At 37.2% G+C, this 144179-nt stretch overlaps 1 protein-coding gene and 1 pseudogene across 1 annotated transcript; both read right to left on the bottom strand.

The window, feature by feature from the left end:
• Nucleotides 1-65793: 65793 nt before the first annotated feature.
• Nucleotides 65794-141528, bottom strand: DTHD1 (death domain containing 1). The gene is made up of 10 exons (XM_057726903.1): nt 141258-141528; nt 138702-139317; nt 134884-135214; nt 132077-132256; nt 130781-131025; nt 117670-117834; nt 115717-116006; nt 108543-108787; nt 77808-77865; nt 65794-66155 (listed from the first exon to the last, which is right to left on the bottom strand). The coding sequence occupies exons 1-10, from the start codon at nt 141526-141528 to the stop codon at nt 65794-65796; spliced, it is 2763 nt and encodes a 920-aa protein (XP_057582886.1).
• On the bottom strand, nt 84278-84689 carry LOC130847955 (MORF4 family-associated protein 1-like; annotated as a pseudogene).
• Nucleotides 141529-144179: the final 2651 nt, after the last annotated feature.

Raw genomic sequence — 144179 nt, 5'->3', positions numbered from 1 at the left:
GTTCCCTCAAGAAATTTTTTAAGATACATGCACCCTGATGTTCATTGCAGCACTATTTACAATAGCCAGGACATGGAAGCAACCTAAATGCCCATCAACAGATGAATGGATAAAGAAGATATGGCATATATATATATGATGGAATATAACTCAGCCATAAAAAAGGAATGAAATTGAGTTATTTGTAGTGAGGTGGATGGACCTAGAGTCTTTCATACAGAGTGAAGTAAGTCAGAAAGAGAAAAACAAATGCCATATGCTAACACGGATATATGGAATCTAAAAAAATGGTACTGATGAACTCAGTGGCAGAGGAAGAACAAAGAGGCAGATGTAGAGAACAGACTTAAGGACATGGGGAGGGGAAAGGAGAAGCTGGGACAAAGCGAAAGAATAGTATTGACATTTATACACTACCAAATGTAAAATAGATAGCTAGTGGGAAGCAACTGCATAACACCAGGGGATCAACTCAATGACTGGTGATGACCTAGAGGGGTGGGATAGGGAGGGTGGGAGGGAAGCTCAAGAGGGAGGGGATATGGGGATATATGTATAAATACAGCTGATTCACTTTGTTGTACAGCAGAAACTAGCACAACAGTGTAAAGCAATTATACTCCAATGAAGATCTGGAAAAAAAAAGAAATTTTTTTCAAAATTTAATAATTTAATTTTAAAATGTTGGATGCAAAGCAAGACAAACTAGAGAGAAACCTTAAACACCTTCAAGACCAAGTACAGACATTTTAAAGACATGCAAATTCTAGAAAAATTTACCTCCCATGTACATTTTCCTAGGATGTTGAGAAAGCCCTACCAAAATGAAAGAGGAAATCAAGTAAGTGGAAGACAGGAGATATGGAAATGAGGGGATACATCAGAGAAGCAAAAGGCATTTTCAGAATAGTGGTGCTGAATGGGAGATCCCATGTTGACAACTGTACTTCATGCATGGAGGGCTATCAGTCCAGATGAATGCAAGTCATTAGTCGCCACCTGTGTTTTCAAAATTACGTAAAATCTAAAAAGTATCTGATGCATCTGAATATCAAAAAAGTTTTGGCAAGCTCCAGGAAATTTCTAATAAATTAAGATGATGATCCCTGACTTCAGTGTCTTTACTGTCTTGTAGGGAAGTAGAGAAGCCAGATTAAAAAAAATTTAATTTATAGTATCATGATAAAACATGATAAATGTAATAAAAACAAATAATAAAATAAAAATAGCATGGGGATAGAGAAAAAACAGGACAACATATTAGATATGGAGGAACTCATATACCCTGTTTGCCATATTTGACTCAAAGAAAATGATGTCTTCCAAAAGCCCCGTTCATTCTCTGAGATTTTCTGTGGCTGAAGATTTCCAAAATAATTTCCTCTGGTCTTTGAAGATATTTCAAAAGAAGACTATTCAACTGAGGAAAAACGCATCTGGTTAGATTAGGACAAGTATGTTTGTTTAAGAAATTTTCTCACTAATTTATAAAAAATCATATAAAATCAATGAAACCACAGAATTTTAGAGCCAAGATGTAGTAAATTAATTTTCTCATTTTATAAACTTGTTACAATCACTTTTCTTGTACATTTCACTTAAAACTCTGAAGAAGGCACATGTTAGAGCCTCAACTGAAACAAAAATTTTCCCATTTTTTTCCTTTCTTCTGCCTTCATTCAGGAGAAGAGAGGGATGGGTGTGTAACTAAATCTCATAAAAGTTAAAATACACATTTTACATTTAAAAATTAATTACAGGGCAGAACAGATTACTAAATTATAGAAATCACAGTAGGTATTTCTCCAAATAATTATATATCAATTTCCAGTGAAAAAGAATTTCATATCACATTTACCAAATAAGAAAGACTGCAAAATAATTAAGACAGCCTTTCCCTCTAGAATAGATAAGCTGATGATGAAGGTTTTGTATCAATAAGGTAGGTGATAACTTTTTTCCTCCATGTTATGCCTAGAAACGAATACATGAACACATTTGAAAAGTTACTATTTAATGATACATTTCTTTTTAGAGAGATGGCCCACAATTTTGCCATTCTAAGGATGTGTTCCTTTTACCAAAGTCAGAATTTAAGGTTAAAGAATTTCTTGCATGTGTCAAGAAAGTACTCAAATTTTGCACATTTTCCTCAAAAGTTGTCTACTAACTACAAACATTTTTAGGTCGTGGAGGAAATTCAAGCTCTTATGTGAATGCCAGGTCTCAGTTACCCATCTATATGTTCTAAATAATTGAAGAGCAAATGGAAAAGAGAAAAACTGAACACATGCCAGTTTCTTCTTTGTGCAATACTTCTAGAATCATAGGAAGAAAAACGGGAGAAAGAGACTGTATTTTCAAAAGATAACGTTTCTGCCAGTTATTTTGAAGAAAAGATGCTTATTGTTTTGTCTTTCTCAAAAAGAAGACATTAAAAAATACTAAAAATTAAACATCCACAATCACTTTGTTCCCAAATGACAGCACTGAGGTTTGGGCACGTGCAGAGAACTAAACGTTTCTGAGTTTAAAAGTGCCCTCATGTGGAAATAAGCAATCATTACTACCTCTTTCAATTTCATTCCATTTGTTTATTTCATACCTGGTACTTTGAGATTTATGAAGATTTCTGCCCAGTTAATCATGTCAAAAAATAATTATGATTTATCAGTTTCTCAATTTATGTGATGACACCATTGATGAATGCCAGCTGAAAATACAGACAGTGTCATTTTGTCTATCCCTATATCCCCAATGCTTGGCTTAGTGCTTGGCACAAAATAGAAAGGAAATATATTTTTGAAATAACAAAACTATTATTATACACTCTCATAAGCTGAAAATCTAAAGGCAACATTCATTCATCTCTTCTTCACAGCCAACATCCAATCATCCAGTTCCATTGATTGTACTTCTGAAACTTGAATCCCGATCTATTCCATTTTGCTGCCTAGGTTTAGGGGCACATAATCTCTTCTCTGGTCATTGGCAATGGCCCCTAACTGGTCCAGTCTGATCCAGTATTCACTGTTAACAGACGTGTCCTAAAGCAAAACTGTCCTGTTGGCCTCTACAAAAAAAAAGTGTGGAGAGATGGGACTTCCAATATGACAGAGTGAGGAGGCTGGCAACTCCTTTCCCTAGAAAACAACTATAAAACTAGATAGAATATTTAAAAATAAACATGTCAGAAAAAAAATAAACATGTCAGAGATCTAGAAATCGATGAATGAGCCTAAATAATATCTTTTCAGTAGCCATCAGTACTTAATGTTCTAGGTATTCATTTTGGTGAGCATTATTTGAAATAATTAAAAGAATAATATATGATTGAATTAAAATTGTGGGTTCTTGTACATTTTTAAAAATCTTGCCAATCTCAATGTATTTGCTCGTCTTTGTTAGAAACTATTTTGATTTTTTAAAATTTTTAAAAAAATTCAAAACCCGTTAGTATGAGTGCATTAAAAATTAATTAAATTATTTATTGGTAGGCTAATGTGATTTCTAATAAAAATTATGAATATATTTTTTAGTAAATTAGTATTTTAATGTCCCTTTTCATAGTTCATTGTCATAGGAATAAATAGAAGTAACATAATTTTGAGCTAGAATTCTCAATGCTAATTAAATGTATTCAGATTTTATTCATGAAGAAAAGGAGGCCTAGTTATTTAATGGTGAGAATTCAGAGTACATATTCTGTGAGAGATTCTGCTTTAAAACGTCTCATTTTATCAAAATTATGAATAATTAGTGTTAAATATACATAGCAAGTAGTGAGAACCAAGTAGAGTTTTTTCCATTACAATGAAAAAAACCATTTCTTATCTTTTACTTATCCCTTTTCTGCTTCCTGTTCCCAGTTAACTTATAATTATTACATAAACGTTGAAACAAAATGATATTCAGCAAATTGGGGTCAAGCTCTGTGCTGTTATTGATGATATTAACAAAAATGAGTTTTAAGAGTGCTCATGTTAACTTGCCAACACTGCATTGCAGACAGGCATGCATTTCAGTGGCGACAAGCTACTGATAGTTTTTATTCCTTCCCCACCAATTTCAGTAGATATTCAAAAACTAGCTTGACTTTGAATGTGCCGACCTGTTGAATATAGGAATAATTGCCATCCAGTACACTGAGTTATTTTGTGTTCTTATGAAAAAAAAAAATCGAACTTTTTGCACTAAACAAAAGTTTAATAATGTTCTAAATGTACATTTCATAACATACCACCTGTAGCCATCAATACAGAAATCTAATTTCTTGTCCTGTGAATGTATCCCCCCAAATATTGATAGAAGCGAGAACCTTATATGTTGAAGTCTTAAGGAATTGTTGATTGTTGCAACTCTGATCAAAGATATAACTTTGTTGAAAAATGAGTCTTACAGTTTCATGACACACTTTGTTGTGCAGTGATCCCCTGTGTAGGCCCCAGTCCTTACTCTGATGCCCAAATCATCTTTTCTTGTTTCACTATCACGACCTTGGATAAGCACAAATATGATGATATCACTGCTCTCCTTAAACCTCATCAGGGGTTCTCTGTGGACTCTAGAGAATTGCCAGAGCTCTGTCTTCCTCCACAATCTCCCTCCTGTTTTTCTCTCTCACCAGATTATCTTGCTACTCCTTCTCAATTATTGTATCAGTGACAATCGACTCTTTCTAGTTACCCAGCCAAGCCATGATGCTTCATGCCTCTTTGCACTTACTCAGACACTTCTCTCTCCCAAGAATCCCCTCTCTGACTCTCCGTGGACCCTCTTCACCCTCCTTCTGCCATACCTAGCAGATTATTATTAATTTATTAATCCCCAGACTCCCCAAGAAACTTTTCATAACTTCCCACCCCAAGAGAAAGTTAATCCCACCAATACTCTGCAACTTCTGTTTCTTGTCCGTGATTCTGTTGTTGCTCTTACTCCACTAATGCAATTTGCTCATTTTTCTATCTCATCAGGCAGACCATGAACTCCTTGAGATCAGACAGTGAATCATCAACATTTTATCAACCTTCTGACACATGGTAGATTCTAAAGAAATGTTTGCTGAAAGTATAAAAGAAAAGAACTGTAACTACACAGGGGCTTGGGAATAGAACCTAAGCAGAAATTCAGGATTGTGGAAACTAAGCACATGAACAGAAAGCCTGTCAAAGAGGATGACTTCATTTTAAGGAAGGCAGATATCTCTGAGTACCAAAAACTTGGAAGCCACTGTGGTATTTATTTAATATAGATTACCTCATTTTTGTCTTTCCTAGGCTTCTATCATTGGCGTATTCTTTAATGCTTTTGCCATATTTGCCTAACTTTTATACACACTATTTGCTTGATATTTTTATTTAGATGAACTCATATTGTACTCACTAAATTTATTTTAATGGAAACTTTATAGGTATAAATAGAAAATTTAGCATTATGTTTCAAATAAGCAAATTACACTTAATAATAAACATAATGAGAATTGAGCTTAGCTAATGACATGGTAGATAATTAGGACAAACCCCCCTGCTAACACCAATGGGAAAAGCTAAGCAAGATATTTTGTAAAGTTTGTTCCAATGTGTTGAAAATCTACCAAGACTGGGAAGAATTTTAAAGGCAAGATCTGGGAGAATATGGGAAACCAGAGGGTTGATTCTCACACTTAGAGTCACTTTTTTCCAACAAGTATTTTTTCTGAGATGCTTCAGAGCCAAGCAGAGCTTTCAAAATAGCTGTGCTTCTAAAGTGGGGGAAAAAAAGAATTTTAGGACTTGACAAGGAGGGAGGCTAGTAAATAAGCAGGCTTTTGTTTGGGGCCCCAGAAGTGAACTAGAAATATGCTAGTCCTCACAAGGGTGAAAGTCCAGCCCCTCAGTCTCCATCTCTGATTGTTTAGGCTGGTGCCTCTAACCTGACCATCTGTCAGAAACAAAGGTAAATCTTTTCTGGAACAAGATAATGTCAAACATATCCCAGCAATTATGTCTACTTTGTTTTATATACAAGGGACAGGTCATGGATTGATAATCAAAAGAAAAAAATAGCAGAAGAGCCATAGTTACCAAGCGTAGACTGTAATTATACTTATTTTTTAAAATATTTAAAATTCTGCTTAAACAACTGTGACAAACAGTTGAGATTTTGACTGAGAACTAGAAAATAGATATAAGAAAATAACCATATTGAGGCAAGGTATCAAAAAGGATGGAAAATAGATATTTTAAATACAAACCTTATCAGATAAATGAAGTTCCCTTTGTCACTAATTTTCTAATTTTTTGTTATGGATAGATGTTGCCTTTAACCAAATTCCTATTCTTCATCTATTGAAGTTGTTCTATAATTTTCCCTTTTATGATATTGGAATTTTCGTATTTTCTATTTCTTATGTCAGTTTTGATAATTTTTTCCGAGGATTTTGTCCATTTTTATCTAAATTTTCGTATTTATTGGCATTTAAGGTGTAGAATATCCAGTTTATAAACTCTGATTTTGGTTATTTGTACCTTCTCTTGTTTTTTTCTTTTCTTATATCTATTATTTTTTTCTTTATGCTTTCCTTAAGTTAATCTGCTGTTCGTTTTAAAAATTTCTTATGTAAATTTGTTCTTTTATCACTTTCTGGATAATGCAAGGAAGTTTGACTATTTCAACTGCTTTTAAGCCTCTTCCAACTAATATTATATAGATGTTGGGTATTTTAATTTTCTATACATTTTAAGTGTCAAAGGTGTCTTTTCTATTGTTTTATGTGATAGAAATTTGGCGTTTATTTAGATTTCTATGCGTTTGCCCTTTTCATTGCTCATCCTTCCTTCCTGCATCTCTGACGTTCTGTCCAAGGTCATTTCCTTTCTGAGGGCCTCCTTTAGTCAGGTTCTCCTGGTGGTGAATACTCATAGTTTCTGTTTTTTTGAAAAGATCGTTATCTTGTGTCTTTTTTGAAATGAAATCATATGTTCTGAGTACATATGCCTATTTGTTTACTATTTTTATAATAAATAAATTATTATTTTTATAAGTCCTCTGAGAATTGGGGGAAAAAGGAGAAAAGAAAAAAAGCAAAGTCACGTGCCATGATCTGAGGCTCGTATGACTCGTATGTCCTCGTATGGAGGACAGCTGAGAATAGCAGGAAATGAGACCACAGAGAGATTTAAGACCAAATCTGTAAAATTTTAAGGATTTCTTTCTTTTAAGATTTCTACTCTAAATGAAGTAGAAAGTCACTAGTTTTGAGCAAAATATTCGCATGAATTTTTTTATGTTTTTAGGCAAAATTTTCTCTATCTTATCTTCTGTACTTAGAATAGATTGGGAAGTGGTTTGAAAACTGAGGTCCCATTTAGGAATCCATTGTAGTAACCTATATATAATACAGTGAAGACTTGGACTAAGGTGATAACAATGGCAGTGGAGAAAAATGGTTGATGAATATATTTTTAAAAGGTAAATCCAAGAGATTTCACTGATTGATTGAAATGTTTGGTATGAGGAAAAGAGAAAAAGCCAAAAATAACTCTAAGTTTTTGACCTAACCAATACAAGAGGGAGATTTTTCCATTAATGCTTGGATGGTAAAGGGACAAGTATTAGAGGTAAAAATCAGAAGTTCATTTTGATTATGATGAAGATGGAACAAGCCTCTGCTTTCAGGTGAACAGGTACTAAAATGTTGTTCAGTTCACCTTAGACCCAAATGATTGAATCTGGAAACACTAGTATTTGCCAAATTGATACTTGAAAAAAGGCTAACAGTATAATTTCTATTTTTGCATTTTTTAAATTCATCCAGTCATCCCAAAATTAAAAAGACTCCTCTGGGGAGGGGTGAATAAGTGGAACACAGGATTTTTAAGGCAGCAAAAATACTCTGTATTATACCATAAGGATGGATACATGTCATTATATATTTGTCCAAATCCATAGAATGTACAACACCAAGAGGGAACTCTAATATAAACTCTGGACTTTGGGTGATTATGATGTGTCAGTATAGGTCCATCAAATGTAATGAGTGCATCAGTCTAGTGGGAGATGTTGATAATGGGTGGGCTATGTGTATGTGAATCAGCTCCGCTCATTTAAAGCACAGAACTTGATCACGGTACTTTCTTCCCCTTGTCCATATGTGTTTGTGCACATCTAAATCTCAACCACCTCCTGAAAAGACTACTATTTGATATTGCTCTTACATTATAATCCCAATTCCTATGTCTAACTGGTTAAATGGCAGTGCTTCATTAAAGATTAATTTAGGAGTTTTGATTCTGACCAAGTTTTACAGCTCTGTGGAGTTCTAGGACAAAATGGGATACGATGTTATATCTTACAATGGTCAGCCTATCCATTTGGTTACAAAATCTGTCTTGTGTGCACTCTGGAACTATCTCTCCCAGATAAACCTAACATAAAAGAGATGAAAATTAATAAATCAGCTTCTCAGATCTTTTAAAATTTATAGGTGCACCTGTGCTGATTGGTTTATGAAGATTTAAAAGGGCTTGTATAAATTTAAGATATGAGAACTGAAAAATTTCCAGAGGACAAATAACTTTAACGCTTTAAATATGCTCATTATTTAAGAGGGAAAAATTATGCTATAATAATAATGGCTTTTTGAGTTATTGTGAAACCTCACAAAGCCATTAAACTATGGGCTGTGGGGTCATTCATTGTTTTTAAGTGATTTAAGTTTCAGTGATTGGTATATATCTCTAAAACGGGGCCCAGTCAATTAATATATTTAATCAAGATGAATTATTAAAAATTGTACTGGTTTGATACTATGCTTTCCCTCTGATTTTATCAGAAAATAAAAATAATAAAATGTAAAACAATACTAGAAAATATTAATATTCCAGTGTATGCAAGACGTTGCTTACTTTTTCAATAGAAAGCCTAAATAATTGGAACTTTCTAAGCTTCCTATACTGGCTTTACTGGTCAGATGCACTAACACTCATGTTATATATATTTCCAATTATGAAAATGAAAACATGTTTTTAACCAAACTTATTTATAGTAACTAAAATTTTTATAAAACATTGATTATTACAACTTCAGATAGCCCTATAACTTATGTGAATCTAGAGAGCTATCCTACACAAATCATTTAGATAAATTCTAAAAGTGCTTTATTTATTTATTTGGTCTTGGAGTATAATTGCTTTACACTGTTGTGCCAGTTTCTGCTGCACAACACGGTGAATCAGCTGCATTTATACATATATCCCCATTCCCTCTCCCTCCTGGGACTCCTTCCCACCCTCCCTATCCCACCCCTCTGAGTCATCACCCATCATTGCGTTGATCTCCCTGTGTTGTACAGCAGCTTCCCACTAGCTCTCTATTTTACATGTGGTAGTGTATATATGTCAGTGCTACTCTCTCACTTCATCCCAACTTCCCCTTCACCCTCCACCCCATGTCCTCAAATCCGTTCTCTACATCTGCATCTTTATTCTTGCCTTGTCACTGGGTTCATCAGTACCATTTTTTTAGGTTCCATATATATGAGTTAGCATACGGTATTTGTTTTTTTCTTTCTGGCTTAGTTCACTCTGTATGACAGACTCTAGGTCCATCCACCTCACTACAAATAACTCAGTTTCATTCTTTTTTATAGTTGTGTAATATTCCATTGTGTATATGTGCCACAACTTTTTTACCCATTCATCTGTTGATGGGCATTTAGGTTGCGTCCATGTCCTGGCCATTGTAAATAGTGCTGCAGTGAACATTGTGGTACATGTTTCTTCTTGGATTGTGGTTTTCTCTGGGTATATGGCCAGTAGTGAGATTGCTGGGTCATATAGTAGCTCTATTTTTTTAGTTTTTTAAGGAACCTCCAAACTGTTTTCCATAGTGGCTGTACCAATTTACATTCCCACCAACAGGGCAGAAGCGTTCCTTTTTCTCCATACCCTCTCCAACATTTATTGTTTCTAGATTTTTTGATGATGGCCATTCTGACTGGTATGAGGTGGTACCTCATTGTGACTTTGACTTGCATTTCTCTAATGATTAGTGATGTTGAGCATCTTTTCATGTTTGTTAGCCATCTGCATGTCTTCTGAAAAGTGCTTTATTTTTATAGAACTTTGTAATGTCAGTAGTGACCACATTATTTTTTACAGGATGAGTCTAATTTACTCTCTAAGGCCTGCAACTGAATTTGGGTACTTGAAAGTCATTAGTGAATAATTTTTTATTACAAAAAAACAATTCCTGCAGAAATCATTCTCCCTAAATCAGAGAAAACAAATATACAGTGTTGTCATATAGTATTTACTAACAATCTTGCAAAAATATTCTTGCATATACAGTTGACCCCTGGGCAACATGAGTTTGAACTGCACAGGTCCACTTAAATGTGAATTTTTTTCACTATGTACATACTATGGCACTACAACATCCAAGGTTGGTTGAATCTGTGGTTGCGGAACCTCAGATAGGGAGGGTCAACTGCAAAGTTATACATGGATTTTGAGAGTAGTGAGGTTGGCACCCCTAACCCCTGAGTTTTTGAAGGGTCCACTATATATGTACGTACATATATATACATATATATATGTACATGTATGTATATATATATTCACACACATATATATGCATTTGTATCTTATAAAGGTTAAATCACAATGCTAAAATCATATATACACTGTCATACATAAATGAGTTTAAAGGTATTTTAAGGCCAAAAAAAGAGAAAATTTAAATAATATTGTCATCTAACATTGTACAATGTGACTATGTTTTATGTTTAAATATATTATGTCATATCAAAAAGCAAAAGAAAAAAACCTTAATTATAATACAAAGGAGAGAACTGATAGGTAAATGAAAATTGTGGCCTTAGATTATACTGTTAACTTTTAATATGAAGGGAAAAAAATAAGTATTGTTTGGCATCTGTATAAATATGTTACTCAGTAAATCAAAGCTTTTTATTTTTTTTATGTAGACTTTCAAGTCTCATGAGTCTAAATTTATGCTTTCATGCTGTCTTTTACCACGCTGCCAGTTTGTTTTAAATAGAGCAATAAGAATTATTCACTCTAAGAAGAACTAGACTTTTCAATATGTATTATGTTAAACTGTGCATATCTATTTTAAACATTACATGTTATTCTGACTAACAAAGAGGGTAACACACCAAAAATTCTTTGTGTTTTAAGAAACTTGTTCTGACAATGATTTTTAGTAATGCCTTTCCTAATTCTGGCCCCAGATTTTTAAAAATGAAATTGTCATGATGTCTTTTCAACCTAAACTATTATTGGATTTTCTCAGGTGGCCACTGGGCAACCGTAAATACTGGTTCATAAAAGATGGGACAGAGGAATTCATAAGTGACATATTCTTCCAATTTTATTTATTATTGTTTTGTTAACTCAAAACAATTTGAAATCTCTTTTGGTTACTAAATATAGGATTAAAAAATACTTTCACAAATCGAAAGAGAGATCATTTCTCCTGAGTTAGATGTATAAGTAATGTGTTATTAAGACATTACAGACTGAAAAGAGGCATATTCATGCGTACATAAAAGACTGACAATGTGTCTACAATTTGATAACAAAAATTATTTTGTTCCTATATTTAATTGACTTATAATTCTAACTTAATTTATACTAAGAAAGAGGAGAGCACTAGCACTTAGAACACTAGGGAATGGTGCCAGATCAGGGCCTCAGTGTTGGTTTCTACAGGTCAGACTATTCTAATTACTGCTCTAGGTCCATTGTCCATCACAGAAAGCACACTAACTGTGTCTTTGGTGCCATCACTTGTCCCCTGCCACCCCAGGACCCCATTATCCGCATTGCACTTAGAGATCCCAGTTTGATGGTAGCAGTCCCCACTGGCATTTCCCTTTTTTGAAAAAATAAATAAATTTATTTATTTATTTATTGGCTCCGTTGGGTCTTCGTTGCTGTGCGCAGGCTTTCTCTGGTTGCAGTGAGCGGGGGCTACTCTTCGTTGCAGTGCGCAGGCTTCTCACTGCAGTGGCTTCTCTTGTTGCAGAGCATGGGCTCTACGCACTCAGGCTTCAGTAGTTGTGGCTCGTGGGCTCTAGAGTGCAAGCTTAGTAGTTGTGGCGTACGGGCTTTGTTGCTCCATGACATGTGGGATCCTCCTGGACCAGGGCTCCAACCTATGTCCCCTGCATTGGCAGGCAGATTCTCAACCACCACGCCACCCAGGAAGCCCCCCTACTGGCATTTTTGACCTGCAGAGAAAAGAGAGCACAGAGTTCTGCAAGGATACTGGGGCTTCCTCACAATTTCATTTTATTCAGTTGTGGAGGAAGGTGCATCTTCTGGCCTCCCCCCAGGGTGGATGAGCAGATCTTATGTGATAAAAACACTAACTTTCCAGTCTCCTTAAGCCTATGGACACCCTCCTCTAAAGTATACCAAGACAGTCGTGGCATTTCAATTTCCTTTAGCATAGGCCATGTTTGAGTCTATGCTCCAGTTAACCAAACAGCTAGAGCGTTTTCCAACCCCTCAAGCTAAAACTGAATCCAGAATCTCTTATAATTGGACTCACATCAATAAATTTAGCCTAATCCAATTGTATATGCTCCCATCATGATCCCAGACGTTTCAGATCCATGCTCACACACATTCCCAAGAGTTCTGTCTGTATGAATTGAAAATAAAAACAAAACAAATCGTAGTGAACCTCTTCTCGGGTTACAGCCTCTGCCACGGCCTTTGGAGCCTGCTGTGAGTTGAGTCTAATGATAGGTTTAGCATCAAAGAGGGGTAGTGAGGGGTTTGTCCTGAGAGGAGTCATTAGGTGCCTTGTCAGGCAACTGCTTCTGGAAGGCCATTATGGTTTCTTTAGGCAAAGATGGAGGGGCTGCTTTTCCTGGCAGAGAAGACTTGGCAGAATTTAGGGGTTCCATAGCCCCAGCTTTATTGGGAGCTACCTAAATGACCCTACTCCAATTTTTAGGATTGTATTACTTCCTAGTCAATGCCCTCACTTTCACAAAAGACACCCTGGGAGGTTGGGAATTCAATTTGTATTGTGATTCAGTCAGCCGCAGGATGAGACCCTGGGTTTGGTTTTCAGAAATCTCAGCCCTGAAACTACAGTAGCCAAAAGTTTCTTTTATGGAAGATAGAGAAGTTTGAAAGTTATTTACGCAAAGCTTGTGCTGGGAATTTGAAGCCCTGAGATCATCCTTTCCTTTCTCCACTTTCTACAGCTCAGTTATGGGCAGCTGATCGATCTCATCGTACTACTTAGTTTGACTGAAGTGCCCCAAAATAGCAAATATATGCTCATCCAGAACCTTTCCTTCTATAGATCTTTGATTAGGAGTATCCAATGCAATATTTTGCATATTTCTGTTGCTACATCAAGCCATGGACTATAGATGCTCTCTTTACCACTGGAAATAGAGTCATTAGTGCCTTAAATCTATCAACTAGAGAACCAGTTCCAGAAAACCCAGAACCAATTCAGAAAACTCATCTTTCAGATTCTGTTCCTCTAACCTCACCAAAATTTGTATTAGTCAGGGTTCAACCAAAGAAGCAGAACCAGTAGGAGGTATATCATCATAGATTTATTGTAAGAAATTGGTTTCTGTTATTGTCAGGATTGACAAGGCAAGTCCAAATTCTGTTAGACAGGATGTGAAGAAGGGCAGCCTGGACTCTTAGGCACGTGCTGAAGTTGCAGTCATCTTCAGGGAAACCTCAGCTCTGCTTTTAAGACCTTTCAGCAGATTGAATCAAACCTTCTCATTTATCTAGAATAATCTCCTTTACTTAAAGTTAACTGATTATAGACTTTGATCACATCCACAAAGTACCTTCAGAGCAACACCTAGATTAGTGTTTGAGAGATAACTGGGAACTGTAACCTAGCCAAGTGGACACATCAAAAGACCATTATAAAATGGAGCTATATGTAATGAGGTGGATAGACCTAGAGACTGTCATACAGAGTGAAGGAAGCCAGAAAGAGAAAAATACTGTATGCTAACTCATATATACAGAATCTAAAAAAAAATGGTACTGATGAACCCAGTGACAGGGCAAGAATAAGGACACAGATGCAGAGAATGGACTGGAGGACACGGGGTTGGGGGGGTGGGGGGCAAAGGGGAAGCTGGGACGAAGTGAGAGAGTAGCATAGACGTACATACACTACCAACTGTAAAATAGATAGCTAGCGGGAAGTTGCTATATAACAAAGGGAGATCAATTCGATGATGGGTGATGCCTTAGAGGGCCAGGACAGGGAGGGTAGGAGGGACTCCCAGGAGGGAGGGGATATGGGGATATGTGTATAAACACAGCTGATTCACTTTGGTGTACCTCAAAAACCGGCACAAGAGTGTAAAGCAATTATAGCTTAAAAAAAATACCAATATGACTTAAAAAAAAAAAAGACCATTATATGCTTCTTTGTTTTTTTAGTATAGAGCATGTACTACTTTTGTTTTGTAATTAGAAATAATAACTATATGACTGAAAGTTTCTCTATTTAAATGACAGCAGACATGTTTAGACTGAAGTTTGTTTTTTTCTTTATACTTAGGCAATAACATCATTGGATCCCTTTTTCTTCCCTCACTGACCTTCTCTCATATTTGGCCGAATTCCCCCGTGTTCGGACTATCAAGAATTGGTGATGTAGCACAAATAACAGTTCTTGGATGGTGGTTCCAAATTAATACAGCTTTCAAAGATAGTTTTCTTTTCCTAAAATGATAGGTTATACCCTGAGAGAATTTTACTTTTAAGTCCCAGAAGCTCCATCATCTTTTATTACATCAAAGCCACTAGGCATTCTTCATAATATTCTGAATAATATTCTGAAAATTAGGTGAATAAATAGTGCACAGTGACTATTAGTTAATGAAATAAAGGACACATTAGTTTAAAAAATAAAGGGGGAGACACTTTGCCCTAGTTTCTGTAACAACATGGGAATAACCCAGTTCTATATAGCTTAATATTCAGACTCTTCATTGGCATGTGCTTATTTTCATGGTAGATTCGATTATGTTAAAGACATAATGCGAAGTTTTTTTAACACATTTTATATCATTTCATTTTGCTCTGTAATTTTGTTTGGTCTCTGTCATGTTCTAAATAGTTCAGCAACAAGGTTTTAAACCATTATCCACATTCACATTGATTCATTTTCCAGGAAATCTCAATGCTGTCTCTTTTCATTAGAAAAGAAATGACTAACCAGTCAACCAGCAATTTTTGTGTCCTTGGCAGCAAAACAGGGTGACTTCTTTTCAATAAAGACCCTAGAGAAAGTCATCTGTTCTGAAAACATTTGTCTCAATATTTTTGAAGGAAAAAAATGCCATTCTAGTAATTGAATCACACTGGACAGAAACCTGTTAAAAGTATAATGAGAACCAAATCACATTTAAAAGAATGCATAATTTGAAAATAGGAGGAAGATGTTGCATAGGAATTAACACAGAGAACCCACTTATTTGTTTTTTGTGAATCACTAAATAGGTAATAGATTTTTATCCTCAAACTAACTTTTTAGTCTGTTCCTATACTTTTTCCTTTATCATCTTCATCAAAAACTAAGAATAAGTTCTGAGGATCAAATATACAGTATGGTGACATAGTTAATAATACAGTGTTGTATACTTGAAAGTTGCCGAAAGCAAATTTTAAGCATTATAAGAGTTAACTATGTGAGGTAATGGGTGTGTTAATTAATTTGATCTTGGGAATTATTCCATTTTACTCCATTTGTGTGTGTGTGTGTGTGTGTGTGTATGTATATATGTTCATCCCATTGTAGACTTTACACATATATAATTATATCAATATTTGTCAAATATTCATCAATAAAGTCAGAAAAAAATGAATGGGAAAGTTGTCCTATATAGAATTGTTTCCTAAGAATTATTGGTTTAGAATGGACTGGAGAACTCGAGGTATGGGAGGGGGTGGGGGGTGAAGGGGAAACTGAGACAAAGTGAGAGAGTAGCACAGACATATATATACTACCAACTGTAAAATAGTCAGTGGGAAGTTGTTGTATAACAAAGGGAGCCCAACTCGAGGATGGAAGATGCCTTAGAGGACTGGGGCAGGGAGGGTGGGGGGGACTCGAGGGGGGGGGCGTCAAGGAAGGGAGGGAATACGGGGATATGTGTATAAAAACAGATGATTGAACCTGGTGTACCCCCCCCCCAAAAAAAAGAGAAAAAAAAAAAAGAATTATTGGTTTAGAAGGGAAGTCTTTCATACAACTTGACCTCAAAGCAGTTGTGGAAGGAAATTGTTTATATTTAATTGAAGTATTTTGTCTTCTCTGTCTGAAAGACTCGGGTGGAACTTCCTGACCAAGAATGGTCTGATGAGATCTGAGCTAGTGTCTGTAAGGAGATGTTATTTTTGTCTCTGAGACAGAAGATTCCCAAGCTGGGTGAGGTGAACCAGGATATGTATGTAATTCTTTACAGTTTACAAAGCATTTCCTTAAATTATCTTATTTAATCATTTAATTCTCACAGTGATTCAAGAAATTAGACACTATTGCCTATGTTTTTAAAAAGAATTTGAACCTTTGAAAAATTGAGTCCCTTACCCAATTTCACATAGCATTTAGCACATTTCTGCCTCTGAATTGCGTAGATTTTCTGTTAGAATGACCTTACCTCTCAGATGAGATAGCTTATACAATGCTTCTGTGTTAGTCTGCTAGGGTTGTCATAACAAAATACCACAGACTGGTATTTAAACAATGAAAATTTACTTTCACACAGTTCTGGAGGCTGGAAGCCCAAGATCAAGGTGCCAGCAGGGTTAGTTTCTGATGAAGAGTCTCTCCCTGGTTTGTCGACAGCTGGCTTCTTGTCCTCACGTGGCCTTTCTTCTCTGTGCACTTGTGGAAAGAAAGCAAACTCTCTCACCTCTTCTCCTTGTAAGGACACCAGTCCTACAGGATGAAGGTCCTATTCATATTACCTCACTTAACCTTTATTACTTCCTCCTTCATTACCTTTATAAGCTCTGTTTTCCAATACAGTCATATTGGGGGTTAGGGTTTTAACACATGAATTTGGGGAAACACAATTCTGTCCCTAACAGCTTCTTTCCATAGAGATCTGTGTGCTTCATATAGACTCAAAGATTTTCACAGTCTGAAGGAAATTCATTCTAAAGTAAAATAGAGGCCCAGGAAAAAAAATAACATTAATATAAACCATCTAGTAATAGTAGAATGGGGACTTAGAACTCTGTCTTTAATTTTCATAGCCCTGCCCTTTCCATTAAATGATTCATGTCTTATGATGTTATTGTTCATATAAAGTTCCACACACAAAGCAGAAGGTGGATGCAAACTCCTCAATTTGGAAAGGACTTCCAAGGAAACGGGTGAAATTGATCTAAGCCAATGTGGGCCCTCATAATTCCTGGCTTTATTTTGGTATCATAACATCCAGTCTTTATTGTTAGGTGAGTGCTAAGAGCTCTCTTCTGGACACCTATGGCCAGGTATCAAAACAATCATTAGAATAAATTTTGTACACATGCAAATGTTTATTAGCAAACAGGAACTAAGACAGCCATGCTGTCCCCTTAAGCTCAATGAAATCCAGCTTTCTGTCCGTGGTTAAATGCTTTGACTATGCTTGGCATGAAAACTTCTCTGGAAGAAAATGTGACAATATGCTAGAGACAGGGGTCTGCTTACCTACTTGTAAGTAATGTACAATTAGATTCTTTCAAAGTAGTGACTGAATACCAGCCACCTTGGAAATAAAAATTCAAGAGCCATCAAAACCAGACAGATTTCTGGGCTCACTATTTGTGTAAGGGCCAGTGTCTCAATGGTGTTTCTAACCAATTCATGAGTCTTGACCATTGCTCACTTTATTAATGAAGTCTTTTCTGTAACATCTGTGATGCTAGGTAAATATCCCCTGGTGCTGATTAGAGATAAATAAAGCTCAAGTCTCCTGACACTATCTCAACAATCTCTTTCTTCACCACTCACTCTGTTCTTAGCCCCACCAACTTTCACTAAATTTCTTCTTTGAATATACAAATGGCATTCTAATATACATTTATATTTATAATTGGTTCTGTTTCTCTGGAGAACCCTGACTGATATATCTACGTGTGCCCCGAGACTTTAGTGATATACATATATAAGATATTATTCTTACACCACCAGGATAGAATTACTAGGGTTTCTTAAAAGTATCTCATTGAGACAACCCCTGGTTACATTATACTATGAAGTCTTAGACATAAAAGAGAGGTCTAAGGGCCAGTCACTTGGTTTAAGGAAAAGGCTACAGTGGTGACTTTTAATCACCAGAGGGCACCACTGGCTCAGCCACTGGTTCTATAATGCAAAGATATTTTATTGCGTGGTGCATATTTAAGATTCCTTCACTTATTCAAAAAAGCAATTACTGAGCACAAAATACGTTCTAGGTCCTGAGGTAGACAGCGACAAATAAGGTCTTTATCACTGATCTTGTTTAGATTTCAATCAAAAATTATGGTTTGAGCAGCCTAAACTGATTAGAATTAAGACACAAACAAATGGAAAGAAATCTCACAGTCATGGATTGGAAGACTTTATACTGTTAAAATGCCTATACTACCCAAAGCAATATACATATTTAATGCAATATCAATCAAAATCCCAATGACAGTTTTTACAGAAATAGAAGAAAATAATTTAAAAATTCATATGGAACCACAAAGGACAAGGTATAGCCAAATCAAACTTGAGAAAGAAGAAATCCACAATAGATCTTTTTTTTTTATTCACAATAGATCTTTGACAACAGTAACAGGAATACACAATGGGGAAATCATAGTCTCTTCAAAAAATGGTGCTGAGAAAATGAACTAATCTCCAAAATATGTAAGAAACTCTTACAACTCAATAGTAAAGAAGTACTGGTAACTCAATTTTAAAATGGGCTTAGAAGTTGAATAGGTATTTCTCCAAAGAAGACATACAGATGGCCAACAGGTATATGAAAAGGTGCTCAACATCACCCTATCATCAGGGAAATGCAAGTCAAAACCACAATGAGATATTACCTCACACCTCTCTGGAGGGCTGCTATCAAAAAAAAACAAAAGACAGTAAATGTTGGCAAGGATGCAGAGTAATTGGAACCCTTTCACTCTGTGGGAATGCAAAATGGTGCAGCTGTTATCAAAAACAGTATGGAACATCCTCAAAACAAAAATAGAACTATCGTGTGATTCAGCACTCTCACTTCTTGGTATTTATGTAAAATAATTGAAAGCAAAATCTCAAGAGTCAGTAGCACTTCTATGTTCATTGTGGCACTGTTCACAATAGCCAAGATGTGGGAGAAAACTAAATGTCCATCAACAGATGAGTGAGTAAAGAAAAGGTGGTATACATCTGCAATGGAATACTATGCAGCCTTGAAAAAGAAAATTCTGCAATATGTAGCAATGTGGATGAACCTTGAGGAAATTATGCAAAGTGACATAAGTCAGTCACAGAAAGACACATGCTGCATGATTCCACTTATATGAAATATCTAAAATAATCAAACTCACAGCATTAAAGAGTAGAATGTTGGTTGCCAGGGATTTAAAGGTAGGAGGGAGAAATAGGGAGTTGCTAATTAATGGGCATAAACTTTTAGTCAAAAGAGATGACTGTGCTCTGGAAATCTATTTTACAACATTATACTTATAGTCAACAATAATGTTTTGTACACTTGAAAGTGTTTTAAGAGTGTAAATCTCATCAAGTGTTCTTATAACAATAAGATAAAATAAAACAAAGATAATGAAATGCTGTATGCTATTGTGTTTGGACTGGATATTCAACAGTGAACAAGACAAGGTTGTCATAACTGTCACTGAATTTACAACATAGTAGGGAACACAAGATTAATTTTTAAATGGCCAATTATGACCAGCGATAAGATGGTAAATAAATTGCAAGGTGATGCCACAGTACATGAAAGGGTAACCCAATTATCTTCTTAGAGTTTAGCAAATGCTTTTCTAAAAAAGGTGAACATAAGGATGAGTAAAAACTGGGAAAATGTTTCCAGGAAGACATTCTAGAGGGAAGTAACTGAAAAGACCTCAGTTAAACACAGCATGTGAAAATGGAGGAAGAACTAAGCATGAAGAGGATTTGGTATAAAAAAGTGGCTGCTTAGGAAGCTCTTCTAATTTTCTTTTCTTCGTGGTATTCTGGGACATATCTGTTAATCTGGCATTTAATCCAGAGTAACCTCAGCCTTAAAAACAGCCCCAGGACCAATCCAGAGCCACCGACTTTAGGACAACGTCTGGGTGTTGCTTGTCAAAACAAAGTAAAACTCATTGAGTTTAATTAGAATGAGACTAGCTTTAGACCTACATAATAAGTTAAATAACAGTACACATGATTCATAAACAGCCAATAATAGAAAACACGCCAAGAGTCTAGGACAAAAATGCAACATAACACTATGCAATCAAAATTAGTTCCATTTTAAGTAAGAATGGCAATTATTACCTCAAAGGTACTGGAGATTGGGGGGAGGACCACTAAGAAATCCAGGTATCTCATGAATCTGAGGGTCTGAGGGATTAGAGATTTTAGGTATATTTAGTTAGCTTCACAAATGAAACAACTAAATTTGTTGTATTTCTGCTTTTAAAAAATAGACCCAAGGGATCACTCTTTTTTGAAAAGTGAACATGTCTTTTGTAAATAAACTATATTATTAAGCTTGTATAATTTTTTTCTTCTGGCTTACCTAGGAAAGTGATTTGAAAACTGGCTGAAGTGAAACATTAAAATAATTTTTTTTAAAAAAAGGGCTCGGGCTTCCTAGGTGGTGCAGTGGTTAAGAATCCGCCTGCCAATGCAGAGGTCACGGGTTCGATCCAGCTCCAGGAAGATCCCACATGCCATGGAGCAACTAAGCCCGTGTGCCAAAAAAATAAATAAATAAAAATAAAAAATAAAAACAAACAAACAAAACAAAAGGGCTCACAAGGGCTGAATAAGAAGACAAAAGAATGCCAAAATAGAGATAGGGAAAAAAGGATAGCAGTACATGTAATTATTTAGTATAATTAGTAATCACCTGTTGAAGAATCACTAAGTGCCAAAAACTGGATTAGACTCTGAACATGAAATACTGACAATATGTTTTAAAGTAATAATATTAGCATCTTATCCTTAGGATTTTCTGAGTTTGATCATGGCAAGAAATATAAAAATAATCACAATGCAACATGATAAATTTTGTAATCCAGGAGAATACAATCCAAGGTCAGGTGTAAGATAGTATATCAACTACCATTATTTTTGCCTTTTCAGTATTTCTTCCCCCTCCTTTCTCAGGTAATGGAACTCCTCTTTTCAGAGAAAAAACATTTCACGTGGTTCTGTAAAGCCATTGGAATGTTTCTTGTGACCCAGGTCTAGCCAAACAGGGCTCTGCAGAGCTCTGGTCAGAGCGATTAGTTCAGTAATGATCATGTACTACATGCCAGACACATATGTCTTTTTGTGGGCTTTTCTTTAGGGAGTATTGGGAACATTGTCCTTCCACTGAGGTTAGTAAGTTTGAAAGACAGAAGTGTATGGCTCCCGGCAGCCATTTTGGGGCCCACTGGAACAGCAGAGATAACAAGAGATACAGAATCTGAAGGGGCCCCAAGACCAATCCATGCCTAAAATCGACCATACCTCATCACATCCAAGAAATTACGGTGAGATTTTTTTTCCTCCCACTTGCAAGTAAAAATAATTCTGACTTATACAGTGGATATCACTATACTAAAGCCAACTAGTATATACGTTCTTTAAAAGAGAAAAAACGGGGGCTTCCTAGGTGGCGCAGTGGTTAAGAATCCGCCTGCCAATGCAGGGGACATGGGTTCGATCCCTGGTCTGGGAAGATCCCACATGCCGCAGAGCAACTAAGCCTGCGCACCACAACTATTGAGCCTGCACTTTAGAGCCTGTGAGCCACAACTATTGAGCCCATGTGCTGCAACTACTGAAGCCCATGCACCTAGAGCCTGTGCTCCACAACAAGGGAAGCCACGGCAAAGAGGAGCCCACGCACCACAATGAAGAGTAGTCCCCACTCACGGCAACTAGAGAAAGCCCGTGCACAGCAAAAAAAGACCCAACATGGCCAATAAAATAAATAAATAAATAGATTTATAAAAAAAAAAAAGAAAAACCGTCTTGAATTTTAATCTTGAATATTTCATTAAGGGATTATAAGGTCATAATTTTTCCATTCAAAGGCAGACATGTCTAATGAATTCTGATTTTTTTTGCATTGTTGGTTAGGTAGATCTAAAATTGTTCAGAAACATAAAACAGAAAAGCAAATTTAAAAGCAAGTTTATGAGGTATTAGACTACAGGATTTCTGAGATTATTCAAATAACACAATGACTTGTGTTGGATTCCAAGACTGTGAATCTGACATGAAGGTGAAAATAGACACAAGAGATGAGGTGGATTAGTGAGTGTGTGGAGAGAATCTAATTTAAAACTCCTTGTAAAATTTACCTATAGCCAATATAGGCCACTACACATTCACATATAAGTGTATCTTAATAGACTACAAAATGAAAGAGAATGTATGAAGTGTTTAGCTCCCAGCATAAAGCTGCTGGAGTTGACAAGTTCATTTTTAATATTTGATTTGAAAATCTTGGGCACAGCAGTAGCAAGTTAAGATACAAATTAAATTTTTTTCAGGAAACAGCCGAGATGCACATTTTAATTGAATTCCCCATGAATAAAAGGTTATAAAGTCCCCACTGGAGGGGAAGCATCATTGTTTCACAGCCTGAATTTCACTTTGGTTGGTTTGGGGGAAATCTTAATGTTCTCTTTTTTTCTTATTTTTTTTTTTCCTCCAGTTTGAATTAAGAATCTCAGAACATTATCAGAAGGACTAATAGAACATAAGCTTTATTTTAAAAGCAGTCAGTTAGTTACAAAGGCAACCAAGTGAATGAGTTCCATGTGATTTGGGATCAGAAGCAGATGCCTTGATAAAGGCAATTCATTCCATCAAGGACACCTGCCCAGGTAAAGCTGGGCTTGCATTAAATGCCATCTACAATTTTTTCTCTCTGAAAAATCTCAGTGAGCCGAAACTAAAAATTAAATCCCTTATTCTTTGACCACCTAAGAGTAGCCAGCCTTTTCTCCTCATGTACAGGTAGCTTTTTGCAGCCTTGTATTGAACTTTTAAGACAAATACAGAAAGTTTAAAAATGCTGTTATCAACCCTACTAATGTTGTAATGAATTACAGTCTTTCCCTGAAAGACCCAGACGCTCACACGTGATCGGCTCCCATTTCGTGTCTGATGCTTTCTCCATAACACAGTAAACATACAGCTGCATAAGAGTTTGCTAAGAAAAGAGCAGTAGAAGGAAAAATGGCATCAGGAAGTACATTTTGAAAAGGAAAGATTATCATGTTCCTTTACTGATGATGGTGATGAGATTTCAAAGTGAAGTTTCCAAAACAATATCAACAGAGAAACTACACCATGGGAGGTGAGATTGTGTCTTGGGTCCAGAGCCTGGGGCTGTCATGTTGCAGCTATGTGAAGTCATTCCATTTCCAGGCTGAAATGGTCACCACTGGCAGCTGGGACGAGAGAAATGAAACTGAGAGACACTGAAGCCACACAGAAGAGGCGTCTGCTACACGGGGACTGATGGAAAACTTAGATCCAGGTTTGTAGTCAATGAATACAGAGAACGTATGCGATGCATTTCATATATTAACTCCAGTTGTTTTAAATTTTTGGAGCTTTACTCAAGCTTATTCCATGTTTTTTTGTTTGTTTGTTTGTTTGTTTGCCTTGAAGCAAGCAGGACTTTGCATTTGTAACCAAAAAAAAAAAAAAAAAAGACCAAACAAAAACCTACTGTTAATAAATACCATACTATATACAGTTTATAAAGGGCAGGTAAAATTCAATATTGCATATGATGAACAAAGAGAAAATTTGACATTTCATTACATTTGAGATAGTTGGAATTCTACCTGTACAAACCTCTGATATCAGAAGCTTCTTTTCCGTCTTATAACAAAAGCCATTCAATATATTGAAAGTGCCTTTCAGCTTTTACATTTGTATCTTATTTCTCTTAGAAACTCCATAATAATTTCATTACTTCTGAAATGTCCATAATTAAGTTTTTATTATATGCATGTAAGGATATGTAGAGTATGTTGTATGTACGTATACATGACATAAATACAAATAACATATACAAGGTTGAATCAAAAATTATCTGCACTCTAGAATTTATTTTAATTAACTTTTAGAAAAGACAAATACATCGTTTTTCGACACAATCTCCTTGGTTTTCAATACACTTTGTCCATCTGTCAACAAGCTTTCATATTCCCTCATTAAAAAATGTTTTAGGCTGAGCTGTGAGCCACGAATGCACCGCTGTCTTCACTTCTTCATCAGAAGTGAATCTTCATCCTCATAGGGCTGTTTTCAGGGAAGCAAACAGGTGAAAGTCTGATGGAGCAAGACAAGGAGTATAGGGAAGATGCTTCAACATCTCAAAACAAAGTTTTTGCAGAGTGTCAACAGTGTGAGCGGAAGTGTGCAGATGTGCATTGTCATGCAAGATCACAACCCCCTTGGATAGCAGTCCTCTGCATTTAATCCGAAGTTTAGGCTTCAGCTCTTCGATAAGCATCTCACTGTAAAGAGCAATGTTGATTGTTGAAACTTTTTCCTGATAATGTTCCAATACTGGCTCTTGAGAATCCCAGAAAACTGTAAGCATCAATTTTCCAGCTGATGGTTGACTTTTGAACTTTTTCTTGGTTGGCAATAATACTCTACTCTCAGGCTCATGATGATGAATCCATGTCTCATCACCAATAATGATTCTCTTTAAGAAAATTTCACCTTCCTTAGAGTATCAGTCCAAATTTTGTTTGCAGATATCCAAACGCTTCTGTTTATGCTCTTTCTTGAGTTGTTTCGGTACCCATCTCGCACAAACTTTTAGAAACTTAAGTCCATCGTGCATTACTTCATTTTGAGGTGTTAAAGCATCCTCCCTAGAGTCCTGATCTTGCTCCATCAGACTTTCACCTGTTTGGTCCCCTGAAAGCAGCCCTACGAGGATGAAGGTTCACTTCTGATAAAGTGAAGACAACAGTACATTTGTGGCTCTCAGCTCAGCCTAAAACATTTTTTAATGAGGGAATACGAAAGCTTGTTGACAGATGGACAAATTGTATTGAAAAGCAAGGAGATTATGTTGAAAAATGATGTATTTGTCTTTTCTAAAAGTTAATTAAATTCTACAGCCAGAGTGTGGATAATTTTTGACTCACCTTCATATATATATATATATACCTGTATATGGAAAGAGACAGAGAGGAGGAGTTGAGGAGATTACATACACTTTATTACTTACTACTCTGATGAAAACATGAAGTTGATGTTTGTATCATTTATTCTAATTGGTCTAATGCACATTTTAACATCTTACATTAAACAGAAAGACAGTTGCACTTCAGTAATGGCACTGTCCTCATTAACAATGATCCAGAGAGGAAATTACATTTCAATTTAGTCTACAGCTATTCTGAGGAAATGTAAGCTATTACTGTGTGGAATTTTGCATGTTTAAATATTTATGATTGGTTTATAAATATTTATACTTTAATAATTCTGTAGATTAAAAGTAAATGAAAACCTGCTATAAATACATACCAGAACTGAACAATTAAGTGAATGGATGGTGGGTGGTAGGTGCCAAGTTTCTCAGTTATAGTGGGAGGTTACAGATAAGCAAAGCAAAGAGGCTATAATGATCTACATGGTAGTAGATTACAGTTGGAGACATTAGTATGAACTCATTTAGCTTAATATAGTTTCAAATGGTTATACATAGAAATACATATAGATATGTGTATATACATAGGCTAGTATATACACATACATCTCCTTACTTTGTTGGCTGAGAGGATGTAGAAACAACTTAGTAGCAAGAAGCACATCTAGTGCACTGATATTGGTTGCTGATACCATTCTCCAATAAAAGACACCAGGGCTCCCTGGATCCTTGAAGAAAGGGTTGATAGTAATATGGGCAGGAAATATACAAGATGAGACTGGAGTATTTTGTGGTGTCAGAAAGTAATGAAGTGGACTTCCTAGGTGGCGCAGTGGGTAAGAATCCGCCTGCCAATGCAGGGGACACGGGTTCAAGCCCTGCCCCAGGAAGATACCACATGCCACGGAGCAACTAAGCCTGTGCGCCACAACTATTGAGCCTGTGCTCTAGAGCCCGTGAGCCACAACTATTGAGCCCATGTGCCACAACTACTGAAGCCCATGCACCTAGAGCCCGTGCTCTGCAACAAGAAAGGCCACCGCAATGAGAAGCCTATGCACCACAATGAAGAGTAGCCCCCGCTCACCACAACTAGAGATAGCCCGTGTGCAGCAACGAGGACCCAACACAGTCAATTAAATAAATTAATTAATTTAAAAAAAAAAGAAAGTAAGGAAGTGATAACATTTTTTAAAATAAATTTAAAACTATGTTGATGGGAGTATGTTAAGGACACTATAGTTAAAGTTAAGCAACAAAATAAAGTACCACTGGATTAGAACCCAAAGTGTAAACCAAGTACCAATGAGTCCATCCTAATATAAATAAATGAGGTAGACTCTAACTCCCCACTCCTTAGGTGTGCATTGCGTATAGCAACTGTTATGGGTTGAATTGTGTCCCCCAAAACTTCATGTGTTGAAGTCCAAGCTCCTAGTACCTCAGAATTTGAATTTATTTGGGGATAGGGCCATTGCAGATGTAATTAGTCAAAATTAGGCCATCCTGGAGTAGGGTGGGCTCCTAATCTAACATGACTAGAGTCCTTTTAAAATGGGAAAATTTGGACAGAGTCACGAGCACAGGGACACCAAGTGAACATGAAGATAGAGATCCAGGTGATGAGTGTACAAATCAAAGATCTCCAAAGATGCCAGCAAACCACCAGAAACTGGGAGAAAGGCATGGAACAGATTCTCCCTTACTGCCCTCAGAAGGAGCCAACTGCTTGACCTCAGGCTTTCTTGCCTCCAAAGCTTTGACAACAAATGTCTGATACTTAAGTCAGCCAGATAGTGGTACTTTATTTTGGCAGCCCCTGCAAACTAAACTGAAGTGACTTCTTTTCAAAGAGTAGAATATGGAAAGAATAAAGAGCAACTTTACAGTGGGAAAACCTGACAACCATCTCAGCCAGTTGATAGAGGTTAACATCAAGAGTGATGAGGCACATCTGTAGTATTTATCCTTAATGTGATGTAATGAAAAGGGCACTGTCCCTCTGTGGTCTTCCTCACAAGAACCCATAACCCCAGTCTAGTCATAAAAACAATAGCAGACAAATCCCAGCTGGGGGACAGGCTATGACATACTTGGCTAGTACTCCCCCAAACTGTCAAGGTCATAAAAATCAGGGGAAGTCTGAGAGACTGTCACAGCCTAGAGGAGCCTAAGGAGACCTCATGAGTAAAGGGAATGTGCTTTCTGGATCCAAGAACAGAAAAAGGGCATCAGGGTAAAAGCAAGAAAATATGAATAAATTATGAACTATAGTTAATAATATGTCAGTATTGGTTAATTAATTATAATAAGTGTATCATACAATATAAGATGTTAGTAATATCTTATTACCTATTAAAGAATAAGAAACTGGGCCTGGGTTATATTATACAGGAATTCTCTGTATTCTCAACTTTCATCTTAATCCAAAACTTCAAAAATTATTTTAAAAAGTAAATGAAAAAAATTGGATTAGCTACACATCTGGCAATGTACTTAAAATGCATACAGCAAAGTACTGTGAAATACAGGTATATTTTATGTGAAGTTCAGTTTGCAGTAATTCCCAACATGCTCATAAAAGCTAATGTGCACATTAAATAAGAGATCGTGATCATAAATTATTAATACAAATTATGCAGTTCAGTAGGCAGAATGACATTTCAAACATGATCTCTGACAATTTTTTTAGCCTTTCAAAATTGAGACTAATAAATCATTTTTCCCTGTCAGTTTACGATCATAATATTCTTTGACATGTTATCCTCAGACAGTTACATAAACAACTTGTGGTTCATTTAATTTCAGTTGAATAATTTTTTATGCTCTACTGTAAAAACTTAAAATTAAAAAAGCAGAGTCAAAGATTTATCAGTATTTTTTAATCCTGTGTGTTACATGCAAAATCAAACCTGTTTGGGGATTTAGGACAGACTTATTCTGTCATTCCTTGCCTTGTCAATTTCAGGCTATTTCTTTTTTAAAATCAACAGAAGACAAGGTAGATTATTTAAAAAAGCCTCTGAACCACTAAACTACCAAGTCATGGATAATATATTAACTTTCCCAATAGGACAAACTTTTTTCCATAATTACCTTTGTGTGTGTGTGTGTGTTGAGGGGAGCGACACTTAAAATCTGCTCTCTTAGCATAGCTTTCAAGCATATAACACAGTAGTGTTAAACTATAGTCACTATGCTACATATTAGATCCCCAGAATTTGTCTTATAACTGGAAGTTTATATGCTTTGACCAGCATCTCTCCATTTCCCTTGGCTTCCAGCCCCTGGCAACCACCATTCAGCTCTGTTTTTATGAGTTTTGTACTCTCTGTTTCTATGAGTTCAGCGTTTTTGGATTCCAAATATAAGTGAGATCATATGGAATTTGCATTTCTCTGCCTGACTCATTTCACTTAGCATAATGCCCTCAAGGTCCACCCATGTTGTCACAAATGGCATGATTTCCTTTTTACTACTGAATAATATTCCGTGTGTGTGTGTTTATGTGTGTTTGTCTTCTTTATTCATTCATCTATTGATGGACAGAGGTTGTTCCCATGTCTTGGCTATTGTGAATGATGCTACAGTAAATATGGGGGTGTAGATATCTTTTCAAGATAGGAAGAACTTTTTTAAATTACATCTTTAAAATTGAGATATAGTTGATGTAAATATTATATAGCTTATAGGTGTAGAACATAGTGATTCACAATTTTTAAAGGTTATACTCCATTTATAGTTATTAAAAATGTTAGCTATATTCCCTGTGTCATACAGTATATCCTTGTAGCTTATTTATTGTATACATAATAGTTTGTACCTCTTAATTCAGTACCTCTATCTTGTCTCTCCTCCCTTCCCTCTCTCCACTGGTAACCACTAGTTTGTTCTCCATATCTGAGTCTGTCTCCTTTTTGTTATATTCACTAGCTTTTTGTATTTTTAAGATTCCACATAAAAGTAATATCATACAGTATTTGTCTTTCTTTGTCTGACTTATTTCACTTAGCATAATACCCTCTAAGTCCATTCATGTTGTTACAGATAGCAAAATTTCATTCTTTTTTTATGACTGTGTAGTATTTCAGTGTGTGTGTATGTCTGTGTGTGTGTGTGTGTTCACATCTTTTTTATTCATTCATCTGTTGATGGACACTTTGGTTGCTTCCATATCTTGGACATTGAGAATAATGCTGCTATGAACATTGGAGTAATGTGTCTTTTTGAATTAGTGGGTTTTTTGGTTTTTTTTTTTTTTGGATATAAACTCAGAAGTGGAATTGCTGAATCATATGATAGTTCTATTTTTAGTTTTATGAGACACTGTCATACTGTTTTCCACAATGGCTGTACCCATTTACATTCCCACCAACAGTGTACAAGGGTCCCCTTTTCTCCACATTCTTGGCAACAATAGTTTTTGGTGGTCTTTTTGATGATTGCCATTTTTATAGGTGTGAGGTGGTATCTCTTTGTGGTTTTGATTTGAATTTCTCTAGTGATTAATGATGTTGAGCATCTTTTCATGTGCCTGTTGGCCATCTGTATGTCTTCTTTGGAAAAATGTCTATTCTAGTCTTCTGCCCTTTTTTCAATTGGGTTGTTTGTTTTTTTGATGTTGAGTTGTATGAGCTATTTATATATTTTGGATATTAACCCCTTGTCATTCATATCATTTGCAAATATATATTTTCCCATTCAGTATGTTGTCTTTTTGTTTTGTCAATGGTTTCCTTTGCTGTGAAAAGGCTTTTAAGTCTAATTAGGTCCCATTTATTTATTTTTTACCTTTATTTTCTTTGTTTTAGGCTATAGATCCAAAAATTATTGCTGCAGTTTATTTCAAAGAGTGTTCTGCCTATGTTTTCTTCTGTGAGTTTTATGACATCTGTCTTACATTTAGGTCTTTGATTCATTTCGACTTTATTTTTGTATATGATGTTAGAGGGTGTTCTAAATTCATTCACCTATGTGTAGCTGTCCAGTTTTCCCAGCACCACTTATTGAAGATACTGTCTTTGTGTAGTCTTTCTCCTTTGTTGTAGACTTACTGACCATAAACATGTGGGTTTATTTCTGGGCTCTGTATTCTGTTCCATTGATCTATGTGTCTGTTTTTGTGCCAGTACCATACTGTTTTGATTACTGTAGCTTTGTAGTGTAGTCTGAAGTCAGGGAGCATGTTTCCTCTAGATCTGTTCTTCTTTTTCAAGATTGTTTTGGCTATTTGGGTTTTTTGTTTGTTTGTTTCCATACAAAATTTTAAATTTATTTCTTCTAGTTCTGTGAAAAATGCCCTTGGTGTTTTAATAGGGATTGCATTGAATCTGTAGATTGCCTTGGGTAGTATGGTCATATTAACAATATTAATTCTTCCAATCCATGAACACAGTGTCATCTTCAGTTTCTTTCATCAGTGTCTTATAGTTTTCTGAGTATGGGTCTTTTACCTCCTTAAGAAGGTTTATTCCTAAGTATTTTATTCTTTTTGATGCATTGGTAAATGAGATTGTTTCCTTAATTTCTATTTTGATAGTTTGTTGTTATTGTATAGAAATGCAAGAGATTTCTGTGTATTAATTTTGTATTCTGCAACTTACCAAATTCATTTATGAGCTTAAGCTTTCTGGTGGTGTCTTTAGAGACAACACTTCTTAAGAATAGATTAGAAATATTTTATTGAGAACTACATATCTGGAAATAAATAATTTCCATCTTGCTTCTCATTTTACTAATAATTAACATTCATCTTTTGTTGGTGAACCATCCCAGTTTCAGTGAGTGGAGAAGTGTCTGTCTGAGTGTTTTTGAGTTATTATAAGAAGTAGACCTTAGAGAGTTGTTGAAAATATAGGTCCAGAGGCAGTGTTTAATCAGAGATTGAGTCACCAACCAGTCAATTAGAGAAGTCATGCCCTACCAGCCATAGAGGTAGAACCATGAAAGGCAAGTTTGTGGAGAAGACTATGAGAAACCATTGCTTCTGAGTAGCTACTGAATCAGTGAGTCCACAGCCAAGTGTCTGGGGAGAACCTGAGGTCACTGTTGGTCAGCATGGCCAGGAGCCTGGAGGCATAACTGGACATAGAGCAAGCACCTCTGTAAATGTCTGTCACCATATATGTTTGGGAAAAGGCCTTCAGAGAATAACGGATGCTGCTTTATTTCTGCATTCCAAGTATGCACATGTCCTTTAGACCAACACTAAGGTGGAAGCACACAGGGAAGTGTAGCTCCCAGCCTAATCAAGTTCACCACAGTGAAATCATATGTATACTCTGTCTTTGTAAAAATCAAATAAAGGTTTGAAATGTGTCTGTGCTTGAAATCTTTGTCTACCTGTGTACAGGACTTTATTAGAATACATATTTGGCCATTTGAGTACCAGAGGATAACTTTTAATAGACAACCAAATGTACCTAGATAATGTTATTTTAGTGAGGATCCTACAAATTGAGATTTCACAGTGACACTGCTTTGGAAATGCTCTCCTGAGAAATGTAAGAAAGAAAGTAAGAAGCACTAGTGGTATTTGGTACTTGTTATGACTATGGTTATGTTTGAGTGGAATTGGCAAATATGTTATACCTGTAGACAAAAATCCATTATGGAATAGCAGTATCTATGGATAGTGCATAGGAGAAACAAAGCCAAATTGGTAGCCTGATGTTAGTGGTAGAGGGCCAAGAAATTCACAGAACACAAATGGGAGAGACATAGTAGGAGACAGAACAAATAGCATTTAAAAGCATCACACCCCTAGACTTCAGAGCCAGGCAGTCCTGGGTCTACAACTTGACTCCCTTGCTTACTGGTTACCAGACTCTGATCAGTCCTTCCAAGCCTCACTCTTTTCATTCTATAATTTCATTCATTCTATAATTTCATTCTCTCAAAAGAGAAACTACCTCAAAAGTTGTCATGAGGAATAATAATGAGTGTCTATAAAAAAGCACACAATGTCTGGCCATGTAAGTACTTCATAAACATAAGCTCCATGAAGGCAGGGATTTTTATCTGCTTTGTTCATTGCTGGAGCCTCAGCTCCTGGCCCGACTTAGTTACGTTTTATATAAATAATTGATTAATTAATAGCAGCTACTTATATTGCTGTTTTTGCTTTTGTTGTTAATGGCAGGTCATGCAGTTTATGATCATGAAAAGTGATATCATGTTTTTTTTCAATCCCCAATGCATCTAGGCAGGGACCATCCTTAAAGTGTTTAGGGAAGACAGGTGCGCTGTTGGATTTCCAATATATCAGGGGTCTGTACCTTCTCAGACCATGAAAATCAGTCTTTTCTAACATCCTTATTATTCAACAGCATTTACCCTCGCCTCCCCAAACTCTTCACATGAATGCCCTCTTAAAGGCTTATGGTAGTCACTTCTGAGTTTTACTTCTGGCCTGCGGCATTTATTTTTGCTGAACAATCTGCTGTTATTTCCCAGCTCTCAGAGGCTGCATATAATACTTTATAACACTTCAAGTCATGTGTCATGCTGTCTCCTCTCTTCCTGTTAGTTCCTGGGCGTAGCAAATGCCATTGTTGTTTCACGTAACCCTTGCAGTGTCTGGCATATAAAGTGGGGACAAAAGTGTGCCATTTTAAAGGCTACAGCTATTTCTAAAGCCTAGGATGAATGCCAACATCCTCCCTTGGCTATTATAAGGACCTCTTTAGTGACTCTTTTAGCCTCGCATATATAAGGCCATGAGAAAATGAAAATGCTCATGCTTCAGACCAAGCTGTTGCTAATATTTAATCACATGAAAGACTCCCCTTATTTTGAGTTGAGTTAGTCTTTGCAAAGATTATTATGTTGTTAAGATATATTGATTTTCTCTGGCTAAAAACAAGTAGGGAGGATGAATTAAGAGCTGAGGAAAGATGAATTTATCCCAAAGAAAGAGAGTCAAGCCCCAGTAATCTGGAAATAAGCCAGCAGCTGACAAAAATGTGTCTAGTGGGAACACTTAGATCAAGGAGAATGAGACAACACATTAGAGGAAGAAAGTTATCACATTGCCAGTTTTAACCTTTCTTTCCCTAAATTAAAATCCCTTTCCATTTAAGAGAATGGACTCTACAGGCAGACTGCCTGGGATTAAATCCTGGGTTAATCACGCACTAGTTAAGTGTCTTTGGGAAATGTATATTCCCTCCCAATGCTTCAGTGTCTTATCTAGGAAACAGGGATATTAATAATACACTTATCATCGGATTGGTGGTATAATTAAGTCACTATGTATATACACAGTGTGTAGTCCTAGCAAGTGCTGAATGTGTTATTGTTATTTTTGCAACTTTATGATTATCAAGAGTCAGTAAAATAGTAAAGACAAGAGTATCGCTCTAGATGTGTTTTGGGGCCTGTGTCCATGTTTTGGGATGATGTATGTTTAGTAATGAGAAGATGATGATGAGACAGCTAGAGGCAATCTGTAAAGGAGAAAAAGAAGTGATAAGCAAGACAAAACAAATTTCTAGGACACACAAGGAGTGATCTCAGAAATACTTAGGAAGAAAATTAGACTTCCTGCAGTTATGCAATATGGGAGTTCAGGTTATTGTTGTATGTATATTAAAAGTAATAAACATTCTAGAGGCCTGAAGAACTTCAGGATGGTGAGGTTTTGATTATTATTTTAATTAAGATTTATATATGTCACAGACATAATTTACTGATCACTTGTGTGAGCCCGACACTTTCTAGGTGTTAGAGATACAGCTGGAACTTACATTTTGGTTGGGGAGAAAAATAAGCTAGTAAACAAATACATACAACATAATTACAAATGGTGATAAATGCTCTTAAACAGGGCATAATGATAGTAATTTCTAAGCACATACTTTCCATAAGGTTATTAGGAGAGGATTCTCTAATAAAGTAGTGTTTAGGCTGAAACCTAAAAGATGTGAAAGAGGAGGCCCAAAAACCCAAGAGAATAGTTTACCAGGCAGGGGGAAAGCAAAGTGCTAGTATCCTGAACCATGAAAAAGCTTGATGTGTTCAAGACACAAAAAGGAGGCCAGACTGGCTGGAGTTTAGTGTGGCAGGGAGAGTGGTAAGAGATGGTGCAGGCAAGAGAACCCAGGTCATGTTCAACCTTGAAGGCAAGGGTGAGGATTGTGGATTTTCTTATGAAAGAAGGCAAAGTCATTCACAGGTTTTAAATGGGGGGATGAAATAATATATTTTATGACTTAAAATACTGTAGATGAATTTCCATGTTTCTAAAGCAAATCTCTCCACTGATGCCCAAGATCAAGGATATCAAATTGTCCTCTCTAGTGGATTTTTCCTAGTAACATGCAACTGTGCTGTTATTCTACCATCTTTTAAAAAAAACTTTCTCAATGCCTGTTCCCACTTTAGTTACCATCCTATTTCTCTCATTTCCTTTACATTAAAAAGAAAGAAGGAAGGAAGGGAGGAAGGGAAGGAGGGTGGGGAGAGAGAGAGAGAAACAGAGAGAGAGAGAAAGGAGGAAGGGAAGGAGGGGAAGGAAGGGACTTGAAAAATTCGTCTGTACTCTGACTGCAATGTATCTACTTCCATTCTCTTTTAATCTCATTCTGAATACGCTTGCACCCCCAGCACTCCGCAGAAGCTGCTCTTTATCATGGTTATTAATGACCATGCTGATAAAGCCACTTTGTCTGTTCTCAGTCTGTATCTCAGGTGACCTATCAGCAACACTTGCCACTGTTCATTCTACCTCCTCCTTTCATCATTGGCTTTCAGGATAACACAGTCTCCTAACATCCCTCTGACTTTTTTGGATCCTCAGTCACTTTTGATGGTTTCTTCTTGTCTCCTCAGTCTCTAAATGTTGGCATCTCCTGTACCTCTATTCTATCTATATTCCCTAGGTTACTTTATCCACTCCCGTACCTTTTAAATATCACTTATATTGTGAAGTCTCACATTTAGAGCTCCATCTTGAACCTCTACCTTGAACTTCAGATCCACATAAACAACTGTCTACTTAACACCTTGGATGTCTAATAGCCATCTGAAAATGAACATGTTAAAACCTAGCTCCTGCTGCCTATCTGCCACCCCCACAAAATGAAGTGGCTCCCTTTCTGTTAATGGTAGTTTTATTGTTCCAGTTGCACAGGCCAAAACCCTGAAGCCACTCTTAAGGCTTTTTCTCTTCTTTTATCCGTTTTATTGTCAAACCTGGGTAGTTCCACTATCAAAATATATTCATAATCTCTCTAGTTATTTTTACCTCCACTGTTGCTATTCTTGAAAAAACCACTATCATCTCTTGTGTAGATGCTTGCAGTTGGCTCCTAAATGTTATCTCTATTTTTATTTTTGTTTCCTAAAATGTATTCTTAATATAGCAGCCACAGTGATACTTTTCAAACAGATTTCTCACCATATCACTCCTGTCTTTAAAGAGGAGTGGTTTCAGTAGATTCAGTGGTGTCCCTTCCCACTCAAGATAAAAACCAAAGATTTTTTTTTTTTTTTTTTTGTAAGTTACGAGGGTGTACATGATCTGGCCCTTTTTGACATCTCTGAATACTTTCTTCTCGTTTACTTTGCTCCAACCACAGTGTCTTCCTTGATGTCTCTGAAACATTCCAGGTATGCTTCTGCTTTATGAGCTTTGAACTTGCTCCTTCCACGGCCTGGACAGTTCTTCACCTTGACATTCACATGGGTGGTTCACTAACTTGCAACAGATAATGCTCAGCCAGGAAACACAAACCAAATTAAGTCTTTCATCAGAGAAGGTCTGATATGGAATTGGTGAAGCAGGTGAAGGACAGGAACAGCCAAAAGCAACAGTAGGGTTAACACCAGGTAGTAAACGCAGGAAGCAGCTACCACTTCAGTAAGCAGGAGAAGCGAATGGAAGGGTTTGGGGCTATCAGAACCCAGCAGCTCAGAGGAGTGGCCATGGAGGTGTGGCTTAGACATCGGAGGATGGCACACTGATCGTCTGCTGTTGGGACCTCAGGAGCTCAGAGGAGGAGCCCATAAGATCTGGTCCCGTATCTCAGAAGAAAGACTATTGACCATCTGCACTGATGCCTCAGAGGAGGCAATGAGGGGACTGGAGAACTGAGACCTAGAATTGTGAGTTGGACTTTCTTAGGGGTCCAAAAAAATCCAAAAACCGGTGATGGTTTTTTTGTTTGTTTGTTTTTGTTGTTGTTTTTTGACATGCGACATGCAGGGATCTTAGTTCCCCGACCAGGAACACGTGCCCCTCCACCCCCCACAATGGAAACACAGAGTCCTAACCACTGTACCCCCAGGAAATTCCCCCTAAAATTGGTATTTTTAAGGTATCCATGTGATTCTGAAATTCATCTAGATTTGGAAACCACTGATCTGGAATAAACCCTTCATTCTGTGGTGAGGAAACTGAACAAAGAGGAGAAGTGTCTTATGGTCTACGATGGTGTATTTTATCTGTCAGTTAGCCTGGCCCATGGGGTACCCAGATATTTTAGTTAGATGTTATTCTAGGTGTTTCTATGTTTCGGGATGAGTTTAACATTGAAGTTGGTGGACTGAGTAGAGCCGTTTGCCCTCAACAATGAGAATGTGCCTCATCTAACTGTTAGATCTGGGAAGAGAGGAAGATAATAGCAAATATTTAAAATATGTGGGTGATGCAAAGATGATAAATGTTGCAGCTAACAGTAAAGGGAAAATGAAGTAAGCATACTTTGGGGAAGTTTGTGTATATGGAATGAGCAAAGTGGGATTCAATATGAAAGAAATCCCAATCAACGTAGTATGAAGTGAGAAAAATATTTCAGTAAAATATGAGCAGCCTGAGAATAGAGTGTGACTGTCCTTTTCTGTGTGACTGTGGGGAAGCATCTCTGTGCGGGGAGTAACAGCATGTTTTCAGTCTAGAGCACTGTGTCATAAATCTATATGATTTAGATTTAAAAATACCCCAGACCACTGATCAAAGGAACAGAATCAATGCTGCTGAAAGGCATTCTAAAATGCACCCTGTCCTCCATACATTTTGGAACAGCATAATTACTAAACTATGAGGGATAGAATGCCAGTGGAGAATAATTAGAATAATTGTACTTTTTTTTTTTAAAGCTCTTTATTGGAATATAATTGCTTTACACTCTTGTACAAGCTTTTGAGGTACACCAAAGTGAATCAGCTGTATTTATACATATATCCCCATATCCCCTCTCTCCCGCGACCCCCTCCCACCCTCCCTGTCCTGGCCCTCTAAGGCATCACCCATCATCAAGTTGATCTCCCTTTGTTATACAGCAACTTCCCACTAGCTATCTATTTTACAGTTGGTAGTGTATATATGTCTATGCTAGTCTCTCAATTCATCCCAGCCTCCCCATCGCCCCCGCCTCCCCCAACCCCATGTCCTCCAGTCCATTCTCTGCATCTGCATCCTTATTCTTGCCCTGTCACTTGGTTCATCAGTACCATTTTTTTTTTAGCTTCCATATATATAAGGAACCTCCAAACTATTTTCCATAGTGGCTGTACCAACTTACATTCCCACCAACAGTGCAGGAGAGTTCCCTTTTCTCCACAGCCTCTGCAACATTTATTGTTTCTAGATTTGTTGATGATGGCCACCCTGACTGGTGCGAGGTGATACCTCATTGTAGCTTTGACTTGCATTTCTCTAATGATTAGTGATGTTGAGCATCTTTTCATGTGTTTGTTAGCCATCTACATGTCTTCTTTGGAGAAATGTCTATTTAGGTCTTCCACCCATTTATGGATTGGGTTATTTGCTTTTTTGGTATTAAGCTGCATGAACTGCTTGTATATTTTGGAGATTAATCCTTTGTCCATTGCTTCATTGGCAAGTATTTTCTCCCATTCTGAGGGATGTCTTCTTGTCTTGTTTATGGCTTCTTTCGCTGTGCAAAAGCTTTTAAGTTTCATGAGGTCCCATTTGTTCATTCTTGTTTTTGTTTCCATTATTCTAGGAGACGAGTCAAAAAGGATCTTGCTTTGATGGATGTCATAGAGTGTTCTGCCTATGTTTTATAATGTCTGGCCTTACATTTAGGTCCTTAATCCATTTGGAGTTTATTTTTGTGTATGGTGTTAGGAAGTGTTCTAATTTCATTCTTTTACATGTTGCTGTCCAATTTTCCCAGCACCACTTATTGAAGAGGCTGTCTTTATTCCATTGTATATTCTTGCCCCCTTTGTTAAAGATAAGGTGCCCATATGTGCTTGAGTTTACCTCTTATTTCTCTATTCTGTTTCATTGATCTTCCTTTCTGTTTTTGTGCCAGTACGATACTGTCTTGATCACTGTGGCCTTGTAGTATAGTTTGAAGTCAGGAAACCTAATTCTACCAACTCCGTCTTTCCTTCTCAAGATTGCTTTGGCTATTTGGGGTCTTTTGCATTTCCATACAAATCGTAAGATTTCTTGTTGTAGTTCTGTGAAAAATGCCATTGGTAATTTGATAGGGATTGCATTGAATCTGTAAATTGCTTTGCGTAGTACAGTCATTTACACAATGTTGATTCTTCCAATCCAAGAACATAGTATGTCCCTCCATCTGTTTGTGTCGTCTTTGATTTCTTTCATCAGTGTCTTATAGTTTTCTGCATACAGGTCTTTTGCCTCCTTAGGCAGGTTTATTCCAAGGTATTTTACTCTTTTTGTTGCAATGGTAAATGGGGGAGTTTCCTTAATTTCTCTTTCTGCTCTTCCGTTGTTAGTGTATAGGAATGCAAGAGATTTCTGTGCATTAATTTTGTATCCTGCTACTTTACTAAATTCATTGATGAGTGCTAGCAGTTTTCTGGTAGAATCTTTAGAGTTTTCTGTATATAATATCATGTCATCTGCAAAGAGTGACAATTTTGCTTCCTCTTTTCCAATTTGGATTCCTTTTATTTCTTTTTCTTCTCTGATTGCTGTGGCTAAAACTTCCAAAACTATGTTCAATAATAGTGGTGAGAGTGGGCACCCTTGTCTTGTTCCTGTTCTTAGAGGGAATGCTTTCAGTTTTTCCCCATTGAGAACAATGTTGGCTTTTGGTTTCTCATATATGGCTTTTATTATGTTGAGGTAATTTCCTTCTATGCCCATTTTCTGGAGAGCTTTTATCATAAATGGATGTTGAATTTTGTCAAAAGCTTTTTCTGCATCTGTTGAGATGATCATATGGTTTTTATCCTTCAATTTGTTGATATGATGTATTACATTGATTGATTTGCATATATTGAAAAATCCTTGCATCCCAGGAATAAACTCCACTTGATCATGGTGTATGATCTTTTTAATGTGCTGTTGGAGTCTGTTAGCTAGTATTTTGTTAAGGATTTTTGCATCTACATTCATCAGTGATATTGGCCTGTAATTTTCTTTTTCTGTGACATCTTTGCCTGGTTTTGGTATCAGGGTGATGGTGGCCTCATAGAATGAGTTTGAGAGTGTTTCCCCTTCTGCAATATTTTGGAAGAGGTTGAGAAGGATAGGTGTTAGCTCTTCTCTAAAAGTTTGATAGAATTCACCTGTGAAGCCATCCAGCCCTGGGCTTTTGTTTGTTGGGAGATTTTTAATCACAGTCTCAATTTCCGTGCTTGTGATTGGTCTGTTCATATGATCTATTTCCTCCTGGTTCAGTCTTGGAAGATTGTATTTTTCTAAGAATGTATCCATTTCTTCCAGGTTATCCAATTTATTGGCGTATAGTTGCTTGCAGTAGTCTCTCATGATGTTTTGTATTTCTAAGGTGTCCGTTGTTACTTCTCCTTTTTCATTTCTAATTCTGTTGATTTGTATCTTCTCCCTTTTTTTCTTGATGAGTCTGGCTAATGGTTTATCAATTTTGTTAATCTTCTCAAAGAACCAGCTTTTAGTTTTATTTGTTTTTCTTATGGTTTCTTTCCTTTCTTTTTCATTTATTTCTGCTCTGATCTTTATGATTTCTTTCCTTCTGCTCACTTTGGGGTTTCTTTGTTCATCTTTTCTAATTATTTTATGTGTAAGTTTAGGTTGCTTATTCGATATTTTTCTTGTTTCTTCAGGTAGGACTATATTGCTATAAAATTCCCTCTTAGAACTGCTTTTGCTGCGTGCCATAGTTTTTGGGTTGTTGTGTTTTCATTGTCATTTGTTTCTAGGTAATTTTTTATTTCCTCTTTGATTTCTTCAGTGATTTCTTGGTTATTTAATAGCGTAGTGTTTAGCCTCCATGTGTTTGTCTTTTTTGCATTTTTTTTCCTGTAATTGATATCTAATCTCATGGCGTTGTGGTCTGAGAAGATGCTTGATATGATTTCAATTTTCTTGAATTTACCAAGACTTGATTTGTGACCCAAGATGTGGTCTATCCTGGAAAATGTTCTGTGTGCCCTTGAGATGAAAGAGTATTCTGTCATTTTTAGATGGAATGTCCTATAAATATCAATTAAGTTGAGATGGTCTAATGTGTCATTTAAAGCTTGAGTGTCCTTATTATTTTCTGTTTGGATGATCTGTCCATTGGTGTAAGTCTGGTGTTTAAGTCTCCTACTATTATTGTGTTACTGTCAATTTCCTCTTTTATGGCTGTTAGCATTTGCCTTATGTATTGAGGTGCTCCTATGTTGGGTGCATAGGTATTTACCATTGTGATATGTTCTTCTTGGATGGATCCCTTGATCATTATGTAGTGCCCTTCCTTGTCTCTTGTAATAGTCTTTACTTTAATGTCTAATTTGTCTGATATGAGTATTGCTACTCCAGCTTCCTTTTGTCTTCCATTTGCATAGAATATCTTTTTCCATCCCCTCACTTTCAGGCTATATGTGTCCCTTGGTCTGAAGTGGGTTTCTTGTAGGCAGCATATAGAAGGGTCTTGTATTTGTCTCCATTCAGCCAGTCTGTGTCTTTTGGTTAAAGCATTTTATCCATTTACATTTAAGGTGATTATTGACATGTGTGTTCCTATTACCATTTTCTTAATTGTTTTGGGTTTGTTTTTGTAGGTCTTTTCCTTCTCTTGTGTTTCCTACTTAGAAAAGTTCCTTAAGCACTTGTTGTAAGGCTGGTTTGGTGGTGCTGAATTCTCTTAACCTTTGCTTGTCTGTAAAGCTTTTGATTTCTCCATCAAATCTAAATGAGATTCTTGCTGGGTGGAGTATTCTTGGCTGTAGGTTTTTCTCTTTCAGGACTTTCAGTATATCCTGCCATTCCCTTCTGGCCTGCAGAGTTTCTGCAGAAAGATCAGCTGTTATGGGTTTTCCCTTATATATGTATTTTTTCTTATATGTTATTTGTTGCTTTTCTCTTGCTGCCTTTAATATTTTTTCTTTGTGTTTAATTTTCATTAATTTGATTAATATGTGCCTCAGTGTATTTCTCCTTGGGTTTATTCTGTATGGGACTCTCTGCGCTTCTTGGACTTGATTAAGTATTTCCTTTCGCATGTTGGGGAAGTTTTCCACTATAACCTCTTCAAGTACTTTCTCAGACCCTTTCTTTTTTTCTTCTTCTTCTGGGATGCCTATGATTCGAATGTTGGTGTGCTTAATGTTGTCACCATGGTCTCTGAGACTGTCTTCCATTATTTTTATTCTTTTTTCTCTTTCCTGCTCTGTGGTAGTTATTTCCCCCATTCTGTCTTCCAACTCACTTATTCATTCCTCTGCCTCAGTTATTCTGCTGTTTATAACATCTACAGTATTTTTAATTCTGGTTATTTTGTTGTCCATTACTGTTTGTTTGCTCTTTAGTTCTTCTGAGTCCTTATTAACTGTTCCTTGTATTTTCTTTATTTTGTCATTGAGATTTTGGATCATCTTTACTACCATTACTCTGAATTCTTTTTCAGGCAATTTTCCTATTTCCTCTTCATTTATTTGGTCTTGTGGGGTTTTTTCCTGCTCCTTTGCCTGCATGGTGTTTCTTTGTTTTCTCATTTTGTCTAATTTATAGGATTTGCTGTCTCCTTTCCCTATGCTGCCTAGTAGTAATTCCTCTTGTTTCTGCCCTCTGCCCCTTGTGGTGTGGTTTGTCCAGTGTCTTAAGTAGACTTCCTGGTGGAGGCATCTGGTGTCTGCTTTCTGGTGTGTGGCTCTGTGTCTTTTCTCTCTGATGAGCAGGGCTGTGTCAGGTGGTGTGTTTTAGGGTATCTGTGAGGTTAATATGGCTTTAGGTAGTCTGTGTGCTGATGGGAGGGTTTGTGTTCCTGTCTTGTTTGTAGTTTGGTTTGGGTGTCCAGCACTGGCAGTTGCAGACAGTCAGACGAAGTCGAGACTTAGACTCTGATAAAAGGCTCTGTGAGAGTTCTCTGCAGTTAATCTTCCCTGTGTCTGAGGACTCCTTAGTAGTCTAGCATCCTGGATTCAGTGCACCCTCCCCATAGCCTCCTACTTGACTTCTGTTGGAGTAGTCCAGACTTCAGAGTTTGCTTGTCCCAGCAATAAAGGGGTTTAAAGAAAACTGTCCAAGCCTCAGACTAATGGCAGCATGTTGAGTCAAATACCAGTTATGTCTGGATCTTTGCAGCCCTTTCTAGTGTCCAAGGTCTTCTGCTGGTGTTCAGCTGGTTCTCTGTGGGAATTATTGCGTCTTTTGATGTATTCCTGACGCATCTGTGTAGAGGGATGCATTCCACGTCCTTCTACTTCACTGCCATCTTTCTTCCTACCAGAATAACTGTACTTTAAGATTAAGACACATATCTGGAGCTATCTTATTTCTTCTTTTCCTGATTGTTTCTCTTCTCACCAAATATCTGATTGCTTCTCTTCCTCTCAAATACATTAAAATGTAAACTACTTTTATTAAACTTGCTGTTTATTCTCATAGAAAACGGAGATAATTCTTGGTGTTTCAAGCCTATAAGTATTTTTCCTTGATTCCATACACTGTTGTTCTACTGACAACAGTAGTAGGAAAATACATGCACCGGACTTAGCATGACATCTGGTGGTTAAGAGTGTACATGATGCAAGAGCTTATGTTTTTCCAAACACATCAGTGAATAACTTCTCAAGGCTGTCCATGTAAGAACAATGCCCACAGGATCAGAAGGCTTTCTTTCACCCAAAGTTTTCCATAGATACATTCTTTAAACAGTAAGATTTCATTTTATGTAAGTAAACACTAATAAATTAGAGGACAAAAGACAGTCTGGTTGGGACGTTCTAACCTCCTCATCTGTATCTGTTTATTTTCTTGAGTGCTGTGGCATTTCTTCTGAAAATACACTAACTTAGCAAACCAGCAACTGCAGCTAACCTAAAAGTTGATCAATGACTGAAAGCAGCAGTGAGTTCTAGTAACGCAGAAGGTGTGTGACAGGGATGGCACCTTGTAAGAGATCAGTATGATCTGAGGCTCAAGACGTAGCCCTCACCAGCCCAAAATATTTCTTGATGTTACCTTAAATTATACTATTAGAAGATTATATCTTTAGTTTAAGGTATATTTCTTATTAATATGCAATAATGTAGTTTATCCATTTGCAGCATAATTAGAATCACTTTTATACTCCTAACTCTCCATTTGCCTCTCATCTGGATCTCTCTGACCTCTGCAACCCCAGGTCTTGACCACAGCAAACTGCATCACCGAGCCTCCCTTGGTGGCTGGCTTCTGGTTGGGCTGGCCCCTGAGAGGCAGCAGCAGGAGAACAGGTGGCAGGAGGAGTGAAATATCACAGTGTTTTTCATTACTCCTTCCCTGCTTGGGTGCTGTGCCTTTGGCAGGGGCTGTGTCTCTCCAGGAGCATAACTCCTATCGAGGGCTCTTCCTTCTGCGTTCAGGAACTTGACATTGTTAGTTTCTGAGTGTCCCCACCATCCTTTGTCATTCCTGTAGCCTTGATGGTGCCTCTTTAAGTAATGGCTTCAATAATGGCTCTTTATTTGAACCCTATCCTTATTTATCAGGACCTTTAATAGTACCTTTCTAAGGGAGACACACTTTATAGAAAGGGGAAGAAACAAAAGGAGAGGAAGGGTAATAGGAGAAGGAAGAAGGGTGATGAAAGTTCAGGAGGCTACAAGGGTGGACCCCACACTATTTGGGATGGACTTTACTGAAATGACAACATCTAGGTGTGTGAAAACCCTTACTCTCCAAGTTAATACTCTACGTCTGGGGGTGATTTTTGTTTATTACCCCATTAGAATTTAATCTCTATGAGAGCAGGGTGGTTTTGGTTTGGTGTTGTTGCTTTTTGACTATTTGTCTGCTAATAACCAAATACCTAAAACTGAGACTATAGTAACTCAACAATAAGTATTTATTAAATTGGAGAAGTAACTGGATTATTGTTTGAATGCATAAATTAATGGATGGATGGGTGAATAGTCATTCACTGATTCATTTTCTTTAACCAGCCTACATATCCTTGAATCCTATCCTGACTATTTCTTGGAGACACAGTGATATGCACCAACTAAGGTGTACTCAGAAAAAATAGGGGACCCTGAAATGATGTGCTGTGATAGCAAAGGAGTCTACTTAAATACATTTAACATAAATACATTGTGCATCAATAAAGAAATAAAATTCCGAGTTATTGCAAAGATTAAAAGCATTCTTATATATTAATTATAACAAACAGTTTTATAGAGACAATCAAATTTCTATTCTGTCTTTTGGATAAGTTACTTAACCTCTTGATATTTCTATTTCTTCATCTATTTGATAGAATACAGTATAATATAATGTTTAAGAGCAGTGATGTGCTGCTAAGTGTTTAAAATTGTCTCTCCAGGAAAAAAAAAAAAAAACATAAAAGCCAATTTATACCATTTGCTGATTTCTGTGATGTAAATACTCCCACTCAACTCCTTAGTTTTCTATTTCTATGGCTATTGCTGCCATAGCAATTTCCTGTTCACACTCACCTCTCTGACCTCATTTCTGTTTCTGCATCTTTCTCTGACTACAGGTGGGGAAAGTTCTTTACTTTTAAGGATTCATGTGGTCAGATTGACCTACCTTGATTATCTATAATAAGCTCCCCAGGGTCAGCATCCTTAACAACATTTAAAAGTCCCTTTTGCCATGTAAAGTAACATGTTCACAAGTTCCAGGGATTAGGACATGGACAACTTGGGAGGCCGTTATTCTGCCTACAACATTCACCATGGCCAATTTCAACCTACTAATATGATTTCAACTGGCTCACAGAACTCCTGAAAATTTAGCAATCAGCTCTTGTGAGCCAGGAGGAAAAACCATTTCCTGCTGTCAGAATGCAGAGCATGAATTCCAGAGTCAGAATGCCTGGATCTGAATCTTGGCTCTGCAACATACAACTATGTGCTTTGAGCAAGTTACTTAACGTCCGTGTATCTCAATCCTTAATATATAGTGGCAATAGAAAAGTAGGATTTCACTGGGCATTTGAGAGAAGGGACAACAGGGATAATACATGTAAAATAATTAGAAAATTCAAGTACTTGATATACGTTAACTATTATTTTTATGTTTGTATCATTTTTATTGAAGTATAATTAACATATACCATTATATTAGTTTCATGTGTACAACATAGATTCTATATTTGTATATATTGCAAAATGATCACCACAGTAAGTGTAGTTAGCATCTATTCCCATACATAATTAGAAAATTTTTTCTTGTAATGAAGATTTTTAAGATCTATCTTTCAGCAACTTTCAAACATATACTACAATTAATACAAATATTATTAACTGTAGTCACCATGCTATCCATTACATCCCCATTACCTTTTTATTTTATAACTGGAAATTTGTACTTTTTGACCTCCTTCACCCATCCCGCCCCCCTTCAGCCCCTGCTCTGGTAACCACCAATCTGTTCTCTTAGGTTGGTTTTGTTTTGTTTTGTTTTAGATTCTACATGTAAGTGATGTCATACAGTATTTGTCCTTCTCTGTTTTATTTTACTTATTTCACTTAGCATAATGCTCTCAAGGTCCATCCAAATTGTCACAAATGGCAAGATTGCTTTCTTTTATGTGGCCGAATAGCATTCCATTGTATATGTATACTAACTCTTCTTTATGCATTCATCCATCAATGGACCCTTAGTTTGTTTCCATATCTTGGCTATCATAAATAATGTTGCAATGAACTTGGGAATCTGTTCTGTATTAATTTTGTATCTTGCAATTTTACTGAATTTGTTTGTTAGCTCTAACAGTTTTTTCATGGAGTCTTTAGGGTTTTCTATGCATACATGTCATCTGCAAATAGTGACAGTTTCACTTCTTCCTTGACACTTTAGATGCCTTGTATTTATTTTTCTTGACCAATTGTTCCAGCTAGGACTTCTAAAACTGTGATGAATGAAAGTGACACTAGTGGGCATCCTTGAATTTTTCCTTCTTCCTTCTTCTCTCCCTGATTCTTTAGTTCTGAAAGAATAGGCTGCCCTGCCGGGAGCATTTAGCCTGCAGCCCCACCCACAAGCCACAGAGAATCCATTAGATTTTATTAGTATTCTCAGCAAAGTATTAAAAGGAAAAGTCCAAAACAGTGATGGCAGACACCTGGCCATGTCTGGTTTTGTTTACTATTATATCCTCAGAACCTAGCATAGCGTATGGCACATAATAGACGTTCAAATAATGTATGCTGAGTGAAAGAACTACTGAATGAAAGCTTCTCAAGAAAAAAGAATGTTTCCAAGTTGTTGAAGTCACAGCATCAAACACTCTACCTAACTCTAGCTGATTGGTATTCAATAATTATTCATTTGATGAGAAAATAATCATGAATGAGTGAATGAATGAATTCAAGAAACGATCTCCATTGAAAAATGCACAGGTGTTCAAAAGGGATAGATACTACCTCATATTTGCTTTTCTCTAATAGGAGAAGTATTCAAAAATCGTAATCCGTCTGCTGACTCTATCATCCTAATGTAGTCAAATGAATACACTCTCGGCTTGCCTGGTGAGCAGAGTACTATGGAAGCCCCAGGCTGCAAACTGATGAATGGAAAAGTACTTTCCCATTGACCCTTCAGACTGTGCAGAACAGGTTTGGCTCTGCATCTGTTACTGTTGCTCATGGTGCCCGTGCCACCACAGGTGCACTTGTTGACTTTTCAGCTGCCAAGGAAAGTATCTTTGCAGAATCCAAAGAGAGATGGATGTGTTTTCAGGTATGTCTCTGGTGTTCAGTTGTCAGATTAATGAATGGAACAGATCTTTCTACTAAGGAAAAAAATGATAGAGTGGGTGTTTTCCTCCAAAGCAAGGACCACATCCATCAGTTTCATGCTTCTGCCAGAGCTCAGGGCAAGACGTACTCCTGTTCTTACCTACTTGGCCTCAGTATTGATCCAGGAGCTTCCTATTCAATTGTAGTGCCCTTTATAGTCAGCCATAAGTTCCCCTACTTTGACTCCCAATTTACAGGAAAAACCTTCCCAAAAGTAATGTTTCTTATAAAAGCATTGACATTTAGATATTTTACTATTCAAAAATTTTTTTTCCTGAATGTTGGGCCAACACTAAATGCATTTCTGATCCATCTACAGAAAACTGAAGTATAGGTATTATAATTCTTTCACACTAGAGTGTGATCTTCTTGAGGAAAAAAACTGATGTATTCATCTCTTTATGCCAGAGAGTATAGATGCTCAATAAATGTTTGCTGATTAGTGTAGTGATTGGATTCAGAGACAGATGGACAGATGGGAGAGGCCTGCATATACCAAAGCCAAGCAGCCCTCAACAGGGAAACAGTGTGAGGAAGAGTCATCTCATTTATTTGCCCCTGGTCCCAGAGATGTAATACTAAATAAAACATCTTCCCAACACTTGAGGAGCTTATAGTCCAGCTGGTAAGTAATGCAAGTGATGGAGAGTTTGCTCACTAATTAGTCTTTTGGAAACACTTCCTTTAAACGGAAATTCTAAAATACTTTTGGAGAAGTTGTACCCAGTAGGTGATCACAGCAGTATCTTTCTCAGTCAAGAATGAGCATGATGGCAGGTGAAGTACTGTAGGGAGGTAACTGACTGCCTTTGGCCTCAGTTGGGATGAACCATACATAAATTAGCATATGTGGTTAAGTGAGAGGTGATTCAGAGCCTTCCGAGAAGCCAGGCCTGGGATCATTGCCAGGCTAAGTGGGAAACATTTTTTAAATTTGAGAGATTGCCATTTGCTCTCTCTTCTTCCAATAAAAAATATTCTATACTATTGAGTGGAACTTTTTACCTCTCTATGTTCATGTGAATTTATTGCCTTTTTACATCTGTAATGATAATAATGGTAACATATTTTTTACTCACAATTTTTGCCTAGACATTGAGTTTCATGTATGTTTCATAAATGATTTTAGTGGAAATATATGGAAAAAACTGCCCCAAAAGAGCAGCCTCGCAATTAGGCAAATTTAGTGACATTCATTGTGGCAAGAATTGAAGGAGGCCAAGAAAGCTCTCACATACTCTATCACTGGCCAAAATGTCTGTATCTGCCCATTGGAATCTCTCTCTTTATATATTACTATTTAAGTTTTTCAGGCTGTCAGAGGCTCCTTACGAGAGTGATAACAGTTATTAGTATCAAATAGTCTTTAAGTTGAATTTGCCAGATATGTGATGCATGAGCCTTCATGGCATAATCATTCTCTCTCCTTCACTCTTAAATTGGTGAGAGCACTCATGGTGGTAGAATCCTCAAGACAGATTTCTAGGCAGCCATGCCATAGGATTAGAATTGGGCTACAAAATCATATCTCTTTGCTCTCCCAGCTCTAAACAGATCCACTGAGAGCTGGCAGAGATCAGGAAAGCTCAGCAATGATTCTGATGATCAGCCAGGATTGGCAGCCACTGTTTCAGAGTTTAGCAAAGAGAGCAACATTTTTTTTAACCAATTTTTCCTTCTAGTAAAAAAAACCACAACGGTATTGAGGGAAATGCCTTAATTAATGCTTCGGTGTAGAAAGAAGGTAGGGCTCTCACCCAAGGCTGGGGCTGATGCTACCAGAGCTATAAGGGAGAAGAGATGATGTTCAGCATAAAGATGGAGGGGTGTGTTGATCACTCTGTTGTTGTCACCATGAGTGTCCCAGAACTTGGTACCCTTCTGGTCATGAGGCTCTATTGAGGATGGTCCAAATACTATGAGGTGAAGGTTTGATCATTCATTTTGGGTAAGAGTCCTTCTCTTCAGAGCATGTGAAAGAAGCTGGGACAGTCAGCCCTCTGTATCCTCCAGTTCCACATTCACAAATTCAACCCACAATGAATCAGAAATACTCAGGAAAAAAAAATTCCAGAGAGTTTCAAAAAACAAAACTTGAATTTACTGTGCACAGGCAACTATTTATGTAGTATTTACACTGTATTTACAACTATTTATATAACATTTACATTATATTAGGTATTACAAGTAATCTAGAGATAATACAAAGTATATGGGAAGATGTTTATAGGTTATATGCAAGTACTACACCATTTTATATAAGGATATCAGTGAATTTTGGTATCCACAGGGGTCCTGGAACCAATCCCTCAGGGATATTGAGGGACGGCTGTATGCTACAACCATGGGTGAAGCCAGCTGGTGTACAAAGACAACTCGTTGACAACAGCGGGTTTGAGGGAATCACTGAGAATTAGTATAAAAGCTCCAAAGTCCTGCGTTTATAAGAGAGGATGCTCTAAATCTCTCCCAACCTATACACTTATCAGTGTGTGAACTCACAAATTCACTCTATTATCTTAACTACTTTGAGTTAAATTTTGTCTTTCTTGCACCCTAAACCAACTTAACCAATTTATTTCTTAAATATTTACTGAGCACCAGTTTTGTGTTACATATTATTCTCAGCACTTGGGAAATATTAATGAACAAAATAAAGAACCTCTATGCATTTTGGTCACCAATTGCTCACATGTGTACCACAAGTAACTAATAATTGGAAATAACTAATTGCTTCTTTGGGGTGGGGCTGCTATAGTGTTTGCACCTAGCCAGTAAGTCTAGTTCTTTGAGCAATGTGATCATTTATTCAGTAGTGATTTATGGAAGCCCTATGAACTAATCATATTAATTAATCCATAACCATATTAATTAATCCATATTAATGTACTTTTTAGGTAATGTGCTTTTTTCCTAGAGAGTACACTATTTTAACACAGTTCAGCCTCTGCTTCCAGGAGGAACTTAAAATGAGAATGAAGAGGTTTACATATCTCAGCTTCCTACAGAAGACTGCCTGCTCTGTGTATAAGAGAACAGACATTATTTTCACCCTTCACCATGAGTTAGATTTGCTAATGTTTACCCAAAACATGATTTTCAACTGGATAAATGTTGTATTAAATGCTATTCTTTTCCCACTGGCTGGCATTATCTTCAGGCCCTCATTAGCTCATCTTTCTCTACTTTCTATCAAAGCTCCCTCTAAGGGAAGGCTTATAAATACATGTTGCCTTGGGAAGACTGTAGCCAAGTCCTCTTTTACTTGGTCAGCATCTGAACAAATTCCAGTCCAGCTCATAGTCTCATATTTTCTGATACCATGAGGGCTTTGCATGTCTACATTCCCAGCCTGGCTCTTCAGATCTAATAGCAGTTATTCATATTTTAATGAGAATTTTACGCAGTGTGTTTCCTGTCTGGAATATGTGTACTTTGTCTATTTCTCCTTGTAATTAAAATGACAAACAGGTAAAGGAGACTTAGAGGGAAGAAAAGCATCTTGGCATGCTGTCACATGCCATAGGTGTGGCCACCAACTCACCTGTTTGTTCCAACCCTGCTTTCATTTAACTGTGTCATCCTCTAAATCTATTGAACCTTTTTTTAAAAAAGAAAAAAACTTCTTTAAATTACTCATGTTCCCTATTTGATCTACTCTCTTTTACAATTCCTGTCAATGCAGATGATCTTAGTAAATTCCCAAGGAAAAAGCTTGTTTTTATGTTCTTTGTTCAAGACCTGGTAAAATTACACAGTCACTAGTAGACTTTTTGATATTTTAATAATTATATTCCTTGGGCTATAAACTCTCTAAGAAAAAAACCTTTTGGTTTATGACCCCATTCCACTTTTTAAAATGGAAGACCTCAAAGTGTTTTTTTTTTCTTGTTGGTTATATCTAGCTATATTTACCATATTATAATTAAAGCAAAATTCATGAAATATGTATTGATTAATTCATTTTATTTTTTTTTTATTTTTTTATTTTTATTTTTTTGGGGGGTACACCAGGTTCAATCAACTGTTTTTATACACATATCCCCGTATTCCCTCCCTTCCTTGTCGCCCCCCCCTCGAGTCCCCCCCATCCTCCCTGCCCCAGTCCTCTAAGGCATCTTCCATCCTCGAGTTGGACTCCCTTTGTTATACAACAACTTCCCACTGACTATTTTACAGTTGGTAGTATATATATGTCTGTGCTACTCTCTCGCTTCTTCTCAGTTTCCCCTTCACCCCCGCCCCCTCCCATACCTCGAGTTCTCCAGTCCATTCTCTGTATCTGCTTCCTTGTTCTTGTCACTGAGTTCATCAGTGCCATTTTTAGATTCCGTATATGTGAGTTAGCATACAATATTTGTCCTTCTCTTTCTGACTTACTTCACTATGTATGACAGATTGTAGTTCTATCCACCTCATTACATATAGCTCCATCTCATCCCTTTTTATAGCTGAGTAATATTCCATTGTATATATATGCCACATCTTCTGTATCCATTCATTTGTTGATGGGCATTTAGGTTGCTTCCATGTCCTGGCTATTGTAAAGAGTGCTGCAATAAACATTATGGTACAAGTTTCCTTTGGGATTATGGTTTTCTTTGGGTATATGCCCAGGAGTGGGATTACTGGATCATATGGTAGTTCTATTTGTAGTTTTTTAAGGAACCTCCAAATTGTTTTCCATAGTGGCTGTACCAACTTACATTCCCACCAACAGTGCAGGAGAGTTCCCTTTTCTCCACACCCTCTCCAACATTTGTTGTTTCCAGACTTTGTGATGATGGCCATTCTGATTGGTGTGAGGTGATACCTCATTGTGGCTTTGACTTGCATTTCTCTGATGATGAGTGATGTTGAGCATCTTTTCATGTGTTTGTTGGCCATCTGTATGTCTTCTTTGGAGAAATGTCTATTTAGGTCTTCTGCCCATTTGTGGATTGGGTTATTAATTCATTTTAAAATAACAATTATGAGTCCATTATATGTTAACAGAAGTAATGTATTTTCATTAAAAATACTGTATTTTCCAAAACAGAAAAATAATAAAGAGTGGCAGTTTAAATTTTTGCAATTTAAACAATTTACATTAGGTAGCCTCTGGAAAGCTCCACTGTATATTAATAAAAGAATAGAATGAAAAGGGCAAATAATGTGTGAATTATATGGCTGAGAGTTTTTTTACCTCATCTTCTCAGATCCCCTGTCAGAGTTTCAGGGACCCCACCACTACCACCACATTTTGAGAACTGTTGCCCTAAGTATAGTTAAGATAAAAGAAATATCAGTGGCATCTCACAGCAGTGCCATCTATGAAAGTAAAAATAACATGGGAAAGGTAAAATTTAATGTATAGTTGCACTTGTCCAATCACGTAGCTTGCTGTTTACCTGCTCAGGTTCAAAGATGATGAAAGACTTCACCTAGCACCTCTGTTCTGTTGCTACCAGGTCCTTGAACAGTGTTGGTACAACCAGAATGGTCCTGGTAGGTGAAATATGACTTGATCTCAAAGTCTATATTATACCCATCCTTTAGGAAGGGAGTTCATGTCTCCTGCCATGAAGCCTCAGGCAGAAAGAGGAAGCCTGTGACTTTTATTCAGAGTGGTGTTTCCCAGTTTAAAATCAAATCCATAAAATTACAAAGGAGAAGTTATATTGAAGTAAAGGCATCGATGTATTTTTAATTGTGATACAATAGTCTCTGGTCTTTTAATAACTCATAAAATAACAAAATCTAATGAAATAAAAATAACCAATATTATGTCAAAGGAGTGATGTGTGTAAACCATATCTCAAGAAACTGAAACCTGAAACAATTTGAAATAATTGGAAGGCAGTAATAAAATATCTCTGATTTCTATTGTGACAAGGTCAGGTGCTACTGCTATTTCTGTGATGTATTGCCTATATTCACCATTGGTTAGTAAAGACAAGACACAAATATAATTTTTAACCAATCTTTTTTCATAAACTCTCTGAATTCTATTCATGAATGCCTTTGAGATCTATGAACTCTAGGTTAAGGAATGTTCTTCTAGAAAGCAGTGTTTCTTAAAATACGATTCTCAGACCAGCACATCACAATTACTTGGACAGTTAGAAACACAAATTCATGTGTCCTACCCCAGAGGTACTGAATCATTAACGGGGGGTGGGGCCCAGCAACCTGTGCGTGTGTCAACAGATGCTGGTGCACACCAGTGTGTGGGAACCACTATCCTAGCAGTCTATTCTAGTCAGGAACAGAGTATGTCCCCCATTAAGGAAAGGGCTGGCAAGCAAGGCACATACTCAAGAACTAGAGCAACGTGGAGCCCTCTTTGAGGTCATGCAAACTTCTTTGTACCAGAAGATGCAACGAGAACATAGAATACTGGAAAAGTGTTCTAGAAGATTTGGGGGCCATCTGTTCCAGGAATGGTATCTTGTTTCATGTTAAATGATAACTCAGTGTTAGTAAGTATATTGGAAACCACTGAGTCTAAGAATGAGGATTTTGGTTGCGTTTGAATGAAAGGTTGAATGAATTGTGTCATGATCAACTCTGTGTTATGGATACGTGCAGAGTTGAGAGAATAACAACCCTCAAGCAGTGTATATGCTATCTCAAATATATCCAATCCTTTCAATTTTAAGTGAAAAAAAAAATTAGACAAAGATATTAAGGGACTTGCCAAAAGTCAACGGTGAGTGAGTTTCAGAGCCTGAGCTAGAGATTCAGAACATCGGACATCGGACCCATAATCTAATACTATTACTTTCACATATGGCATAAGGCAGTAGCTTCACAGTCCACACTGTGCAATTTTTACATACTCTAACCCAGACTCTTCTCCAAAAGACAGCTGTTCCTCTGCAAGATTTTATAAACTAGGTAAATAGTTCCTTTATAGCTGACTACAGTATTCTATTCAATGACTAGAAGTGGCAATTTAACTTCTTTATATGTTATTCAAAACAGTGCAAGCCCCAAACAGGCAAGACAGAAACAATTCTCTTCTAGAGAAACAACTTGAGACATTAATTGAAACAATGTTGCTGAATCCAAAGGTAGTTACATTCCCAAATACATAAGAAGAACAAAGAAGAAGGGGATGGTTTTCTTGAATAGAGACATACAATTCAATGTAATGAGTTAAAAATGAAAGAAAAGGAAATTGAACCTAGATGAAGGGCATCCTGACAGTAAATGCTGGTGAATAACGGAGCACACGTCAAGAGAGACACAAAGTAGATCCATTACTTAGGAAACTTAGAGTACTTTCTCATGGCAAGATTTCCTTTCATAAAGCTGTAGAATGGAAAACCAATTTGCTGCTTTTATACCTTAGTTTTGCATTTGGAGTAATATTTTGCATAGATCTTAGAATGGAGAGGGAGTTCTCTTAAAATAAAGGTCATTTATTTTCCGTGTATTTTAGTTAAATAATATTTCTTTATAGATACACACTATGAATAGGGAAAATTGAAACTATTCATGAAGCTTTTGTTACAGAAGAATAGTAAGGTTAAATAAAAAAGGATCTTGCACAAAAATTACAGGGATTTGTCCAAAAAAAATCTCAAATTGCCAATGAATATTTAACCTATGCTATATAAATAAGAAGAGAGGAAAAAACATAAGTGACGAGAGGTCAAGATTATGGTAGAAAATATTTACATTGACATAAAAGACTACAGTAATGAAAGTGCCTTTATATTTGTTCATACTATTCTCAGGGGAAAAGCTTTTTCATAGATGCCTGAGTCTCACATAAGGAAATAATGAAGAATTTTAATCCAACTGCTGCAGCGACTTGTGTAGTCATAAGAAAGTTTTAAAAATGGAAATGTCTAAATTTTCACAGCCCTGAAAAATATCTCATGTTCAAAGTTATATATTATGGGGTAATCACTACTGCCACAAACTTTTACCCAGAGTCAATGAATAACTCAGTGTATCTGGAAAAATTAATAAAATTCATAGAATAACTTTGAAAAGAGGGATAATGAAATCATAGAAAATAAAATCATAAGCTCTGATTTAGAAGAAAGCTTAGAGATCCTCTATTATAATCATTTCTCATTGCTTTTTCTTTTTTCTTTTTCTTTTTGCCTTGCTCTTTATTGAACATATTTCTAAACCCTACCATCATACTTTCCTACCTTCTCAAGCAAATAATTCTGAACATAAATTATACTTTGATTAATGACAAAGTTATCAGCCTAAAGGAGAATGCATTAGTTTTTCTCTTGCTGTATAACCAATTATCACAGACTTCATGACTTGAAAAATACCTATATATATATGCTTGTAGTTTCCATGGGTCTGGCACAGTTTAGCTAGTCCTTCACTTTAGCTTGGTCTCAGAAGCCTGAATTCAAGATGTTGGCCAGCTGTGTCCTCATTTGGAGGTATGACTAGGGAAAGATATACTTCCAAGCTTCATCAGGCTGTTGATAGAATTCATTTCCTTGGGGTTGTAGGACTGATTCCCCCATTGTCTTGCTAGCAGTCATCAGGGACTGCTTTCTTTTTCTAGAGGCTACACTTAGATCTTTGCCATGTGGCCCCCTCTATCTCGGGAATTGAGAACCTTCCTCATCTTGAATCTCTTTCATGCTTCAGTTCTCTGTGACTTGTTCTGAGATCAGCTCATGTGATTAGGTCAGGCCCAATTGAACAATCTCTTTATTTTAAACTCAACTTGCTATGTAGTATAACCTAATTCTGGAATTAAATCCTTAATATTTATAGCCCTGGGGTTATTCAAAGTGTGAATGATAAGAGAGTGAGAAATGGTTCATCTTAGAATTCTGTCGACCACAGAGTTTTATGGAATGCAGAGAACATAAACTTTGAAATCAGATAGGGAGGGATTTTAAAGCCTGATTTCACCACCTAGTAATATAATAGATGTTTAATGAATACTTTCTTGATTGGGAAGTCCCTGGCGGTCTAGTGGTAGGACTCCATGCTTCCATTGCAAGGGGCACTGGGTTTGATCCCTGGTAAGAGAACTAAGATCCTGCAAGCCACGTGGCATGGACAAAAAAAACAAAACAAATAAACAAAAACTTCTTGACTGAATAATGAATGAGTGAATAAATTAACAAGTGAAAAAGTGAATATGTAAATGAATTAGCATTTCAAAACCTGTTTCATTGTCTAGGAAAGAAAAATAATAGCATCTAATTGAAGGATACTTATGAGAATAAAATGAAATGATATGCAAAAATCTCTTGGCACACAGCATTCAATAAATTGATATCTATTATTAGTCTTTCTTCAGGGGCATAGTATTTGGGCTTGCCACACTTATATAATGACTTTCACTTGCCCCCCATTTGCTATAGCAATCTGTTGTTAATACCAACGATTCCAATCTTTGCATTTTTGCCACTCTTCTCATCACTTTTCTTCTTTTTGCTTTGCTTATAAAGCCCATGGCTCTACTCCTTTTATTAAAGTATGATAGCATTGATAACTAATCATAGTGTTTTTTTCTTTATGCTTGGTAAATTAATCACATCAATCAGGAAAACAGGGCGTTACAATGAAATATATTTTTCTCACGTACATTTTATGCTATGTGTCACACATAGGCTGTGAATCTCTTCCATGCTCCAGGATCCAGGCTGATAGCACATTCTTAACTGAGACACTGCTGATCTCAAAGCAGAGAGAAAAGAAACATGATGAAACCACTGGATGGCAAATGTAGCTTCTGCTCAAATATGATACTTATATTTCACTGGGTGCTCTAAATTTTATGACCAAGGGTAACAACCATGGGGCAGGAATGCATTGCCTTCCCACAAAGAGAAGTGGCAAATATTTGAATACAGTCAATCACATTTTAGTGGTTATCCTTGTGTATTGACTCAGTTCTGCTTATTTTTGCTTTATGTTCAGGAGCTGTTCTATTGCCATCACACTGTTGTTGTTTCTGGGTTTTGTGATGCTTTGTGGAAGGCGTAATCGTCATCTTTTTTTTTTTTTAAATAATCTTAATTCAGAAATCCATTTTGAATGTATGTAAGCCATTTTTATTTACTGGCAAACTGTAGCAGCACTTTATTCAGAACATTTTAAACGCTAGAAGGTAATTATTTAAAAATCAAAACAGTTAATAGCATTTATAGAAAGTGAAGTGAGTAAAAAATACATTTATTCCACAATACTTTCAATAGTTTACACTTTTAATTTTTATTTCCAGATAATTTCAGAGAAATTTTACACATCATTTCCTATGATCAGGAATATATTGTACTCTTATTTCCATTGCTTTGACTGAAGAAAGAGAGATACAATGTAATATAAAGACCTCTAAACAATGCAGGAGTTTCTATATACTTTGTTTCTTTATATTAAACGAGAATTAGACATTTCAGAATATTAGAGCGGAATTTAGCCACAAAATGATGTACTATTACATTAACAATATATTGACCATAAGTGAGGTTATGCCTCAAAATAACTTATAAAATTTTTTTTCAAGTATCATGCCGAACAATTCTTTGACAACATAAAATGATTTCTTTGCAAGTTCTTGAATGTTTCCTTAATTTTATCTGAGACATGGAGGCCCTCTTGTGGTGGCATCTAGGCATTTGCAGTGACTATTTTTTAATTTCAACTTGTCTGTCACACACATGACCTTTTGGGTGGAGCAAGGCCTGGGTCGCTTTCAATTTTTTGAAGCCTTCAACATGTATAAAAATGGCCATAAAGACGCCTACAAAGAATATAATATAGTGCATTTTAAATGTTTAACACACCTAATACAATGAAATAAAAACTTATTCTTTAAAATTAGAGAAAAGTTCAAAAATGCTAATTCACAGTGTATGATCAGGTGTGTAGTCTATCAATGGGACCAAATTTAAAAGCATAGAATAATCAGCTTCCAGGAGAGTCAATTCATCTTTGTGATTTTGGCACAACTGTTCTCATTAAGACAGATTACTAAGACTCTGCATTTAGTTCCTCTGGGTCAAATGTTCCTCCTTCCCAATTATCCCAATTCCCTGCCTCAGCTCTTGACGCCACCCTGCCTAGTCTTGTGAACAGATGAATTGTGTCAAAAGAAGACTATAAACTAAGAGAAAAAAAGCTTTTATATTCAGCACAGCACAGAGCCTGCTCTGTTTCCTTCGCTTTCCCTCCTATGTTACTCTTGGGTCTGTGAGAACCATGAAGAATAAAAATAATAATTGAGAGAGTGCTCTGGGCAGGAAGTAAATAGAATAGGCAATGTCCTTCAATTTCTGTGCATGTGAACATCACTAGAGATATTCTCTGAAAATACAGATTCCTCAGGTCTGTCACCAAAGTTTCTGACTTAGGGGCTGAGCTGTGGTCCTGTGAAACTGCATTTTAATACCCATTCCAGATTTTTCCAGGCCCATTTGACTAGAAGAATGATTCTTAGCCTTGGCTGCAGAATCTACGGTGGGAGGGGTCTTAAAATTCTGATTCCCAGGACTCACTCAAGACTACTTCAATCAGGATTTCTCAGGATGGGTCCAGGAACCTCCTGCTGATTCTGACATGCAGCCAATTTGAAAACTACTGGATTATAGCACAGAAGCATGGGTGTTGGAGCCCAAACAGCCTAGGACCTCCAGGCACACACTTAAAGTTCAACAAAGTTGGGCTGATCGACTCATTGCAATGAGGGTGATCACACACCAAAGGAACAGTGGTGTCTCACTGAACAAAGGCAAAGACAGAGTTATTTTAGTGGAGGTGAGTGTTTTGATGAGCTCAAAGCAAAGCAGAGCTTGTGTAAAGGGATCAACATCAGGGCTGCACTGCAAAATGGGCCTAGAGTTCTGTTTCCTTGGAAACACTAAAGTTGAGACAGATGTGCAATGTTGTATGCTCTGCACCCAGGTTGTCAATGGAGACCTCTTTTCTTTGTCAAAGTGACTTATATCCTCCAGGCAAGAGAGGGGTATTTCTTTCTTATGGATATGATTTCAAACAGCCAAGTTTCTGATAGTCTGTGATTTTGGAGAACAAAGTTTCTCAGTGTGTAAGAAAGCAGCAGTCATTCAAAGAAAGGGACACTTTACAGCTGCAGTGTGTTTGGGGGAGAAAAATTGAATCCTGGTAACTTTGCAGCTGGTTTCATCTGTGTCTGTTATTCCAGCCCAATGAAAGACATAGCAGATGTTTAGAGTCTGAGCTAAATTTTACCTTTTCAGACAGAATATCTGCCCATACCGTGTTCCTTCCAGAAGGAAAATGGAACAGGAAAGGAGGGTCCAAGCATGTCAGTGTATAGATGTCATTCATGTGTTAATTCAAGAAAAACTTATTGAGTCCCTACTATATGCTGCGACATGTACAGGGTAATGGAAATTCAAAGATGAACAAAACTCAGTCTTTGTCCTCGAGGAACTTATAGACTGGTTGGATAAAAACACAGATCAACAGGCAACTGCAACAGAGTAATAGGAATGCTATAACTAGACTTAAGAGTGCCAAGGACAATAACCAAGTCTTGCTTATTCAGGGAAACTGGAAAAACGTTATTCAAGGTTATGGAAGAGAGAGGGCTTTGGAGTGGAGAGAGGCAGGGGAGCTGGGGCAGAATGTTAGAAGTAGAGGGAAAAGGACTTTGAAAATAGAATCATCTATTTTCAGGTTCTACCACTGACTGGGTATCACTGTAACTCTGAACTTCAGTTTTCTCATCTGTAAAATGAGGATAACAAAACAGAGAAACATTCAATGAGTGCCAGACAGAGTTCTAAGTAATAGGAGTAATCCTCAGCGAACAAAAGAAACAAGCTCCCTGACCCTTTCATGACATACAGTAAGGTAGGGGTTTACAAAAATAAATTGAATTGAAATATAAGTATTTCGTATGTTAGATAATAAATGCAGAGTGAAGAACGTTGAAAGTGCCAGTGGAGGACACCAGGGAGAAGGGGCGCGTTGAGGATAAAGGATGTGACGTCTATGAAAATGCCTTGACATAGCACAGCGGCATTCTAATGAGGTTAGGGCCCAGAAGCCAGCTTGGCCAAGCTACAGGGGAAACCCGAGACCTGCGTCAACCTCATTCAACATTTCCCTTTTCTTCTGAACTACGGCTCTTCTACATTCAGCCTGACTAGTCCCTTAGATGAACTTCTCATTCTATAGTGCAGCTCTGGGCTGTACTCAGAGGGAACCCTCGTTGGGGATATTTCTGGGCAAATCATCAGACAGCAGTTGACATTTCTTGCAAGCACTGATAGCGGTTGGAGAGTTTAAGGTAGGACCCTCTGTTGCTTATTTCTAAATTTCCTTTCACTTATCCTGCCCCCTTTGATGCCCTGCTTCAAGCCAAACGTTGATTAAGACAGAGATTCTTAGCAACCCCCTTCCCGGTTCGTGGCACTCTAAAGCCCAGTGACAGTACTTCTACTCTCCCAAATCCCCCTCCCATGCCTGCATCTGCGTGGAAGGAATTTTGTTTCTCATAGTTACTAGGGTGAGGGGGGCTCTGTGTATCTGGTGGACAGAGCTCAGGGGTGCTGAATGGCCCAGTTCAAATCACTTAAAAAATATTCCATTCAAAATGCCAGTAACAACACCCCCACTGAGAAACACTGGGTTAGGAAAATAGAACTTTCCTCACAGAATTTATGTTTCAAAAATTGCATCATGATGCCCTCAAGGCCTATCTAACTGGTTTATTAAGGTATTTCTATTTTACTCTAAAATACTTCGGAATATACAATGTGATATTGTATATGCATTCATTTAAGCTACATTTTTTTAGGAATAATCAGTTTCTCTAGTCCTGAATTTATACCCCCAGATATGGTAAGCATTTGATCAGGATAACAGTGACATAACATCATAGATTTTGTTCCTTAGAATAATAAATGTTAGACTTTTTTTAATTTGTAAAATGTGGTAGTTCATGATTAGCAAAATGATGGTGAAATTGATATTAATAGAGATACGTAGATTGGCGCTAAATGGTGGAAGCATTCTTAACCCTCTGTGGTATAAAACACCCACGTCAGTAATGATGCCCAAGGCTTCGTTGCTAAATGGTCCTGTTTTGCAGCCACTGTCTTGAAGGGCTCTTGATGTGGCTGAATAACCAAGTTGTGGTAATGCAGCTCTAATCATTGGTGATGACTGATATCTACTGCAAATAACCCAGTATTTATGTATCGCCAGTTTGTGTTAGGTCAATAATACAATATTATCCTAACCTGTTAGTCTCTTAAACACGTCTAAGAGAGCATTTAACTAGTTGAGCTGGGACAAATATCAGTAATCACAAGCCCTTCCCCCTCCTGGCCCTTCCCCCGTCCCCATCCTCAAAACTAATATGTATTTGTACTGCTGATATGAATGAGAACTATTGTTTAGCAAGATGAGAAGCAGGAATAGAGCAAGTTTCGGAGAAAAGAGATACATCCATTCCCCTTCTTTATTCTCGCTAGCTCGGTGGCAACATGGTATGGTGGGAGCCAAGCCAACAACCTACCTTTGAATCCTATGTCACTCGCTGTGGCCTTAAACAAGGCACTCAGTCTTTTCTAATCTCCAGTTTCCTCCCTTGTAATGCTGGGCTGTGTACCTACTGCGTAGGGTATTGGGAGAATTAAGTAAGTGAAGGGCTGAGCAGAGAGAGCCTGGCTCATGACAGGCAGTGAACAATATGTTGATCTCATTCATTCGCTCTCCCTTTACCCAGAAAGCATAACCCCGTGGACTGTCTCTTACTTGTTTTTGTGCTCCGGCATTGAACAGATTGCCTGATCCAGGGTTTGTGTTCAGTTCATATCCGTTGAATAAATGAATGTAACAGTCCTTTCATTGGAAATTAGCTGCATTTGCTAAGTTCTCTGATACCCTGTGTCTGCTATATCACTTCTCCTTCTGATACTTTTTCTAAATGGCAATGCCAATAGAATATGCTCTATTCATTAGCAGAAGAAATACTGTCAATGATTTAAGCCAGTATCTCTTTTATCCAATAGAGCAATTGAAGACAATCCGGGCTTACCTAGGATGTAGAATTTCATGATATATGCCTCAAGTTGATTAATTTATATAAATATACTTAAATATGCTGTTTTCCTAAGAATCTTGGATGATTAGAATATAAAATGGCAATTTGGCGATGTGTATCAAGAACCTTAAAAATGTTTCTAGTAAGTAATCCCGCAATTTCTAAAAATGTATCCTAATGAAATAATTTATATACATATGTAGAAAGATGGTCATGGTATCATTGTTTTTATGAAAAGAAGGAAGTCATCTCAATATACAGCAAGAGGGGAAAGGCTAAACAAATTATGGTAACCAATCATAGTACTCTTAGGTATATGTTTGAAAGAAATTAATAGATATATTCACTAAAAGGTATCTATAGAAAGTTCATAAAAACCCTGTTCATGATGGCTCCAAACTGGAATCTACTGAGATACCTATTTACAGTGAAATGGATATATAATTGATAATATCTACATGTAATGGAATATTATTTATTAATGAGAAGGAGCAAATTATTACCACACAAACAACATGGATGGATTTCAACACCATAAATCTGAATTCAAAAGCCAGACATAAAAGCATACACACTGCATTATTTCACTTTTTAAATTTTCAAAAATAGGTAACGCTAAAATTAACTATGCTATGGCTATGAAATGAGTTATTATACAGCTATGAAAACATTCAAAGATATTGGGAAATGCCCATAATTTAATAAAAGACAATAATATTTAAAACTGTATATATAATATATGACCCCCATTCTGGGAAAAAAAAAAAAAACAGAAACAGGAAGGAAACCCAGAAACACACCAAAAAAACATAAGTTGCTATGAGAAGTACCAGTCAGGGTCTCAATAGGAAACACATGACACACTCCAATTAGGATACTTAGGGGAGACTTTGTCTGAAAAGGGTGGGCAGGGTGTGGGGGACCACAAGGGACAGTGCAGCAATATAGCTGTCACTACCCCAGACCTGATGGGACATGAGCAGGAGCAGTTCCCAATCCCAGGAGAGAGCTGCCCCATAGAGGAGAATGCCCTTTGGGTGAGGGAGCCTGACTGCAGTGAATTCAAGGGAGGAAGAAGGGGGGACATCTAACCTAGGAGCCAGAGCATCACCGATGTGTTCCCTGCAGGTCAGCCCACCAGACAGGCAGCAGGAGGTACCAGGGTAGAGCCTGGGTGTGGCACACATGCCACGTTTGGAACTGATCATTCCTTTGATTACCCAAGGGAGGGGAGGTGCTGCAGAGATGACCGAGTTTGTTTTCTTTATATACCTTTATATTTCTTTACGGTTGCAATCATATGTACATCTTTTAAAATTCTGGGAAAAAAGGTGTGTCAGCATGTGAGTGTGAAGGGATGCGTGCCTGTGAGAGTACGGATGTAAATGAGTTTGTGTGCGTGTGTATGTGAGAGAGAGAGAGTGTGTGTGCAGGGGTGTGTGTGTGTGTATGTGAAGGTGCACAGGTGATGTGAGATGGTGTGTGTGTGTGTCTGTGGGGTATGCATGTTAATATGTGTATGTGTGTATGAGCTGTGGGAGGGATTTGTGGAAGCATAGGTGAGGGTGTACAGGTGTATCTGAGATGTGTGTGTGCAAGGATGTCTGTGTGGGGGAGCTGTGAAGAAATGTGTTTGTGCGCGAGGGGTAGGAGTGGGGTGTGTGGGAGGCTGTGTGTGTGAGAGTGTTGAATGTACAGGTGGGTGAGAGTCTGGGTTTGTCTCTGTAAGGGGCAGGCGTGTTTGTAACAGGTGTGTGGGAGGGGATGTGCTTGTTTACATGAGTGAGCGTGCTTGTGGGGGTATGAGGACACAGAGAGGGGACGTGAGGAGGTGTGTGAGTGAGTGAGAAGGAAGTGGGTGAGTGAGGCGATATATGTGAAGAGATGCGTGTGTGCGTGCACATAGGTGTGTTTATATACATCTGTACACACAGAAGTAGAAACATTTCCTTCCAGGAAAAAAAGAAAAACTGGAAGAAACTATTTTCATAATAGTAATCCCTAGTGGCAGAATAAGAGGCAAATTTTATTTTTTTTGACTTTTTTTCTTTTTTTCTTGACAATGAATATTTCAGTCTGTTTTCTTCATTCCAAGAACACATGAAAAATATGGAACCTTTCTGGAAACATATAAAAATAATAAAAATCTTGACTGCTAAAAGGTTGCTTAATGGGAATGTGTTTGAAAATTGAAATTCTCTTTTTTAACATATAACCAAGGAGATATCTAAGTCTCTGGTTAATTTATAGAAGGAGATCCTGCCTTTGAATTTGAGAACCGTATACATGTTTAGTTTTTCATGTAATTTCCTTAATTTTCAGGTATTTCAATAATTGAAACTAAGCATTACTGATATTTGCAAGCCAAGGCCTGACGGCTTCCCATTAGTGAACGTGTGGCACTAATGTAAGGCCCATTCATGTCACACTGTTAGAAGAAGCTAAAGTGCTTTAGGGCTTCCAAAGCCTCAAAACATAAACATTAACAGGAATTATCAGAGATGGAGGGGTTTAGGCAATTATTTTTTTTCCTTTTAGTTTTGTGTTTTTTACAGGTGGTTTTTTAAAAACATAATGATCCTATAGGGCTTATGTAATAAGGTTTCTGTCAAACTGATTTAGTAGCAGGTTGTTTTCCTGAGTCGGTGCAAAAGGCCCTGAGTTCTTTCACTGATGTTCCGTTGTCTCTGTGGTGCCCCATTTTACTAATAATAAATTACGAGGTTTTCCCAATTCTAGGCTACATCTTACTAATAGTCTGTGGGAGTCAATGGCTGAAGTGTTCTTCTGTTTTTAATTTATTTCAACCTTAGATGTTTTCTTAAAGTGATTTGCTACCATCAACCTCAGGCGTCTGCAGCTCTACTTATTTTGTATCATTACCTGTGGGCTCCACGGAATGCACATAACGTCCTGGATAACTAGTTTACTTTTATGTAGATAACAATAAAAAAGGGATCCTGTATATCATACCTTTCCTTTATACTTAAAAAGCAACCCAGCTGTTGAAATACACACAGGGCAAACTATATTACAAATGCTATAAAGTTTGGCTGCAGAACATGGATCACTGAACCGTGAGCAAGGGATCAAACCCACAGATGCTTTTTGTGGTCTGATTAGTACTTCTTCACCTGTCTCAATAGCACATCTATCAGAGAGATTCACTTCAAACAACATTATGTGGAAATTGCTAATAAAATGTTGACAGAAACGATCTTCAAACCAACTATGACCCTTTTTCTAGGGCAAAAGGAAGAGCAACAGGGCTTAACTCTGCCACCTCAGACCACTGCTGTGGTTCGGTGAACACTTTATTTTCCCACTTGAATCTGAGCTCTTCTGCAAGGTCACTCCTGCCGATCTTGCGGAGATGGCGAGCCAGAAGGCGAAGTTTATCGGTGGAATTTGGGAGGGATCTTTTCCAAAAGCAAAGAAGTTCGTGGGTCTGCTCTGTGAGATCATCAGGGTTCTTCAGTTTGATGAGCTGAATGGTGCTGCGGCGAAGAGGGAGGGATGTGGAGAGACTCAGGGCGTTTTCTTCTGAGAGCTCGTCTGCCAGCCAGTAGAGCAAGTTGTCCCACAGGGCTTCTGCCAGGCACACGTGAGACACGCAGCGTTAGGACAGTTCATGGGGGTGTGCTCATCTAACTCTCCAGCTGTTAACAGGAAACCTACTCAATCTCTGGTTTGGCCTCTGCGAAGCAGAAAGATTTGGGGCTACCCAGAAGGACAGTTGAGAGCCTTTGAACCCCTGCCCTTTCTGGGGTCTTCTTCTGAGGGAACCACCTGTTGCAGAGAGTTAGGAATGCTTCGCACATTTTAACTTCCCCAAAAACCAGGAAGGCTTGTTCAAATGGTGTTCAGGCCCCCACTCCAGATAGTCTAATTAAGTAAGACTAGGATGGGGCAAATCTTGGCCTTTTTTTTTCAGATCTTTATTGGAGTGTAATTGCTTTACACTGTTGTGCCAGTTTTTACTGTACAACGAAGTGAATCAGCTGTATTTATACATATATGCCCATATCCCCTCCCTCCCGAGCCTTCCTCTCACCCTCCCTATCCCACCCCTCTAGGTTGTCACCCATCATCAAGTTGATCTCCCTGTGTTATGCAGCAGCTTCCCACTAGCTATCTGTTTTACATTTGGTAGTGTATATAGGTCAATGCTAGTCTTTCACTTCATCCCAGCTTCCCCTTCGCCCTCCACCCCGTGTCCTCAAGTCCATTCTCTACATCTGCATCTTTATTCTTTCTCTGCCACTGAGTTCATCAGTACCATTTTTTTAGGTTCCATATATATGAGTTAGCATACGGTATTTGTTTTTCTCTTTCTGGCTTACTTCATTGTGTATGACAGACTCTAGGTCTATCCACCTCACTACAAATAGCTCAATGTCATTCCTTTTTATGGCTGAGTAATATTCCGTCGTGTATATGTGCCACATCTTCTTTATCCGTTCATCGGTTGATGGGCATTTTTAACAAGCTCCCAGATGATGCTGACACTGAAATCCCCAACCACACTCTGAGTAATGCTATGTTAGATGACATTTTTAAATTCAAAACCTACTTCCCTTTATTAGTACTAACCTGATGTATAAATTATAGCAGCAGCTAGGCAATCCTCACGCCCCAACCACACACACACACACACACACACACACACACACACACACACACGCATGCATGCACACTCACCAACATCCACTATCCAAAGAGCAATTCTGTGTAAGGTCCATGACACCAACACTTCCCCTGGCTTCTGGACTGTTTAGAACCACACACATCTCTGAATATATCCTGTATGTTCAGCACACCCCTTCCGTTACCCTGTGACTCCTGTCTACCACCTAAACTCACGATTTCAATTTTCTGTTGTTTGGTTGCTATTTATTTTATTCTGTAGCTCAAATCCATTGCTCTCAGTACACCCCTCAAGCCCTACTGTCTCTCTCCTTGCACACACGACTCTCTCCTTGCATCACAGTCACTTTCTCCCACTCGTGCGAAACTGCACCAGTTTCCCTGGTTTGGTGTCGGAAAAGAATTCTATGTCTGCCACATTTTACTCTGTTCTTTCCATCTACCTATTCGCATAAATTGCACCTGCTTTTACACTATAAATCATACCACTTTTCTGTGAAAGCTACTCAGGAAGTGGAGCCAACACATCCTTCCCCTCCACTGTCACTTTCAAACCAACGTTCTGTTTCCCTCTCACAATATTTTCATTTTAATGTCCATGCTACATGGGTAGGCCTTCCTGTCCCCAACCACATCATCTGTCTCCTGCCACTGGTAGGCAGCAACATCAGCAACCCTGGTGATAATCAGTCACACCTCTGAACACATGATTTCTTAACCTTGTCAACATCACTGACCTGTGTGGCATCTCCATATTAGAATCCTTATGTTTCATCATCAGCCAGAACTATTCCACCTCCATGGCTTCAGCTGCTCAGTATTACTGCTGACCACTCACTCCCCCCTAAACTTCCACAGCTTCTGTTCCTTTGCTCCTGCTTAATATGCCTCTTGCCCCATCACTAATGCAGGACATCCTTTGATACCCGCAGTCATTCCATCATCTCTGTCTCTATACCCATACTGCCCCTAATGATCAACTATGTAGGTCAACAGTGGTCTTGTGCCAATGTTAAAACCTGTTGTCCTCTTTAGCTTTCAGTGTTCTCAATTTGTTTGTTAATCACCAATTCTGTCTTACTCACATGGCAGTCAACTACTAGGATGCCCAGGGTTATGAAGCGATACTGAATGTGATCCACAAGCTCTATGCTTTGTACACAGTTTAAGTCTTTAGCAGCTTACGAATCCATTAAAAATATGTTTCTTGAGAGTAGCACAGACATATATATACTACCAACTGTAAAATAGTCAATGGGAAGTTGTTGTATAACAAAGGGAGTCCAACTCGAGGATGGAAGATGCCTTAGAGGACTGGGGCAGGGAGGGTAGGGGGGACTCGAGGGGGGGGAGTCAAGGAAGGGAGGGAATACGGGGATATGTGTATAAAAACAGATGATTGAACCTGGTGTACCCCCAAAAAAATAAAAAAAAAATATGTTTCTTGAATTCAGTTTAAAATTTTCTACAGCAATGACACAAAATTTTTCCACCATCCTTAAGCCCCAATCTCGTTCTTATTCTGTTTCACTCAGCCAATGTGCATTCCTCATAACATCCCCCAAAGCCATTTGACCTGAGTACTCAAACTCCTTTTCATTTCAAAATCACTCAGAATCTTACTCCTCCTTGTTTGCTGGGTGCCATCCCTGTAGTGTTTTTCGTCTAATAATTTCACTTCATACCTGTTCCGTAACCATCTCCTTTGTCAGGTTCTTCCCATGCTTCCCACAAGCGCTCTCAGGCCTCCCCTTTCCTTGCTTCTGCTGCTGTTTCAGACTCCCAGGCTCTCCCTCGCCTTCCTTTTACCATAAAATCTTTTCATGCATAACGTAAATCTGATGCCTTAAGTCTATCACTATCAACTCACTCCTTAAGCCCTTGCTTTAGGGGTTATATATCCTCTTTTTTAAAAAATGTATTTTATTCAAGTATAGTTGATTCACAATGTTGTGTTAATTTCTACTGCACAGCAAAGGGATTCAGTTTTATATATATACATTATTTCTTGTATTCTTTTCCGTTATGGTTTAATTACAAGATATTGCTATCCTCTTTTAAAATGCTGTTAAAGCCTTGCTTTCCAATCCTTCTAGAGCCCTCCTAAATACTACTTACAGCAACTGATTCTCAGTCTGCATCTTCTCCAGCTTCCACAGAGCGTTTTACTCCCTCCCTTGGGTTCCATGGCCTGCCCTGGTGTTCCTCTTCCATCTCTTTTCCTTTTGCTGACTCTCTTCCTCCTGATTGTGCTGAATCACTGCTTCCTGTCTCAGGCCCCATCTATTTCTGTCCCTTCCCCTCGGTGAATTCACCAGCTGCCTTAACTATCTCCTCTATGTGAAATATCCCAGATCTACTATAGCTTCATCTTTGACTCTGTTTCCCTAAATCCTGGTACAGGCATATCTTGTTTTCTTTGCTTTATTGCCCTTCATTGATACTGTGTTTTTTTACAAATTGAAGATTTGTGGCAACCCTGTGTCAAACAAGTCTATGGGTGCTGTTTTTCCAACAGCATTTACTCACTTTGTGTCTCTGTGATGCATTTTGGTATTTCTCACAGTATTTCAAGCTTTTTCATTATTTTATTTCTTACGGTGATCTGTGATCAGTGATCATTGATGATACTATTGCAAAAAGATTTGGCTCAGATGACGGTCAGCATTCTTTAGCAATAAAGTATTTTTAATTAAGGTATTATTGCACACTTAACAGACTACACTATAATGGAAACATAACTTTTATATGCACTAGGAAACCCAAAAGTTCATGTGACTCGCTTTACCATGATATTTACTTTATTGTGGTGGTTTAGAACGAAACCTGCAATATCTTCAAGGTATTCCTGTGTACCATTTACAATATTCATCTCCTAATTATCTTTACCAGTTTATACAATAGCCAATTCAAATTCCACATTTCTAATATTGAAATCAACTTTTGTCTTTCCCTCCCTCCACCTGATCTGTCACACTATGCACTTTCTTAGTGAATGTGACCACTCAGCTGTTTGCTAACACATGTAAGAGTATTCCAGTTTCTCAAAGCCTATTTACCACCTATACTCGTTTCATTGGTCCCAACCCTAAATATATCTCAGATATTCCCTGGACTTTCCACCCTTACTGACTCAATCTTAATCATGTCCTAACTCTTTTCTTCTGGAATATTCCAAGAACCAGGGTTCTAACTCATCCCCTTGCTATCAGTGTGGACTGACTTTAGTCTCCTCCACAACTAAGAGAAGTTTTCAAAGTCTAATCTGATCTTATTGGCTCCTTGTTAATACATCTCTTGTGGCCGCCTTCATTATCTAAACTTCTTAACTTGGCATTTAAAACTGTTCATAGTTTTATCCTGCTCTAACCTCATCTACCATCATCCTGCAACAGCTCAGATGGCATTGGTCATGCAAGACTACATTATAGAAAAATGAAGCAAGATGGCTGAGTAGGAGGACATGTGCTCACTCCCTCTTGCAAGAGCACCGGAATTACAACTAACTGCTGAACAATCATCGACAGAAAGACACTGGAACTCACCAAAAAAGACACCCCACATCCAGAGACAAAGGAGAAGCTGCAATGAGATGGTAGGAGGGGTGGAATCGCATTAAAATCAAATCCCGTAAGTGGCTGGGTGACTCACAAGCTGGAGAACAGTTATAATGCAGAAGTCCACCCACTAAAGTGAGGGTTCTGAGCCCCACATCAGGCTTCCCACCCTGGGGGTCCAGCAATGGGAGGAGGAATCCCCAGAGAATCAGACTTTGAAAGCCAGCAGGATTTGATTGCAGGACCTCCACAGGACCGGGGGAAACAGAGACTCCACTCTTGGAGGGCACACAAAAAAGTGTGCTCACCAGGACCCAGGGGGAAGGAGCAGTGACCCCATAGGAGACTGAACCAGACCTAGCTGCTGGTGTTGGAGGGTTGCCTGCAGAGGTGGGGGGTAGCTGTGGCTCACTGAGGAGACAGGGGCACTGGCAGCAGGGATTCTGAGAAGTTCTCATTGGCATGAGCCCTCCCAGAGTCTGCCATTAGCCCCACCAAAGAGCCTGTAAGCTCCAGTGCTAGGTAACCTCAGGCCAAACAACCAACAAGGTGGCAACACAGCCCCACCCATTAGCAGACAAGCAGATTAAAGTTTTACTGAGCTCCCCTCACCCAGCCCAACCCAACATCAGTCCCTCCAATCAGGAAGCACATGTGAGCTTCTGAGATAACTTCCTCCACAAGAGGGAAGACAGCAGTATCAAGCGGTATCAGCAATATTTCGTCTTGTGGAACTGAAAACCACAGCCACAGAAAGATAGAGAAAATGAAAAAGGAAGAGGACATTGTACCAGATGAAGGGACAAGATAAAACCCCAGAAAAACAACTAAATGAAGAGGAGATAGGCACCCTTCCAGAAAAAGAATTCAGAATAATGATGGTGAAGATGATCCAGAACTTTGAAAAAAGACTGGATGCAAAGATTGAAAAGTTGCAAGAAAAGTTTACCAAAGACCTAGAAGAATTAAAGAACAAACAAACAGAGATATGCAACACAATAACTGAAATGAAAAATACACTAGAAGGAACCAATAGCAGATTAACTGAGGCAGAAGGGTGAATAAGTGACCTGGAAGACAGAAGGTGGTGATCACTGATGCAGAAAAGAATAAAGAGAAAAGAATGAAAAGAACTGAAGACAGCTTAAGAGACATCTGGGACAATGATAAACACACCAACATTTGCATTATAGGGGTCCCAGAAGGAGATGAGAGAGAGAAAGGACCCGAGAAAATGTTGGAAGAGATTATAGTTGAAAACTTCCCTAACGTGGGAGAGGAAATAGCTACCCAAGTCCAGGAAGCACAGAGAGTCCCAGGCAGGATAAACAAAAGGAGAAATCCGCCAAGACATATAGTAGTCAAATGGACAAAAATTAAAGACAGAGAAAAGTTATTAAAAGCAACAAGGGAAAAATGGCAAATAACATACAAGGGAACTCCCATCAGGTTAACAGCTGATTTCTCAACAGAAACTCTGCAAGCCAGAAGGGAGTGGCATGATATATTTCAAGTGATGAAAGGGAAGAACCTACAACAAAGAATACTCTACCCAGCAAGAATCTCATTCAGATTTGATGGAGAAATCAAAAGCTTTACCAAGAAGCAACAGCTAAGAGAATTCAGCACCACCAAACCAGCCCTACAACAAATGCTAAAGGAACTTCTCTAAGCAGGAAATATAAGAGCTTAAAGAAAAGGACCTACAAAAACAAAAACAAAACAATTAAGAAAATGGTAATAGGAACATACATATCGATAATTACCTTGAATGAAAATGGACTAAATGCACCAACCAAATGGCTGAATGGATACAAAAACAAGACCCATATATATGCTGTCTACAAGAGACCTACTTCAGACCTAGGGACACATACAGACTGAAAGTGAGGGGATGGAAAAAGATATTCCATGCAAATGGAAATCAAAAGAAAGCTGGAGTAGTGATACTCTTATCAGATAAAATAGACTTTAAAATAAGAAATGTTAAAGAGACAAGAAAGGACACTACAAAAAGATCAAGGGATCAATCCAAGAAGAAGAGATAACAATTATAAATATATATGCACCCAATATAGGAGCACCTCAATACATACGGCAAATGCTAACAACTATGAAAGAGGGAATTGAAAGTAACACAATCATACTGGGGGACTTTAACACCCCAGTTACACCAATGGACAGATCATCCACACAGACAATTAATAAGGAAACACAAGCTTTAAATGACACAATAAATCAGCTTGATTTAATAGATATCTACAGGACATTGCATCCAAAAACAGCAGATTACACGTTCTTCTCAAGTGCACATGGAACATTCTTCAGGATAGATCATATTTTGGGTCATAAATCAAACCTTGGTAAATTCAAGAAAATTGAAATCATATCGAGCATCTTTTCTGACCACAATGCTATGAGATTAGAAATCAATACAGGAAAAAAACTGTAAAAAACACAAACAGAATACGCTACTAAATAACCAACAGATCACTGAAGAAATCGAGGAAATCAAAAAATATCTAGAAACAAATGACAGTGACAACACAATGATCTAAAACCTGCAGCAAAGGCAGCTCTAAGAGGGAAGTTTATAGCAATACAATCCTACCTCAAGAAACAAGAAAAATCCCAAATAAACAATCTCACCTTACACCTAAAGAAACTAGAGAATGAACAGCAAACAAAACCCAAAGTTAGTAGACGGAGAGAAATCATAAACATCAGAGCAGAAATACATGAAATAGAAACAAAGAAAACAATAGCAAAAATCAATAAAACTAAAAGGTGGTACTTTGAGGAGATAAATAAAATTGATAAACCTCTAGCAAGACTCATCAAGAAAAAGAGGGAGAGGACTCAAATCAATAAAATTAGAAATGAAACAGGAGAAGTTACAAGGGACACCACAGAGATAAAAAGCTCCATAAGAGACTACTGCAAGCAACTATATGCCAATAAAATGGACAACCTGGATGAAATGGACAGATTCTTAGAAAGATATAATCCTTCCAAGACTGAATCAGGAGGAAATAGAAAATATGAACAGACCAATAACAAGTAATGATATTGAAACTGTGATTAAAAATCTCCCAACAGGGCTTCCTAGGTGGTGCAATGGTTAAGAATCCACCTGTCAATGTAGGCGATACTGGTTCGATCCCTGCTCCAGGAAGATCCCACATGCCGTCGAGCAACTAAGCCCGTGAGCCACAACTGTTGAGCCCATGTGCTGCAGCTACTGAAGGCCACGCACCTACAGCCCATGCTCCGCAGCAAGAGAAGCCACAGCAATGAGGAGCCCGCACACCACAATGAAGAGTAGCCCCCACTCACCGCAACTAAAAAAAGAAAGCCCATGCACAGCAAAAAAGACCCAACACACCAATAAAATTAATTAATTAATTAATTAATTTAAAAAAATCTCCCAAGAAACAAAAGTCCAGGACCAGATGGATTCACAGGTGAATTTTATCAAACATTTAAAGAAGAGCTAACACCCATCCTTCTCAAGCTCTGCCAAAAAATTGCAGAGGAAGGAACACTCCCAAACTCATTCTATGAGGCCACCATCACCCTGATACCAAAACCAGACAAAGATACTACAAGAAAAGAAAATTACAGACCAATATCACTGATGAATTTAGATGGAAAAATCCTCAACAAAATACTAGCCAATGGAATCCAACAACACATTAAAAGGATCATACAGCATGATCATGTGGGGTTTATCCCTGGAATGCAAGGATTCTTCAATATATGCAAATCAATCAATGTGACACACCATATTAATAAATTGAAGGATAAAAACCACATGATCATCTCAATAGATGCAGAAAAAGCTTTTGACAAAATTCAACACACTTTTATGATAAAAACTCTCCAGAAGGTGGGCATAGAGGGAAACTTAATAAAGGCCATATACAACAAACCCACAGCAAACATCATTCTCAATGGTGAAAAACTGCAAGCATTCCCTCTAAGATCAGGAGCAAGACAAGGATGTCCACTCTCGCCACTACTATTCAACATAGTTTTGGAAGTCCTTGCCACAGCAATCAGAGAGGAAAAAGAAACAAAAGAAATCCAAATTGGAAAAGAAGTCAAACTGTCACTGTTCACAGATGACATGATACTATACATAGAAAATCCTAAAGATGCCACCAGAAAACTACTTGAGCTAATCAGTGAATTTGGTAAACTTGCAGGATACAAAATTAATACACAGAAATCTCTTGCATTTCTATACACTAACAATGAAAGGTCAGAAAGAGAAATTAGGGAAACAATCCCATTGACCATTGCAACACAAAGAATAAAATACCTAGGAATAAACCTAACCAGGGAGGTAAAAGACCTGTACTCAGAAAACTATAAGACACTAATGAAAGAAATCACAGACGACACAAACAGATGGAGGGACATACTATGTTCTTGGACTGGAAGAATCAACATTGTGAAAATGACTGTACTACCCAAAGCAATTTACAGATTCAATGCAATCCCTATCAAATTACCAATGGCCTTTTTCACAGAACTAGAACAAGAAATCTTATGATTTGTATGGAAATGCAAAAGACCCCGAATAGCCAAAGCAATCTTGAGAAGGAAAGATGGAGTTTGTGGAATCAGGCTTTCTGACTTCAAGCTATCCTACAAGGCTACAGTGATCAAGACATTATGGTACTGGCACAAACACAGAAATATAGATCAATGGAACAGGATAGAAAGCCCAGAGATACACTACGGTCAAGTAATCTATGACAAAGGAGGCAAGGATATACAATGGAGAAAAGGCAGCCTCTTCAATAACTGGTGCTGGGAAAACTGGACAGCTACATGTAAAAGAATGAGATTAGAACACTCCTTAACACCATACACAAAAATAAACTCAAATGGATTAAAGACCTAAATGTAAGGCCAGACACTATAAAAATCCTAGAGGGAAAATAGGAAGAACACTCTTCGATGTAAATAACAGCAAGGTCCTTTTTGATCCACCCCCTAGACTAATGGAAATAAAAACAAAAATAAATAAATGGGACCCAATGAAACTTCAAAGCTTCTGCACAGCAAAGGAAACTATAAGCAAGACGAAAGGACAACCCTCAGAATGGAAGAAAATATTTGCAAACAAATCAACAGACAAAGGATTCACCTCTAAAATATATAAACAGTTCATCCAGCTCAATATCAAAAAAACAAACAACCCAATCAAAAAATGGGCAGAAGACCTAAACAGACATTTCTCGAAAGGAGACATACAGATGGCCAGAGGCACATGAAAAGCTGCTCAACATCACTAATTATGAGAGAAATGCAAATCAAAACTACAATGAGGTATCACCTCACACCGGTTAGAATGGGCATCATCAGAAAATCTACAAACAGTAAATGCTGAAGAGGGTGTGGAGAAAAGGGAACGCTCTTGCACTGTTGGTAGGAATGTAAATTGATACAGCCACTATGGAGACCAGTATGGAGGTTCCTTAAGAAAACTGAGGGTTCCTTGCAAAAGTAAAAATAGAGTCACCATATGACCCAGCAATCCCACTGCTGGGCATATACCCAGAGAAAAGCATCATTCAGAAAGACACATGCACTTCAATGTTCATTGCAGCACTATTAACAATAGCCAGGACGTGGAAGCAACCTAAATGTCCATAAACAGATGAATTGATAAAAAAGATGTGGTACATATATACAATGGAGTATTACTTAGCTGTAAAAAGCAATGAAATTGGGACATGTGTAGAGACATGGATGGACCTAGAGACTGTCATACAGAGTGAAGTGAGTCAGAAAGAGAAAAACAAATATCATATATTAACACATATATGCAGAATATAGAAAAATAGTACAAATCAACCGGTTTGCAAGGCAGAAATAGAGACCCAGATGTAGAGAACAAACATATGGACACCAAATGGGGAAAGTGGGGAGGGTTGGTGAAGAATGAATTGAGAGACTGGGATACCAAATTGTGCACTCTAAATATATGCAGTTTATTGTATGTTAACTGTATCTCAGTAAAAGTTCTTAAAAAAAAAGTCTACATTATATAACAATTTAGGACATCCTGGTACACTTAGGAAAGATCACTATACCCTCGTTCTCTTTGGTGGTTGTTGACAATGGTAGTTGGAGCACTTTTATTTCAACATCAAGTTATTCAAAAGTTTACATTATATACTTGCTGGGCTTTCACTTACTGCTATTGTTGTTTTAGTGGGTTTTCTTTCTTTTGGATTTTGGGATTTGGGCTTTGGCATTTTATGTTTTGTTTTTGCTCTATCACCTGCTCTCTCTTTGAAAATAATTTTATTGCCTCTGAGAGAGTGTATAACTCTAGCGTTTATTCCCATCCTACTCTCTTCTAATTTGCATAGCAAAGCTCGTGCATTTTCTGTACAAGTCCGTAAAGATACCTGAATGAAATGTTATGCCATCAATGGTGAGACAGACACGGTAGTCAAAACACATTCACTGATGTCTTTTGAAGACCAATAAGTTATCGCAGGAATAACTATTGGTGTTACAAAATGAATTGTTTCAAAGGCTAAAATAGAATAAAAGTGTCAAATTCTACCTTGAAATATGAGTCATTGTTATGTAATTGGATTATGCTTAACCACAATCAAATTTTACATGTTTCCTATGTGGCTTCATACCTCCATATATACCTCTATTTAAAATCTATTTTAAGATTTGAAACCTAATAGTCAACATTTCAGAACAAACTGTAGTAGTCTATTTACCAAAGCAATTACTAGTTATCTTAGTTCAGTAATAGTAGAATTCATATTTCTTGTAGATTTTAATGAAATTTTAACTACGTCTACATTCAAGAATGTTTTTGTTTATACATGCATGACTTATAAAGGAAAACATTTATTAGGCTGATAATAAATGATTACTTAATAAATTATTGTTAATTGCACCATTCTCTATTCTTTCTTACTAAAAGAGTCACACAAAATATAAAATGTAAGAGGAAAAGGAACACCCTCAAAATGAGGACACAGCAAATATTCCTTACCTAGAGGATTTGTAGACATTCTTTTGGTACTCTGTGGACGGTTGATTAATTTTTCATGCTTTTGGGAGAAAGGGACACAGAATAAACAGAAGAAATCATTAATTTGTGAACAAGCTACACGTAAAAGTCCATCTGAACTTCACCTGGTTCGGAAAAAGTTCTGAATTGCATGCCTTGCAAAATTAGATTGTGTATTTGTGCACGCATGCTCAGCAATTGCTTTCCTAAGATAAGGCAGCATATATTAACACAAACCTTTCAGAAAATTTACATTTAGAAATACACATTTCAATATTATTTTAGCATTCACATTAACTGTCAATAAACATTTTGTAAACTAAAATCTAAACCTGTTAATACCAGCTAACAAAGATCAAGCTACCTCTATACTACAAACACAGTATTTTGTAAAAGCCCTTGTGGGCCAGGCACCTTGCCTCAACACCTAGCACCAGGGCTGGTATCTAATGGGTACTCAAACATTAGTTTCTGTGAATAAATGAGTGAATCATTGTGCAGACATGATGCTAAAAACAATCAAGTCTTTAAGCAGGTATTCTGAAACCAAAATTTTGTCAAGAAGAAATCAAATATATAATCATTACTTTTCTACACTGTCCACAGAAGTTTGTTCTCATTAATATGGGATCATGAAAACAGTTCCGGGGGTAAAGTAAAAACATCTGGGTGTGGAAACCTGTTCAGTGCTCTGGACAATTTATTCACTCCCTCGGTCTCAGCTCTGAAATGTGATTTATTAAAATGTATACATACATCACAAAAACCTGTATGCAAATGTTCATAGCAACTTTATTTGTAATAGCCAAACCTGGAAAAAGCTAAAATTTTCTGCAACAGGTGAATGGCTGTGGTACATCCACAAGATGGGATACTTTTCAGTAATAAAGAGGATAAATCATCGATAAGTGCAACAACTTGCATGGACCTCAGGTTATTGTGCTGAGTGATAAATTCCAGTCTCAAAAAGTTATATAATCTATGGTTCCATTTATGCCACATTGTTGAAATTACAGAATTATAAAGATATAGAACAGATTAGTGATTTCCAGGTTAGGATAGTGGTAGAAGACCATAAAAAGTAGCACAAGGGAGGTCTTTGTAGTGCTAGAATAGTTGTGTATCTTGAATGCTGTGGTTATACAAATCTACACATCTGACACAAGGGTATAGTACTATGCGTACACATTGTATCAATGTCAACTTCCTGGCTTTGATATTTTGCTATAATTATGTAAGGTGTAACCACTGAGGAAATCTGGGTGAGAATATATTGCACCTCTCTGTATTATATTTAGCAACTTCCTGTAACTCTATAATTATTTCAAAATAAAACAAAGTTTTTTAAAGTTCTGCTCATAGCAACGATACAAGAATGAGGTAAGTGTTCTGTGTGAATGCACAGTGCACTGGTTCAAACAAAACACTCCATACAGGTTTATTAAATCTGAATATAATATTTTGTAGGTATTCTTGTCATAGACATTACATAAACATGTATATAAAGCTTCCATTAAGGCGTATGAGCAAGATGGCAGCATAGAAGATCCTGAACACACCTCCTCCCATGGACACAGCAAATCTACAACCACATATCAAATAATTCTCTCAGTAAGGGACTAAAACTGGATGAACAATGCCTCCACAACAAAGGGTAAAAGGACAGCATTGAGATAGGTAGGAGAGACAGAGGTGAAAGTCTCACGAAAGAAAAATCCAAAACTCAGCCTCAGTGATCCACAATCAGGAGGGATTATAAAGTATGGATCTTTTCCCTGAGAAGCGAGGGAATCGAGCTCTATATCCAGCACCGCAAACCCTAGATCCTGCACAGGAGAGACAAGCCTCTAAAACACCTGGCTTTGAAAACCAATAGCAAATATGTCCAGGAAAAGAACAGAACTACAGGGAACAAAACCTCTTAAAGGGCTTGTGCAAAGACTCACTCAACTCAAAAACGACTGTAAAAACACCAGATTAAAAAGCACACAGACCATAGGTAAAGGGGGCTATTTGCTAATCTTAAATCATCTTCCAGAGAGGCAGCAACCAGTTGGGATGTTCCCTGGGGGCTGAGACACTGGAGGGAGCTATTTTTGTGAGCTCACACTGTCTTGTGAATGTTGGCTCTGGTGGATGCCACTTCGGAATTGTCCCTCTAAACTGTTACTGCCAATGGGGATACCCCACTGAGAACCCTGCCCATGCCTGCACCTCGATCAGTCCTCACAGCCAGTTGAGCAATAGCCCCACCCGCCAGCATGCACAACAGTAGCAGGTGGGCCTCAAATCTGATGGGAGTCCAGCTCTACCAACCAGTGCCCTGCAGCAGCAGCAGCAGCTGGGCCCTGCCACAACAGGAAGGGGGTATCCCTTGACACCTGGCTCTGGTGGCCAAATGGGATTATGCTTCTGAGTCCCACGGGACATTTCCTAAAGAAGGTCACTCCTTCAAGACTGGGAGAGATGGCTAATTTACCTAATACATAGAAACAAACCCAGAGAATTAGGAAAAATGAAAAGAAAGAGAAACATATTCCAATCAAAAGAACAAGACAAAACATCATAAAAAGAATTAAACGAAATGGAAATGGCAATCTGCCTAATAAAGATTTCTGCATAATGGCCATAAAGATGCTTACCAAACTTAGGAGAAGAATGGATGAACACAGTGAGAACTTCAGCAGAGGCAGAAAATATAATAAAACACCAAGCATGTTATAATTGAACTTAAAAATACACTAAAGAGATTCAGCAGCAGACTGGATAAGGCAGAAGAACAAATCACCGACCTGAAACAAAAAGCATAGAAAGCCCAGGCAGAGCACCAAAATGGGGGGAAAAAAAGGAATTTAAAAAAGTAAATATACCTTAATATACCATTGGGAAAACAGCAAATGGAGTAACTTTCACATTATATGGGTCCCAGAAGGAGAAGGGAGAGAAGAAGAGCCAGGAAAATTATTTAAAGAAACAGTGGCTGAAAATATCCCTAATCTGATTAAGAAAAGAGACATCCAGGTCCAGGAAGTTCAGAGAGTTACAAATAAGATGAACCCAAAGAGAAATACACTAACACATATTACAATTAAAATGGTAAAAGTTAAGAAAAAGAGAGAATCCTAAAAGCAGCAAGAGAAAAACAACCTGTTATATACAAAATAGCCCCCCATAATTCTATTAGCAGACTTTTCAGCAGAAATTTCACAGGCCAGGAGTGGCATGACATATTCAAAATGCTGGGGGAAAAAACCAAACAATTTCCAACCAATAATTCTCTATACAGCAATGTTATTATTCAAAGTTGAAGGAGACATCAACAGTTTCCAGATAAGCCGAAGCTAAAGAAGTCCATCACCAGTAAACGAGCCCTGCAACAAATATTAAAGTGACTTCCTTAAGCTGAAAATAAATGGCACTAATTAACAATAAGAAAACATACAAAAGGAAAAATCTCATTGGAAAAGGAAAGTTTGTTCAATAAGTGATGTTGATAAAGCTGGACAGCTATATAAAAAGAAAGGAAGGAAGAAAGGAAGGAAGGGAGGGTGGGAGGGAGGGAGCGAAGAAACTAGACTACTATCTTCCACAATACAAAAAACTGAACTAAGAATAGATTAAAGACTTGAACATAAGACCTGAAACCATAAGAATACTAGAGTAAAACATAAGCAGTAACCTCTCTGACATCGTTCTTAGTCATGTTTTTGTGGATCTGACTCAAAAGCAAACAAAAGCAAAAATAAACAAACGGGACTACATTAATTAAAAAATTTCTGCAAAGTGAAGGAAACCATCATCAAAATGAAAAGGCCACCTACTGAATGGGAGAAGATATTTGCAAATCATATATTTGATAAGGGGTTCATATCTAAAATACTTTTAAAAAACTCATACAACTCAATAACAAAGAAACAAATGATTTAAAAACATGGGCAGAGAATCTGAACAGACACTTTTACAAAGAAAACATGGAGATGGCTAACAGGCTTATGAAAACGTGTTCAACATCACTAATTATGAGGGAAATGCAAATCAAATTGACAATGAGATATTACCTCACACCTGTCAGGATGGCTATTATTGAAAAGAAAAGAAATAACAAATGTTAGAGAGAATATGGAGAAAAGAGAACCCTCATTGCTGTGGGACTGTACATTGGTGCAGCCACTATGGAAAACAGTATGGAGGTTCCTCAGAACATTTATAACAGAGCTACCATATTTCTACTTCTGGCTGTCTATCCAAAGAACACAAAAACACTAAATAGAAAAATAGATGCACCCCGATGTTCACTGCAGCATAGAAACAGCCTAAGTTCTGAATGGATGGACGAATGGATGAAAAAGATATGGTACACACACACACACACACACACACACACACACACACACAGTGAAATACTACTCAGCCATAAAAAAGAATGAAATCCTGCCATTTGTGACAACGTGGATGGACCTTGAAGGTATTACACTAAATGAAATAAGTCAGACAGAGAGGAAGACAAATGTCATATGGTTTCATTTATATGTCTAATCTCAAAAAAACAAAACAGAGGAAGAAATAAAACAAACCCAAAACAAACTCATAGATACAGATATCAGAATTGTGGTTTCCAGAGGAGAAAGGGGTTGGGGGCGCTCGTGAAATAGGTGAAGAGGGTAAATTATATGGTGATGGATGGTAACTAGACTTGTAGTTGTGATCACTGTGTAATGTATACGCCCATTGAATTCTAATGCTGTACACCTGAAATTTATATAATTTTTAAAAAACTTACATTAAGAAGTTTTAATGGGAGGAGATTAAGAATCAACATAAGAACAATGTAAATTCAAGTATATTGATACTGTAGCACTGCAAAATAAATGCACAGAATTTTTGAGACATTAACTATGTACTTAATCCTCTCAAAAAATTGAGAAATACCAATTTAAATAGTGCAGCAGATTCTGTCATTCCCATCCACAGGCATATGGCCTGAATTGAGTCTAGGACAAGAGGTATATATACATTGGATCTTTTCTTTTCTTCATGTAAACAGTTTACCACCCTCAGTCATTCTTTCTTCACGGATGTCTCATGGCACCTTGATGCACTGAGAGTGATTCTGGTGTTTACGTATATGTATTTTTTCACATACATGAAAATTCAAGCCACATTCTTTATCTGGTGCCCAACCACAGAAGCGGTGGATTGTGTATGCACAGGAAATCTTGGGGTCTTTTACACTTCGAGGCACTGTGCTGTTCTCCCATATAGCCTCGTCATTCAGGGATTTTCATTGCCTCCTTTCTAGTCCTTCCCCTCCCTTTTCTTTCCTTTTTCTTTTTTCGTCCCCATGGTTTTTTTCTGTGCACTATTTTTGTCTGCGTACCACATTTTAAATCTCACTGGTGCTCAGGGTCAGCTCCAAGCCAAACAGTGAAACCTCTGTTTGCTCTGAGTGCCCCTCCCACAGATTCTGTGTCTACATGTGGTTCCTTGGATGCCTTTATTGGCAGCACTGGCTCTAATTTTCCCTACTTTTCTCTCTTCCTTTCTTCCAGTCAAAAAAAGTGCTATTCTGTTGCATCTTCTCAGGTTCTGCTATTTGCTAAAGGAATTTTTGTTATTCTTCTCAAGGAACCTGCTTTTATGTTAATATTGTATATTTTATTTTGCTGAATACAGTTTATAAAATGTCACTTTCAATGTGTTACTACTCGGGAAGATTGGCAAATCTAAATCCGGCTCTCAAGTTCTCAGTAATACACATATACCTTGTAAAAAGGTGTAGTGATGCTTATGTGGCAGTTTTTCCTCCACTATAAGTCTTTCAAGGGCAGCAGTATGAAAGTATAAATAACTCGGATATGTACAGATATGTCTTATTTATGCTGCTAAGCACAACAGCCCTTCTTCTGATTCATCAGTCTTAGTCATGTCAGCCCCATTCACACTCCCAGTAGGAGTCTGGTCCCCTGTGCGGCTTCTTTGGTGGTTGCTGCATGAAATCATCTTACAATAATAATGCAGCTCTTTCAGCATCTCCAGAGCTCCAGAGCTCCAGCTCTGAGTCCCATGAGACACACGCAGACCCAACATTCCAAGGAGCTATCTGGTCACACAAGAAAGAGCAACGGACCTCAAAATTTAGAAATAACCCAACACCCAGGAACATATATGACTACTGCAAGATTCCTTACAAAAACCTTGCAGCTTTTCTTACCACTGCAAGAGCCTTAGACACTAATTCTCATAGGTGAGGGCATTTTCCAAACAAAATTTACTTCCCCAAACAAAAATATGGAACAGTTACAACTCACTGAAGTCGTTAACCACAGACCATAGCAGAACCTTAGTGTAAGTGCGGACAGTGTATAAACAGAGAGCAAAAGAGAAAACAAAAGACTCTCTGGTTTCAGCTTCTGTAGGGTGTCAGCCAATCTCCATTGCTTGAGCAGAATCCATTAGCTATAAACAGCTGACCCTCTTTCAAGACAATTGCTTTTCTTTATCCGCCCGACTAGGTCAGCCAACATCTCTCTCTGCCATCTTTGCAGTTTCCTTGGCCTTCTCCTTCACCTTCTCACACCTTTTGGTCACTCTGCCCTCAACTCCATCATTTGGATTCTGAAGATGATTCAGAGTGCTTTTCTCTGAAGCTTCCACCTGGGTTTTTATTTGGCTGAATATACTGTCCATCTCCTACACCTTGCTCCTATTCTGTCTCTATGCTCTCCTGTGCACTCCAGTGCAAGATACGATAGCCTCCTGCATCTTGCTGATGACTGGAAGCAGGAACTGCTCAAAGTATTCCTCAGGCTCCAGCACTTCCACTTTCTCTGGTTCCACCAGTTCCATGATGTCCAAGAGCTGCATTTCCCCTACTACTTCAGAACCGCAGCACAGACATGAGCACAATGCAGTGAACAAATGACGACCTAGAGGCCAACCAGAGCTCTGAGTGTCACGGCCCCTTTCACTACAAGGCCGTGCCTCTGTTGAAACAAATCTCTAGGTCCAGGATGGATCTGCTCCTTTCCAGGGTGCCGTGTCAGCAAACATTCATGTCCCCTTAAATTCTCTGCTTGACCAGAAACGCCATGTGTCCAGTCAGCCAGTCCCCGAAGTTCAAGCCCACTTGGGGCCTCCTCATCCTGCAGCAAGGGTGACTGTGTGGCCCCAGGCAATCAGATATTTTCTATTTGTTTCATCCTCATTCTTTTTCTTTATCCTATAAAAGTTTCTTGCCTTCTGCCCCGTTTTGTAGTTCTCTGCAAGGAGACTGTCCACTTCGTGAAGTCTTGAAGTTTATCTGTATCATGTAAATTGTCTTCTTTAATCATTTTAACACCTCTTTGCAGTCACGCCATTGGTAGGACCTATTGTGTCATTTTCTGTGTTTTCTTTTACATCAGTACTTCTATTTACCACAGGGTTCCCACACCATAGCTTCAGTCAGTTCTTAGCTTCCAGGACTCTCTGTGGACAATTATGAAGATTGTTACCACCACAAATTTAAAGTGTGTAGTTTCAGCTGGGCACCAGGGCCGCGCAGCACTATTCTTATGTATCCCTGGAGATTTCTTCCACTCTTCCCTACGGAAGATGATGCACACCTTTACTACTCTTTGCAAGACCTCTAACTCACCCTTGCCCACCACTCTCAACGAGGGGCTTTGTCTTTTAGAAAATAAGGCAGCATTCTCAAACCTTAGTGTTCATAAAAATGAATCTTGAGAAAAAGGCAAAAAAGGAAGCTCACCCTTTGAAATGGTCTCAAATAAGACCACATTGATAACAGAGGTGATTCTGATACTGTCGTATGGTGGCTTCTCTTAGAAGAGCACTATCAAGTAGGACTTACATCAGTTATCAACTTGCATTCCAAATGTATCCCAACAAAAGCAAGGAAGAATGAAAGAAATACCTTTATCCAAGGAGTTATGAATATTCCAATGCCATATCAGGACCAAAGTGAAATTCTGATTTCACTTTGGTCCTGATGCTGTAGAGATACAGTAATGAAAATAATTTCTGATTTGTAAATTGCCTCATAGGGGTTGTACAGTGGACCTCCTCATGCAGAAACTCCAACTCTGGCAAAGGCCTCCCCAGGTATTTCTGGCAGTCCTACAGGCTTTCCTCTTTTGGTACCCACGTGTTTCACCAGGTATACCACAATGCTCAGCCAGGACACGCAGCCATCCACGCTGTTTTCGTGGGCACAACAGTTTCCCTGCCTGTGTCTATAGTGGAGTCTATTGTGTGCACTACTGTGTAGTGAACCATGATGGTTTCTACCCGTACCACGCTTTTTCTCCCAACCTACTACATAAGCACAGTTGTTCCACACCAGTGATTACCACAGGTTTGTTCTGCTGTAGCCCCACCACCGTTCTGCTGGATCCTTCCAGCAGTGATGCCATTCTGACCTGCTCTATAGGGAGCCCATGATCTCTCCTACTTTTCTCCCAAGCAAAGCAGTTCTCCATTAGTGGCCACCTTAAGCCCTTTTGGTACGTAAGTTGTGTGATAAAATGTGATAGAATGAAGGAAGTGGCCCCCGACCCCTTGGGTTACATGACATTAGAGTAATATGGACTTTGCCCTGATGTGTCACAGAGCTCAATAAAATAGGACTTCTGTTTTTAAATTAAAATCTTTCTGCTTAGGACAAGGGGCTGAACTGAGAAACAGATTTTACTAATAACTATAGTGCTCTGTTCTAGACACCTGTATGCTTTAAATATATATTAATATGTTATACATTTAACATAGAATATTTGACATAGATTTAGCTGTACTTAATAAAATTTATTTCTATTTTAATTTATATAAATATTGTGTGTTTGGGGGCAAAAACACTGAGCCTCCTGCAAATAGAGCTGTCAAGTCATATCTTATACTCAGTTATTTCAGACTCAGCAGTGAATACAGGTTAAGTTTTTACCCCAGGAAGAACCTCAGCTTCTCTGCAAATAATCGTCTGCACTGGCAGACCCTCAGCACTTATTTATCAGGCTTGTCTGAAGCTCTCAGGACTGAGCCTGCTTTAGGGTTATTTACAAAGTGTTTTCTTCTTGGTGCTCTCATCTGTCTTTCCCAAAAATACTGTGGGGAAGAGAGGAGAGTTCTTCCTCTTTCCTCTCGGATGAGTGAGACTATCAAGGCTTGAGTGGTTAGGTCTCATGGCCGAGACCTCAGTGTAAGTGAAAGAGCAGGGGGCTGAGCTCCACTCTGATTAACTCCAAAACGAATGCTTGCTTTAATACAAGGCTTCTTGAGCATGAGGGCTCTCAGGTAAGACTAAGTTTAAACCCCACCCTGTCAATCACTGACTTCTGAGTCAATCACGCCTTGGTTTCCTAAACTTTAAAATCACCGTCATTATCTTATCTCCTTCCTAGATGTAGTGAACTTTAAATGACATAAAATGTGTAATGTGCTGTAGATGAAATAAAATGGAACAGCTTAGTTCAATTCCTTGCACAGAATGGGTGCTCCGTAAGTCACTTGTTTTTGTCACGCCAAGTCTTGATAGAACTGGAGTCTCATTTTGCATGCAGAGAGGTTTTGACACCTCTCAAATTCCAATAGAATAGGTGATTTCCAAAGATCCAGTTGTAAATAAGGCTAGTCCTATAAGTATAGCCTTATGTATAGCAAGATGTGATTCAAGTGTTACCATGACATAAGGGCACTGGAGATTGTCCCTTTCCCTGTGGTCTCAGCAGCAGCTGCCCATCGAGTCTCTGACAGAAAGAAGCTCAGAGTTTCAATCTTGGCCAGGACTCAGCCTCATTACAGTGTGCTTTCAGGAAGCTCAGGGTGGTGCTGTAGCTAAGTTAGTTCACCTCACTCCAGGAACACGTGTAGGGAAACGAAAGTGAAGAGTAATGCAATGGAAACATTGCTATCATGGGTTGGCTTTAGGAATGATTTGTTTGGTAATGTCATGTCATCATTGTGCCCTCTACCCCAGCTTAAAAGGACAAATATGGGTTAAATTAGGGAGTTCAGCAAAGGTGCGGGGGTGAGATTCCTACAGACTCATCACAGTAACCCATAAAACCTAATATGAAAGTAAAAGCGAAGTCAGAAAAATTACAAATCCTTTCCTTAATATTATACATATTTTGAAGTGCAAAATGGAAGCAATGATATAAAATCATATCCTTGACACCTAGAGCAATATCCTTTTTCTTTTTTTTTTAAATTTTTCTGAAGTATAGTTGATTTACATTATCGTGTTAGTTTCAGGTGTACAGCACATATATACATAGAGAGAGAGAGTAGAGTTCCCTGTGCTATACAGTAGGTCCTTGTTGGTTATCTATTTCATATATGGTAGTGTGTATATGTGAATCCCAAACTCCTAATTTATCCCTCCCCCCACCTTTTCCTTTGCTTATGATAAGTTTGTTTTCTCTGTTTGTGGGTCTATTTCTGTTTTATGCTAGTGCATTTGTATTTTTTTTTAATTCCACATATAAGCGGTATGGTGATATTTGTCTTTGTCTGTCTGGCTTACTTCACTTAGTATGATAATCTCTGAGGCCATTCATGTTGCTGCAAATGGCATTATTTCATTCTTTTTTTACAGCTAAGTAATATTCCATTTGGGCATATATATTTGGAGAAATTATAATTCAAAAAGAAGCATGCACTCCAATGTTCATTGCAGCTCTATTTACAATAGCCAAGACATGAAAGCAACTTAAATGTCCATCAACAGATGAATGGCAATATCCTATTTTAAATTGTAACTTGGGTGATCACTAATTTGGGGGCACCTCCAATAATATACTATTGATATTGGGGAGATACAGAAATAACAAGTGGGTAGAGTTTTCTTCTTTAATTTCCACCTGTCTACTAGTTCTTGGGGTCTCTACTGAAGAACCAGTTTTTGTGTAAGGTAACCTGCTAAGAGCTTTCTGATACTTGAAGCACCATCTAACATGGGTGCTACACAACGTTACAGCTGAATGTCAGTGTAACACATGCAACAAAAAAAGTAATCTAATGCTGGTATTAGCATTTTTATCATTTTCCCTAAGGCACTTACGCATGAAGAGATTTTCACAGGTGATTATTATAGTATCTTGTGGCAACAACTCCTCCACCCAGCCTTAACCCCCATACCCCTCCCACCTCCACACACATTGTATTTTTCTAATAAATAGGTCATTATTTTGTAGTTAGAAGATGCAGAATGGAGCGTGCTATGAATAGTAAATCAAGGAAATATATGTAATTAGTATATTTCTTTGTATCTTTAGCACAGATTTTACCAGAAGCCTTTAAGATACCATAGCCAAGTACCAGTTTTCACTACTTACTCTGCTCTGTATTTATTTCATATAGAGGCCTCTTCAACTAAATAATAATTGACATTTGCCTAACTTGAGTTCATTTATTGCATCATAATAATAAACTGTAGAGTCTCAATCTTTAAAATATATGACTCCTATAAAATTCTTAGTGGTTTTACATTGTAAATACATTAGCTGGAATATTGATCAAAGAAGAAATCTGACACAAAAGTTTAAAGTCAGCATTAAGACTCTGTGCTTCATTTATGGGTTCCACATAATGTAAATCAAATAAGAGCTTATATCAGTGTTGAGTGAGGACATACTGGCATGAAGAACTGGGCTAGACTTTCAGTTTCTAGTCCAGCATGTGAGAGGCTAGAAGTTGCCACTCTGTCCTAAAGAGTAAAAAACTGAACAAACTAAAAAGTCAACAACTCTCTTTAAATCTGTCAGAGAAGTAAGGTCACAGGGCAAACCTCTGTGCCAAGTTTAAAGAGACTGACAGGCAAATACAGAGAATCACAACTTACCAGAGCAGAACCCCACAAGCCCAAACTGGCATGGCAGCTAGGGCCAGGGTAAGGAAACCTGAAGTGTAATTGACAGATGGCTGGACGCTCAGTATGGACAAGTCCAGGAGTTGTAAACTCTAGGCTGACCCAGTCATGGGGATAGTTTCCACACTTTTGTGGATTTTACGTCCAGGAACTCAGCCAGGTTCTCATAGTGAATAACTGAGAAAAATCCCATTGTGTTTCCTACAGGGAGAGGGGAAAGGAAGCATTGTGAAATATCCCAGAGCACTCTGTTCTGAACAAGGCCTGCCGTCAAAAGAAACTATTGAACCAAAGGCTAATTTTTTGCTGTCTTATCAGAGCCTAACTGACCTAGAAGACAGGAAGTATCCAACTTCAGGCCCCTCTAGCCATCCTGTCCCACCAAAGGTGGGGGTGCAGAGGCAACTGAAAATCTCTGAGTCTGAGAATCAGTGAGACTGAAGTTTACAAGTTCACTGAAGACTGAGACCTAGTCATAGGCCTATAGAACACTTCCCCTCCCTCACACTTACCACCACATCGCTAAGGGTCTATTTACAGCAGTTCCTTTTACCTAGTACATCATGTTTAGCTCTCAAGAAAAACATTTGCAAGACATACCAAATGGCAAAAAACACAGTCTGAAGAGACAGAGCAAGTATCAGAACCAGTTAGAATTATCAGACAGGAAATTTTTTTTTAAACTTTCGTTAATATGCTAAGGGCTCTAGAGGAAAAAGTGGACAAGAACAGATGTGCATTGTAAGCAGAGAGATGGAAACTCTAAGAAAGAACCAAAGAGACATGCTAGAGATCAAAAACACTGTTAAGAGATGTGAAGACTGTCTTTAAAAGGATTATTAGTATGTGGACATGGCTGAGGAAAGAATTTGAGCTTGAGGGTATCTCAATAGAAACCCCAAAACTGAAAAGCAAAGAGAAAAACAGAACATCCAAGAACTGTGAAACAACTCTGAAAGCATATGTATAATAGGAATTCCAGAAGAAGAAAAAGAGAAAGAAACAGAAGTATTTGAAACAAAATATTGAGTGAGAATTTCCCCAATTAATGTCAGACACCAAACCACAGATCCAGGAAGCTCAGAGAACGCTAGGCAGGGTAGATGCCAGCAAATGAGCTAAATGTGTAACTATATTATTTCCTTCTAAATCCTTAACAGTAATTTGAAGAATTGTCATCCCCATTTCACAGATGTAACTTCTCCAAGGTAACGTGGAACTAATCTTGAAATCTAGGTCTGTCTAAAGCCCTGACTTAAACCATAAATATTATTTCCTCCAGGTAATGATATCAGCTACTATTTTTAATTACTCACCATGTACCAGTAACTACTCTAAGAACTGAAAATATATAACCTTGGCAGAATCTAGTATATCTATAACCTTGTGAAGTAGTTGTTATACTTACTTTACAAATGAAAAAACTGACAGTTCCTTTTTTTAATTGAAGTATAGTTGATTTACAATGCTGTGTTAATTTCTGCTGTTCAGCAGTGATCCATATATATATACATACACACATATATTCAGATGTATATATATATATGTGTGCATATATATATTCTTTCTTAATATTCTTTTCCATTATGGTTTATCATAGAATATTGAATATAGTTCCATACTGTACAGTAGGATCTTGTTGTTTACTCATTCTACATATACCATTTTGTATCTGCTAATCCCAAACTCCCAATCCAACCCTCTCCCAACCCACTCCCCCTTGGCAACCACTGGTCTGTTCTCTATGTCCATGAGTCTGTTTCTGTTTTGTAGATAGGTTCATTTATGTCATATTTTGGGTTCCACATGTAAGTGATATCATATGATATTTGTCTTTCTCTTTCTCACTTAGTATGATAATCTCTAGTTGCATTCATGTTGCTGCAAATGGCATTATTTCATTCTTTTTTATGGCTGAGTAGTATTCCATGGTATATATGTAACACATCTTTACCCATTCACCTGTCAATGAACATTTAGATTGTTTCCATGTCTTTGCTATTGTGAATAGTGCTGCTATGAACGTAAGAGAGCATGTATCTTTTTTAATTATAGTTTTGTCTGAATATATGCCCAGGAGTGGGATTGCTGGATCAGATGGTAATTCCATTTTTAGTTTTCAGGGGAACTTCCATACTGTTTTTCATAGTGGCTGTACCAACTTACATCCCCACCAACAGTGTAGGAGGGTTCCCTAGAAAACTGAAGTTTAGAGAGAGAACATAGTTTGACCAAAAACATACACACTAAGTGACAGATGTAATATTTAAGCCAACATTTATAAGACCACAGATCCTTTATTTATAACCTGTAAGTTAAAACATATATAAAGTGAAGGATGTGAGGAAAGGCTTTCCCTAGGCCATTCTAATACCTCTTGCGTTATAGCCACCATTCACAAACATCAGCATCACTGCTCTGGACTTGGAAGCAGTATTAGATGGAGGGAAAGCACTCTACTCCTAATCATACTACCTATTAACCTTGTGATCCTACAGGTTTGTGCCTCGTTTGCCTCATTCATCAAATGGCCATGATAATAGGATCTGCTTCATAGTGCCATTAAAGGAAACCTTCAGCCATATCATATAACTTACAGCAGGGCATCATATGTAATAAGTACTCAAAATAATAGTTGCTATTAACATTTTTCTTTAAAATTACTTTTTTTACCTACACAAATGCACTTTTAAAAGAAACTCATATCTCAGTCATACGTGGAAATACAATTTAACCTGTATAAATATGTGGAAACCTTAAAAACAAATACAATTAAAACAAAACAATATTATGATATTCTCTTGCCAGCCAGGATCTCTGAGCCTGAGAGTTGTTCCCCTTTTATTAACAGGGAAGTTTTGCAAGTGTTAGAGACAGACAGAAACAAGCAAAAACCAACCTGAGATCTACTTAGAGGATCAGGGATTAAAAAGGATTAAAAATAAAATAACTGCCTCACCATGTGAATCCCGTTTGTTCAAAGCTGGCATGTTATTGTCCTAAAAAAAAAGCACTTACAGTTCTAAAATTGGGGGAACATCTAACTGGGCATTGACTTTTATTTGCCAGAAATCATATCTTTCACTATCTTTGCCTGTAAGCATGCATGGAAAGTACTTTTGTTCTTTTAAAACCACAGAGAGCATTTTGAGGGCATCTGAGTGATAGGTCATCAACAAAAAGCCAGGAACGTGAACTCCTAACCTAGGCCAGAGAAAGCCGGAGCCTTCATCATGTGAAAGGGATGGCCATTACCTTTTCTGAAAATGAGGAGCTATGGGCACTATAGGGAAACAACAGAGGGACTTATGGGGCTATTCAGAAGTGACTATGCATTTAAAACCAAGATGATAGAAAAAGTTGGCTTCTGCCTCAAGAGCTAAAAATTCCAGGTAACAAAGGAAACCACCATCCAAGCCTATGGTTGCTCTATTAGTTTCAGCAAAAGGTAAAATCACTCTGGCTCTCTGGAAGGTCTAGATTTGTCAAACACCCTGAAGGGGGCAAAAGGTATGAGAGGCCATATGACATAGTGAAAAAGTGGCAGACAGAAGGAAACAAGGGACCCAACTTGCGCAAGGAATGGGGGAAGTAGAAGAGCGTGAGAGAGGAGTGACTTTGACTGCTGGGTCCTCGCACAGCCTCTGCCCCTGTGAGGTTATGCAAGTCGAGACAAATCATCTGAATGCTCTTGCTAAAGTCTCCAACTGGTGAAACAGAGATGATGATTCCTACCTCTGAAGTGCTCTACGAGGCTAGAATTCAACTAGCCATTGAGAACTCTCCTCCACAAGGGGTGCAGGAGACCCACAAACCAAATGCAATGTGTGGACACTTTTTAGATGTCGTGAGTCAGAAGGTGAATATGGAACATTATCTGGGTAGTAGATGCCATTAATAACTACTCATTTTATTGGGTTTTGCAATGGTTTTGTGGTTGTTTGCTTTACAAGTCCTTACCTCTTAAAGAAACATATAGAATTATTTAAAGTAAAGTTATAGAATAGTGTGGTTTGACTTCAAATACTCAAACAAAAGACTGTATTAGATGAAACAAGAATGGCAGAAAAATGATTAGTGATGGGTTCACATAGGTTCATTGTATAGCTCCTCTATTTTTGTTTGCCTCTGAAAATTTACACACACACACGCACTTTAAAATAAATATATATAGATTAAAATACACCAGCACCAGTCAATAAATATCCTGTTATCATTTTCACCACAGATATTATTTTAACTACACACTCAGTGTAGAACTTCCTGAAGGCTTGGTCCACACAGTAAAAGGAAGGGCTTCTCCACAGAGAGATCTGAAGACCTGAATAAGCCCATGGAGAAGTAAGATTACTGTGGAAAAAAGTAAAAACTGAGTTTACAGCAAAAAGAAGAGACCCAGGGTAGTCTCACTTGGAGATAAACCTAGGAATTAAGATTTTTGGAAATGAAATCAGGCAGTTACCAGTCCCAGAAGAAATGCCCATCCATACCTGTGTTTAGTTCATCTTTCTTAGTTTTAAAACTGTACACCTTTTACTGCAACCAAACATACATTTTGTTTTTTCATTATTTTTTCAACTGCTTCTTAGAAAATGACTTTTTTTTAAGCTTTTTATTGGAATATAATTGCTTTACATTCTTGTACCAGCTATTGAGGTACACCACAGTGAATCAGCTGTATTTATACATATATCCCCACATCCCCTCTCTCCCGCAACTCCCTCCCGCTCTCCCTGTCCTAGCCCTCTAAGGCATCACCCATCATGGAGTTGATCTCCCTTTGTTATACAGCAACTTCCCACTAGCTATCTATTTTACAGTTGGTAGTGTATATATGGAAAATGGCTTTTTAAGGCTTCAATTTGATTATGACTTTGTCAAGAGGAAGGAATTAAATGTCTCTCAGCCTTTGAAGGAGTCATTCACAAAAGAAGACAGCTTTAGGTCCCAGAAAACCAGATAGACCAATTCAAGAAACCCCAAATGATCTAAAGAGCTGGGACAGATAGAAGGAAGGAGCCCTAGGTATAAAGTGCAGGTATAAAGAGAGCAATATTCTGGATAATTCAGGAAATGTATGTGGAATACACATGGAATCAGTAAAGTTGTCAAGAGCAGTCTGGGATAGATAAACCTAATTTCTAAATTAGTGTCTCCAGATTAATTTTTTTTTAATCTGCTAAAGGGTGAAGCAGTAGACATACTACGTGGGGTTGCAGTGAAGATTAAGTGACATAATGTGTATAGAATGCTTCAAACGTGCCTGGCACTTACCAAGCTCTCTGTCAGTGTTAACTATGTGAATATGGTTATAACTTTGCTCACTATTCCAAGCAGTTCTGGCCAAACAGATGCTTTTGAGGCATAAACGCAGCTATTTGGGAGATTGTATTGATTTTAAAAGCAATTCAACAAATCAGAGATACACACAAAGATACACTTTTAGAACTGGTGTAAGCTTCCACCTTCTCTCTTTATTGTTTCACTTTTAAATTATAATCCCAGCAAGTTTTTTGTCAGTCATGAAGACCTGTCAAGGTTCCTGTTCAACACTGAGCAAAATTCTTTCTAGAATATTCTAACAGATTTTTTAAAATTTCCTGACTTTTTTTTTTTTTTTTTTTTTTGCTTCTGGATAGGAATAGCCTTTCCAACAGAAAGGGTGATGTGAATATGCCAGGAAAGGCCTGGGTGGCTATAAACATCTTCCTGCCATATCGGGCCACAGTGTGTGAAATCCCCACGTTAGTCATTGTAGGCATGAAAAGCTTCTGCTAAATGTAACTGTTAGGTGGGAAGGAAACAGGTAAAGCTGTCAGCTATTAAGACGCCACCTTTAATTGTTTTATCAATTTCCCCTGCATGCATTCATTTATTCTTTAATAGTTCAACAGAACATTGAATGTGTGCTAGAGATGGGATTACAACATTGAATGAGCTGTGCTCCCGGCCCTGAGGCTTTCTATCACGAAAAGAGACACTGGGTATAGTGGTTGGGAGTGCCACCATTGGAATCAGATACACCTGGGTTCAAACAGTAGCTTTGCCATTCTCGACTTATTTCCTCTTGAGCAAACCTCTCTGTACCTCAGTTTCTTCAACCACTGGCCTTTTTAGTAAATGGCTTAATACGTATAAATGCGTTATCAAGTTATTTATCAGGGAATAAAAATACACAGTAGTTATTACTACCATTACTTTTGTTATTATATAAATTAAAATTATAACAGACCATAAGTTGGTACATATTCAAAGTGCTTTGGTTGTAGATACAGTGTAGTACCTTATTCTGCCTGGGAAATTTAAGGGCTTCTTCTAAAGAGATGAAAATAAAACTAAGTGTGGAGTCAATGCTGTCACAAAGGCAGCTGTGGGAAGAGCCGTGAGGCAGTTAAGACCACAATACGTAAAAGAAATAAGACCATAAGTGGAACTGGAGCAAAAGATGTTAGTTGGGTAAATATAATACGAAGGGTTTGTAAGGGTAAGTTGTGGGGCTTTGTGAAGGGCCTTCTAGGCCAGGGTAAGTGGCTCAGACTTTGACAACTAGATAGAAAATGCCAATTGAGAAGTTTTAGGAGAAGACTGAAAATCATATTTGTTTTTGAGAAAAACTACCCTATCACTTGTATAGCCTAGAGTAGAAAAGAGGACTGGTGATAGGCCTGCAAGGAGAAAGTTGCAGTTATCTGCTGGATGGGACAACTTTAGGGGGAATAGAAATGAAATGCAAGTTTGAACACCCTCCCAAACTGAAGTCAGTGAAACATGAAGTTGTATCATAGGACAGCAGCTCACCCAGCATCCTGGGAGCCACCCTAGGCAGCACCCACTCCACAACTTCCTCCATGTCCCAGTGTCTTCTATCTCCCAACCCCCACACGTGTTCAGTCTATCACAAAGTCCGTTTGATCCCAAGTCCTAAATCTCTCTCCAACTCTGCTTTCTACTTGCCATCCTTCCTGCCATGGTCGGAACATCAGGCCATCACCATCTCTTCCAAGGACTACCTCATTAGCCCTTTATTTTACTGTTGCGAAGTTCATCTCTTTCTAATTTATCCTTATTGGCTGTCACAATGATATGCTAACAAAATTTGATCATGTCATTCTCCTGGTTAAAATTTCCCAATCACGTGCCACTACTTATAGGACAAAAGATGAGCTCAACGAAAACAAACTAGATATCTACTTCTTCGTCCTCAGTTATGGCCAGACTCTTTCCGAGAATACCAGTGGCTGAGAGATTTTGTTGTTTACTCATATGCTAAGGATCTCTGGTTTGAATCTCTGCTTTGCACGTGCTCTCTATATCATGAAATCAATCACATGCTTTTGACAAATTTTGACAAAAGATCCCCTTATAACAATGTCACAGAGGCATTTGGATAAGACATTCAAAGCCCTCCATAATCTTTCCCCAACTTATTTCCAATATGATTTTTCCAAATCTTTCACTCAAGTCACACAGGTCTATTCACTGTCCTTTCTTGAAACATACTTGTGCTTTGCTACTTTTAAGTTTCAGCTCATGGCATCCCTCTTGTGTGGGACCCACTGCCTCTCTCTCTTCTTCTCCAGAACCTAAACATTCTCTACGTCTGTCCTGCTCTATGAATTGTCCCCAAGTCACCTCAGCCCACCGGAACCACTCCCTTCTCTGAAATATCCTAGCACTTACCATCCTGGTCACTTGTTTACAATTTATCATCAATTCCTGTCTTGTTATATTGTTGTATTCAGTTATTTACCTCTTGCATTGTTTTATAAGTTTTAAAGTGTTTATGCTTTGTTTCCTGTACTGGACTGTAAATTCCTTGAAAGCTAGGACTTTGACATGTATTACTTTTTTTAGGCCATCCACTATGTATATATATATAGTAGGCACTTAATTAGTAATTGTTAATTGACATGGCAGCTGATATAGCTAGAGGAGAAAAAAGATTTGGGGTTCATGAACTAGAAAATTGTTTGAATTAATGAACATGGGGTTTTTTTTTTTTTACTTATTAAATGTTTTAATTTTAACAGAATAAATCCAAATACATCAATTACCTATTTTTGTTATATTTTCCCAGGCAGAAAATAATGTATGTGGTTCCTTTATAAAAGAATTATTGAGAGCCATATGACAAAACAGTGCACAATTCTTGGTTTACTTATACTGCCCACTGAGCAGAGAAAACCTTCCCTTTTATGGACAGAGGGTTAAGGAGGAAGGAAGAGGAGGAGGGACAGAGATGGAGAAAGGGGAAGAGAGAGGGAAAGAGATGAGGGAAGAAGAGGAGAAGAAGGGAGAGGGGCAAGGAAAGGGAGGGGGAAGCAGAAGAGGAAGGAGACGGAAAAGAGAAGGGAAAGGTTCTCTTCTGATTAAATTGGTGGGCAAAGAACTTTCCAAAAAAGAATACAGGATCCAGGTGCTGAGTAAACCAGTTTTGCTCATTTTCTTCCTTTCACATGTCATATACAATATAGAGTCTATTTTTCAGTGACATGGTCAAAACTGCGTCTCTGAAGGTCATTCTGATGGCTTAGAAGGAGGGTAGACTACAGGCGGGAAGAGCATGTCTGGGCAGCACGGAGGAGTGCCAGCACTGAAACATGGGGAAGAGTGAGGAAGCTTTTAAAACTTTGACCGGTTAAAGAAATTGACATGATATCCCTACTTAGCAAGAGTCTAGTGATTTTCTTCTATACTTGGTAGGGGGTGGAGTATGAAGCCACATAGTATTGTAATTACCTCTAGTACAGAAAGCATGAAACTAAGTTATCAAAAAAATTCTAATTACTATTTTAAATTCATTACTGTTATTTAAAATTCACCATTCCCCCCAACACAGATAACCCTGATTTCTCTTACAGGTTTTTTTAAGGTCCATGCTTTTTATAATCTGCTTTCTTGATAGTTACCAGTAGCTTTAAAAGTTCCAGTTCATTGTTGAAACTTTATATAATTTAATAAATTATTACATATAAAAAGCCTGGGTAGAATTGAAGTACCTGTGAATGTAAAAATTTTCAATAGTTGGAAACTTCTCATTTATTTAATCAAAATTATTCTTTAGTAGTTTATATGGTTAGGAAAAACAAAATCATATAGAAAAGAACGTCAAGGGACTTCTCTAGAGGTCCAGTGCTTAAGGTTAAGACTCCATGCTTCCACTGCAGGGGACATGGGTTTGATCCCTGGCTGGGGAACTAAGATCCCACATGAAGCTCAATGCGGCCAAAAAAGAAAAGAAAGTCAACCCCAGCAGGCAGGGAGATGGCAATGAAAGTCCAAAGTGGTAAGAAAGTGGTGATTCTGAAGAACTGAATGTCACACCAGCCTCTGCATGCTTCCTCCCTTTGACACAGCAAGTTATCTAATGTGGTGAGAAAGTAAGCGTTGAAGCAGTATCATTATTTACTAGAAATCACATGTCAGGAGTTCAGTTTAAAGAAGAAAAAAAGAGGAAGTTCAGGGTGGGCAAAACGTGGGTCAACGGCTGGCTTACGTAAATGTGAAGGTTAGGTATGACTGGGACGCTGCAGAGTCCCGCAGAAGCAGCCACCTGGCAGCCCTTCTGTCCTTCAAAGCAAAGCCTCCCAGCAGACAGGAAGAGCTGTCACTCAAAGGCAGCCACACCTCAAGCTGGTACAAACAACAGAACAGCACAGTCACCTACGTGATGTAATTTCAGAAGCACACACACGCACGCCGCTTCCTGCCACCTAAAGAAAATCTTTGACAGTTCTTTGAAACTTGCCTTGCTTTTGCCAAAGCACAAATGGACATAATGTGAAATGAACTAAATATTTTGTAAAAGGAGGAAGTTTGAAGCATAACTTAGGAAAAATTTAGAGATAAATCATCCTCCTTTTCAGACATACATTTTCACATATGTTGACTATGTGATCGTTTTCAGATCATATTGAAACGCGAATTATCACCAGGACCCCCTTTATCTTTCAGACACCATCCCTTTTCTCTGTCCCTCAGGTGTGCATTCACCATGATAGTCTTCTTTCAGGTCCTCAATGAGAAGCTTGTGCTCATCGCAGTCTCCGTACTTGCTCTTTGCTTCCCTGGGTGTTCTCCTGGCCACACAGGCACACAGGCTTCTTGTCACTGTGATGCCTCGGGCCAGAAGACAGCTCCACGGTGAAGCCCTTCCTGGCCATCCCATCTATAAGTGTCCTCTGCCAATTCAGTCTATCCTCTGATGCTAATTTACTTTTCTTCCTGATGCTTCTTACTTTCCTCTTTAAACTTTTGGTATTTAAAATGCAAGCTCTATTTATGAATTCACCTGTTTAACAAACATTTATTGGGCACCTAATGTATGCCAGACACTATTCTAGGTCCTTGTGATTCATCAGTGGACAAAACAGATAAAGCTCAAGGAGCTTGTCTTGGTTGTGGAGTGGAGGTGCTCCTACGATAAACATAATAAATGAGGAAATACATGTTTGAAGGTAACAGTGCTTTAGAAGAAGGAAAAAAAATCAGAACAATTTAAGGAGGATCAGGAGTGTCAGGTTGTGTGTGTAGGAGCTGACTGCAATAAGAAATAGAATCAAGGTTGGCCTCAGAGAGAAGATGAAATTTGATCAAACTGCAGGAGATGGTGTTAGCCATGCAGTTTTCTGAAACCAAAAAGTTATTGCAGGGTTTGGGGTAGAAGCAGGAGGTGACTGATGGTGTAAAGGCTCACTCTGCCCTCTGAGTTGAGAGTAGTCTGTAGAGAGGCAAGGGAGGAATGAGACCATATACATAGGAACACCACTGTATGCCTGGCCCAGGGAGACAAGAAGTGTTTGTTGAATGAATTAATATATGAATAAATGGAATATGGAGGCTGAAGAATAAGATAATCAGAGACCCTTACAAGTATGACGTAATGGGTGATATGTCCTCATCTTTGGGCAACAGATGTAGTACATGAAGGTTACACATTATAATTATTTTTATGTGAATATATGTGTGTTTATATACACTTTTACGAATATTTACTGCTGTCCTTCTCTGTGGAAAACACTTTGAGTTTTGACACATGCCTTCACCTAATTTATGCCACATCTATAAATATATGCATGATGTAGTTTTCATTAATGCTAAGCTCCATGTAATGTGACGACCTCCATTTCCTGAAAAATTGCACATTCTAATACTGCCTAGCGGAGATGGATTTTTTTTTTTAATTCTGAACTTTATGGAAGAATTCTGTTCTCAAAAAGATAGAGGTCATGGTTTCGATTCCCACTTAGGTATGTTAGTTTTAAATGAGGTAAATCATTTCTCCAGCCACAGATTCTTTCTCAACGCCAGCAAAGTTACTTGTGCAAAGTTAGTTTAGGTGTAAGAATGCACCAAAAGAGTGAGCCCGGAAAGCCCTACGTACACATGTCTTAGAGAAAAAAAAAAAGACAGGAGGCATACTGGCTGTAGATTCATATATGAAAGCAGCAGATGTTTAAACTGTAATGTTTTTTCAAAATGCCCATATAGTTTCAAGATGATCAATTTCAAGGTTGGACAATTGTAAGGTTTGAAAAATTGTCTCATTTATCTAATAATTCACAAATAAATATCAAATGTGTACTGTATGCCTGACACCAACAACACAAATTGAGCAGGACAGTGGATGCATTTGCATGGTTCACTGCACTCTTTCATAAGCAAATGTATCATTACTCTCAAGGACAGAAAATTTGCTCCTGGCCAAGACAAAAAAAGCTTAAGCTTTTAACGTATAAAACATAGATATACATACAATACATAAATAGACATACAGTCTAAAGATCACTTAGGAGGGCAAAAACAAACAAAAAAGATTGAGAAACACTTTATTGGAAAGCTAGCGATGATGATAAAATATAACTGCAGTGATAGGAACAGTACAGAATGTTGTGGAAACACACAGCAGGAACACCTAACTTGGTATGGAGGGGAGGTCAGGGAAGGCGTCTGGGGAGAAGTCACACTTTCGCAAAGCCATAAGGGATGACCAGTAGGAATTGCTCAGGCAAGTGGGTAGAGAGTGTTGTTCTAGAATCAAAGCAGAGGAAGAGCTCATGCAAAAGATCTGGACAATCACTAGCACAGACTTTCACTGAGGAAAATCTATATAAACCTCTTAATTAGATAGCTTGGCTAATTTGGCTACCTAACCTATGAAGTCAGACAGGCCACAGAGAAAACACTGCAAACTGAAAATTGAATTTGGGTCACATTTTGCACCTCGAGGCTGTCCTCTCTTATATAGGAGCCTTTCTTTCCACTGCCCACCAGCATCACAGCGAGGCTCTTGCCACTTTCTACCAGAAAATTCCAACTGCCCCCCTTCCTTGTCTCCCTCTGCCACCCCATGCTTCGGAACAACATAGCAATCCTAGGAAGTAAAGGGCTATATCAAGCTACCGAGAGCGCACCCCTGATGTATCCTTTCTCTGCTCTCAAATCTCCGTGTTGATCCAAATCAACTCCTTGGCCTGCCAACTAAGCATTTGAATAGCCAGGTTCTAAACCACTGACATGAGAGAACTCAAGTATTCCTTTAAGTCAACAATTCCTAAAGTTTTAGAATCTAATGAACTGTAGAGACCTCCCCTCATTCATCCAGTCGCAAATATTTAGAGTGCCTACTATATTCCAGGCACTGTTCTAATTACTGATGCTAGGGTAGACAAGGGTAGAATAGGGTACAGAAGGTCCTTAGCTCATAGAACTTGCTCTCTCAAGGAGCAAAGTCAAGTAGAAATTAAATAAACAAATAAATATAATCATTTCAATTAATGGTAAGCATTTTGAAGTAAGTTTTAAAAAGGTCAGGAGGTAAAGAGCAACTTGAGATAAAGAAATGGAGGAATAAGGATAAGGAGATGATATTTGAGCTGAGACCTGAATAATAAGAATCAGATATATGACTATCTAAGGGAAGAGACCCCCCAAACATAGGGAACAGCAAGGGCAAAGGCCCTAAGATGGAAATGAAAACTCACAGAGGAAAGATCGATAGTGGGTATTCACTACTCTAGCTATACCATTCTTAACATATAACTTTCAGTATCAGTGGTTTATTTAGACTCTGCTACCCTATACCTACCTCCCAAGAACCCCAGGATCTCTCCAAAACCAGCAAGTAAAGGGTTAATGTCTCTAGGACCCTGCTCAAATGGCACTTTCAGTGCGAATGACTAGAACCCACGTTCTATCATTTGTGAAATAATTTTAACATCACCTCTACACTAAAGCATGGTATACATGAAATTGTCACACAACTTCCAGGGATAACCTGAACGTCCTAAAATCCATCCTGTATTCTTGACTGAGAATCCTAGTGTTAACTGCTAAAGAGACAATAGACACAGTGGTTGCCCATGTGTGAAGCAGATTTTCTGAGTCTGAATCCAATTTCTGACACTTCCTTAGTTACAGGTCCATGCACAAGTTGCCTAAAATGTCTATGCTTCAGTTTCCTATGAAATGAGAACAGTGGTAATGCTTCATATGATTTTCGTGAGGGTTTAATGATACAATGCATGGAAAGCACTTGAAAGACCTTTGGCACATTAGAAATTATTATAATGTTACTATATGAATTCTGAATTCCTGCTTACCTTCCCTGGTCAAATTCATTCCATTTCCTCAGCCTAACATCCTTTTTTCTTCATTTCCAATGGCAAAATTTCTACAGACTTACAAAGCTCAGATAAAATGCCACAACCACCGTGAAACCTTTATTGACTTTAGCTTCCAGAAAAACAATTTCCCTCCTCTGAATAACTGTTAGTACACTGTTTATACCATTAGTCTAATTATTCACAATCTTCCAAGGTGATTTGTATACATGTTTTGCATACTCTGCTAGACTGTAAACAATTTAGAGCAATGATGTGCTATAGAGATATAGTTTGAAACCCACAATTTAAAGTACTCTAGTTAGCCACATAAAAATTTTTAAGCATGTGAGATTAATTTTAATAATATATTTTGACTCCATAACCAACATATTATAACTTACTATGAAATTGTTATAAACAAGTTAACAAAATATTTTCTATCTTTTTGTACTAAGTCTTTGAAGTCCAATGTGTATTTAACACTTATGGTACATCTCAATTTGGACTAGCCATATTTCAAGTGCTCCATAGACACACATGGACAGTGGCAGCATCTAGGTCAACACAGCTTTAGGGCATGTATTCTCCTATATCGCTCTGTATTTATCATAATGCCTAGCATAGCACATTTCCTATTTCAGAAGTTCAGTTAATATTTGTCAAATTAATGACTTACTTTACTAATTTATTCAAAATCAGTAAAAAATCTAATCCCATGGAAAACATGTTTCTGCTATTCATAACACAAGTAAAAACATGGGAAACTACTTTGGCTTTCTTTAAAGGACAAAAAGTTTGTTCTTCCTCTGGAGTGATAAATTTTTCAGTTATATTTCTCATTAGAATATAGTTCAGAAGTAAAAGTCCTGGATCACTGAATAAAATAGTACATTCAGCAATAAAATTATTTACTTTTTGTTTCACATGTTGAGAGAATTCAATCCTACTTTCCTGATAACAAGAAGAATTTTAGAAAAAAGTAATTAACTTTTTAAAAATTGAAGTAAAATTGGTATGTTATTAATACACTATATATGATTCAGGTGTACATTACAATTTGATATCTGTATACACTACAAAGTGAACACCAAAAATCTAGTTACCAACCATCACCACACAATTGACATTCTTCAACCATTTTGTCTATTCCCCTCAAACCCCGCTCCTCTCTGGTTGGTAATCACCAATCTGTTATCTGTATCTATGAGTCTGTTTTTGTATTGGTTTGTCTGATCATTTTTTGTTGTTGCTTTTTACCTTCCACATATGAATGAAATCACATGGTAATTGTCTTTCTCTGACTTAATTCACTTAGAACCATAAAAGTCCAGCCTTGTTGTTGCACATGGCAAGATTTCATTTTTTCTATCGCTGAGTAGTATTCCATTGCATATATATACCTCATCTTCCTTATACATTTATCCATCAATGGACACCTAGGTTTTTCCCATATCTTGGCTACTGTAAATAATACTGCAATGAAGATAGGGTGCATATATCTTTTCAAATTAGTATTTTTGTATTCTTTGGATAAGCATCCAGAAGTGGAATAGCTGAATCATATGGTAGTTGTATTTTTAATTTTTGAAGAATCTTCATACTGTTTTTCATAGTGGTTGGACCAATTTACATTCCCTCCAACCCCAAAGTGTTTAAGGGTTCCCTTTTTTCCACACCTTCTTCAACACTTGCTATTTCTTGCCCTTTTTGATAATAACCATTCTATATGAGAGGTTTGAGATGATATCTCATTTTGGTGCTTTTTCTCATTTCCCTAATAGCTAGTGATATTGAACATCTTTACATATGCCTATCAACCATCTGTATGTCTTCTTTGGAGAAGTGTCTATTCAGGTGCTCTGCCCATTGTCTAACTGAGTTACTTGTGTTTTTGTTGTTGCATTATATGCATTCTTTATATATTTTGGATATTAGCCCCTTCTCAGATATATGATTTGTAAATATCTTTTCTCATTCAGTAGGTTCCACTTTTGTTTGGATGATGATTTCATTCACTGTGAAGACGCATTTTAATTTGATGTAGTTGAATTTGTTTATTTTTGTTTCTGTTTCCTTTGCCTTTGGAGTCAGATCTATAAAACCATTGCTAAGACCAGTGTCAAGGAGGTTATGACTGCATTTTACTCTAGGATTTTCTTGGTCTTACATGCAAGCCTTTAATCCACTTAGAGTTAATTTTTATGCATTGTATAAGATACTGGTCTAGTTTCAGTCTTTTGCATGTAGCTGTCCAGTTTTCCCAACACTGTTTATGGAAAAAACTATCCTTTCTTTGTAGTAGGTAGTCTTGGATCCAATGTCATAAATTCATTGTCCATATACACGTGGGTTTATTTCTAGGTTCTCAATTCTGTTCCATTGATCTGTGTGTCTGTTCTTAGAGCAATACCATACTGTTTTGATTACTATAGCCTTGTAATATAGTTTGAGTCAAGGTGCTTGATCCCTCCAGCTTTGTTTTGATTCTCAAGATCACTTTGGCTATTTGGGATCTTTTGTGTTTTCCACAAATTGTAAAATTATTTGTTCTAGTTCTGTGAAAAATGCCTTTGGAATTTTGATAGTGATTTCATTAAATCTGTAGATTGCTTTATGGACATTTGATTATTTTAATTCTTCCAATCCATGAGCACAGGATGTTTTTCCATTTATTTGTGTCTTCTCCATTTTCTTTTGTCAATGTCAAGTTTTAGTGTATACAATTTTTAGTGTAATTTTTAGGCCTTTCACTTCCTTGGTTAAATTTATTACTGACTTTTTTAATACAATTGTGAATGGGATTGTTTTCTTAAATTCTCTTTCTGATAGTTCATTATTAGTGTATAGAAATGCCACAGATTTCTTTATATATTGATTTTGTATCCTGCAAGTTTACTGAATTGATAATTTAGTTCCCACAGTTTTTCGTAGAGTCTTTAGGGTTTTCTATATATATTATTATATCATCTGCAAATAGTGACAATTTTACTTTTTTAAAAAATTTGGATTCCTTTTACTTATTTTTCTTTTCTAAGTGCTGTGGATAGGACCTTTATGACCTAAATTAAGTAAAAGTGGCAAGAGTGGGCATACTTGTCATGTACCTGGTCTTAGTGTAAATGCTTTGAGCTTTTCACCATTGAGTATGATGTTTGCTGTAGGTTTGTCATGTATGGCATTTGTTATGTTGTGGTACCTTTTATCTATACCTGCTTTATTGACAATTTTTATTGTAAGTGGATGTTAAATTTTGCCAAGTTCTTTTTCTGCTTCTATTGAGATGATCATATGATTCTTATCCTTTATTTTGTTAATGTGGTATAACACATTGATGGATTTGAACAATCCTTGAATTCCTGGGATAAATCCCACTTGATCCTGGTGTATGGTTCTTTTAATGTATTGTTGGAGTCACTTTGCTAATATTTTATTGAGGATTTTTGCAGCTACGTTCATCAAGAATATTGGCCTGTAATTTTCTCTTTTATGTGGTGTCCTTGTTTGGTTTTGGTATCAGGGTAATATTGGCTTCATAAAAAAAGCCTGGACGCATTCCCTCCTTTTCAGTGTTTTGGAAGACTTTAAGAAGGACAGATATTAAATATTCTTTTGAACGTTTGGTAGAATTCACCCACGAAGCTGTCTGGTACTGTACTTTTGTTTGTTGGGAAGGTTTTGGTCATTGTTTCAATCTCCTTACAAGAAATCAGTCTATTCAGATTTTCTATTTCTTCATGATTGAGTCTTAGAAGATTTTTTTGTTTCTAGGAATTTATCTATTTCTCGTAGGTTACCAAATTTGTTGGTATATAATTGTTTGTAGTAGTTTCTTATGATCTTTTTCATTTTTGTGGTATCAGTTGTAACTTCTCCTCTAGATGTAACATTTATACATAAATGTGCAGCCAGTATAGGAGCACCAAAACAAATAAAGCAAATATTAATTGACCTAAAGGGAGAAATTGACAGCAATACGGTAATAATAAGCGACTTTAATATTCCACTTACATCAATGATAGATCATCCATGCGGAAAATTAATAAGCAAACATCAACTTTAAATAACACATTAACGCAAATGAACCTAATACAAGGATGAGTCAAAAATTATCCACACTCTGGCTGTAGAATTTATAGAAATTTTAATATAACCAGAGTACAGATAATTTTTGACTCACCCTCGTAGATATATATATAGAGAGAACATTCTATCTGAAAGCACATTTTTTCAAGTGCATGTGGACCATTCTCCAAATAGATCACATATTAGGTCACAGAACAAGTCTTCATAAATTCAAGGAGATTGTAATTCTGTTAAGTATCTTCTCCAAACAACGACATGAAACTAGTAATTAACTACAAGAAGAAACTGAGAAAATCACAAAAATGTGGAGATTAAACAACATGCTACTGAATAACCAATGAGCCATTAGGAATTCAAAGACAAAATCAAAAAATACATAGACAGATGAAAACAGAAACACGACATACCAAAATCCATGCTAAAGCAGTTCTAAGAGGAAAGTTCATGATGATACAGGCTTACCTCAAGAAACAAGAAAAATTGCAAATAATCTAACTTTGCCCCCTTTTTTCCTACTAGAAAAAGAACAATAAAGTCCAAAATTAATAGAAGGAATGAAATAAAAAAGATTAGGGTGGAAATAAATGAAATAGAGCCTGCAAAGACAGTATAAAAGATCAATGAAACTAAGAGCTGGTTCTTTGAAAAGATAAACAAAATTAACAAAACTTTAACTAGACTAAGCAAAAAGAGAAAGAGAAAAAAAGAACTCAAATAAACAAAATCAGAAATGAAAGCATAATTAACTCTTAAAGGTACAGGATTTGGCAAGTTTCATTTGAAAATATTTCAATATCATTTTCCTTATCACCACGTGATTTTTCTAAAAGTGTTATGTTCTGAAAGATATTCTCATTGTTTTTATAAATGATTTTTTTAGTTGCTCAGAATCAGAAAATGAATGACATTTTTCAACAGTCATTAACAACGTACTGTCAGGACCAAACCAGCTTGAATTGTTCCTATTACAAAGTTGATATGAAAGAAAGTAGAAATCCTGACATGTATTCTATCACTCTTAAATTGTAGCTACCCATTCCTTTCTTAATAACATTATTCCTGTCTTTCCTTTCAACCATAAGTATCCGTATGTATGCAATACTGAACTTGGTAGAGAATTATAGAGAATTAACAAAATACAGTAATTAGGGAAGTAAAATTACTCACCTTTGGCAATCTCAATGGTAATTTGCAAATTGGCAACTGATAATTGGTTTCATTAAGTATAAGAGATTGATCCAAGCTGTAGACTATCTTTTCTTTAGGTACTTTATAAACTACAATGGTACCCTTATAATGTGGACAGCTATAGTTTCCAAATTCATCCACCTCTTTGATTTGGAGTTCCAGTCTAGGTTTCCTTTGTAAATGAAAAATAAGCTTGTAGTCTTTTCCATAATCCTTCCCATTGCCTAAATAGAAGTAAAATTCATTTGTTACTATTAATATATACCACTTTTTAAACTTATTTTTTAGAAATCCAAATAATGATTCATTTTTTAAAATGTGTCTTTTCTGTGTAAATACCTCTTGTCAAACACAACCTAACAAAGCATCACTAGGCTGAGACTGTGCAAATTACTAAAATGCTTCTCATATATACTTGGACCAGGTGCTCTCTGGCTGCTTCTAGCTCTAATAATCTTTGATTTTCTTTTTCTTTTTTTCATGCATTTGTGGGGATCATTACTGATCTGATTTTCTTTTTTCTATTCCATTTTGCTACAACAAGAAACCATTGGAAGTAGTCATCTCTTTCTCTACTTAGAAAATATTTTCACTTTTTAAGGATGATATTTTTCCTTTCCCTTAACTATTCATATCGTGTTGTACACTATCACAACCTCACAATAGACATTCTAGAACCTCAGCCTCCTATATGGTAGCCACTAGCAAAATGTGGCTTTTTAATTAAAGGTAAAACTAATTAAGATTAAAAAATTCAATGTGTTAGGCACTCTAGCCACATCTCAAATGTTCAACAGCCACATCTGTCTAGTAGCTACCATATAGGAGAGTACATATATAAAACATTTTCACCATGGCACCAATACAGTGCTTTTCTAGAACTCCAAATAGAATAGTTTCTAGATTTAATAGTTACTGAAATTTCTATTAAAACCTGGTGAATTCCCCAAAAATAAGGATATGTAAAAGTCTTCTCAACTGTCCACTGAAAATAATGGCATTTTAGTGAACATAATAATTTCACTCCTGGGGGTTTTACCATGACAATCAAGATAGTTCACCTTCTCATTGCAACAGTAAGACAGACACTGCCATATTTCATAAAGCAGGTGTGCATTACCCTTAGCAAAATTTAAAAGTAAGCTACAAAGTAGCAGTTATGTTTCTGACATAAAGATCTAGATCCAAGTTCAGTCTCTAGTATTTATCTACACCATAATATTTATCCAGTTCTTGCAACATCTCTGAACTTCTTGGAGCCTCAACTACCTTACCTTTAAAACTAGAAAAATAGAACTTACTTCCTAGGATTATTCTGGGAATGAAATGAAACAGTATGGATAGAATGACTGGCACGGGGCCTGGCACATAGTAAAGGCTCAGTAAATAACAGCAATGGCAGCAAACGAGAAGAAAGAAGCGGGATTCTTACATTGTTTTGGATTTGTATGACAAAAAACGACCCACTTAAGTTTTTTAAAGAACTGTCAATATGAAGATTTCATAGCTAAGTTACAACTTCCTGCTGCTCTGAGAGACCTGAAAGTTGACTGCCCAGAGCTTGCTCCCTCTCTCTCTCTCTCTTTGTCACGGGAAGCTTTCCTTGTTGCGTTCTGTGAGAGATGTAGATGACACCAATACTTTTCTCCATGTTGTGACTGCTAGAGGTCATTTTCTTGAATTCCAAAGCACAGTTAAATCTAGAATTAGAATAACTCCAGGTTATGGAAGTTATAGGAGTATGTCCCTTTGCACAAGTGTATATTTTAGAGGCAACCTGGCTCCTTGAAGAAAACAGATTCCTAGGACATCCTAGGACAGGCATGACTAGCCAGGGTTTGCTTTAAAAGTTTCACTCTGGTAAGAAAGAAAAAGAAAAGGAAAAAAGAAAAAAATATATATATATATATAAATTATTTGGAGCCACTGAAATGTCATCTAGTAAATAGTAAATTAGAGTTTCTAGATCACTGGGGAACACCTGGCAAACTTCTACTTCCATGCCACTAGAGTACTACCAAGAAAAATGTTGCTACTTTGGTTCCAACAGAATATAATTTAGTAAATTTCTCCCCCCACCCAGGTATACAATTACTCATAAGGGCTAATTTATATACAGTATATAAAGATTGGAGGATAAGGCACAGCCACATTGGTTCTACTTATATCTAAAACTTATCTGCCTTCGTATTGCCAGTTAATTTTAAAAAATAAAGATTTGTAATGTAAATCTCTAAGAATCATTTATATATGAAATAAGGTTGAAATCACTGAGGAATTATTAGTAAGAAATAGCATGATCTTAGTATTGTACATAGAAAGCATTATGTAGGCTTTTTAAGTTGGAGTTTCATTGTTGCTAAGATGTAACACTATATTTTGAAGACCCCTTGTCACAGAAAAAAACAGAATGAAAAAAAGGACAAGTAGTACAAAGAAATTGCATTATTTTATTTTTTTCTCCCACTCTGGTATATTTAGAGAAGTAAAACCAAAAGCCATTCATTACATACCAAAATTATGAAAGCAATCATTAGTTCACCTTCTGAGAACCTCTTTCTCCTCAACGTATTATGCACATAGTTCCTAGTAGGGATAGTAGGATAGTAGCTATATAATAAATATTTGTCATATAAAGACCTATAGAATTTATGTTTTGTGAGTTATTTCTTATAGTAATATATTTCTTCTCAATAATGGGCATTGGAATATTTTTCACTGAAGACATAGGAAGTACAAATGTAGAACTACATGCTTTTGCTTAGGAAAGTCACATGAAGTGACAGGCTACCAACACAGAGAACCAGAAGACTCTCATGAAAACCACTGGCTCAGGATATTTCTGTGTCTTAACATATCTCCACCAGTTCTAGGTGCTTTCACCATAAGCATCTTTGCTGTAGACATCTTTGCCACAAGCCTTTCTTCTGCAACATTTTTGCCATATAACTATCTGGCCATAAAGCAGTTTTGCTGTAAAAGATAAAATAACTGGTTAACAGTTTAGTTTGACATATACAACAAAAAAATGACAAAAAAAACCATGACTGATTACAATGATTTACCTCAAGAATTGGTTTCTTTTTTGAAACACACTACATTGCAGGAGAAAGAAGCTGAGACTGAGGGCTTGGCAGGCGGAGTTGAACCCACATTTCCCATAGAACTTTGGAATATCTATCAATGGACATGTAACAATATGCCAAGAACAAACAGTGTAGAAGGTTTTTGCAATGCAACACAAAGCTCAGTTACAAATATGCACCCCGTGTATTTGGAAACTGATACCTCTCTTTGTGAAGCGTGAAGTTTTAGTGAGTAAGGAAAAGTGCGATGCCAGAAGTAAAAAAAATGCATAAAATACTATGAACAAGAGACTTGAAAGACAAGTGCTTAGGTACAACCCACAAAAATAATATCAGTTATCTGTGCAGCATTGTCATGAATCTATACACATTTTAATTGTATTTAAATATTTTGTGTTTTGCAAGTAAAGTTTTATAATTTTGTTGTTCATTTTTCATGTTTCATTATGTGCTTTTAAATGTCCCTCTTTTATTTTTTGCCACTGTATCTTTTATGGCAAAATTGACTTATGGCTAAATAGTTATACAGCAAAAATGCTTGCAGCAAAGATGTCTATGGCAAAGATGCTTGTGGTGAAAATATCAGACACGATTTCTAATACCCTTGCCTCTAAGCCTCCATCATCCCTTGCTTGGTTCATTGTAGTGGTTCATTAACCAGTCTCCCTGCTGCTACACTTGCCTAATACCATCTAATCTCAACACAGATATAATCTGATCCACATTATGTGACACCCCTGTTGAAAACCCTTCATGGCTCCCCATTTCACTTAGAATAAAAGGCAAAGTCCTTGAAATGGCCTTCAAGGCATGACCCGTAGCTACCTCATCTCCTCCTACTCTTCTCTCCCTCCTTCTCATCCAGCTATCCCAGCCTCCTTGCTCTGCCTGGGACAAACTCTCCTGGGATAGAGTTATGGCTTGCCCTCTCATCTTCAGGTCTCTGCTAAAGTGGCACCTTCTGATGAATCTGTGTAAAATTGCAAATCTGCCACTCTCTCTGAGACTTTGTTTCCTTCCCCTGCTTTATCCTTCTGTAAGGAACTTTCCACCTCTTTAAGCTGTACATTTTATTTACTTATTTGCTTCTTCTCTGTCTCTTTCCAGTAAAATAGAATGCACATAAGGGCAGGGAATCTTTGTTAAATGAATAAAAGGATGGGGCCAAAGTGCATTTGGGGCAACTTGGAGACACACAGACCTCTTTAAGGCATTACTCGATGTTATCAGTGGTGCTAAGGTGTCATGATACAAAATTCAGTCTGCCTTTTTCCCAGCACTTTATGAATTTTGTGAGCACTGGGGGCTTAAATGTGATGCAATAGAAAGCTTAAGTGCTGAATCAACAGCTCTAACCTAGAGAGAGAAACCAAATTCTGGCTGTGTCCAGAAGAATGCCAAAGGCCAACATAAAAACCAAAGGAATAACTATCTATCTTATTCTCTCTTAGAAGTAGAGATAACTTCCATGTCCCAAGGTCCTCAATCAAAAGAATCATCTGTATTCTATATAATGAATATAGAGATTTGATATTTCTCAGAAGGCAGTCATCTAAATTTATTAATTAAAGTTTTAAATACTTTTAATCATATAATACTATACTGTTAAGTTTGTTCCCAAGCTTTTATCTTCATTCTTTGAACAAATACTTCTTCTAGCTTTTAGGCACTGTCCTAAAATAAAACAGGCCCACCAATAAAACAGGCCCTCCTTTTGTGGCACTGTAGTCAGAGATACTGACATTGATCAAACAATTAAAAAATAAATAGATTATATCCGTGACCATGTCCACTAAGAGAATTTCATAAGGATCTGAATAACTAAAATAAAAACAGATGTAATCAGGAAAGATAGGAAAGGCGTGTTTAAACGTGACCATTGTAAGTGAGATATGAAAATACAGTAGGAGATAACGGGAGAAGGGGGTGGGGATGGATGGAGAGGAGGACCCTCCAGGCAGACAACCTCTGGCTGTTTGTATCTGAGATTCACAGAGGCTACCACAGGCCCTGATGGAAGGATGAGGTATCAATTCTTTACTGCGGGTCTTGGTCCTCTTAGATGGAGAAAATCCAGTGAAGCTCCAGATCTGAGCACATGTCTCCAGAAAAGGTAAAGCAGGAAGGAGGCTGGCATACTGTCTGACTCATTTTCTTTGAGTGAAGAGGAGTTCTTCGTTCCCGTATGGAAGGATCGCACACACGCTAGCCGTCTCCAGGCACTCCTATTTTAGCATACGCTCCCCACTCCCCATTATAGGCAATAGTACACTCAACCGTGGCCTGTGAGAGGCCCATTAACTCTCTCCTGTTTGGGGCAAGAGGTAAACACAGCTGCCGTCCCAAGTATTACAGGAAGTCATTTGCATCGCTAGTTTGGGTGGAACACTTCCAGGTTTTGACTTTCTCTTCTTAGGGTAGTTTCTGCTCTGGAAGCCAAGTAGGAAGGGATATCTTCCACCCTTCCTTCCTCTCCTCCTCTCCGTTCCCTTCCCCTTTTTCTGACATTCTGTCACTCACTCCCTAGGTCCCGTCAGCTGGCTCAGAGGGCCGAGACTCTGCATGTGAAAGTGGAAGAGATGCTTCACGTTGGGACACTTTGACTCTCACCTTTTTCTGAGATACCAGAAGAAGAGCAGCCTCAGCTTTAAGCCACATCATTTTTGAAGCCACAAAGAGCAAACAGCCAGTGGAGCTCCGAGTAATGTCCAGAATTAGTGAGAAAATAGGCACCATTTAGAAATCAATGAGATCTATGTTCATTCATAAGTAAACAGAGACTATTACTTCAAGTCTATCACAGGACTCCTGGGCCAGAAATGCCCACAAACCCATTCCAGAATTTCCCCCACACCTCATCTTTACATGCACCCTGTTTGATCATATTCTACCTCAAGGAAAGGAGTTAGAGAGGAAAAGGAGTTGAATCAATAAAAAAGAAATGGCTGTGATGGCAACTCCCCCAAAGATCTTTTTCTCTCTTTTCTCACACAGCTGTTTTTCTCTGTGTTCTCCTTTTTCTTCCTTTTCTCTTCCTCTCCTTTTATCTCTCCTGTCTCATCTATTCCCTCACTTCTCCCACTTCTCCTGCCACCGCTCATAGTCATTCATCCTGTTTGTTTTCCTCAGCATCGTCATATACTCATTCATTCACTGCATGTTTATTGAAAGCCCTTGATGTACCAGGCACTATACTAGGCTCAGGGATACACAGCAAGAAAGACACAGTCACTGCCCTAATGGAATTTACATTCCAGAGAAGAACGTAAGTATAGGAATGAAAAGTATATAAACAAATAAGTAAGTAATTTCAAGTTGTGGTAAGATTTATAACAAATAAAAGATCACTGGATAAATATAAAGATAAGAGGTAAGCACGGGTGTGTCATCTGGATCCGAGGTTCTTAACCGCTTCTGTGCCATGGACCTTTTAGGAGTTTGGTGAAACTTATTGATTCCTTCTCAACATAGTCTTTTAAATATATAAAATACAATAACTGGAGTTACAAATAAGACAGTTATACTGGAATATAGTTCTAGCCACACATCTCTTGGGAGTCCACTCACCCCACGTTAGATTCTTTGAAGGACAACATAGAGTTTGGATATTATTTTAAGTAGAGTAGGAGGTAACTACAAAGTTTTAATCAGGGGAGTAATAAAATATGACTCATATTTTTAAAAGATCACTGTTGTTACTGTATCAAAATACTGATACATTTCATTTCAGGTGGGCTAATAGTGAAAGCAGAGGAATATTTAGGAGGCAAACTACATAGGTGTAGGAAAGAGATGATGCTACCTTGAACTCAGCTATAGAAATTATGGAGAAGACTATTTCTAAAAGTGTCACTTAAGGTCTGCCCATAAAGGAATGTGAATGCCCTAAAAAGCGAAGAAACAGACTGGAAAGAAAGAAGTAAATAAGTCATTTTTCTCTTCTTACTTTTCCAAAGCCTCCCCTCAGTCCTTTGACGATTTTCTTAGTAAAACACATTTAATGAACTCCTTCTGAAGCTTGTGGTTGATAGCCCACAGAATATGCAAAAAGATTTCTTGCCACTTACTTGAAGCAAATATATTTCCAGTAAACCTTAAAAGAAGTTGTTCTCCTTCTTTCACTTGGAAATGGCGAGATGGCTCTGGAGGACCACCAGACGCTTCCAAGCGCAAGTTCCTAAGCACCTGGTGTAAATCTTTAGAAGGCACCACTAAAATGACGATTCTATGTGGATTGTCTTTCTGGTGATAAAGTACCACACAGGCAGTTGTGCTGATCATGGCTTCCTCCAAAGACTTCACAAAAGAAACCAAACGGCTGTTGTCCACAATGGAAGACAGGTGAAGCGCGAGAAACCTGCATGGAAGAAAAGAAGAGTAACCTGAGGGAAACAGCCGGTCTCAAAGATATCATGAATAACTAATAACACCTCCCAAAAGCCATCATTAATGAAACCTCCTTTAAAAATCAAGCATTCTAAGGACTGACTGATGAAATTCATGAACGACCTCAATGAGACTCTTGGAAGTCAGGAAACCAGCTTAAATCAAGCCAAGTTCTGAAACAGACATTCATAAACAAAGAAATCATCCAGCCTCAGCTTAGCTCCAAATATGGCAGCATATTTTAAATTATATTTTAACTAGCATTACCAAAGAGTGAAAGATGACCAAGAAAATCCATTCCCTGTCAATAGGACACAAAAGCTTTGTCATTGTTAGAAATATTCGCCTCTGTCACTGCGTGATAAGAGTTGTTATGGTGGACCCTGTATGGTTCCAATTGTGTCCCCTCCACCCAGTTCTGCGTTGCAGCCCGAATCCTCAGTATCTCAGAATGTAGCTTTAGTCAGAGATATGGTCTTTACAGAGGTAAGCAAATCAATGTGAGGTCATTAGAGTACACGCTAATCCAATATGACTGGTGTCATAAAAAAGAAATGTGGACACAAATACGCATACAGAGAGAATGCCATGTGAACAGGAAAGGAGCCATCTATAAGCCAAAGAGAGATCCCTCAGAGTCCTCAGAAGGAATAAACCTTGCTAACACCTTAATTTCGGACTTCTAGCATCCAGAAATGTAAGACAATGCACTTCTGTTGTTTAAGCCACACAGTTTGTGATACTTTGTGATGGCAGCCTAGCAAACTGACACAAATCCCTCTTCCTGGTCTGGCCCACCCACTGGCCAACTGTTCCCCAGAAAATTGCCCTACAAGAGCCCCCTCCCCCAGAACAACCCCACATCCACAGACAAAGACTAACTGACACAAGAGTGTACAGCCAGCCTCCTTGGTACTCACACTTCAGAGCTCCCCTGAGGTGTCAGGCTGAGATAAAACTTCAGCTCAAGCCATAGTTTCTTCCAGTTCTTCCCTTGCCCTACTTGCTTCTTTCATTCCCCAACAGAAGTCACCTGAGAGCCCTCTCTCTGAATCACTTGCATTCTCATCTTAGACTCTTTTTCTAGGGAAACTGACCCAAGACAATTGTAGATGTAAGTGCTTGCTTTATGAGATAAAGGCTATCTTTGAACATGTGATTGTCCTCTCATTATGAGTGTCTACTTCTCATGAACCTTAAAATGTCTAAAACTGTTCTCATAATGAGCTGTTGAGAAAACATGGAAATTAGAAAGCAAAATGAGGGCACTGAAATAACAAGTTCAGTTTATGTGTACATGGGACATGAGCATAATATGAACAGTTAATTACTGTCTCCATGTAATTTTAGAAATAGAGATGCTATTTTAAAACTATTTTGGAATTGGAAGAAAGCTGTAAAAATAAATCTAAGTTGAGTGGTTTCCAACAGCACTTATTAAACTATCATGAATGAAATTACAGCTAGCGTATTCGTGTCAGATCTAGTTTGCATTTTAAGCACACCCTAAAGGACTATTCATATTTCTATTTGAGGAGCAAAAAGTCTAATCCTATGATTCTACTTCTGTAAACATCAGTTATGAACCATCAGGATATAATAGCATCAACATTTATTGTTTACTATTGTATTACCTCTCTAAATGTTCACACAGTTCAAATGAGATCAAGCCACTCTGCATGGTTCTCACCACAACATCATCAAGCACAAACCAACCACTGTCTCCGCTTCTGAATCCCAATAATTTCAAACATTCACAGGCATTGTTCCCAGGTTTTCTCATGGAAGTGCTTTTTGTCCTATATTATGGTAGCAGAAGAGAAATTGGTAAAATTTGTGTAACATAAATCATATTTAATGCATTAATTCTTTCATTAAGTGAATAATCCAATAACAATTCATTAAGTGTATGCCATGTGCCAATAATTACGCTGTGCACCAGGAACACAAAGATAAGAAATACATTGCCCTTGCTCGGCAGAAGCTCACAGTATCGCAGATTAAACAATCACAGGAAGGGAATGTACAGGATGGTCTAACAGCAGGAGGAAGGTGCTCAGGAAAGCTTGCAAAGTGGAAATGCTAGTATTCAAGATGAGCTTTGGAGAATGAGAAGCATTTTACTACTGGCGGAACAGTTAAGGGACTATCCCAAGTCAATAAACTCACTGATGTAAACCTATGCTTTAGGATAGCCAAGACTCGTGGTATAGCAACTATAGACTCTGAAGCAATACTGCCTACTTTCAAATTCTGAGTGGCTCTTCCTCTTATTAATTGTGTGACCATGAGCAAGTTATTTGACCTCTTTATATTTCAGTCTTCTTATCTATGAGTGTAATAATACTATCCACCTCATAGGATTAAATATTAAAATTTGTAAAGCACTTAAGATTGTAGTAAGCACAAATGGTATTGATATTCTCATCCTAATTCCTACAGCAGACATGGCCAATTAGCTTTCTTGCACAATTCTCCTTCTTGCTAACCTGCCCCACCTCAAAGCCTTAAAAGAGGCAGCTGTACATACTATGTGATACTTCCCCCCAACCAGAGCTGATTTCGCTAATAGTAGATCAATTTCTAACAGGTAGCCAATCTGCTTCCTTTCTTTGACAATTTGACTAAGAAAGAGGCCCAGATTTTAACTTGTTGTCCTTTGGCTGTAGTGCCCTGGGCTATGAAAATGAATAAGCAGAGAGATTAATAAGAAAGGAAAAACAGAAAGGATGCTAAGAGAGAAAAGGGAAAAAAACCAAGATGAAAGAATTAGTGTAGTCTTAAAGACGGAGAAAGCAGAGATTACCTATTGTAGCCTTATAATAAACTCTTCTTTTCTTAAATTCACTTAAATGGGTGTCATTTCATCACAACTATAGGAAGAAAAATCCTTGATACTGCACATCTTGCTGGGAAAAGAAAAACAAAACCTGGTCTAATGATGCTAAAACCCACAACGGGGACAGAACCATTCTAGCTAGATACTTAGGAATGAAGGCGTTAAGTGTGAATCTCACATCTTAATTTGTGAATAGAATTAGTTACGAGTTTAAAACCACTTAATTTCACAGTTTGAGCTGTCCTATAAATCACAAATTAGGAACTGAACTAGATTTAAAATATCTACTCTGAAAACTTTAGACTGTGTTGAGGAACCAGGTTAAAATCAAGAGGAAAGGGGAAAATAGAACAGTTTGGCTTTTGGTTTACAACCACAAATACGGTAAAATTTTTGACACTTGGAAGTTAATAATCTATTAACACAGGAAGATACACTCATACTGAATCCAGAACTTTGGTCATTTACTAGAAATTGACTTAATTATATGTAATATTAATTTTTTTCTCATAACAACTCCTGCTTTTTTCTTAATAGCCTAAGTTTTCTGTGAAAATCTACGTTTTCAACTGTGGTGGGGCTGACCCTACTCCCAGGTCTAGGTGGGTATATGACCTGAGCTAAATAGTACATTTGGCATTCATCAGTGCTGTTTGCCAAAATACCAAATTTCCCCTCATTCTGAGCACATTCTAGAATTGCACTTCCTTGCCCCTATGGTTGAGTGAAGCCATGTAACTAGTTCTGGTTAATGAATAATGAACAGTTGTCATTTTCAGGCTAAGCATTTAATTGCTAGTATGGGTCTATCCAAAGCTCTTTCTTCTGCCACCAATGACAGCAACCAAACAGTAGTTGCCCTTCAGCTTAAGTCTAGGAGTGAGACGATCAAGGGGCAGCCCGTCTTTGATGAATCAGGTTTTTGTAATCATGCCAGAAACTAGGCTAGCCTGCCTTGTGCAGAACATCTTCCTTTCGGTTTCAGTGATCTGTTCAGTGATGGGTTTGTGATAGATTTAGAGTAAGAATAAGACCCAAGGCTCTTATGTATACTCATAGGGTAAAGAAGTTTCCTCTTTTCTACTGAACTTGAAATTTTGAAGATGCAGCAATATGGCCAGCATGAGAAATAAGCATGTCAGAGAATGGAAGTGGCACAGAGGAAAGCAGAAAGAGAAGAGAGACTGGGTTCTTTCTGGTTAAAGAGAAATATTAAAATAAAAATATCTGCAGATTTATAATTTACGTGGACCAAAGAATTCTTTTTTTCTTAAGCACTTTGTGTTTGTTTTTCTGTCACTTAAAATCAAAAAAATGCTTAATGATATTAAGATCAAATTTAGGCTATTATTTTCCAGTTGACATGTAATTGACGTGTAACTTTGTGTAAGTTTAATATGTACAATATGATGATTTGATATTTGTATATATTGAAAATTATTATCACAATTAGCTTAGTTAGCACATCTGTCACCTAAAATTTACAGTTTAATATGATAATAGATACAATTCATATTGAAGTTAAATAATTTGGTGGCATCCTTATTAATCCCAGCTATTCTTAGTGCTGCAACTAAACAGTTTTTTTTTTTACACATACTATTAGCAAACTTTGACAACTTGTACTGCCTGGCAGTGAATAGCCCTTAATTATACTCTACAAAAGATAACATTTTGATGTACTAATAGTTACATAAAACATAATCAACCTTTATTAAATCAGCTTGTGTATTCAAGAATAAATCAATTTTTTTAGACTATATATTTAGTGCAGTTACAGGTTCACAGCAAGATTGAGAGGAAAGTACAGAGATTTCCCATATATCACCTGCTCCCACACATGCATAGCTTCCTCCATTTATCAACATCCCCCACTAGAGTGGTATACTTTTGCTACAACTGATGAACTTACATTGACACAGCATAATCACCAAAGCTCCATAGTTTCATTAGGGTTCACTCTTTGTGTTGCATATGCTATGAATTTGGACAAATACATGATGACATGTATCCATCATTATAGTATCGTACAGAGTATTTTCACCACCCTAAAGATTCTCTGTCATCGGCCTGTTCATCCCCCCACCAACACCAAACTCTTACAACCACTGATGCTTTTACTGTCTTCATAGTTTTCCCTTTTCCAGTGTCATACAGTATGCATCATACAGTAAGTAGCCTTTGCAGATTGGCTTCCTTCACTTAGCAATATGCATTTGTTTCCTCCATGTCTTTCTGTGGCTTGTTAGCTCATTTCTTTTTGGTGCCAAGTAATATTCTGCTGTATGGGTGTTATTTATTCATTCACCTGCTGAAGGACATCTTGCTTGCTACCAAGTTTTGACAGTTATGCATAAAGCTGCTATAACATCTGTGTGCATACATTTTTAACTCCTTTGGGCGAAATACCAAGGAGTGCTGTTGCTGGGTCATATGGTGAGATTATATTTAGTCTTGTAAGAAACCAACAAACTGTCCTCCAAAGTGTACCATTTTGCATTTCTACCAGCAACAAATGAGAATTCCTGCTGCTCTCCATCCTCACCAGCATTTGAGGTTGTCAGCGTTCTGGATTTTGGCCATTCTAATAGGTATGTAGTGGTATCTCCTTGTCGTTTCCATATTCATCTCACTGATGACATATGATATGGATCATCTTTTCAAATGCTTATCTGCCAACTGGACATATTCTTTGGTGAGGTATCTATTAAGGTTTTTGGCCTATTTTTGAATCAGGTCTTTGTCTTATTGTCGAGTTTTAGGAGTTCTTTGTATATTTTGGGTAACTGTCCTTCTTCGGATGTGTCTTTTGCAAATATTTTCTCCCAGTTTGTGGCTCATCTTCTCATTCGCTTGATGTTTTCTTTCCCGGAGCAGAAGTTTCTAATTTTATGAAGTCCAGAATATCAATTATTTTTTTCATGGACAATGCCTTTGATGTTGTATCTAAAAAGTCATTGCCATACCCAAGATCATTTAGATTTTCACCTGTGTTATCTTCTATGAGTTTTATAGTTTTGTGTTTTACATTTATGTCTGCATTCTATTTTGAGTTAACTTTTGTGAAGGGTATAAGATTCATTTATTTTTTTTGCATGTGGATGTTCATTTGTTCCACTGTCTTTGCTCCATTGTATTGCCTTTTCTCCTTTGCCAAAGATCAGTTGACTATATTTATGTGGATCTATGTCTGGAGTCTCTGTTCTGTTCCATTGATCAATGTGTCTATTCTTTTGTCGTCAATACCACACTGTCTTGATTACCATAGCTTTATAGTAAGTCTTGAAGTCAGGTAGCGTCAGTCCTCCAACATTGGTCTTCTCCTTCAATATTCTATTGTCTCTTCTGAGTGATAGTTTCTTTTTGATTTGGAAATTAAATTAAATTCTTCCTCTCTTGGCTTTGCAATCCACAGGTAACGTTATATACTCTTAAGTACAAAGGTATATAATAAATTAAAAATATTTCCAATATACTACCTCTATGTTTAATAAATGTAAAAAATCACATTTTGTCAGTAAGCATTTGCTTCAAAATTTTGCTGAAACCATTTCATTCTATTAAATGAAATTAACCTGTGTCGACAATATATTACTGGCTGATAAGTACAAAGAAAAATATGGCATGTGTGGTTTTACTTTTCATAAAATTACAATTTCTTAACGTAAAACATGGTGATTATAATTGGTAACACTTATATAGTTGAAATTTGCTAACAGAAGAGAGTAAAATTTAAATATTCTCACCAAAAAATTTTTTAGAATGATTAATATGTGAGGCAATGAATGTGTTAATTAGCTTGATGGGAGGAATTTTCACAGTGTGTCCATATATAAAATCGCCATGATGCATGTTTTAAATATTTTACAATTTTATTTGTTAATTATACCACAGTAAAACTAAAAAGTAAATAAATAAAATGACTTTTTTCAGTGGAAACTTTAACTATTATAAATTAAATATACAAGACACAAGATTATAAATAACAAACTGATAGTAAGTAATCTATGGTCTCTATCTCCATAAGGCTAAACAATTGAATCCTGATAAATATAAATATGCTTTTTTTTTTTTTCTTTTCTTTCTTTCTTTTTTTTTTTTGGCTTGCAATAAGCAGGAGGAATCTTGAGGGAACATCTCAAATTCCCCTCCAAAACATCTGTGAAACCAGGGTCAAATATCAGGGGGCAAACAGCCAGTAATCATGGGATTACTATGAGGACAAATTCCTTTCCAATAACTTAGATACAGGAGAATGAAACTGTAAGTGATAGTCAAGTGAGCAAAACGAGGAACTGTGATCCTTGAGATCCTCACCATAAAAGGTGAACTTGAGACCTTGACCAAGACTCTCAAAGAGGTTGAAGTAGTCCCAAGTAAGCAGCATGTGGTTCTTAGCAGAGACAGAAATAAATGCCATCTGGAGGAAAGCAGCTTCCTTTACACCTGCAGAAATCTCACATTTACGTGATCACAAACAAAAGTCCCCAAACAGATAAAGAAGTAAACACCATGAATGACAGCAGAAGCAAAAGGCAACACTCTCAAAAACTGCAGGTATCAGAATTAGTAGTTACAGAATGAAAAAACAACTATATATGAAAAGTTTAATAAGATAAAGGACAGTATCATAAAAATAAGCAGTCAGCAAGAGACTATCAAGAATGATGAGGGAAATCTGAATATGAACTAAGTAGAACCTTAAGATATAAAAAATACAATTGCTGGAAACAGAGAAGGTTTAAAAAGGCAGCCGGCTTCGATACCACTGTAGAAAAATCTAATGCATTCATTTATATCTATATATCTATACCTATATATATATCCCAATAATGAGAAAGCAAAGATTTTACGTACCATTTATAATAGCAGCCAAAACTATAAGGCATCTAGGAATAAGCCTAGCAAAGTGTGTGTAGTACGTATGTGGAGACCTTGATAACACTTCATTGAAAGACATTAGGAAACTACACAAATTGAAGCATATATTATAGGTAACAGATTTAAAGACTTAATATGCTAAAGATGTCATTTTTCTCCAAATTGACGCATATGTCAGATGCAATTACTAGCAAAATCCCAACAGACTTTGTTCTTGTGGACCTTAACAAAATGATTCTATTTTATATGAACGGGAAAGTTTCAAGAAAAAAACAAAAATCCCCTGAATAAGAATATAATATGGCTTACCTATCAGATATTGACTTATTATAAAACCTTAACAATTATGAGAGTATTAGATTGGCTCGAAACTATGTAAAAAGACTGACCAATGGAACAGCTCAGAAGAAGAAAATTTGTTATGTGACAGAGGAGGTCTTGCAGATTGTCGGGGAAAGAAAGAATTATTCAGTAAATCATGCTGGTAAAATGTTACCCACATGGAAAAAAAAGAATTCCTACCTCATACCGTGTGTAAAAGTCAATTTCAGATGGATTGAAGACTTACGTGAAATTCAAACCTTTAAAATTATAAGATAATAAAGAAGAACATTTTTATGATTTAGGAGATATAAGTATTTTAGGACTGGGCAAAAAGCACTGATCATAAAAGAAGCGTATGATAAATTCGTCACATAAATGTAAAAATACAGGCAATAATCTGGCAAAGGATTAGCACTGAGACATTTATAATCCTACAAATCAATGAAAAAAATTCAAAAATGAACAAAGAAATTGATACCTCACATATAAGAAAACACAGATGTCTAACAAAAGCCATTATGAAAGATGTCACCTTCATTGTAATCACAGCATTGCAGATTAAAACCGCAGGAGATCCATTTTACACCTATTAGATTTTCAAAATTGCAAAATCTGACAATATGCAAGGCTAGAAAAGATAAAAATCAACAGTGGGAGGATGATATTTAGTTCTCCCATTTCATAAAACTTTTAAAATTGTACATGTGCTTGCCCTATGACTCAACATGAGACTTCTAGGTAGATACTCCAAAGAAGTACTTACACAAATACACTTTGAATGAAGCATAATCATAATAGTACTGTTTGTATTGGCAAAAAAAAATTGAAACGACCCGTGTCCATCATTAAGAACACTGATAAATAAAATATGAAGCTGTTCAATAGAACATTATATAGAACTGAAAATGAACTTTACGCAATTATAAATGGAAAAGCAGGACCATAAGATTATACACAGTAGGGTACCATTTTTACAAACAGCAAACACAGACAAAACCAAACAAGATATTGTATTGGGATGAATAAAAATATATTGATGAAACTAAAAAATAAATAAAAACAAGGAATGATTCAAAATTTCCTAGTAGTGGTTAACTTTGGTGAAGATGAAGAGCAATTAGGGTAGGGAGGTAAGGGATGGAATGCAGAGAGAGAAGTAAGGCGATGAATTGTATTGATAATACCTAATTGCTTGTTACGTGGTAGATTTACCAGTTTCTCCATTTTACTATTTTTTGTGATATGACACATATATTATACAAATATTCTTGTGTATGACTCACATATATTTTTTATAGTAGACCCTTTTTTAATTTTTTAATCTTTTTTTAAAGATTTATTTAATTAATTGATTGATTTATTTTTGGCTGCATTAGGTCTTTGTTGCTGCGTGCAGGCTTTCTCTAGTTGTGGCAAGTGGGGGCTACTTTTTGTTGTGGTGCATGGGCTTCTCAGTGTGGTAGCTTCTCTTGTTGCAGAGCATGGGCTCTAGGCATGCGGGCTTCAGTAATTGTGGTGCATGGGCTAAGTAGTTGTGGCTTGCGAGCTCTAGAGCGCAGGCTCAGTAGTTGTGGCGCATGGGCTTAGTTGCTTCGTGACATGTGGGATCTTCCCAGACCAGGGCTCAAACCCGTGTCCCCTGCATTGGAAGGCAGATTCTTAACCATTGCGCCACCAGGAGTCCCACAGATTACACTTTAATAAGATGATCTTAAAACCAATAGCATTATATAGAAATGGCATTTTTCATGCAAAAAAACAATTTCCCATCTAACTGTCTAAAATATTTCTTGCATAATATGGAATAAGTTTCTATTTAATAAATTAATTTCTCCTTTCATTACTGTCAAGAAATCTTTTCTGGCTCATAATCAGATAACTCATCTTTTCTACAGATCATTCACACATGAAGGAATGAACTGCAACAAAGACCTTTTATTCTTTATATTCATACTGTGTTTTGGCCTCAAATCGATTTCATCTTTTTTATCTTCTGAGGCACGGATTGCTTCATTGTGTTTCTATTTCCACAGAAAATGTTCATCTGGCTTTCACCCTTTGGTAAAAGAATGTTAAATAAATAGTTCATATAGGTTCTCATTTAATTGTTTTATGCCCCACTGGATGGGAAAACTGCATCTCCCATGTCTAGCACTAATAGAACAGAGCATTTTATAACTTAACAGTTTAGTATTGCCAGAAAGTATAGAAAATCAATGACACAATTTACATTTCCACAAATTTACTCATTAATTTATTTAATTCAACTAATGCAACATAGCACCAACTATGTGATAATTATGCTGTGATGATAAATGGAAAAGAGAATTTAATAATACTATGGTGTGATTTAGGATGTACAAAAGATTAGAGCTGCTGCAAAGATAGGAGCAGTCAATCCCTCCTGGAGATCACAGACTGTCTTGACAGATAAGGAAAGAGTTGAGCTTCAACTTACAGAATAAATGAGAGTTCTTCAGCTAAACATGGTAGAAAAAGGAAAGAGATCATGTGCTAAGGCAAAGAAATGGAGAAGAAAAAAGAAATTGGCACCTTGGCTAGTTGAATTGATGACAAATGGTAATCTGACAATGCTGGACAAAATGTGTCTCTCTCTCAAACACACACACACACACACACACACACGTTAGAAGAACACAAAAGCTGGAAAGAAAATCCCCTCGATCTGGGGGGCGGGGGGGAATTTCAAAAACCTAGAATCCTCTTTGCTCCCCAGGGAACATGAGGAACTGGTTCTATGAATCCTCCCACCCTCATCAGCCTGCCCCCACCCCACACACACCAGAGGTGTGGGGGCTGGTGTCTAACATGTACTCAGGCACATAAGATACATCCTCCAGCTGTCAGCTGGAACTAACTCAGTCAAAAAACTGGAATCCCCAAAGGGCAGCACTGGCCATGAAACGAGAAACAACAAAAACAACCCAAATCTTTTTGAACACTGGCTCAAGAAAGCAACAAAGAAGCACACAAAAGCTGCTCTGGGTGGAAGGGAAGGGGAGAAGAAAAGCTGATCTGATCAAAAATTATAATCAGTACTCAGCAATGAATTTCTAAGGATAAGATTCATAGAATGGAGTTACTAGCATACACCATGCTAATAGACAGCATAGTTAATATCATGCTTGTAGGTGACAGGATAATCTAAATGAGACTTGAAATAAAAGTGATTACAATGATTAAAGGAATAAAAGAAGAAATGAGAACTATAATGAAAAAAGAGTACCTTGGAAAAAGATTTTTTTTAAGATTTTTAAGATATAGCAAGAGACTTTTAGAAATGAGAATTTAATTATTAAAATGAACAGCTTGAACAATTGACAGTAAAATCGATAAAATAAATAATAAATCTAAGGAAATCTTTGTAAACGCAGCATATAAAGGATTAAAAATATTTAAGATTAATTTGGAATACATTGTGTTTAACCTATTTATATTTATTTAATATAACTGATGATTTTACTTATGTATTTTCTCTTTAATGTCACCATGCTGTTTGCTTGTTTTCCTTCTGTTACCACTTTGCCACATGAATTTTTACTTTTTCTTTTTTCTTTTGCTTTTATGTTATTTATATTCAATTCTAGATATTTGAAAATAAGAATTACTTTCAAATTCTTTTTTTTAAGTTTGTTTTATTTATTTATTTTTGGCTGCATTGGGTTTTCATTGCTGCACTTGGGCTTTCTGTAGTTGCGGCAAGCGGGGGCTACTCTTCGTTGCAGTGCACAGGCTTCTCATTACAGTGGCTTCCCTGGTTGCGGTGCACGGGCTCTAGGCATGCGGGCTTCAGTAGTTGCCGTGCGCAGCTCAGTAGCTGCGGCTCACGGGCTCTACGCGCAGGCTCTGTTGTTGTGGGGCCGAAGCTTAGTTGCTCCTCGGAATGTGGAATCTTCCCAGACCAGGGATCAAACCCATGTCCCCTGCATTGGCAGGTGGATTCTTAACCACTGCGCCACCAGGGGAGTCCATACTCTCCTATTCTTGATCTCTTAAGTTTTATTTTATCCTTAGCTCATTATTCTTTTCTATCTATTTTGTTAAGAACAAGTGAGTAGTACATTTTGTGAGCCCTTGTATTAAAAAACAAAACAAAACAAAACAGAAACCTTGTTTGATAGCTGAAAACCCTAATTCCACAACATCTTCCCTTCAAATCTTTGAAGGCTTTAGTAGGTTTTTCCTTGATATTTTGTGCTGTAAAGAATGAGCCTGGGGCTAGACTGATTTTATTCCTTCTTACTTAATCTGTTTCTGCTGAATGCATTCTTATAGAATTACATTTAATTTAAATGTACATTTCAGTTTGCCATGTTTTGTCTAAGTATAGGGGTTTTTTTTCCATAAATTTTGAAATCAACACTTTCTAACTCAAAGTTTTAATCAACATCAGAAAATTACATTTCCATACCCTTGATTATTGCTTCTTTTATGATTGGTTTGGTCTCTTTTTCAATGGTACTTATAATTATTAGGCTACATCACCTCAGATGAGTCCTTATCATACCTTAGTGGCTTTTCATCTCAGCTTGTTATCTTTGTATCTCACCCTGTTGTTCTTCATTCTTTTCTTGGTCTATCCTGATGGCTCTCTGTTTCTTAGAAATTTTGCTTATTGGATACTAGTAAACTTACAAAATAGATTTCTATTCAAATTACTGTGAAATGTCAGGATGGTGTTTTCTTTCCTCTTTCCTATAGTTTGTTTTTTGTTGTTTTTGTTCTTCTTTTGAAGTCTTGGTACTGATTGATACTTTTTTTTTTTCCCTTAAGACAGCATGGAGGACTTGGGTTTTTTCTTATGCTTCAATGAATATTTTTCTGCTCACTTTCTATTTGGTTGGCATTTGAATCTCTTTCTTAGACCTAGCAGGCAGGTGCATGCACATAATTTCTAAACCGATGTTCAGTGTCTAGTCATTTTTACTGAGTATAATTTCTCTGGATGAAGGTGTAATCTTCTCTTACCCATGCTGAGTGGATTTCCAATGCTTTGAGTCGACTAAGTGTATGAAAATGTGCCACCCTCAGCATGCATATCTTTTAGGGATCTTATTGCCTCTACCATTATCCCTATACTTTTGGCAATTTCATGTTCGGCAATGCAGTATGCTGCCTCCAATTTCTCTCCACATTCTTCCTGTTTTTTTCTGAGGGATATTGAAATATATCAAAGGAGAGGCAAAGAAACACTGATCTAGTCACTTCCACAAATGATATCTGTGTATTACAGGGATACATTTTTATTCTCATTGGTATATATAGACTATGAGATTGACAATCAGGGACAGGCAAATTGGTTTTCTATTATCTTTCTGGCAAATGGAACTGTTTTCATTTATGATATAAAGTACACGGTCAGGCACAAATTATTTTTATTAATCCTTTGCAATCTACCCTATAGACAGTAGAAATACTTACTAGATTTTAGCATTAGGTCACCAGTCAGAATCAATGTTTATAGAGTAAAGCTCTCATTTTATACAGATATAAAATGTATATGTATATAAAATACATATGTGTGTGTATTTTAGGGGGTATTTGAAAGAGAATGTCTTAATCTGTTAGACATCCATTTAAATAGGAAACTGCAGGATATTCCTGATTTTAACTCTTACTTTACTATGATATACAGAAGCATGGATATATATATATATATAATATATATATATATATATATATCTCCCAAGTAGCTAAGACATGTACAACTGGATCATGTCTATATTTCTATATTTCTATATTCTCTCTTGCTTACCTAATACTAGGGAAAGTTTAACTTCATCTCCTAGACACAACCCAATGTTCTACTATTGTCAGCTTCCTAAATTAGAAACACAGGGGTAAAGAGCAAATAATCCACTTCTCGATTTCTAGTCTTGCAGCCTCAAACTAAATAGATGATAGCTACTTAGAAAGTCATGATTAGAAATAGAGATATGTGAGTCCAGACCAAGCTTGCATACTTCTTAAGTCCTTCCTTGGTATCCAGATTCAAGAGATTGATTCCAGGACCCCCACAGGTACCAAAATCTGTGAATGCTCAAGTCTCTTATGTAAAATGGCATAGTCTTTGCATATAACCTATATACATCTTCCCGTATACTTTAAATCATCCCAAGATTACTTACAATACTTAATACAATGTAATTCTTTTGATTGTAAACATACTTTTTAAGAGATGGAGTATTTGAGTGTTTATGGCACCTGACTTGTAAAAAAAAAAAAAACTACAAAAAAATTAGAATCATTACATTGTGTCCGTGTTACCAAAAAAAATAATAAATTAGGAGAGAAAGGAAACTGCCTATATGGCAAATGTAGACTGAAATTTATTTTTTAAAAGATCAGGTTAATCTGTTCCCACATTAACAGAATGCTCTTAAACATAGAAATTACATTCATCATGTCACATCTTTGTAAAATTAACCATACCACATTTTTAAAAAAAAAAAACAAAGATTAATTTTATCTCTTTTGTGTCAGTGTTTTCACACAGCAGACGTTTGGACCTGTTACATCTAAAATCATTACACTCCTGGAGCCACAATATTTTATGTCTATACTAAAAATATTTCAGCATATTTCAATACTGATATTTGAATACATCTGATTACACTTTTAATCACTTAAGTTTCTTTGTTTACCATCAAGTCAACTCGAGACATTAGGGTCTAACTCACCGGTTGAGGTATAAAGGTGTGATTCTGTTTGTTGTGGCACTAGCTGTTCTTTTATGATCTATCTCAGACCCAAGATTCTTTTTATCAGGATGTGGAGAACAAGGTAGGAATACAGTGATTGGCTTCTGGAAAGGATGTGTTGATGGGTGCTGAACATGAATCAGAGGGCTTGTAGATAGTAAAGAGTAGGAAGTATCTTGCTGAGTTTTTAAATATGCCACCAGAGACGGGTCAATTGGTTGGACCTAAACAAAGGAAAAATAGATATGTATTCCTATATTTTAATAGCAGAAGATACAAAGTATCAGCATATTTCTAAGTCAATTTTCTGAAAATTTAATGGAACATAGTTTTATACATTATTCTCTACATTGTTGATTGGAATCAACAGTACATTAATTTATAAAAGATCACAGCATTTGGTCTTCTTTTTACAAAGCCTTTCTGAAATCTAGGTTCCTTGTTCTATGTTATAAATAACTGAGAAACATTCTTAATTGTAGGCAACAAAATGACCTAGAAAACAAAATAGACATTTTACATAATTTCTAATTAGAACTATTGTTAGATCAAGTGATCTTCAGAAACTAGAAAAACAAGACTATATTTATTTCCTCTCACATAAGAATGGCTAATAAAAATAGCTAGGACGATTCCAAAAATATTTCTAAATAAATTATTTATAATATGTTTTCTTCCTAAACTTTTCTTCTCTGCTTACCACTTATGGTAACAACTTGTAGAAATTAGGAGAGCATGAGGAAGAGTTAGGCTAGAAGGATAGGAAATATTGAGGAAATATGTCTTCTAAAATGTACGTTGATACATCATTGTACACCTTGTAAATAATGTTTGTGTATAGTAAATTCTCATCCCCCAAAAGGACTGTTTTATAATTAAGTATAACTAAATATTTACAACCGTAAGTATTTTAATTGATTAGCCTCTTTTTTAACCATCCTCTCAGGTGGAAATCTTGAATTATATGAAAGTCCCAATGTCTGGCATTAATTCTATCATGGATATTCAACATTTGTTTTTGTCGACAAATATCATAAAACAACACAAAAAATTAGCTAGAAAATGCTTTAAAATAAGGCAGGGATTTATTTTGGGATGAGATTTAATATGCTCCAAATTATCACTATGTCAATGATGACACTATTAAGTTAGGTCATTAAAAGTTTAAGAATTCATTTATTGTTATATAAAATATTTGTATCTTCTCCATCCTTTTAGGATGATGTTTGATGACCCACAAAATCTAGAAGAAACTCACTAGTTTTTAATATTTACCTTTAATTGTACAAGCACTGATGAGCTGAAAACTCCTGGAGGGTAATTTAAGGATATTCGAGAATCCATGCTTGGCTTAAGAGTAAGGCCTTTCTTTGTTACAGTAAAGGACTCTTTCTTTAAACAAGACACAACAGAAAAGATACCCAACTTGTAAACTTTCACTTCAGCACAGGTCCCCTGTGTGGATTGAAGGACATTAAGACAATGGCATTAAAGGACATTAATAGTGCATTGCTCTGGAAGTACCGGCTGTACATATTCTATGGCTGTGGGAAAAGAAAAAACAACAACAGTTCTGTGCTGTCCCTGTAATCTCCCACAACTGAGGATTACTTCACTAACCCCAAATGGATGGTCCTTTCATGAGATGAATTAGAAGTAGATATAAGGAGTTTCTCAAATTTGAACTACGCAATAGAAAAGAGAGACATAAATGTATTTTTAAATTTAAATTATTCCCCCCAAAAGGTAAATACATAATGGGCAATCACATTTAGTGTTTTCACACATATTCTTTATATTTGGAATCCTCTCCTCCTTTACCAGAATGAACTTGGACTTTAAATATTGGCCTTTACCCAGAAGATTAACAATGTTTTAAGAAATCCAAGGACTTAAATTTCATCATTGGGTAGTTCACACAAATCCTACAGCACCTGTGCTATCAGCACATTCTTCCTTCTGACAACTCACAATCTCTTGATAAAGTCATTTTCTCTGTTTCTCTCTTCCATGCAGAGGGAACAGATGATTACAAAGAGACACATTTGTGTTTCTTTTTTATATGGTGACATTTAAATTTGGAACGCATGTATGCAGGGACATAGTCAAGCTTTTTTATCACACAAAAAGGAACTGAGTACATAAATGAAAACAAAATTATCTACTCGTATAATCACCAAAGCTTAAAATGAAGAGGAAGACTTAGAAGTAATCTGGTCTATTCATGCTTCCCTAAACACCAGCTGGGCTCCACCCAGGTATGAGTGGATAATCATGCAGACACACACACAAACATTTCAGGGACAATCACAATGGGAAATAAGCTATCATTTGAAAACCGACTAAGGAAGAGATTTCACAACATCACGTCATGAATCCGTCGCTGGGAAAATTCAGGGCATGATGAATATTCTTAATTGGCCAGAGGGAAAATGGTGAGAGGTGAGAAAGAAAGCTTTTCTGGGAACTCATGATGGTTGCCATGCAGTCAGAGTAGATTTGGCAGATTCTGGGGAAACGGAAGGGTTTTTAAGCAGGGGAGTGTCAGGAGCAGAGCTCTGATGATGGTTTATCTGACTCCAGAATTAGAATTCTTAAATGTCGTAGGAGCCACATAAAAATTTGGAAGGAATCCAGAGCTTAAATCTTCTTGAGCTAAACATAGGCATAACTACCATTAGAAAACTATAAAAAGAAAAGTATATGCTTTTATTTTTTTCAGTAGACAATGGTTCTCTTATTTTCTTTCTTTTGCGTTTTCTATTTACTAACCATCTTGCATGCCTGTTTGGTGAAAAGCACATGTGCTATGAGCTGTTTTTGTTTTCATTATGATAGTCACACGGATGGGTCAAGATTAAAAAGCCACAAGCAAGGGCAATGATGACTAGACTATTATACTTACAGGCTTCCTAGACTAAATATAAAATGTCTTAGTTACATGAGCGGGAGTAAATAATTAGAACAGGCTTAGCTTTCATATGCAACTATATAACTTTGTAACTCAGAAAAGACCCAAATCAGAAAAGGAAGAGATGAATTAAAAAGAATTGTTTGCATGTATAGCTTTTTTTACATTTATTCCCTGTCCTTCTTTTTAAATAATGACAACTTATATAAAAGCTAAAAAGACAAATATTTTCATTATTTAAAAATAAGTTCAGCAGTCCACAGAAGAACCTTAAACTTTAGTTCCCATCAATGCTATGCTGTTTAATAATTGTGTATATATTCTTTCTTCAAAATATATGAATTTGTCACCATAGATGGCTTCAGAGTTATTGTAAGAAAGTCTACCATGAAAATGATAATTTATTAACTACTAACATGTATGTATAGACTTCCTTTTATCTTCTTGAGTGTATTTTCTCATTTAATCCTTATTACCCTATCAGGTAGACACTATTATTGTACTCATTTTTCAGATGAAGAAAATTGAGTCATAGCAAGGTTACATAATTTACTCAAGTTCACATAGCCAGAAAGTGTAGGAACGAAACTTTACACCCAGGCAATCTTCCTCCAGAACCCACATCCTAAGTACCACATACACTGTTTTCCACGTACAGACTAAATATGGTTTATAGACTTAATAACTATCTCAAGGTGCATGTGCGCACACACACACACACACAAACACACAAATTGTTTAGTTTTACATATTTTCCCAACCATGAGTAATAAAAATAAAGCTAATGGCATATGGGGATTCTAAAATTCTTCAATTTAGACAAAGGTCCATCCAATTAGAAATGTTAGTCTAAAGCTAACCTAAAGAGTGAAACTAATTAAACCACGATGTTGGTTTTGATTCCCAGGCAAAAATGTAACATTTGCTGGGTCCTAGACTCAAGTTCTTCACTCCCAAATTTGACCAGTAAGCTCTGCTCTTTAATCTTTATTGACAGCAAAACAAAACAAACCAAAGAAAACAGCACATGAATTCACCGGCATAAATCTTATGAACCCTTCCATTTTTTTACCAATGGAACAATTTTATCTCTACTACGATCTTGTAGTCTGAGTAATAGTCAGAAGAGGAGTCAAACAGCAGATGCAAGTGTAGTCAAGGATTTACCAACCTTGTAACTTCCTCTCATTCCTTCCAGTGAATTTGGAGTCACATAAGTTGATTGAAGGTTTACGTCAGACACTTTCACCATGATGTCTCTGTAATTTCCCCTGTAACGTGCAGTAAATGGAATTGCAATGCGTATGGGAAATGGAATTCTCTTTTCCGTGTCGGAGCACTCAACAGTGATGACATTGCTGACCAATTCTTCATGTTCACGCACTATTAAAGAACTCATATTATTAATTATCCGGCATTCTAGATGTTGTAGAACATAGGATGGTGCTGTAATATAACAAGACACTTGGGGGACAGAATCATCATTCAGCACATCAAGATACCTGCAGGGGAAAAAAAGGACATCCTTTTTTCAATTATGTGATTTATGGACTATATCGTGAAATGCCTAAGAGCACAAGTTCCAAAGCCACGTTGTGTTGTGAGTCACAGCTTTCCCACTTAGTGACTCTGTGACGTTGGGCAGGATACTTAACCTCATTCTGCCTCAGTTTCCTCAACTGTAAAATATGGATAAGATAATAGTTATCTCCTAGGAAGGCTGAGAATTAAAGGAACCATTATACAGTAAGTCATTAAAAAGCTGTGCCTGGCACATAGTGGGTACTGTATATGTTAGCTGTCGTTACTCTTGTTATTACTGTTATTGTTTAAGCAGTCAATTCATTCCTCAGTGTTGTTCACGTCAAATATAAATCTGAAGATTGCTAAAGCTTCTTGATAAACCAAGTACTAATACCTGAATAGTTTTCTAAATTTTAAAGAAAGGAAATATATATATATGTATTTATATGGCATATATGGCATATAGATATATATGTGTGTGTATGTATACATATACACATGTATATATATGGTAATGGGATTGTCTAAACACTTTACATCAAATGACGATGTTTATTACATTTTTAAGAAAAACTGAGAAAGGTACAAAAGTACTGTGAATGTATGTTTAATCACGGTAAATAGGAACAGAATATTTACAATCCTCAAAGAATCAATCCAAAAACTTATTTTGACAATTGGTTTTACTTTTGCTTTTTGCACTATCACCTTTGCCTAAGATTTTAGAGTCTTATAGGTTTAAATTCAATTTTGAGATCAGTCACTTACTATTTGTTTGACCTTTAACATCAATAATTATTATTAAAATAGCTAATATTTTAGCTCTTTCTATGAACCAGGATTTAGGCTATACAGTATTTCATTTAACTCCTCACACCATGGGTGTGAGGTTCTACTCATATGTGGGCAGGTACTACTGTCATTACCATTTTACAGATAAAGAAAGTGAAGTTTAGAAATTTTAACTTGCTGAAGATCACACAGATAGTAAGTCGTAGAACCAATAAATGAGTCCATCTACCTTTAACACAAAAGCCCAAACTTTCTAATATAATATCGTACTTCCTCAAGTCATTACAAAACACTGATTTCTTTATCCATAGCAAACTGAAACAAATACCACATCCATAATAATGTGAGCATTGAATGAGATAAAACATTTCAACTTCTTATAATAGTGGGTTAGCGTAAATGAGTATTCCATAAATGTTCGCTCTCTACTGCAACTACCTTGCGTTTCTCCTCTTCTTGCTATTTCTTATTTCATACCAGTGAAATGACTGAAATATAAACAATGTCAAAGAGAAATAAGGGGATCTTTATAAAATGCAGCATTAATACCCAGTTCTAGAATAATCAGCTTTTAACTATTTTTCAATTAGTGAATTGAATTTTATAGTGCCCTTTAACACAGAAATCTAAAAAATATGTTGAAATTTCAGAGAGGGTCATTTATTTATATTTACAATTCTGAACCCATAAAGTTAGAAGGAAGAGAAAATTAACCAGCACGTAGGTCTGTTTGAGTATTCTCTCATCATGGTGATAATGGTGTTTCAGAAAATTAGATACATTATTTAATAGAGGATACCGTGATCTACCTTTGTATAACTTCAAAAATGACTCTATTTTGTGCCCTGGAAACCCAACTCAAAACACTCTTCTTCCAAAGGACTGACAGACGAAGAAGGGCAAGGAGACCTGTGAATGCTTCCACTTCCCTAGACCTAATCAAATAGATCTAGTCCAGCCACTAAAATAATCACATCGGTTTATTCTAGTGTTGTTTCCCTTTGAGTTTTGTACACAGTAGGACAACTACCCTGGAAGAGATATACTTTTTTCAAAAGGCTCTGCAGGGAGGAATCCCAACAGATTCTGAGCTGGATTCTGTTTATGACACTCGTCTCTCTTGCGGCACGGTGGCTTCCTAGCCTGAGGAATTGCAGTGAGTCATCATCTTCTGAAACAAGCAAGCCAAGCAAAATTGCTTTCCATGCCACAGAGAGGACATCACTAACTAGGGAACACCTAAAGGAGGTGTTAGAGGGAGTGGTTCAGCAGTGACTCATTAGTTGATGCTTTGAGTCATTTCTGAATGTGAGGATGTGAAGTGTTACTGTTTTTCTCAAGTGAAATGGGCAACTGCATACTGACTATTTTAATAGTTGTTTTGCAGGGGCAGCGAGTCTTTCAAACCAGGGGGGTCTTTCATGCATCGAATGGTACTCCTGTGACATCTATAGAATTCATTAGATTTGCAGACATGTAGGGAACCTCACAGCTAAACCAGCTCAACCTCTTCATTTTATAGATGAGATAACTAAGGTCAAAGTGGGCGAAATGACTTGCCTGAGATCATAGACTCATTTGTGGTGTTGTCCTGGAAATGGTGTGTATGTCTGAAAGGACAGAGAGGGAATAAGTGAAGTTTGGTGTGTGGGAGGAGGAGAAAGTGAGGGTTGTTGGGGGTGAAATAAATCAACATACACATATTTAGCTGAGAGTGAACACCTGCCAAGCAACAAGGTGCTAGGCCCTTTAGGTGATTTTCTCATTTGACCTTACCAAATAATCCCAGCAATAATTTCTAAAAATAAGAAAATGGGGATGAGAAATGAAACAAGTTGAGCAGGGTCACAGAACTAGTATGTAGTAAAACAGGAGGTAAATTTGAGTCTGTCTGTCTCCCAAACCAATTTTTTTTTTTTTTTATTGTTCCCCATTGCCTTCTAAGGGTCTTAATTTTACTGGGAAAATACTGCTTGTGAATATTTTATTTTATTTGGACAAATATGGATTATTACCCTTTTGTATAGGGGAGATAATTCACAGAATAGATCAGTCAATTTCAACATATTTTTTTTTGAAGTCATGGGCTCTTTGAGAATCTGGTGAAAGCTCTGGACCATCTCTAAGAAGATAAAATAGGTGTGAAAATACACATTCAATTTTAAGAACCTCCCAGAGTTTGTCCATCAGCACTCCCAGAGTTCTCCAGACATAGGTTATGAATATATGATGATTTATAAATAAAATACATGTGAGAGTTTATTTGAGGATATAAATAAAATAAATCTGAGGCTAGGAAATTCTCTTCTAATATTTGAGCTCTGCAGTCTCCTAGTTTTTTCTTATGATAATCTAAAAAGTAGTGACTTAGGAAAATGTCCATGTTCTGGACAATTGCTCATTTTAACTACTTTCTTATATATGCAATTCCTTCTTCCTTTAAAGGAACATTTAATCTTTTTCCTGAAACTGTAAGTAACAAACAATATTAGGAACAGCAGCCATAAACATTTTTATGGGAGTAATTTAAACTGAATTATTGATTTGTAATATCTTTTGGAGATCTGAAATGGAGATATAAAATTTTATTCAAGTATAAATATTGCTTTATATATAAATAGACACACATATAAGTAGGCACATACAAGCACCTTTCACATTGTATTTACTTACTCCTTTTCCATGATGTTATTCTTTTGCTTTAGACTCTCTGAATCACTGGGAAGAAGACTATTCACATATTTATTGGAGATATCACGTGTTGTTGAGGATGTGGTAATCTCTTCTCTTTGGCTTTCTGAGGTCTCTTGAATTTCTTTTTCTGTTGTCTGAATTATGTCATGTGTCTCTTCCCTGTTGCCCTTTATGTTCTCAATAGTCATGTGTTCTATTTGTTTATCATCTTCATTTTCTGCATTATCTGGGAACATTTTGTTCTGTGACTCTTCTTGCCCTGTTACATCTCCATTCAATGAAGTATTGTTTTCTTCTTCCACTAATTCTGAACTCCTATGTATTTTATTTTTTTTAAACTGGACCTGGTTTGTGTAATGGCTTTCCTCTCCATTTGTGGGAGAAACAGTAGCTGTTTCTATGACATTTTGTTCGCCTCTTGTAGCAATGTCTGTTGCTTTGATATCTTGAATGGCGGACATTGTCTGCAGTGGAGTACATTCATCACGCATGCCGCATAAATTACACATCTCCTTTTCTTCTTTCTGTAGAAATGTAGCAGTGCTCCTCAAATATTCCTTTATTTTCATGAGGCAGTCTATGAATGTCATGATTTCTACACACATATACACACAGAGACATAAAAAGAGTAAATGCAAAACTAACCAATTTATGTTTCTCCATAATGAAATATGGAGAAATTACCCTAGAAATCTAAAAAAGACCCTTACTAGGCTTGTAAGCCTATCTCCCTCTTGAAGGAGAAGTCATCTGTACAACTGTAATTCTTTTAACACATCTAGAAATTGGGGACGCACTGCTTTTTAACATAGTAACAAAGAGTAAATCTAATCCCTATTGCTTGTGAAAATGCTTTGAATATTTAAAGAAAGGTATCATGACTCCCTCCCCCACAAGATGCTGTTCAATTGACGTCAACATCTCCCTCAATCATTCCTCATTTGGTATGATTTTGAGAATTGTTTTTCTTCTTCGAATGCACTATATAGTTTATCAATGATCCACCTATAATTATTCACCTAAAGTTTAGCGGAGCTCTCCAGATAAGACTTTGGTAGCAGGCATACCGTAGCTACATTATTTCTGCTGATGCAGATGCTGTATTTTATTGGGTATTTTGTTTGCTCTTATGATTGGATTAGGTTATACTATTCCTCCTGCTGGACTTGTAATCACTGGCAATTTTCAAATGAGTCTTTCAAAGAGTAGCTCTAATTATGTCAATTCTCTGATTAGAACCTGGCTACTCAAGGGCTAATAAACCAAGTCAAGCCTCTTTGTTCTGGTGTAAACTCTCACCATGATCTGATCTGATATAATCTCTCACTCCATCCCCCCATTTCTTCTTATTTTCCTGTTTGTTCATCCCTCCTCTGCTCACAGTTGAGGTCACCTGATGGTTTCTTACAGGCTTAGCAACTCTGCAATCTTTAGAATTCAATTCTGAACTGAGAAATATGTGACTTAAGGCCCCATAGCTCAGTGTTTTCAAAATTATCACTAAATCATTCTTTAACTAGTCTAGTCTTATCATTGGGCTCTAGTTCTGACAACTTGCTTTTTGTCTTTCTCTGAGACCCTGTCTTTATTTTGAACTCCTATGCCAGTAGCTGAGTCCTCATCATTTTCCATGAACAATCATCTGTCTTCATGTGTTGCCTAGGACCACATTCAGTTCTCTCCAGAGATTCAGTTCCTGGCTATGAGATCCAGCTGATGGTCTCTGGGTCATGGTGCTTTTGGACAGATTTCCCTGATGTCCACTATCTGCCCTCTAGACTGAATTTCTTTACATTATCTGGATTCTTGATTGATAAGACCTGTCTGCTTACCTTGACACTATATTATTTAGAGTTGGATTTAATGATGCCACCCATCTTCTTATCTAGACTAACTCATTGTTGCCTGAGATCATAGGCATCAGATACCATGTTCCTCCTGCCATGTTGTACTTAGCATCCACAACTGGGCCTGTTCCTAAGAACCTGCACCCCTCCTCATGTGTGTATGTGTGCGGGAGTCTAATTTCATATCCTATCCCACCCAGTCTTCCCAGTGTTTTTTCGATTCACAGGTTCAAGTTCAAATGAGTCTAAAAATAGAATATCGTATTTCAATGTGAAAAAACTGCTTGTCGTGCCTCAGACTAAGCCTGTATTTTCCTACTTCTAAGTGTTGGATCCTGCTAATAACACCTCTGCCTGGAATGGTCTTTTAAGGTGCCCAATTTCTGGCTGCATAAATCCACTTCATTCCTTAAGCTTTAGGTTAGATCCTGCATTTGCACTAGCGAAACTTCCCTCTCTAAAAATGGAATCTCACCTATTTCTGAAGACTTAACGCATTTCATTTTTATGCCTCTAATGGAATTGGCTTCAGTGTCCCCTGCTATTGTGCATTCCCCTTAACTGATTTCCCATGTTAAATTGTCAGTCCCTTGTGGACAGGGACTCTATCCTAGTTTTTGCACGCTCCTTAGCACTCTCAGAGTGGCTACTCAATATTTCTTAGAGAAAGAATAAAGGAAATACTCGCCTTGTCTCCAGGTACAATGATCGTCTTTGTCAAGCAGTATATGCAGCTGCTGGCAGGCGGAGCGCAGAGTCCTTGCAGTGTGCTCCAAGAGCTGGTGAAGGGCTGCACTGAGTTCTTGACCCAGAAAGACCACTGTGGCTATCCAAGTGGCCCCACCAGCCCCTTCACAATGGTCTTCACCCAGGAGTGCCTGCTTTAGCAGCAGGTTTTGTCTCCAAATCTGCTTCAATATTTGGCCTAGTTTACCTGAGCCTATGTCTTCTGTATCCATTTTACGTTCCAAGAGTGGACTGTTTCCTGACAGCAAAGCCTAAAGGTTTAGCACATTTAAACTTGGCGATGATTTTTTTTTTCTTCTAAAATCTAGGAGATGATCCAAGTCAGCTAGCCAAGCAGTTTCCTGCAACATAATAGTTTATTCAGCTTCTTGTTGACCAGTGAAAAGTTACTAGGTGACCAAAGGAGGGGCGTTCCTGCACCCTGGGTGCCACTGTGTACAGAATAGCTTAACCACAGGGACAGAGTTAGCTGACACAATCCCACTTTCCATGTAAGTTTTACACTTTGATATACTGTGGAAGCCTCATATACTTTTCACGTTTTGAGGCAACAAAATGTGTATTCTGTGGTAGGACAAGAAGTATACTAATCAAAGGTAAACTCTTTTAATAATACTGCTAATAATAACTCTATATGATACTCAAAAATACTTATGAATGAGCTAATATGTTGTCTAAATTGCTTCAAAATAAGCTGGGAGTATAGAAGTAGTGTATAGATGAAATAAGATTGGCTGTTAATAATTGTTGAAGCTGGATATGGTTACATGTGGGGGGGGGTTACTATTCCCTCTAGTTAGCATATATTTATAACAATTTTATAATAAAGAATTTATTCTTTATTATAAAAAATATTCCTTTGCTGGAGCAGAGTCTATTACCACTGGTTAGGTTAATTAGTACTGTCTTCTATGGCAGGTCTGCGGTAAGACTGAGATAGGTGCTTGGCCTCTTTCCTCTCAGATCATTTCTCTCTAATTGGATAAAATATTCCTTCACTAAAAGAAAGCAAACCTGAAGAGTAGCTTTCTCTGAACTAGCAAGGAGTCTTCACCGTGCATAATTAAAATTCAGTCACAGCAAGTTCTCACCACTGCTGGCCCCTCCGTCAGCACATTGCATATGAGGCCGTGACATTACAGGACTTGATACTGGGAGAACCTGGGGTCTGCAGAGGAACCCAGAGCAGCCTGCTTCCTCCTCTCCAATCCCCTCCTCTCATAAGGGAGAACATGCCACCAGAGGGAGGAGGCCGTACTCCCGGACCTCTCTGGGGCACTGGAAACCTTCCAGAGCACAGCCAGAATCCCTCCCTTCCACAAGCATCGCTTTATCTTATCTTAAGCACAGGCTCTCAGAGACACACCCATGATACCTGGAAAATGAGATGGGGAAACACAAACCCAGTGAATAAGGAATAGGAAATGAATGCCACCACAAGCCTGAAGACGGCCCAAGGTGCTTGTGGTCTGAAGAGGCTGAAGGAAAAGGAAAGGAGCAGTATGAGGAAGGGTGGTGGTTGGGGTTGGGGTTGATCCTCTAGTGGAAATCTTATTTTTCAGTGACCTCTGTTCCCTTAACTCTTGAAATATATGTGTAACTCTCATAATCATAATAATGTGTACATGGCTTTAATTTGATGCCAATTCTGAAAACTTTCTATAGCAGGTACTGTGGGCCAGGCACTCTCTAAGTGCTGGGAACTTCAGAGAGAGGCAGACACGTGAACAGATGATTAAAATCAGCTTAGACTGTGTTGAGAGCTAGAGCGGAAGTGTGAATTAAGAGTATCACCAAAGCCTTGAGGAGTAAAAATTTCATTCGGATTAGAGGCCTGGGAGATGTTTAAATTAGGAGCTAAATATAAGCAGGATTTGAGCAGTATTGACAACAGAGGGAAGGAACATTCCAGTGTAGGAAATAACATCATCAAAGGCAGGGAGGCAGGAAATGACACTGTGTGATCAAAAAAGGGGAGAGGGTGGCTTTACAACAGGGTTTATAAGTCTGGGAAGTGGCAAGAGACATAATTATGGACAGTCAGGAGGAGAAGTTGGAATTTTGCAGACCAAAGAGAGAAATTAAATATTTTTGAACCAAGCAAATATATAGCCAAATATATGCTGTAGGGATGCAGATGGTTTAGATGGTAGAGACACAAGAATTAAGTGACTTGAGGGCCCATATTAGAGCAGCAACAGTGCAGGCAAGGGAAGGGGATGCTTTGAGAGGGGATTTGAAGCAGAGTGACTAGAACTTGCTAAGTCATCAGTTAGAGGAAAAGGAAGAGAAAGCACTGAAAATCCATTCATTTATTTATTTGAGAAATATTTATTGGTGGCTGGTATAGAATGGTACTTGGTGATGCAGTATGACTAAAAGTTTTGGTTTAGGTGACTGGCAAACCAATTGAGTTAAGGAATTTAGAAAAAATAATTCAGCTTGAGAGGTAATTTGATTAATTTGGATTTGTTGTGTTTGAGATAGCACAGGACAATTCTTTGGAATACGTTAGAAATTTAGAAGAGAAGTCAGAATAATATTGGCATATTTGAATGTCATCAGTCAACAGGTAGTGAATGAATCTCTGGAAGTAGAAGAGATCAATGGGGAATTTACACCATGTACATTTTAAGTATTGAATAAAACTGATAATGAAATGCTGAATCACTGGATCAATATACATTTATTCCCTTCTAGAGATGTGGGAAAATTCTTTCTCAGGTCAGGGGGAAAAAAACCCCAAACATTTCTCCTTAGTCTCATTGACATTTACTGTCCTCAAGTCTAAACTTGTTCTCTGTCTGGCTTCTCAAAAATATGTAATATTCGCAAAGTGAGACCTACCACAGGCCACGCTGCA

Source organism: Hippopotamus amphibius, chromosome 3 (assembly GCF_030028045.1).
Source record: "Hippopotamus amphibius kiboko isolate mHipAmp2 chromosome 3, mHipAmp2.hap2, whole genome shotgun sequence".
Lineage (NCBI taxonomy): Eukaryota > Metazoa > Chordata > Mammalia > Artiodactyla > Hippopotamidae > Hippopotamus > Hippopotamus amphibius.
This window is presented reverse-complemented; position numbering and strand designations above follow the sequence as displayed.

Coding starts and splice junctions, on each gene's coding strand:
- DTHD1 (XM_057726903.1), bottom strand. CDS start 141,528: ATGGATACAGAAGACATAGGCTCAGGTAAACTAGGCCAAATATTGAAG. Junction 132,257..134,883: donor GAATGAGAGGAAGTTACAAG/GTTGGTAAATCC, acceptor CAATCCACACAG/GGGACCTGTGCTGAAGTGAA. Junction 117,835..130,780: donor ACACCTTTATACCTCAACCG/GTGAGTTAGACC, acceptor ACCATAATATAG/GACAAAAAGCACTTCCATGA.